This window comes from Saccoglossus kowalevskii, chromosome 9 (genome assembly GCF_978046115.1).
Source record: "Saccoglossus kowalevskii chromosome 9, keSacKowa6.1, whole genome shotgun sequence".
Lineage (NCBI taxonomy): Eukaryota > Metazoa > Hemichordata > Enteropneusta > Harrimaniidae > Saccoglossus > Saccoglossus kowalevskii.
This window is the reverse complement of record NC_140649.1, coordinates 29550486-29683425: the sequence shown is the minus strand read 5'-3', so window position 1 is coordinate 29683425 and position 132940 is coordinate 29550486. Positions and strand designations below refer to the sequence as shown.

Genomic DNA, 132940 nt, shown 5'->3' with positions numbered 1-132940 from the left:
GTAATTGGAATATAAAAAAAAATGATTGTCACGCTACGATTTATTAAATATGCGATAGACGGATTCATTGAAAACAACAAATCCTGGGAGAAATTCCATTCTTCGTATTATAAAAAGGTCAAAGGTTATAAAAGGCGCACAATCAACATAAATTTATGAGCAAGAACAGATAAGTAGGAGTCATCCTTTCCTGTAATGTATTTCAGAATTTCAGTATTCTTAGACAAAGCGTATATACCCATCCCAAACTGCTCTTGAAAGATTTAAAAATTTATCTGCCTGCCAGCTATGAGTGAGGAATCCGCACCAACAGTTGGTGAACTGAGAATGAAAATAACGAAAACTACAGAAAGAACATATATAAGCCCGTACACACAGAACATTGCAAAAATGCATAGGAACAGTATTATAATTACGGCATAGGTTATGTATCTGTGACTGTAAATACGAGCAACTCGATGTGTATGTGAAGTGTGAATTCAATTTGTAATTGGCAGTTTATAATTACTCACATCACACACTGGTCAGGAAAATTGGAGTAGAAAGTCAAGTAAACCAGGTATAATTACACATTGACCAGAAAAAGTTGAGTGAGAACAAACCAGTAAACCAGATATAATCACACATTGGCCAGGAAAAATTCTGTCATAACTCACCAGTAAACAAGGTATAATCACAAACTGGCCAGGTAAAGTTCAGTGAAAACTCACAAGTAAATCAGGTTTAATCACAAATTGGAAGGTCGAATAAAAACTCGTCAGTAAACCATGTATATTCACAAATTGGTCAGAAAAAGGTAAGTGAGAAAACACGAGTAGGCTAGGTACAACATTAGTTAATGAGAAGAGAGTGGCGAATCACGAGTAGACAAGGTAACATCACACATTAGTCAATGAGAAGAAAGTGGCGAATCACGAGTAGACAAGGTAACATCACACATTAGTCAGTGAGAAGAAAGTGGCGAATCACGAGTAGACAAGGTAAAATCACACATTAGTCAGTGAGAAGAAAGTGGCGAATCACGAGTAGACAAGGTAAAATCACACATTAGTCAGTGAGAAGAAAGTGGCGAATCACGAGTAGACAAGGTAAAATCACACATTAGTCAGTGAGAAGAAAGTGGCGAATCACGAGTAGACAAGGTAAAATCACACATTAGTCAGTGAGAAGAAAGTGGCGAATCACGAGTAGACAAAGTAATATCACACATTAGTCAGTGAGAAGAGAGTGGCGAATCACGAGTAGACAAAGTAATATCACACATTAGTCAGTGAGAAGAAAGTGGCGAATCACGAGTAGACAAGGTAAAATCACACATTAGTCAGTGAGAAGAAAGTGGCGAATCACGAGTAGACAAAGTAATATCACACATTAGTCAGTGAGAAGAAAGTGGCAAATCACGAGTAGACAAGGTAAAATCACACATTAGTCAGTGAGAAGAAAGTGGCGAATCACGAGTAGACAAAGTAATATCACACATTAGTCAGTGAGAAGAAAGTGGCGAATCACGAGTAGACAAAGTAATATCACACATTAGTCAGTGAGAAGAAAGTGGCGAATCACGAGTAAACAAGGTAAAATCACACATTAGTCAGTGAGAAGAAAGTGGCGAATCACGAGTAGACAAAGTAATATCACACATTAGTCAGTGAGAAGAAAGTGGCAAATCACGAGTAGACAAGGTAAAATCACACATTAGTCAGTGAGAAGAAAGTGGCACATCACGAGTAGACAAGGTAAAATCACACATTAGTCAGTGAGAAGAAAGTGGAGAATCACGAGTAGACAAGGTAAAATCACACATTAGTCAGTGAGAAGAAAGTGGAGAATCACGAGTAGACAAGGTAAAATCACACATTAGTCAGTGAGAAGAAAGTGGAGAATCACGAGTAGACAAGGTAAAATCACACATTAGTCAGTGAGAAGAAAGTGGAGAATCACGAGTAGACAAGGTAAAATCACACATTAGTCAGTGAGAAGAAAGTGGCCAATCACGAGTAGACAAGGTAAAATCACACATTAGTCAGTGAGAAGAAAGTGGCGAATCACGAGTAGACAAAGTAATATCACACATTAGTCAGTGAGAAGAGAGTGGCGAATCACGAGTAGACAAAGTAATATCACACATTAGTCAGTGAGAAGAAAGTGGCGAATCACGAGTAGACAAGGTAAAATCACACATTAGTCAGTGAGAAGAAAGTGGCGAATCACGAGTAGACAAAGTAATATCACACATTAGTCAGTGAGAAGAAAGTGGCAAATCACGAGTAGACAAGGTAAAATCACACATTAGTCAGTGAGAAGAAAGTGGCCAATCACGAGTAGACAAGGTAAAATCACACATTAGTCAGTGAGAAGAAAGTGGCGAATCACGAGTAGACAAAGTAATATCACACATTAGTCAGTGAGAAGAAAGTGGCGAATCACGAGTAGACAAAGTAATATCACACATTAGTCAGTGAGAAGAAAGTGGCGAATCACGAGTAAACAAGGTAAAATCACACATTAGTCAGTGAGAAGAAAGTGGCGAATCACGAGTAGACAAAGTAATATCACACATTAGTCAGTGAGAAGAAAGTGGCAAATCACGAGTAGACAAGGTAAAATCACACATTAGTCAGTGAGAAGAAAGTGGCGAATCACGAGTAGACAAAGTAATATCACACATTAGTCAGTGAGAAGAAAGTGGCGAATCACGAGTAGACAAGGTAAAATCACACATTAGTCAGTGAGAAGAAAGTGGAGAATCACGAGTAGACAAGGTAAAATCACACATTAGTCAGTGAGAAGAAAGTGGCGAATCACGAGTAGACAAGGTAAAATCACACATTAGTCAGTGAGAAGAAAGTGGCGAATCACGAGTAGACAAGGTAAAATCACACATTAGTCAGTGAGAAGAAAGTGGAGAATCACGAGTAGACAAGGTAAAATCACACATTAGTCAGTGAGAAGAAAGTGGAGAATCACGAGTAGACAAGGTAAAATCACACATTAGTCAGTGAGAAGAAAGTGGCGAATCACGAGTAGACAAGGTAAAATCACACATTAGTCAGTGAGAAGAAAGTGGCGAATCACGAGTAGACAAGGTAAAATCACACATTAGTCAGTGAGAAGAAAGTGGCGAATCACGAGTAGACCAGGTAAAATCACACATTAGTCAGTGAGAAGAAAGTGGCACATCACGAGTAGACAAGGTAAAATCACACATTAGTCAGTGAGAAGAAAGTGGCACATCACGAGTAGACAAGGTAAAATCACACATTAGTCAGTGAGAAGAAAGTGGCGAATCACGAGTAGACAAGGTAAAATCATACATTAGTCAGTGAGAAGAAAGTGGCGAATCACGAGTAGACAAGGTAAAATCACACATTAGTCAGTGAGAAGAAAGTGGCGAATCACGAGTAGACAAGGTAAAATCACACATTAGTCAGTGAGAAGAAAGTGGCAAATCGCGAGTAGACAAGGTAAAATCACACATTAGTCAGTGAGAAGAAAGTGGCACATCACGAGTAGACAAGGTGTTATCACACATTAGCCAGTGAGAAAAGAGTGGCAAATCACGAGTAAACACGGTGTTATCACACATTAGCCAATAAGAAGAGAGTGGCAAATCACGAGTAGACAAAGTAATATCACACATTAGCCATTAAGAAGAGAGTGGCAAATAACGAGTAGAGAAGGTGTTAACACACATTAGCCAGTGAGAAGAGAGCGGCAAACCACGAGTAGACAATGTAATGTCATGCATTAGCCAATGGCACAGTTATTAGTCTTTCTGTACATAGGAACCACCCAGAGTTATGCATTTCACCCATCGTTTGATGCAGCTCTGGACATCGTTTTTGTAGAACGCCCCAGGTTGGTCCTTCAACCACGTCGTAACTTCAGAAATCAAGGCTGCATCATCTGGAAAACGCTTTTTTTTCAAAAACAACTTCATGGCTGGGAAGAGATGAAAGTCAGCGGGTGCAAGGTGAGGAGAGTAAGGGAGTGGGGAGAATTTCATAGCCACACGCCCGTGCTTCTGATCTGGCGACATGCGAGTTGTGGACTGGAACGTTGTCCCGCAGGAGGAGGATACTCTTGCTGATCTTACCCCGCATAGTTATGCATTTCACCCATCGTTTGATGCAGCTCTGGACATCGTTTTTGTAGAACACCCCAGGTTGGTCCTCCAACCACGTCGTAACTTCAGAAATCAAGGCTGCATCATCTGGAAAACGCTTTTTTTTTCAAAAACAACTTCATGGCTGGGAAGAGATGAAAGTCAGCGGGTGCAAGGTGAGAAGAGTAAGGGAGTGGGGGAGGATTTCATAGCCACACGCCCGTGCTTCTGATCTGGCGACATGCGAGTTGTCGACTGGAACATTGTCCCGCAGGAGGAGGATACTCTTGCTGATCTTACCCCGCATCTTGATTTTGATAGCTTCTCTTAATTTCATCAAAAGTGAAGCATAATAGGCTCTTGTAATTGTGGTACCCTTTGCCAGGAAATCTGTCATTACTACTCCGTCCTGATCTAAGAAGACTGTGAGCATGACCTTGCCAGCAGAGGGCTGCACCCTTGCCTGCCTTCTTTGGATGTGGCGAGTCCAAGTGCTTCCACTGCATTGACTGGGCTTTGGTCTCTGAATCATAGTGATGGACTCAAGCTTCATCCTGTGTAATCAGTCCTTTGAAAAACTTTAACTCATCTTCTTGGCACATCCCCAAACTTATCAAGCACTCGACGCGTTCTTGCTTCTGGAAAGGTGTGATCAACCTGGGAATCCATCTGGCAGACACCTTATGCATATGCAAATGGTCATGAATGATAGTTTCCACAGACCCTGTACTAATCCTGACCTTTTGGGCTATTTGGCGAACAGTAATGCGTCGATCTTCCAAAATGGCTGCCTCAACTTGGCGGACAGATGCCTCATCAATGGCAGAAGATGGATGACAAGGTCTGGGAGCTGTTTCAACAGACTTCCGGCCATGTTTGAATTCACGATGCCAGCGTTTTACGAGGTCATATGATGGGGCATCATCACCATAAGTTTCTTTCATTTCAAATACAAAAACCGGATCACTGCGCGACACTCCATTTGACACCTGACTTAATTGTAAACACATGTAAATCAGAAACCAGAGCTATTTTTTGCAACATAATCCATACAGATGTAAATCATTACACATGCAAAATTTCATCTAGATCAGACAACTGGAAGTGGGTCAGGGGCATTACTTATTAAACGCCCCTTGTAGAATCAAACTGGGAAACGATTGTTTATTAAGAGTGTAGATACACTAATGCAAATATTATGTGGAATTACTGCCCCTGTTACTGTGCAACAGAGACGGCAAAATTTTGCCGGGGGACGAGATCTGCTGACTAAACTTTGGTAGGGTTTTAGGGGCATGCTTCCTTAGAAATTTTGCAATCTAGACCCTCTGAAAAAAAAACTATTTTCTTCATCCTGGGGGACAAAATGTGAGGACACAAAGGGGTTCAGCTTGATTTTGGAGGGACGACGCTCCCCACCATATTTTTCAAGGGGACGCCACAATTTTTTTCTGGTTGAATTTCAGTAAAACAAGTCTACAGACGTGTGACGCATGACCTATAACAGGATCCACATCAAGGTTGTCATGATATGTAATCAACAAAATATGTTAATTATTAACTTGTGGCAATTGTAAGGGGGTACCACAGGGGTCTGTTTTAGGGCCAGTACTTTTCAATACTTTTGTAAATGACCTTTTTGCAATATCTACAAATATATCACTTTATAGTTATGCTGATGACAATACTATATCAGCTACTGGTGCAAATAAAAATAAGCTGATAAACAACTTAACTCAAAGGTCAGAAATAGCTGTCAAATGGTTCAAAGGTAACATGATGGAAGCTAATATAAATAAATCTGACAATACCACTTTTAGTATTGGGGTGTTGTATTGAAACTGAAAACTAGTAAACTTAAATTGTTCGGGATTAATATTGATCAGAGTTTAAATGTTCATCATCATGTTAGTGTTCTGTGTAAAAGGGCAGGCGCCCAATTAAAAGTTTTGCAAAGACTGTCAGTTTTTTTAGAGGATTGTGCATTCGGAACAATGCGTGATGAACTGATTCGTGACAGAATAATATGTGGTATTTACTGTGAGCAAGTTAAAGACAAACTACTACAGGTCCAAACCTAGAGAAAACACTTACCATATGCAGAGCTCATGATGAGTCAAAGAAAAACAGGAAAGATCTCACCAGTGTACATAGTGTTAGATCAAAGAAAACACACAACAAAAACAAATCAAGAAACCTAACTTCAGTGGCACAAGCCAGAAATAAAGCTAAGATTATTCAGAAAGAAAGATGGGTATAGCAAATTTGCAAGAAAACTATGTCCAGCATGACAGGAGATGTTTGAAATGGTCACAAAATGAATCACTATCAAAAGTACTGTAGATCCATAATCAGTGTTCACGGATTAAATTAAGAAGGATCAGATACTGAATCCTGTACACACTATGTTGGAGTCATTACAAAGAAATGCAACACTGAGGTCAAAGAAGATGAGTGCTATGTAACTGACATATATTCTTGGTGCAGATGTGAGATTCAAAATAGATACAGAATCTCAAGCAAACATCATACAAGTGAAGATATTCAAGAAAATCAAGGACTCAAGCATTCAAATTCAGAAGACTCGCATTACACTGACAAGTTACAAAAATTAAAAGTACATGGGAAATGCAAGTTAAACTGCACGGAAAAAGATCTGGATTGTTACGCCAAAGAAACTGACCAACCACCTTTACTGAGATTTAAGGCTTCACAAGACTTAGGTTAAATCAAGGTAGTTATGAATATTCGATAGAAAAAGAAGAAAACATTGACAATGAAGAAATATCCACAAGTGTTCAATGATGGATTAGGCTGTCTAACTGAACTGAACCATATCATATCTGGGTAGACACATCAGCTATACCAGTAGTACATCCACCAAAGATGATTTCAGCATCACTTTGTGACAAACTGAGAAAAACACTGGAAGTTATGGAAAAACAGAAAGTACTTCATATAGTAGATGAGCCACCAGACTGGGTGAACTCCATGGTTGTTGTAGAGAAACCAAAGACTGGTAAACCACACATATGTCTAGACCCAAGAGACTTAAAAAAGGCAATCAAATAAGAGCATTATCAATTGCCTACACTTGAATACATAATGACACGCATGTCTGGAGCTAAGGTTTTCTCAAAGCTAGACGCTAACCATGGATACTAGCAAATACCACTTGATGAGTCCAGTCAACTACTCACTACGTTTAATACACCCTTTGGTAGATATTGCTATCTGCGAATGCCTTTTGGAATCAATTCACCACAAGAGGTATTTCAGAAGAGAATTTCCCAACACTTTGAGAACCTACCTGGTGTTGAAACAGACATAAATGTCATTTTGGTATGGGGTACAACTGCCAATCATGATGAAAAGTTGAAGGATATACTCAAAAGATGTGAGGAAATAAATCTCACACTCAGCTAGGAAAATTGTGAGTTTGGTGTCACAAAAATCGTGTACCTGGGAAATATCCTCACCCCAGAAGTGTACAACCAGATCCAGAAAAGATTCGAGCTATAATTGAGATTCCACCACCAACAGACGAGCAAGGCCAGATATGTTCAAATTGAAAAGGAACTATTAGCCGTAATGTTTGGTTTGGAGAGATTTAACTTAAATAAGTCTAGTACACTTATGGTAAGACAATCCATGTTGAGTCTGATCACAAACAGCAAGACTGTAGAGAATGCTTTTCAGACTGCAGAAATATGACATATCACTCAGATACAAACCAGGAAAAAAACTAGTCACAGCTGATACATTGTCAAGGGCTCCTTTATTATCTCAGTCGCTGGGAAGAAATGAACATCATGGATGAAACAGGTCATATGAGGATAGAGAAGTCAAAGCAATGAGCAAGAGATCAAGGCTGGGATCAACATTACCAACAACACAAATGCACCTAAAACCAAAAGTAATAGAATCATCCACCCTCAAGGAAAAACTGAAATTCAGACAAGATCATCAAAAATGTGTTATGATCGCCATGCTAAGCCCTTACCATTCGCGCTGAACATGGAGGAAGATGGGTGATGGCAAAGGTAACTGGTCATGCCAGAACACCTAGATCATACAACACTGAAACTGCAAAAGGAAAGCGCTATCGTCGTAACAGAAGACATCTAATGAAAACAAATGAACAACATTATTTTGTTGATGATAGTGACACAGAGGATGAAACAGAAGTCATACCAACAAGACCAATAGACCATTTTCCGTTCACTGCGAGAATCACGCGTTATGCGTGAAATCGAACGTAAAAACAGGACAAACAAAAGTCATAGCGTCGTAGTGGCGTCAAACATCGCGTGGGATTCAACAAACGCGAAGTATTTTGGGGGACATTTCCATGCTTAATAATGTGCTGTCCACATTTCATGATAGGAAATTTTGACTAAGTAAGGGTATTCGGAAGCAATATTCCTCTGTCGAAGATCGGCCGGTCGATGTGAGTTACGAAATAAAGAAATTCTAGTTCAAAATCAAATCGTTCGATTTTTGCGGCAGACGTTCGACGCGCGTTTTTCATACATCTCGCGAGATATCGCAATTGTACGGAAAATCCCATATTAATGAAAGACAGCAGTGACAGCAGCAACAGTGCCTAATAATGCCCCTGTACACACATGAAGTCTTCAATATGCAAATTATGTAACCTTGTTGTTTGAAGTTGAATAAATCAGTTGTGTAGCTAGAGACAGTGTCCTTTCAATTATTAAACACAACAAAGGTGTATATGTTATTTCTCACGATGATATGACAGTCTAGTCTATCTATAACTACGGCAATTCGTGATATCACATGCATATATCTCGCTAACCAATGACACCTCAAATCTATTTAGTCTATCGTTAACTCGTGTCGCTATTCGCAATATCATATGCATATATCTTGCCAATCAATGACACCACAATTCTGGTTAGTTTATCATGTAGTTAATTTAACTACGATTTAAGGAAAAAGATTATACAATTGGCACGGCTGGGCCAGTCTAAGTCTCTGCATGCCTTTCGACCAACCGTTTGGTGTACTGCATAGGAGGCAGGAATGTGAGCTATATTACAAAACATTTCAGTTGTTTTATAGTTACTAAAATCCAGCATACAGTGCTATTGGCTGGATAGGTAGGACATATGTTTTTTTTCAAATAGAAATTTACCCACATTTTTTGCTAAAGTGCGAACTTTTCGGAAAAATAAAGATACGCTTATTTTATTGAAACGCTGCTCGAACGTCTATGTCCATTCGTTTTAAGGTACAGGTGCAGGTTCGTGGGCACTTTGGAGTGAATTTTTTTTTTTTTGCTTTTTATTATCCAAAAAGTCTTGGCTATAGACTGTTGAAATTTTGTAGAATTGTGAATAGTGGAACATACTCAAAAAACGATTTTAAAATAAAAATAACAGGTGCAAAATTATCTCTTTTAAATGCTTAGCAAGATTTAGCAAGGCTGTACATAAATAAAAAAAAAACATGGTAAGAAAAAAAAATGACGGGATTTCCATATTATGCACTGTATTTAACTTTTTACAAAACGATAATACATTTAAATTTGAAACTGTAACAGCCATTTTAATTATGAGCATTAGCAAACTTCTTACTGAGTGAATTGTTACGCAAATTAGCAATTATCTCAGCTTCTTTTTAGTGCACATTCCAGAACTCCAGAAAAAATAGATTCTAGACGCTTTGACCTTTTGTTTTGAAATTTTCACAAATGATTGACAATGTGTTTGTCTTCGAAACGCCGTCGGGGCATTGTTTTTAGTTGAATAGTGTTACAGCAATCGTTCAGACAACTAGCCTGGGTGTTAATTTATGCATAAACTTGAAGTAGTGAAATTTGAGCTGCTGCCCTGCAAAATTGACAACTGGTAGACAGTTTTCAAGACGGCGCTTTCTTCATAGTAAACAGATGTACTCATAAATCAATTTTGACAGGAAACAGAAGCATGGTTTAGAAGCTAATTTTTTTTAAATCACTTTTGACCAAAAAAGCACATTTGTGTGCATCTTTCAAACTACAGTGTCCATAAAAATAAAATACTAACAAAACTTTAAAATCCATACAATAAGCTTTCCGAAAATATATAGTTTTGTGGACAAGGGAGGTCATCTTGGTTTCCTAATTAACTAATTAAAATACCTGTCAGGTAAACTGCATCTCTACCTTAATAGAACTTGTTTTTAAGAAGACATGCGAATTTCGACAAGTATACCCCGCGAAATTCAGAACTTTCATGACTCTCTCAGTCAACCAAGTGCCCCGTCCACTTACGATATAAACTAATTTAAAATATAATTTTTTTTTTTTATATCAATACTAGTTACACAACTGTGTGGTATTCGAATGTGCATTATTCTAATGTAATGTTTGTCCCGGATGTATTAGCACTTACATTGAATAGTTACTACAATAACATGTACAAATTGTTAGTCATTAATCATAATTATTTTTTTATCAAGCTTTTTCTATTTTGACCAACGCAAGTCTACTACATTCTTAAATGCGTTCTTGATAACAATGATGCATGTATTGCGCTCAATAATAGAGAAGTCATATTTGCTTCCATCTACAAAACCCTGATGTAGTGTATACTCAAAACTTAGAATTCTACCGTCACGTCAGCGTGCACTGATTACATTTCAATGTCGGTGATTACGTGGTAATCCTTTGCCGAAAGGTAAGTACAAATACCTCCAAATCGCAAATGAATCTGTCAACTCGATAAGAAAATGTTGTATGGATCAGTTGTATAAGCTTCCTGGGATTGCAAGCGTCAAAAGCGAATCACTCGAGGCAATCGGGCACGTCTTAGAAGTCGGGGTGGTGCAAGACGTGTTCACGGCAGCCAAAGTAAAGCGCATTTTGAAGCACTGTGACTGCAGCGTGTTCCAATTTCGTGTGAACAAAGTGTTCTACACGCATTGTGTATGATGCATAGGCCCCGTATCGAACAGGACACGCCGCGACGACAGATGCGTTTTAACGACAGGAAGAATAGATAATAACATGGGCGACAGATAACGCTGTATAAAAAGTCACCACATGAAAGAGACAGTTATCTGTACGTAACGTGTATTAGGGATAAGGTACTACGTTTCACATGAGATGCTGAAATGTTCGAGTCACGGACATCGAGTTACAAACATCGAGTTACAAAATGACCACGCCCACTTTTGCTAAAGCACTCACAAGTTATAACTCAATGTCCAATTAACAATTAACAGAACTTCCCGCGTATATTTTTATTTTGGTGAACGTTCAAATTTAGTAACTCGAATTTTAATCGTTAGAACAAAACAAAAACTCAATGTTTCATCATATTTATATGAAAATCATTATGCTGAAGCGACTTGGTCAAAAATGCGAATCATTGCCGTATATCGGTGGAATTTTAAAACGCCGGTGGATAAATGTTCGTATTATAATAATTGGTGGGTTTTATTTCTTTTCCCGGAAATTAATTTGAATAGATGTAGACAACGCAAACTGTAATTATGCATAAAAGGTAAAATAACGAGCGGGCAAACGCACATAAATGGTAGAATTTTGCGGTATTGCACTGGAGATTTTCATCCTATTAGGAAATGCGAATTCTAAATTTGGAGCGACTACGCGCGTGGACGTCCTCTAATAATAAAAAACAAACATGGCTGCCCCCAGGGTTTGACCAGACTCTACACAATGAAGTTCGCCAAATCTGTTCTAAAGTATTTGGTTTTTGGCATTCTCATGACGTATCCTTGAGAGGAAAAGATGTATAATAATGTTATTACGAGGAAACCGTAAAGTATGCACTCAGGTAGCACGCCGTCGCAACGACCTCCGCTGCACGTCGGTCGATACTCCCGTTGTATTATATATATATATATATATTGTACTGTCTTCGTGCATACTTGTCGGTATCCTCGTAATAACCTCATAGTATATACTGAATGTACGCGTCACATATTTTAAAGCACGTGGCATCCACTATAATAATTATTACGGATATATATATACCGTGAATATTTATGATTATTAGTGTGATTAGTATTATTATCAGCAGCAGTAGTAGTAGTAGTTACCCGTAGTGACAAACTCATTCGAAGTGAACTTAGATCACAATTAATGCATCGTTTACACTCTTGTATTCACGTTCATAACTCAAAAATACTGCTAAGGCGCTAGACCATTAGTATAATATGAAATATATTTATAACATGTCAGTGCGGTTCCGTTATATGCTGACATACTTAATTTTCTGTGAGTCACTGCGTCCTTGAAGTTGGTCTAAATATACGAGATTAACATCGACTGAATAACGATATTAGAGTTGTCGTTTGCACTGACGCGTGAACATTATTCAAACGTGTTAATGTACGTTTAGTTTGTCAGTGTATTTTTTTACTGTGACCATTGAAGTCGTGTAGTGTCGCTATGACAACCACAACACGCTGGTGTATTTTAATTGTAATTTACTTCAAATATTCAAAAAAATAAAGATAAATACACGACACATTATACATGAGCCCTGTTCACTAACTCAGAGTCAAATCGAATTAATCAAACAGGACTAAGTCATGGTATTGTACACGTTATTCAATAAATAATATGTATCGATAATGTTATCACAATGCAGAACAATCGATTCAATTCATCAAGACTTGTGAAGTCTCAACATTCGTACATGAAACAAACTTGAAGATAAGCCTAATTATGCGTTAACGTGGGCATCTGTTAATTGGATAGAGGGCACACTAACACATGAATGGCACAGGGTTTGTTTAAACTCAGATAAAAAAAATCTTTTTATTGTTATCTGGGGTTAAATACCACAGTTACTTGAGGGTTAAAAATTCAAATTAATATATAGAACAGTACTAATTATTAAATCACAAAACAAAACATCATGCGTATAGCTGTTATACCAAGTATAAATGAAATCCACTAGGCTTGCATGAGAAGTTATTGGTCACATGACAATAATTCTGATAGAATCTGTTGACAAAAGTGGCCGCCAGTCAATTACATTTCATTACAATCCAAAGTGCACAGGCAATCCATTATGTTGTAATTGTTTCTGCCCAATTTAAACAGAATCTGAGAAATCAATTTGTATTTTTGAATCAAATAGCAAAACAGAATGACATAGTTTTAATGAAATAGGCCCAGGCAAGCCTGCGAAATTGTTGATATTTTCAAAAAAATGGTTGCCAGTCAGTCAAAGATCATCAAAATAAGACAATAATAGAATATAGTGTAGATTCACCACTGGGGAATCCCCTGGTCTCATTGATAATGTTGTAGAATGTAGAGTAGATTCATCACTAGAGAATCCCCTGGCCTTATTGAGAATGTTGTAGAATGTAGAGTAGATTCATCACTAGAGAATCCCCTGGTCTCATTGATAATGTTGTAGAATGTAGTGTAGATTCATCACTAGAGAATCCCCTTGTCTCATCGATAATGTTGTAGAATGTAGTGTAGATTCATCAATGGAGAATCCCCTTGTCTTATTGATAATGTTGTAGAATAGAATGTAGATTCATCACTAGAGAATCCCCTGGTCTTATTGAGAATGTTGTAGAATTTAGTGTAGATTCATCACTAGAGAATCCCCTGGTCTCATTGATGTTTTAGAATGTAGAGTAGATTCATCACTAGAGAATTCCCTGGTCTTATTGATAATGTTGTAGAATGTAGTGTATATTCATCATTGGAGAATCCCCTTGTCTTATTGATAATGTTGTAGAATGTCTTATTGATAATGTTTTAGAATGTAGAGTATATTCATCACTAGAGAATCCCCTGGTCTCATTGATAATGTTGTAGAATGTAGTGTAGATTCATCACTAGAGAATCTTCTGGTCTCATTGATAATGTTGTAGAATGTAGAGTAGATTCATCACTAGAGAATCCCCTCGTCTTATTGATAATGTTGTAGAATGTAGTGTACATTCATCACTGGAGAATCCCCTTGTCTTATTGATAATGTTGTAGAATGAAGTGTAGATTCATCAATGGAGAATCCCCTGGTCTTATTGATAATGCTGTAGAATGTAGTGTAGAATCATCACTAGAGAATCCCCTGGTCTCATTGATGATGTTGTAGAATGTAGTGTAGATTCATCACTAGAGAATTCCCTGGTCTCATTGATAATGTTGTAGAATGTAGTGTAGATTCATCACTAGAGAATCCCCTTGTCCTATTGATAATGTTGTAGAATATAGTGTAGATTCATCACTGGCGAATCCCCTGGTCTTATTGATAATGTTGTTGAGTGAAGTGTAGATTCATCACTGGAGAATCCCCTGGTTTCATTGATAATGTTGTTGAGTGAAGTGTAGATTCATCACTGGAGAATCCTTATCTTATTGAGAATGTCGTAGGATAGAGTGTAGATTAATCACTGGAGAATCACCTGGCCTTCTTGAGAATGTTGTAGAATGTAGAGTAGATACATCACTAGAGCATCCCCTAATCTTATTGATAATGTTGCGTAATTAGGCAGAGGGTTCTCAGAACCCGCCTATTCACATACCCACCATAGACTCCTGTCAGTAGGAATTAATCTGCGATTCACCCAATGAAGGAGAGAAAAATCTAGGTCAGAGGAAGCCTCATGACCTCAAGATTTTCCCCTTAAGTCACGAACCATGTGACCGAGGTAATGGGGCGGCGCCATATTACCTTCCCAGCCAGTCTGGTTCTTTTTCTCCGCACAGAGGACTAAGCCAACGCTACGGAAAAAGTGGGGTGGTCGGGGGACTCGGAGTCTATGTTGGGTATTGCCTAAATTCACTACATTCAATTACCCACTATAGACTCTGGTCAGTCAAAATGACTATTTTGAACTGTAGGCAGAGTCAGATGCCGATAGGTGGCGGGTTTCCGAGCTAACTGAAAATGATAAAAAGGGTGTCCCAGACAAGGATAATTCCCTCTACCTATGACCACCTAGTTGAGACCAGTGAAGAAACTGTGTCCTACCATGCCAGTGCCGTCCCTGGAACAAGGCCAAAATGCTGAATGGTGACGGGGTTCGGTATGCCCGAGAAAGCTAGACCCGAATTCTGGGGTAATTAGCCTTCAAAAGAAAAGGCAAAAAGAAAACAGGGGATAGTTTGAAAGCGAGACCAGGAAGGTTCCAAGGAACGCTTGCGGGTAAAACTTCTCTGCACAAATCTGTAGCACAGAGTCCTCTATCTTCTATGCGCAGAGATCCCTGAGGTCGTCCAGGATGGGTTAGTAAACAAAGCCTGTCCCGATACGACACGACTCCCCCTAAAAAGACCCTCCTCAATGGATTTGGTATCTCTTAGGTAGAAGTGTAGATTCATCACTGTGCTTGCTGCCATGCCTCAACTCCTTAGTACGGCTCTTGTAGCAACTCAGCGCTCGAATCGGACACATAAGCAACTCCTCCTGATCCTCAAGGTTGGCAATGTTGCCAGCTGGGGGATGACGATCGATTGTGGGATTTGATTTCTTATTATCTTATTGTCCATAAAGGTGGCACACCCATCCAAGAAGGACAGGACCCCTAGTTCAGTCCAACACCTACCTGAGGCGAGGGCGAGTAGGAAGACTGTTTTCCACAAAAAATTTGAGTGGTGCTGATCGGAGAGGCACAAAAGGCACTCCGCTTCGAGTGGACGATTAGTTTCAATTGGTTGGTTCCCTTGTTTGGGGTTTAGGCCTCTGATTAAACAGTAAACAGTCTCCTAATGTTAGGACAACCGGCTAGTTGAGAAACCTCAATGGTGGGTGACAAGCTGAACTATAGCCAACAATCACTGAAAGGACAAGTCCGTTTTCCGTTTTGTCAAAAGGATAGACTAAAAGTCAGCTGCCTGGCCAACAGAAGGATGGCATGGATCTTCCTTCCACGACACCAATCAGTGTACGCACATCATTTCGAGGCGTAGGCTGTGTTGGTAGAATCCCTAATCACCCTGGCCAGGACGTTGGCAGCCCACTCAAAAAAACCCGAGTTGGTCAACTGAGAGCCTTGTGTAAGTGTAAGTGGTACACCGCTGGGCTCAAAGAGTGTGTGCCGTCTGGTTGGGACAGCAGATCCGGAAGTCCGGAAGCACTCCTGGTGTTTCGTCTAACATTTCCAACACTAGTAAAAACCAGACCTTGCTTGGCTAATTGGGCGCCACCCACGTCAAAGTGCAGATGTGCTCCTGTTGAGGTATCTCCAGTACCCGGTGAATAGTGGGAAAGGGGGAAAGGCCCACAGGAGTCGACAAAGTGTCCCTGGCTTAGGCTCCTGGAGTTGGCAGGAGTGTCGTGTACGTCAAGAGCTTGGCGTTCCGGGGTGTGGTGAATAGGTCCAACCTTGGACCATCCCACCGGCGAAACAGTCTGGAGGCTACCCATTGGGGTATCTGTTCTGGAGACGGAGCCGCCACGAGAGGGCATCCGCTTGACTGTTTCACGCCTCTAGAAAGTGGTGTGCAGCTAGCTAGACATTGTATTCCAGGCACCATAGGAGAATTTGCTCTGATAGGACTGACAAGGATGGGGAACTGGTCCCCCCCCCTCCTTGTAGATATATGAGACCACCGCTGTGTTGTCCGTGTGAAGCAAGACTCTGTGGTCTCGAATTATGGGTAGAAAGTGAATCAGTGCTAAGTTCACTTCTTTCAGTTCGAACCAGTTGATATGGCAGTCCTGAATCTAATGCAGGGGCCATATTTTCCATTGGGCTTGTTCGTCCAATAGGTGCGCTCCCCAACATGTGAGGGAGGCATCCATTTTCATAGTCATAGCCATGGCGAGTGGGTCCAATGAGTTCCAGTGGGCTGGCCACAACTCGAAGGTTGAGGGTCGCCACTGTGCTCACAGTGCGTGGATTGTTTCTGACTAAACTGTCAAAATATTCAATGAACGTGGCCACCTCTTTTGCTCGTCCCACTTAACCAACAAATTTGTGGTACTGGGGTCGGGAGGAACTGAGGGATCCGATCGGACGTGAGAGTTGACTCCAGATTCTGGTCTCAAACACACCTAGATTGGGTAGCGCTTGGTCCAGCGGAAAGGGTTGATCATAAAATTGTTGAACATCTGGTCACTGGAATCAATGTTCCCCCCTCACCCCACGGCGTGGCTCACGGAGTCATTACAAAGAACAGACTCCAACGGGCCGCCCGTGGTTGCATCCGCCGTTTCTTTGTTTTTTTTAATGGCCTGGCAGGTTCCCTCTTGGAGCGTCTGCGGGTCGTCGAAGAAGGAGTGACCTGTAGTGGGGCAGGACTCAGGAAAAACAAAATTAATCCCTGGGTCCAACAGACAATCCCTGGCTGGCAGAATGCGGGGGGGGGGGTAAATGTTAATGTACAAATCCCTCCACTGCTTTGTCCCCTCCAAACTCTGAGGCCTGAACCTCCCTGGCTACCTGTGGACTAGGTCTCAGCTGAGACCTGGTACCACCAGCCTGTGCCCCTCCTGCTCCAAAAAATAAATGGGAAGGATGGGCTGGGATCCGGAGGATCCCCGGAGGAAGCATCATGCATGAAAATATAGCCTGCTGTTGTGCTTCTTCCAGCTTGCCAAAACAAGAGGCAACTGCAGTGGAGGCAACCTGCTCCCTTGATCTACCTGACCTGCAAGCCAGAGTCTAGTTGGCAAGCCCCAGCGCCGTGCAAGGATGGGTCCACAGATCTGCAACAGGCCCCATTGGAGTAAAAACCTCCAGGGGCACAGCCTCGCCATTACAGGTATGATTGGGCAAACCGCGGTCTGCAGGAGCAGACAGCGATGATCTTGGGACCTCCACTGTCGGGCCTCTCACTCACCGTGATACACAAGGCACCAGTAGACTGCTATAAACTAGAGCGACGCGGTCAGTCTTGGTAATTTGCACGAGGCCTTGAAAAGCATCCCAGGACTCGGAACCCCAGTTGTTACAAAAAAATCACTAGACAAAACCCTGAGCCACACACACAGTCGAAACACAAACAGCATTGCTACATGTATGTGGGTTGCAAGCTGGTAATTCCCGGGGCAACTACCGTTTGATCGCCTCAATCTTTGAGCACACAAAAAGGTGGCACAGGGGTGAAAAATAAGAAAGGTGACAGCTAGTCAGACCAAAAACTCGGACAGGAAAAAATCTGATGACTGATCGCACCCTTTTTACGAGACTGACTGGGAAGGTAATATGGCATCGCCTCATTACCTCGGTCACATGGTTCATGACGTAATCTCTATCCGTCATTGGCTGCCTACAGTTCAAAATAGTCATTTTGACTGACCAGAGTCTATGATGGGTAATTGAGCGTAGTGAATTAGAGTGTAGATTCATCACTGGAGAAACCCATTGTCTTATTGAGAATGATGTAGAATGTCGTGTAGATTCAACATTGGTGAATCTCCTGGCCTCTGAGTATGTTTTACTATGAACTGTGGATTCATCATGGAAGAAACTTGATATGATGTACGATTTTGACTGACTGAAATAAAACACCAATAATTGTGTGTTAAAGACTTTACTTCTCTTCCATAAATCATGAATATTTACAACCACAAGTGTACATTTAGTTGTATTACCAGCATTACACTTACACCATGACTGATTATTTGTAGTGATCAAATCAGTGTTCAAATCTGTGTCCATCCATCCTATTTATTTCTTCTAAAATTTATTGCATAATTAATTGCAACATTATGATTTAAATATCACTTTTGTCACTCTCTTGTCTTAATTGTAAAAAATTGTTTGTCTCTACGCAATAAAGAACACTACTGTTTAATTAATATAATAAATCAGATGCCACATTTTCTATGAATGTTAATGAACACTTTTGAGGCACGGTGGAACATCATCTGCATTTCATCAAATACTGGAGATAACCATATAATGTTTTACAACTTTGATGGTGTTTTGGGTTGAAGTTCTCGTAGTTTCATCGCCAATGCCATGTTACCAGTGATCTTCAACTTCCCTTGGAAGAATGCCTACAAATAATAATTGCATAGTCAGGGGTTTTTCTAGAAAAAAAATGCAAGCAGGAGCACTGCAATTCAGCAGCGCCACAATGTGGGGGAGATAGGGTTCACCCTACCAGGGTGTGGAGTTTTTGATAATTCTAAGTTAAAATGGAGCATTCTAAGGCTTCTTTGGGGGAAAAATTACTATCAGACAGGTCACAGTTGAAGACACATTTGATCCCTGGTCAATCAGAATTTTATGGTTGCCGGAGGATCTGCTCTCCAGGTAAGGGGGCGCATGGCATGAGGGTGATGTGCCTCTGTTCCCTTGTTTAAAAAAATCCCTGCATATTTATTGAAACATTTCACTGAGATATTATTTATACTAATGGGTTGAACGACAATAAGTATACTTGTGGATTTAAGATAGGACACAGTAAACAAGATGACCAAGATGATGTTTAAAATTTGAAGAGTGAACTAATGCCAACAGAAAAATGGCTTTATGGCAAGTTTAAAAATAATGCATGACATACAGTAGTTATATTCTGACTCATGAGATAAAGTAACCCAAAAAAGTCACAGTTTGTAATATGACTGTTTACTGGGGGCTTGTAACTTGCTGCCATTCACAGTACAAATGTTATGCAGATCATGGAGGGAATAACAATGAAATTTTAAAATTATTTTTATGCCAGGCGACAGTTCCGGACATTGAATGTCACCGTCGTGTCTTCTGACTTTTTTTTTGCATGTGCTAATGCTGACACAGAAGTCATATTCATGTTTGGGACTACATGACAGGGCTGTGTGGCCATCTCCCTATCAAATGACGATTTTAATGCGCTATCCTGGCAACAACCAAGCTTGGTCGAAAACAAACACTTGCAGACTTTAACCAAGGTTCCCCCAAAGTCGCATTCGTTAGTGAATCCATCTCGGCCAGTGGAATTGGCCTTCACATCAAGTCTGTGGCACACTCACCCAAGGCAGGGGTCAGCCTAAGGTAGTATTTGAACTTGGGTCTATCAATCATGAGTCTGATGCGACAACCACTATGCTACTAGTGGCCGGTGAAATGGCAATCAAGCAGGAGTCAGCATTGCTAAGAGCGTTACAGTGAAAACCATTTTGTCATTGAGATCAGAACAACTCATTACCAACTACAAATATTGTAGAGTACCTGATGGATATTGCCTAAGAGTATAATGTATTCACATTTATTTCTATGTGTATATAAGTCAGGACAAAATTGTTTTCACAGTAAAAAGTAACAGAAGCGCTAGAGTAGTAATGTGTGTGTGCAGCAAACAATACAAGCAGTTGAGTAGTTGTTAATCGAAGAATTCAGAAGAACAGAATTTGCGGCAAATTTATTTCATATAAACACATATTCAGCAAATGTTGCCATAGTGATGACTAACCTGCTGTGGATTTAGTTTTCCTGTCATCAAGTTGGCAAGATCTTCATCTTTCAATGTCATTGTTACATCAGCTTTTTCTGAACAAAAACAACAAAATATATATTATTAATCAGCCTTTTTAATGATTCGGAAACATTAAATTCCATATCCAATAGATCCATAGTTGGGCATAATATCATGGATTCCAAATTTGGGCATACTGATAAATATATCAACGTCATGGATTCCATATTTGGGCATTCTAATAAATACCTCAATGTCATGGATTCCATATTTGGGCATTCTGATAAATACCTCAATGCTATGAATTTTATATGTGGCTATATATCAAAATATACAATTATGTCACGGACTGGGCATACTAATAAATACCTCAATGCTATGGATTCCATATTTGGGCATACTAATAAATATCTCAATGCCTCAGATCCATATTTAGGCAAACTAATAAATATCTCAATGCCTCAGACCCATATTTGGGCATAATTAGAAATAACTCAATGCCACAGATCCATATTTGGGCATACTGATAAATACCTCAATGCCCCAGACCCATATTTGGGCATACTGATAAATACCAAAATTCCATATACCAAACAAATGGAAAGTTAACAGGTGCCTTGAAGGAATGGTTGAAGGATAAATAATTTTATATAAATCTAAAAAAACTATTAGTTTAGTTTGTTTGAAGTAGGTATATTCTTTCAAATTAGCCTTAAAAGAATACCTATCTTTAATAGTGTTGATACAATTTAGAAGAGCATTCCAGTGTTTAGTTGCAACATACTTGAAGCTATCTTTGGATAACAAGAGGTTACATTATGGGATGTTAAAATTAGCATTGACTGAGTATCAGGTTGGATAGGTGCGGGAAATTTGCTCACGATAGTTACTAATATTGTGTGCAAAATTGCCATTGATTTAATCAAACATAAAAATACAAGTGTGAAAAATGCATAATTTATGAATATTCAGAATTCCAAGTTGTTTGAAAAGTTGGGCAGAATGGGTGTGATAGTCAGATTGGATTGTAGTAAGTTGTTTTTGTGTGTACATCACAGTAGTAGATGTGTATTTGATTTGTACAATATTTTGATTCAGTATCGCTAACACAATGTACAATAGTTGTTGTTTTCACTATTTAAAGCCTAAATTAAACCATTGGTCTGAAAAGAACAAATCTGAGATAGACAAGATTTGCTAAAATAGTTTAGTGGCCAAATTTTGCAATCTGAACATCTCAAAAAATACCGTCAATTTGACAAGCAATTAACAAAATGAAAGTACATGTTACCACTTCATACTTACTGTTAGAATCCACTGAAACTGACCCACTGCCATTCTTTGCATCCACAAGGTAAGTCCTAGTTTGCCCACCTGGACCATTGGTTACCTTGAAAGCAATGACAGCTTTCATTTTTTTAACAATGGTTGCTCCTTCCTAGAAAACAATCAGTGCAGTGATAAAGTCACATTTCAAAACAAAAATAGTAAAACAGCTGAATGAATTAATACATTTTATGGACAGAAATTTCATAACTGTACATGCATTTGGCGAGTCCCACCCAACAAGAATGTGCACCATATTTGGTGAGTCCCATCCAACAAGAATGTGCACCATATTTGGCGAGTCCCATCCAACAAGAATGTGCACCATATTTGGCGAGTCCCATCCAACAAGAATGTGCACCATATTTGGTGAGTCCCACCCAACAAGAATGTGCACCATATTTGGTGAGTCCCACCCAACAAGAATGTGCACCATATTTGGAGAGTCCCATCCAACAAGAATGTGCACCATATTTGGTGAGTCCCATCCAACAAGAATGTGCACCATATTTGGCGAGTCCCACCCAACAAGAATATGCACCATATTCGGTGAGTCCCATCCAACAAGAATGTGCACCATATTTGGCGAGTCCCATCCAACAAGAATGTGCACCATATTTGGTGAGTCCCACCCAACAAGAATGTGCACCATATTTGGTGAGTCCCACCCAACAAGAATGTGCACCATATTTGGAGAGTCCCATCCAACAAGAATGTGCACCATATTTGGTGAGTCCCATCCAACAAGAATGTGCACCATTTTTGGCGAGTCCCACCCAACAAGAATATGCACCATATTTGGTGAGTCCCATCCAACAAGAATGTGCATCATATTTGGTGAGTCCCATCCAACAAGAATGTGCACCATATTTGGCGAGTCCCACCCAACAAGAATATGCACCATATTTGGTGAGTCCCACCCAACAAGAATGTGCACCTGGCTGTCAAGTCTCACCCAACAAGAATGTTCTCCATATCAACATGTTTTAAAACCTCATTTCAATTACAGGGAAGCCACACTCACAAATTAGAAAGAGATATCAGAATTGTGCAACATTTCAGAAAAATTGTTTTAAGAAAATTACAGGACATCTAACTCAACATATTCATGAGTTTGATTTGTAAATTCCTGTTCTAATGCTTGTAAATATTGGAGTGAGGTGGTCGTCATGCAGTCGATCAGAGTTTCATGTAAATATATCAAACAATGACAGCAGCCCTTTTATTATCTATTGCACTTCTCAGGGTTCTCCCCACAGATTTATAGACATATTACTAAATAATAATGAATATTTAATTACTAGTATCATATATTTATTCAAGGTAATTAATATAGCAAATTAGCCAATAAGTGAACACTACTTTTTTTCAGACCACATTTATACAGTGACATCATTGGCAATTATGAAATAACATCTAGATAAAAAAAATTTAAAGCAGAGGAGTCGTCACCTGTGCATACATCAGATGGCCAAAGCATGTCAATGTTCACAAACAAGCGTCTACCCATGAGCTTTTGCATTTTTAGTGTGTGTTGTTATTGTCGCTTGGGACTGAATTCCCGTGCGTGCGCAGGTGACGACCCGCTCGCTTTAAACATTTTTAAACAGGCCTATTATTCAATTATTTTGTCCAGAAATGGAAAGTTAAATTAATTTTTAAATTCAAAACATTAAGTTATATACTTACATCACTGAGTCGTTTCTCAATCTCCTTGAAGATTGGAGCAGACTTAAATTCTCCACCTCCTGTCATGACTGGGCGTACACTGAAAAAAATATCAAATAATATATTATATTATACACATGACTAGTCTAGCCATTAGAAAACAGAAGCCTATGTAAAGTCACATAATTTAATGCCGTAATCTTGTAATATTGAACTGGGTATTTTCACCCAATCATACTAGAAAATGCGAATACCAAATATGAAATGATTACGCATGTAAGCGTTCTCTAATAATAAAAACAAACATGGCAGCCTCAGAGTTTGATCGGTCCCCATACAAGGAAGTTCGCTCAATCTATTCTAAACTTTTTGAATTTCGGCATTCCCATGATGTATCATTGGTAGGAAAAGCTGTATAATAATAAGATTACGAGGATACTGAAATGTATGCACTCAGACAGTACGTGGTCGCATCAACCTCCATTGCACATCAGTCAATACTCCTGCTGCACTGTCTTTGTGCATACTTTTTGGTATCCTCGTAATAACCTCATAGTATGAAAGGTGTTTATATTTTGACATTCACACTCAATGTAGAAAATCAAAATGTTTTTGTCTACAAGAATACAGTAAAGTATGTTCAAAGGCATTATGATGATCCTATCAACTGACAGTGGAGGTTGATGTGTTCTTGTACTGCCTATATACAAGTTATTGTACATCATTTCCATGCTTGTAGTTATAAGCCAATGAGAGATAACAGCCAGAAATGGCAATGACGTTTAACACTGAGCAAATATCTGAAATCTGTGAAAATGCTTCTATTTCATCACATACTCGTATCACTACTGCATCTGATATGAATGAAGGAAAGTGTTTTTATGTGACATAAACGTGATGTGACCACGTCCACAACACTTTCGAACACCTTGATACAATGTTTTACAAACAGGGAAATTAAATTACAATAACAATAACAAGACAGTTTTCTAGATTTGTGCAGATTCTGTTTGAAAATTTGTTTGATCGTTCAATCTTCTAAGTCCATCCCTGCATTTCAAGTTATTCTCGTTTACAATGTAATTTTGTAAGTTTTCATGACCCTTGCGCTAATTCATGATTTAATATCAAAGTACATCTTTTTACTTCTTGGTTTGGTGGATATTGAATCACTAGCAAACAATTCAAACACCAGACAGAATTCACAGCCATATAAAACACATGTACACAAATAGCAAGGGAGAGAGATAGATGTCTCCAAATGCTGGCAGTTTACTAGTTGTGATCAATTTGTCAACAAATCTGAATACTGACTATTAAACCCCACACATTTATCTCAGTATATCTGAAGCAAACATCTTGTTTTCATATATAACTCATCTATTTACGTTAATCAATAATCTAACATGAGGCCTAATTTTAACCAAGATTTTCTGATTTCAAATTACAGGATAAGGGAAAAACTAAGTTTACTGTCTAGATATATGGAGTAGATAGACTTGTTAATAATTGTCTCATTGTGACCAGGTGAAGTGGGCCTGTAGATTGCACACGTACACACCTTGTACTCGTGTACAATTATAGCTCACTTCACGAATGTAATGAAATGGAATAGAATAGAATAGAATAGAATAGAATAGAATAGAATAGAATAGAATAGAATAGAATAGAATAGAATAGAATAGAATAGAATAGAATCGAATAGAATAGAATAGAATTCTTTGTTGTAAAGATACATAGTGTGACATTTCTTTTTTGGTTATCGTTAATATGTTAATAAAGGTTTTACATATTGTATTTACTGTACAATACATAAAACTGAATCAACATATTTACATGTATTATATAATGAGTTCCATGTTTTGTAACTTTTAAAACCCATATATTTATATTTATACTACCGGTAGTAAGGTATACAATTATTTCAAATCTTGTCCTCACTACAGCAAGGCACTCACATAATGGTATCTCAGACAATGTATACAATTAAAGCCGTTTTATTGATTAGAGGTCAATATCACTATAGTTTCGTAATTTCAGGGAAAATGTGATGTGTTAGTACTATTTGTTTTCCTAAAATGCAAAATATTTTTGAAAAGAAGCTTCAATGTTGGTGATACATGAACCACTACTGGAAAGCTTTTGATTAGAGCCATTTTATAAATACAATTAATTATCACAATTACACATTAATAGTGAAATCATACATGAACATAGCTTCAATATCTGAATTAATTATTGTATATTCTTACCTGAATTCACTTTAAATAATGAATGTACAGGTGATTAGGGAAGGTAATTATGTGAATGGCATATATGGTTTATATATCAGCTGAATCAAGGCTCTAAAAGGTCACCAGCAGTAACAGTGGGTCTGCACTGATTCAGGAGCATGTTATACACTAGGAATATACACACTATTTCAATTAATGTCTAGATACATGTACAAGCTGGATGCAATTAACCATAGCGTGAAAAGAATTAGATAAGACAGATTGGGAAAATTAACCTAATTTACCAGCATTACACAAAGTTAACCTTGAGCATGTTAAAGCATGGCTTGCACATACTCTTAAAATAATTGTTTCAGTTTACCTACCTTTGATGCTCTGGGAAACCTAGTTTGTAAGCGGTGACAACCACTGCACCTCCAAGTCCAATATTATGCTGTAATGCTGCCTTTACACCGGATACCTGACGTTTGTCTGCTTGGTTTCTCAGCTGCCAACACAGTTCGGAACACTGTGCTAAGCCTGTGATTATGTTGGGGTAAAGGTCAAAGTGTAAAGGTTGCTCATTTAAATATTCATAAGGGACAAAGATTGTGTGCGAGTGTTTGTGTTCAATACAAAGTTTGTTCACTTGTCAGCTGATTTACTGAAAATGACAAGCTCAGGAAAATAGAGGAAACTTGTGTTATTTGTTTTTTAATAAAATGTTTCACAAAAACAAGCAGGAGCTTTTTCAGATACATAATGAGAAAGGAATATCAAATCAATCCAGCCATTTTAAAGATAACAAGGATGTTGAGTAAATTTTAGATATTAAATAAATTAATCTGATAATGAAAGAATTCAAATCAATCTGATAGTGATCCATCTAAGACAAATATAAAATAAATATAATATAAAAACTATTGGACTGCTAGTTTTCAAAAAGACAGAATAAATATTTTTTTTTACCAAAAATGAAAAAAATATTCAATTATATGAGAGAACTAACATCATCATCATGAAAATGACTAAATCCGAGAGGACAATCAAAGTAGTTTTCAATAATAACATTTTTTACCAAAATTGACAGAAATATTGACTTAAATTAAAGAATTGAAGGTATTATCACAAAATGAACAAATCTGACAAAGGTTGATGACCTGAGGTACTCATATATATTAGGTATCAAAGCTATTGGTAGAAATCAACAATCAAGAAGATCAACTTATAAATCAAAGAAAGCTTAGAAAGAACTCCTGTGTGCTAAGAGTATTGAAGACAGATTAAAAATTAATTAAAAATTACTTGTACCTGAGATATTGATAGAAAAGCTGAAAACTAATTATGTAAATCAAGTAACTAATATGAACAGAACAGAGCAAAATAATTATGAATTATTATGCTAATTAGAGAATTAATATGAACAAATTTTAACAAACAAATCTATTGTCCTAGAGCATTTATGTACCAAATTTTATTCAAATGTGATGATCAGTAATTGAGATATCAGTGTTAATTAATTATGTTAATTAGGTGATTAATAAGCATAAATATTTACCAAAAACTAATTGGGTCTCTGCATAGTTCTAGATTCATTAAAATGTGATGATGAGTACTCTTTAAAAGTTTCATTAAAATCCAATTTGTGGTGTTTATATATCAGTGGAACATTCATGGAAAAAAATTAACTAATTATGCAAATCAGGTAATTAATATCCACAATTATTTACCCTAAAACTAATCAGGTCTCTGCATAGTCCTAGAAGATCTATGTAGCAAGTCTCATTGAAATATGATGATTAGTATTTGAGATATCAGGCAAAAAGCTGAAAATTAAATTATTAAGCTAATAACGTAATTAATATGCACAAATATATAGCCAAAAACTAATCAGGGGTCTGCACAGTCCTTAAGTAACTATGTACCAAATTTCATTGAAATGTGATGATTACTACTTGAAATATCAAAAGCTGAAAATTTGTTAATTATGCAAATTAGGTAATTAATATGTACTAATACCGTACTCGACCGCGTTAGCGCCCAGGGGCCTCAACTCAGAAAATCACGATTTTTTAGGGGTGGGCGCTTACCCGAGCACCCCCCTCGAAAAATTTGATATTTGATGGATGTGAATAATTCAAAATATAGAAAATATATTTGTAAATTAAGAATTAGTGACCATCAGCTTATGATTGAGAAAGGGAGGTATACTAGACCAAAAACAAAACTGGAACACAGAATCTGCACAAGATGTGACAATGAGGATGAGTACCATTGCATTATGGACTGCCCACAGCACAATAAAATGAGGCAGATACTTTTTACAGACTTACATAAGGATAATCCTAATTTTACTTCAATGGATCATCCCGATAAATTTATTTACATTATGACAAACTGCCACATTAAGCTTGGTGTGTTTATAATGCAAACAGGTGTGTATTAATAAAACACCTGATTCTGTACTACCTTTTAATTGCCTTTTAATTAATCTGTTATTTTAATTTTTTGATTATCCTTTTATACTTTTTTTTTTTTATTTCACTTGACTATGTTCATCTTCTATAGAAAGAATAATGTCAATAAAGTTATCAACATGTTCACAGCGGTCAATATCCACGCTGTATCATATAAAAACGATTACCAAGATTCGTTACGCAAGACCAAGTTTTAAATTAGTTGCATTTTGAAGGGGTGGGCGCTTTGCCCAAATATAAAAATTGCGCAAAAGTGGGGGGTGGGCGCTTTCCCGGGCATGGGCGCTAACGCGGTCGAGTACGGTATTACCCTAAAAACTATCAGGTCTGTGCAGTGTGCTATGACATCTATGTACCAAGTTTAATTGAAATGTGATGATTACTACTTGAAATATCAAAAGCTGAAAAATAATTAATTATGCAAATTAGGTAATTAATATCTACTGATATTACTCTAAAACTATTAGGTCTGTGCAGTGTCCTGTGACATCTATGTACCAAGTTTCATTGAAATGTGATGATTACTATTTGAAATATCAAAAGCTGAAAATTAATTAATTATGCAAATTAGGTAATTAATATGTACTGATATTACCTTAAAAACTATCAGGTTTGTGCAGTGTCCTATGACATCTATGTACCAAGTTTTATTGAAATGTGATGATTAGTACTTGAGTGGTTCTTTAGAATTCAGTCATGGAAAAGCTAAAAATCAGCTAATTATCATGCAAATTAGGTAATTAATATGCATGAATTTTTCCCAAAACCTAATCAAATCTGCGCATTGGCCCAGAGCATCTATGCACCAATTTTAATCAAAAATCAATGTATGGTTCTTGAGATATCAGTGGAACAGACGGACACGCATACACACACACACATACACAAACAAACATACACATACAGACACACTAACTGCAAAGACTCCCATTGTGTGCGTCGCACATGGGAGTCAAAAATGTAAAGGCGCTGACAACGAAGCTAAAAAAACATAGTGAGAACACAATGCTTTCATGCAAAGTGGTTTATTTTGAGACTTAAATATACCCACATTTAACACTGAAGCAGACAAAAATAATTTAAATTGCTCTGCAGTACATAGCTTCATGCAAAATGGTTTTATTTTGAGACTTAAATATACGCACATTTAACACTGCAGCTTCACTACATAGCTTCTGATTTGTTTTTACATTTGTATTTTATGACAAGCTTTTTTGACTTTATATCTTTTAAGATATATACCTAAATTTTTTTGAATGAAGGAAAATGTTTTCCGGAGTTGTTTTTTAACCTTTTCGCCACCAGTTCCCTTTTTTCATCACAAATTCACAAAATAGTCCTGTTTATATAGTCCTGCACTTTCCTTCAAAAGATTGGGACAAAAATAGCCAAATTTTTTGAGTAAAAACTGAAAATACCTGGAGGTATGTAATGGCAATCTTGAGCTTCAACCTGAGCTTGCTCAGAGTCAATCTGAGCTCCACCCTGAGCTTCAACTTGAGCTTGGGAAATTGTTCACAGCAGAAGCTCAAACAAAGTTGGGGCACCTACACTGAGCTCCAACCTGAGCATCTATAAGATTACATCAGCACGGTTGAAGTTGAATATTATGTTTCCAATTCAGCAGTTGCCCAAGAGTTTTGTTACGGTCAACTGCCGAACCCATAAAAATGCCACACACGTACACAAGACCGAATATATTTCTTGAAATATTATGTTGAAAATAAATCTCGCTAAGTGAAAGGGAACTACTTTAAAGATTCACAGTACTGGTAAACGCTGTAGCCATTGTTTACTAATCACTCAAACCCGTAAAATATCTTACTTTTACAAGTTACGTTGATATCAATATCTGTATTATGTGGGGATTATATTCATGAGTGCCCAGTAGTAAAACAAAATGCATAGAAATGACTGTTTCACCACAAAAAAATGGTAAGATGTATAATCTGCAAGGTATGCTGAAAAATGCTGTGGTCTCTGCTGTCAATTATTTTCGGTACATGTTTTTCCAAAAACATTATTGTCTCCCACCCACCTCCTAAATGCCAAACATCACAACAAAATGAATGTATCATCTTTTTTTATTCTGAATGTTTCTAACATGGAATGACAACCATGCTTTATCGTACTTAGATCTATGTCCATTCTTAGGATACGACTTCAATAAAGACTACCGTTTTATTATTATTATTATTATTATTATTATTATGAAGGACAATATTCCCTTCACCTTTCTGTCAATGTATTACTATGATATTTATAGTTTTGTTGTGCTTTTGAGATGTTTTTGTCTCTAATGTTTTACCTTTTTTGTTTATGTTTAAACAATCTAAGGTGACTAATCACTATATTCACAGTCCCTAGCTCTATCCTGTATAGAGGGTCTGTGGTATTAGACCTTGAGTTTATGTTTGGCCTTAATGTAGCTTGTAATTAAACAAAGCAGGGCATAGTCAAGCCTGGTTTTTACCCATCAAGCTTTGCAAAATTTTAGTTTTTGTTTTGTATAATTTGGGGTAGATAATCAAATTCACTTAAATTACCTGCCTTCAAATATCTATAAATATATATCCCTTTGCTTATAGGTATGCTAATTTTTGTGTTGGTTCAAAAAGTAAGCTGTTAAAAGGGTTAAAATGGTTGGACAACCGGAAGTGCTCTGCCTGCTGCCAAGCTTTAAATTATGACATCACATATTTAAACAATGTTTTATCGGTGCTGTCCAGTGGCGGATCCAGGGGGCGGGAGGGGAGGGGGCACGCCCCCCAAATGGATGAAAATTCATTTGGATTACGCATAGCTTCTCTGCGATTTTTGCTCCGTAAATTTTAAGCAAAGCTTGGAACCCCACCCCCAATACATTTTGCTGGATCTGCCACTGGTGCTGTCTATCTTTAACAGCTAGTGGTTATACCACATCACCACCATTTATCGATAATGAAAATTTGGCAATTTTAGACATATCCAGATTGACGTTGTTGATGGGATGGGCAGAAAAAAAATAGACAGGCTAAAGGGACCTCCCATGCACATTCATCAAATACAATACATTTATTTGAAATAGATAATAAATACACATCCATTAACAAAAAAGATTAGAGATGTATTCAAAATAAATTCTTCTCGTATAAATGTCCGTGTACTTTATAGATTTAAATGTCCATTTCTGCTCTGCAGTTTTACTCAAGGAATTGTACCTAGTGCTTATTGGTATTGTCCATGTGTTATAACGATGAAAGTGTTTTGTTCAGGACTTTGAAAGACAACTGTGAGGTCTATAGTTGCGTTCACGCACAGCTCCTTAGCACGGGCTAAGAGGTCAAATTCCTTAGCCCGTGCTAAGAAAACGTGCGCGAACGCTTAGCACGGGCTAAGGAATGCTAAGTACGGGTTAAATCTGATCCGAATTTAAGACGCGGTCTAGACCTTAGCACGGGCTAATGAAGTATGCGCGAACGCTTAGCCCAGGGCTAAGCGCCCTCTGCGGCGACCTTTGGGTGTGAAAATTGCCCCATGTTTCGTATAACGATACTATTCCACCAGTCATTACTCCGCGCTCACTTCCACACTAATCGGGTCACTGTAGTAGAGAGTACAGCAGCTCCAATCGTAGACAAAATAAATTTGGTTCGCTGTCTACGACATGCATTAATAAAACGCTGTATTCTATTACGCCCGTTGTATACTGTTTATGTGCATCCAAATAAGTGGTCCGTCTTCTCTCGCGTTCCTGTGCACATCGCTTCAAAATTAGAACGAAACATGCCAGCAGCAGAAATAGAACCTCGCGCATGTCATCCATTTTTCGTTCGTAAATAGCGGCTTACCAAAGGTCACCGACTAATGGCACCCCTTAGCCCGTGCTAACGACTGGTCCTCCCTGTGCGTGGACGCAATTGGGTCTAGCCGAAATGCAAATATGCTAGATAAGCCTAAATCAGCTTAAATCTTAGCCCGTACTTCGTGTAACGTGAACACAACTTATGTTACACCTCAGATTACTATAGAAAAGACTAGCAACACCTATTGTTCATTGTCGTATGTGTGAATTGGGGGTATGACGCCGGTAAAAGCTAGAGGAGATGTGTGACACAGCAACCTTGCTAGTAGTTTATTGACACATGTTTACCCAAAGATCGTGTGTTTTCGTAATGTATGTCATTCTTTTGCCAAACGCACAGGCATACATTAATTTCTAACCAGAAATGAAATCTGAGTTTTGACCTTTTGATCGTCGTTGTTTCTGTTAAATAATAAAACTGAAGATCAATTACATAATAATATATTACATTTCTTCATGAATTGTCATCTCCACAGCAATTATCGAGATGAAATGAAGAAAAATATTGTACTCACTAAAGAAATGGATAATAAACAAAAAAACATTTATATTTCTGATGAGCAATAATAACCAAGATATAATTAAACAAGTAGGGAAGTATATTTACAGATCTTTTGAAATCATAAATGAAATTTCTTTATAAACTCTTACTATACATACTTATATATAACTTTCATTTACTACCGGTAAATTACTTTTATCTTATTATTAACTGACTCAACTTTATTTTATTACTTTATTGCTGTTGACTGATAGAAAAATTGTATTTCTAAGGATGCAATAAAGTTTATTATGATTATTTTTAAAAAATCGGTCATTTTTTGGATAAGCCATTTTTAATTTTTCCTTTTCAGAATAAAATAAATTACCGGTATAACAGCAGAAATAAAGATTAGAATAAAACAGGAAACATGTTCCATACGTGTGGAACAACTGCTTTAATGGGTGACTTAAATCGAGCTGATTTGATCTTAGATGCTCAGGTTGGAGCTCAGTGTTGGCGCTCCAACTTCGTTTTGAGTTTCTGCTGTGAACATTTTCCCAAGCTCAAGTTGAAGCTCAGGGTGGAGCTCAAGTTGGAGCTCAGGTTGACTCTGAGCAAGCTCAGGTTGAAGCTCAAGATTGCCATTACATACCTGCTGTAGGCTCCAAAATTAGGATTTATTTCCAGAAATATTGAAGAATTTAAGAAAAAGTGCAGACAAATTTGGGCGAGAAAGTCTAGAGGTGAAAGATTTAAATAAATATGCTTCCTACATTTCCATATAAACATACATTATTGTAAATTATTATTTTGTTACTCAATTCAACGAAATTTGTCATATCACATTCTGGTAAAGGCACCTGTACCTGTGCATAATTAACCTATTAAATCCTGTATTCACCCATAAATTGCATATTTACCTGTAGCACCCAATGGATGCCCTTTGGATATTAATCCACCGCTAGGGTTGACAACAAACTTGCCACCATATGTGTTATCACCTCGGTCAATGAACTCACCAGCTTTACCTATATCATACAATAATACAGATGTATGGAAATTACGCACAGCATACTGTATCAGTACGAAAGGTAGCAATCTTATTGAAATTTTAACTTTTAAGTGTTGGCTCTGAAAACACATAACCCATTTTTACTTGTCATGAGTTTTTTAGTTCACTGATGCTACACCTTGGATTAATTAATAACATTGCTTGTTCAACCTGTTAATTTAGCCAAGACCCAACCAAGTTTTCATTCTGCCACATTTTAATGGTATTAGTTTTTCTTAAATATACAGGTCATTGTACTTCAGTTTTGCTTTGTCCTAAACAATAACATTAGCACATGTTTTTTCCACGTTCTATAATTATATATATTTAATGTGCTATTTGTGATATTAGTTGCATGAAGTATTATTTCTGTTTTTTGTTTTACAACCATACAATTACTCTCTGTAGTAGATTTTCGTGTCGAATAAAAAAAATTATTGAATGTCTTTTTCAAATGAAAAAAACATTTACACACATGTATTTGATTGATATATACATTGAAGGAGAATGTGATGTACTCATAAATCATGAATACTGGCATGAGGTGCACTGTACAACATAGCCAGACACTGAAGTAGAAAAATGTTCAGCTGAATTTAGTTGCATAGTCGTCACATGATTAGATCAGAAATCATACCTTCTCCACAAAGACCCAGTGCTTCATACGTGACTAACTCGTTTGCAGAGAAACAGTCATGCAATTCAACAACTTGGAAGTCATCAGGTCGCAATCCTGTTTTTTTATAAAGATTATCAGCCGCTCTTTTGGTCATATCATAACCAATCTGAAAGTGAAAACAAATAAAACTCAGAAAGAACTCTCAAGTGCTGAGGGCATCAGGCACATGAAGTACAAATAGGAAATATTGTATAAAGCAAAAATTTTTACATTATTAATTAGCTATTCGAGCAGATTTACTTCTAATAAAGCAAATATAACTGTGAGCAGCGATCAGGATGTTTTTTATGGTTTAACAATTATAAATATTTAATGAAATCATGACTACATATGATGACATGATATTTCAGTCATATATCTATCCTGACAACACAATTACAGTACTGGTACTACCGTAGTTGCATGTCCTTATCTGCAACAGTACTTAAAATATTACCCATTTATACTCATTTATACAAAGTAAGTAATTATAAAGATGCTTGGATTTCAACCCTGGAGTAATCTGTGGATTATCCAAAAGCACCTAATTTATGTCGTTTCAATGAAATTTGATGGTAGATACTAGAGGTATCTGTGCAACACCTACATATTGGTTATTTATGCAAATTAGGTAATTAGTAAGCACAAAAAATAGCCCTAAACATGCATATGGCTTATCTCAAAGCACCCATGGACATTGAAATCTGATGAGCAGATAAGAAAAAATATGCAAATTAGGTTATTTTTATGCACAGATTACAACCAGAAAATAAACAGGTCTGTGAATTGTTCCAAACCATCTATGTATCCAGTTTTATTGGAATCTGTTATTAGGTAGTTTTTAAAAAAAATGAGTAGGCTCGAACTCAAATTTGCACAGATTTCAACAAAAACCTTAGCAGGTCTGCACATTATCTCAGAGCATTCATGTAACAAGGTAAATACATGTATGATACACACACACCTACATACTGTATACCAATGAACATAAATGGTCTTACCAATTTCATGGAATTTTTATCTTCAAATGTACTAGGTAAATCAGTTGCCATTTCCATTCCCACAATTTCCACTGCTTGTTTTTCCAGACCATGTTTTCTGACATAATCTTCACTGGCAAGAATGGCTGCAGCACTGCCATCAGAGGTGGGACTGTGATGAAGAAAAATGCAGGTTTTGAGATGGTGCTATCTGAGGTGGATATACAAGAATGGCTGCAGCACTGCCATCAGAGGTGGGACTGTAATGAAGAGAACTACAGGTTTTGAGATGGTGCTATCTGAGGTGAACATATAAGAATGGCTGCAGCACTGTCGTCACAGGTGGGACTGTGATGAAGAGAAATGCAGATTTTGAGATGGTGCTATCTGAGGTGGATATATAAGAATGGCTGCAGCACTGCCATCAGAGGTGGGACTGTGGTGAAGAGAAATACAGATTTTGCTATCTGAGGTGAATAAATAAGAATGGCTGCAGCACTGTCGTCACAGATGGGACTGTGATGAAGAGAAATGCAGATTTTGAGATGGTGCTATCTGAGGTGGATATATAAGAATCACTGCAGCACTGATATCAGAAGTGGGACTGTGATGAAGAGAAATACAGGTTTTGAGATGGTGCTATCTGAGGTGAATATATAAGAATGGCTACAGCACTGCCATCAGAAGTTGGACTGTGATGAAGAGAAATGCAGGTTTTGAGATGGTGCTATCTGAGGTGAATATATAAGAATGGCTGCAGCACTGCCATCAGAAGTGGGACTGTGATGAAGAGAAATACAGGTTTTGAGATGGTGCTATCTGAGGTGAATATATAAGAATGGCTGCAGCACTGCCATCAGAAGTGGGACTGTGATGAAGAGAAATACAGGTTTTGAGATGGTGCTATCTGAGGTGAATATATAAGAATGGCTACAGCACTGCTATCAAAGGTGGGACTGTGATGGAGAGAAATGCAGGTTTTGAAATGGTGCTATCTGAGGTGAATATATAAGAATGGCTGCAGCACTGCCATCAGAAGTGGGACTGTGATGAAGAGAAATACAGGTTTTGAGATGGTGCTATCTGAGGTGAATATATAAGAATGGCTACAGCACTGCCATCAAAGGTGGACTGTGATGGAGAGAAATGCAGGTTTTGAAATGGTGCTATCTGAGGTGAATATATAGGAATGGCTGCAGCACTGCCATCAGAGGTGGGACTGTGATGAAGAGAAATACAGGTTTTGAGATGGTGCTATCTAAGGTGAATATACAAGAATGGCTGCAGCACTGCCATCAGAAGTGGGGCTGTGATGAAGAGAAATGCAGGTTTTGAGATGGTGCTATACAAGGTGAATATATAAGAATGGCTGCAGCACTGCCATCAGAGGTGGGACTGTGATGAAGGGAACTGCAGGTTTTGAGATGGTGCTATCTAGGTGAATATATAAGAATGGCTGCAGCACTGCCATCAGAAGTGGGACTGTGATGAAGAGAAATGCAGGTTTTGAGATGGTGCTATATGAGGTGAATATATAAGAATGGCTGCAGCACTGTCATCAGAGGTGGGACTGTGATGAAGAGAAATACAGGTTTAGAGACGGTGCTATATGAGGTGGATATATAAGAATCACTGCAGCACTGATATCAGAAGTGGGACTGTGATGAAGAGAAATACAGGTTTTGAGATGGTGCTATCTGAGGTGAATATATAAGAATGGCTACAGCACTGCCATCAGAAGTTGGATTGTGATGAAGAGAAATGCAGGTTTTGAGATGGTGCTATCTGAGGTGAATATATAAGAATGGCTGCAGCACTGCCATCAGAAGTGGGACTGTGATGAAGAGAAATACAGGTTTTGAGATGGTGCTATCTGAGGTGAATATATAAGAATGGCTGCAGCACTGCCATCAGAAGTGGGACTGTGATGAAGAGAAATACAGGTTTTGAGATGGTGCTATCTGAGGTGAATATATAAGAATGGCTGCAGCACTGCCATCAGAGGTGGGACTGTGATGAAGAGAAATACAGGTTTTGAGATGGTGCTATCCAAGGTGAATATACAAGAATGGCTGCAGCACTGCCATCAGAAGTGGGGCTGTGATGAAGAGAAATGCAGGTTTTGAGATGGTGCTATCTGAGGTGAATATATAAGAATGGCTTCAGCACTGCCATCAGAAGTGGGACTGTGATGAAGAGAAATGCAGGTTTTGAGATGGTGCTATCTGAGGTGAATATACAAGAATGGCAGCATCACTGCCATCAGAAGTGGGACTGTAATGAAGAGAGATGCAGGTTTTGAGATGGTGCTATCTGAGGTGAATATACAAGAATGGCTGCAGCACTGCCATCAGAGGTGGGACTGTGATGAAGAGAAATGCAGGTTTTGAGATGGTGCTATCTGAGGTGAATATACAAGAACGGCTGCAGCACTGCCATCAGAAGTGGGACTGTGATGAAGAAAATGCAGGTTTTGAGATGGTGCTATCTAGGTGAATATATAAGAATGGCCGCAGCACTGTCATCAGAAGTGGGACTGTGATGAAGAGAGATGCAGGTTTTGAGATGCTGCTATCTGAGGTGAATATATAAGAATGGCTGCAGCACTGATATCAGAAGTGGGACTGTGATGAAGAGAAATACAGGTTTTGAGATGGTGCTATCTGAGGTGAATATATAAGAATGGCTACAGCACTGCCATCAGAAGTTGGATTGTGATGAAGAGAAATGCAGGTTTTGAGATGGTGCTATCTGAGGTGAATATATAAGAATGGCTGCAACACTGCCATCAGAAGTGGGACTGTGATGAAGAGAAATACAGGTTTTGAGATGGTGCTATCTGAGGTGAATATATAAGAATGGCTGCAGCACTGCCATCATAAGTGGGACTGTGATGAAGAGAAATACAGGTTTTGAGATGGTGCTATCTGAGGTGAATATATAAGAATGGCTGCAGCACTGCCATCAGAGGTGGGACTGTGATGAAGAGAAATACAGGTTTTGAGATGGTGCTATCCAAGGTGAATATACAAGAATGGCTGCAGCACTGCCATCAGAAGTGGGGCTGTGATGAAGAGAAAGGCAGGTTTTGAGATGCTGCTATCTGAGGTGAATATATAAGAATGGCTGCAGCACTGCCATCAGAGGTGGGACTGTGATGAAGAGAAATACAGGTTTTGAGATGGTGCTATCTGAGCTGAATATATAAGAATGGCTGCAGCACTGCCATCAGAGGTGGGACTGTGATGAAGAGAAATACAGGTTTTGAGATGATGCTATATGAGGTGAATATATAAGAATGGTTGCAGCACTGCCATCAGAGGTGGGACTGTGGTGAAAAGAAATGCAGGTTTTGAGATGGTGCTATCTGAGGTGAACATATAGAAATGGCTGCAGCACTGATATCAGAAGTGGGACTGTGATGAAGAGAAATGCAGGTTTTGAGATGGTGCTATCTGAGGTGAATATATAAGAATGGCTGCAGCACTGCCATCAGAAGTGGGACTGTGATGAAGAGAAATACAGGTGTTGAGATGGTGCTATCTGAGGTGAATATACAAGAATGGCTGCAGCACTGCCATCAGAGGTGGGACTGTGATGAAGAGAAATACAGGTTTTGAGATGGTGCTATCTGAGGTGAATATATAAGAATGGCTGCAGCACTGCCATCAGAAGTGGGACTGTGATGAAGAGAAATGCAGGTGTTGAGATGGTGCTATCTGAGGTGAATATATAAGAATGGCTGCAGCACTGCCATCAGAGGTGGGACTGTGATGAAGAGAAATACAGGTTTTGAGATGGTGCTATCTGAGGTGAATATATAAGAATGGCTGCAGCACTGCCATCAGAGGTGGGACTGTGATGAAGAGAAATACAGGTTTTGAGATGATGCTATATGAGGTGAATATATAAGAATGGTTGCAGCACTGCCATCAGAGGTGGGACTGTGGTGAAGAGAAATACAGGTTTTGAGATGGTGCTATCTGAGGTGAACATATAAGAATGGCTGCAGCACTGCCATCAGAAGTGGGACTGTGGTGAAAAGAAATGCAGGTTTTGAGATGGTGCTATCTGAGGTGAACATATAAAAATGGCTGCAGCACAGCCATCAGAAGTGGGACTGTGGTGAAGAGAAATACAGGTTTAGAGATGGTGCTATCTGAGGTGGATATATAAGAATGGCTGCAGCACTGCCATCAGAGGTGGGACTGTGATGAAGAGAAATACAGGTTTTGAGATGGTGCTATCTGAGGTGAATATATAAGAATGGCTGCAGCGCTGCCATCAGAAGTGGGACTGTGGTGAAAAGAAATGCAGGTTTTGAGATGGTGCTATCTGAGGTGAATATATAAGAATGGCTGCAGCGCTACCATCAGAAGTGGGACTGTGGTGAAGAGAAATACAGGTTTAGAGATGGTGCTATCTGAGGTGGATATATAAGAATGGCTGCAGCACTGCCATCAGAGGTGGGACTGTGATGAAGAGAAATACAGGTTTTGAGATGGTGCTATCTGAGGTGAACATATAAGAATGGCTGCAGCACTGCCATCAGAAGTGGGACTGTGGTGAAAAGAAATGCAGGTTTTGAGATGGTGCTATCTGAGGTGAATATATAAGAATGGCTGCAGCGCTGCCAACAGAAGTGGGACTGTGGTGAAGAGAAATACAGGTTTAGAGATGGTGCTATCTGGGGTGGATATATAAGAATGGCTGCAGCACTGCCATCAGAGGTGGGACTGTGGTGAAGAGAGATGCAGGTTTTGAGATGGTGCTATCTGAGGTGAATATATAAGAATAGCTGCAGCACTGTCATCAGAAATGGGACTGTGATGAAGAGAAATGCAGGTGTTGAGATGGGGCTATCTGAGGTGAATATACAAGAATGGCTGCAGCACTGCCATCAGAAGTGGGACTGTGATGAAGAGAGATGCAGGTTTCGAGACGGTGCTATCTGAGGTGAATATATAAGAATGGCTGCAGCACTGCCATCAGAGGTGGGACTGTGATGAAGAGAAATACAGGTTTTGAGATGGTGCTATCTGAGGTGAATATATAAGAATGGCTGCAGCACTGCCATTAGAAGTGGGACTGTGATGAAGAGAAATGCAGGTGTTGAGATGGTGCTATCTGAGGTGAATATATAAGAATGGCTGCAGCACTGCCATCAGAGGTGGGACTGTGATGAAGAGAAATACAGGTTTTGAGATGGTGCTATCTGAGGTGAATATATAAGAATGGCTGCAGCACTGCCATCAGAGGTGGGACTGTGATGAAGAGAAATACAGGTTTTGAGATGATGCTATATGAGGTGAATATATAAGAATGGTTGCAGCACTGCCATCAGAGGTGGGACTGTGGTGAAGAGAAATACAGGTTTTGAGATGGTGCTATCTGAGGTGAACATATAAGAATGGCTGCAGCACTGCCATCAGAAGTGGGACTGTGGTGAAAAGAAATGCAGGTTTTGAGATGGTGCTATCTGAGGTGAACATATAAGAATGGCTGCAGCACAGCCATCAGAAGTGGGACTGTGGTGAAGAGAAATACAGGTTTAGAGATGGTGCTATCTGAGGTGGATATATAAGAATGGCTGCAGCACTGCCATCAGAGGTGGGACTGTGATGAAGAGAAATACAGGTTTTGAGATGGTGCTATCTGAGGTGAATATATAAGAATGGCTGCAGCGCTGCCATCAGAAGTGGGACTGTGGTGAAAAGAAATGCAGGTTTTGAGATGGTGCTATCTGAGGTGAATATATAAGAATGGCTGCAGCGCTGCCATCAGAAGTGGGACTGTGGTGAAGAGAAATACAGGTTTAGAGATGGTGCTATCTGAGGTGGATATATAAGAATGGCTGCAGCACTGCCATCAGAGGTGGGACTGTGATGAAGAGAAATACAGGTTTTGAGATGGTGCTATCTGAGGTGAACATATAAGAATGGCTGCAGCACTGCCATCAGAAGTGGGACTGTGGTGAAAAGAAATGCAGGTTTTGAGATGGTGCTATCTGAGGTGAATATATAAGAATGGCTGCAGCGCTGCCATCAGAAGTGAGACTGTGGTGAAGAGAAATACAGGTTTAGAGATGGTGCTATCTGAGGTGGATATATAAGAATGGCTGCAGCACTGCCATCAGAGGTGGGACTGTGGTGAAGAGAGATGTAGATTTTGAGATGGTGCTATCTGAGGTGAATATATAAGAATAGCTGCAGCACTGTCATCAGAAATGGGACTGTGATGAAGAGAAATGCAGGTGTTGAGATGGTGATATCTGAGGTGAATATATAAGAATGGCTGCAGCACTGCCATCAGAGGTGGGACTGTGATGAAGAGAAATACAGGTTTTGAGATGGTGCTATCTGAGGTGAATATATAAGAATGGCTGCAGCACTGCCATCAGAGGTGGGACTGTGATGAAGAGAAATACAGGTTTTGAGATGATGCTATATGAGGTGAATATATAAGAATGGTTGCAGCACTGCCATCAGAGGTGGGACTGTGGTGAAGAGAAATACAGGTTTTGAGATGGTGCTATCTGAGGTGAACATATAAGAATGGCTGCAGCACTGCCATCAGAAGTGGGACTGTGGTGAAAAGAAATGCAGGTTTTGAGATGGTGCTATCTGAGGTGAACATATAAGAATGGCTGCAGCACAGCCATCAGAAGTGGGACTGTGGTGAAGAGAAATACAGGTTTAGAGATGGTGCTATCTGAGGTGAATATATAAGAATGGCTGCAGCGCTGCCATCAGAAGTGGGACTGTGGTGAAAAGAAATGCAGGTTTTGAGATGGTGCTATCTGAGGTGAATATATAAGAATGGCTGCAGCGCTGCCATCAGAAGTGGGACTGTGGTGAAAAGAAATGCAGGTTTAGAGATGGTGCTATCTGAGGTGGATATATAAGAATGGCTGTAGCACTGCCATCAGAGGTGGGACTGTGATGAAGAGAAATACAGGTTTTGAGATGGTGCTATCCGAGGTGAACATATAAGAATGGCTGCAGCACTGCCATCAGAAGTGGGACTGTGGTGAAAAGAAATGCAGGTTTTGAGATGGTGCTATCTGAGGTGAATATATAAGAATGGCTGCAGCGCTGCCATCAGAAGTGGGACTGTGGTGAAGAGAAATACAGGTTTTGAGATGGTGCTATCTGAGGTGGATATATAAGAATGGCTACAGCACTGCCATCAGAGGTGGGACTGTGGTGAAGAGAGATGCAGGTTTTGAGATGGTGCTATCTGAGGTGAATATATAAGAATAGCTGCAGCACTGTCATCAGAAATGGGACTGTGATGAAGAGAAATGCAGGTGTTGAGATGGGGCTATCTGAGGTGAATATACAAGAATGGCTGCAGCACTGCCATCAGAAGTGGGACTGTGATGAAGAGAAATGCAGGTTTTGAGATGGTGCTATCTGAGGTGAATATACAAGAATGGCTGCAGCACTGCCATCAGAAGTGGGACTGTGATGAAGAAAATGCAGGTTTTGAGATGGTGCTATCTAGGTGAATATATAAGAATGGCCGCAGCACTGTCATCAGAATTGGGACTGTGATGAAGAGAGATGCAGGTTTTGAGATGGTGCTATCTTAGGTAAATATATAAGAATGGCTGCAGCACTGTCATCAGAAGTGGGGCTGTGATGAAGAGAAATGCAGGTTTTGAGATGGTGCTATCTGAGGTGAATATATAAGAATGGCTGCAGCACTGCCATCAGAAGTGGGACTGTGATGAAGAGAAATGCAGGTTTTGAGATGGTGCTATCTGAGGTGAATATATAAGAATGGCTACAGCACTGCCATCAGAGGTGGGACTGTGATGAAGAGAAATGCAGGTGTTGAGATGGGGCTATCTGAGGTGAATATACAAGAATGGCTGCAGCACTGCCATCAGAAGTGGGACTGTGATGAAGAGAAATGCAGGTTTTGAGATGGTGCTATCTGAGGTGAATATACAAGAATGGCTGCAGCACTGCCATCAGAAGTGGGACTGTGATGAAGAAAATGCAGGTTTTGAGATGGTGCTATCTAGGTGAATATATAAGAATGGCCGCAGCACTGTCATCAGAATTGGGACTGTGATGAAGAGAGATGCAGGTTTTGAGATGGTGCTATCTGAGGTAAATATATAAGAATGACTGCAGCACTGCCATCAGAGGTGGGACTGTGATGAAGAGAAATACAGGTTTTGAGATGGTGCTATCTGAGGTGAATATATAAGAATGGCTGCAGCACTGCCATCAGAAGTGGGACTGTGATGAAGAGAAATACAGGTTTTGAATAGGTTGAAAACACCTATACTCAGGTTTTATGGCATGGGCACAGAGAAAAACGTATTTAAATGAAATATTGCCAAAACAACTTGTGCTGACCAAAAACGAAGGCCGAATACTCAACAGGTGCATGACACTAATGAATACTTTCCCTCCAAAAACATTTATTTCATATAAAAATGAAATTTAAATCAATGATTTCACACAGGTGACGTGGAACAAAAAGAAATTAAAATTGTAATCACCATTTAATTTTGGGAAAAAATATCAAAATTAGGCAATGATGATTACCAACAAAACAGTAATAACCGTCTAGACATGTACCCAGTGGTGATCAAATGATGACACAATGATATTGTAAACAGTTTAATTTTCACTCTGTCTTGTAGGACCTCAGAGAAATTTTCACTGCTAAAGAAATTTTTGTTATTCTCTAAGAATCTTGACTATTAGTTGCTCACAAAATTAAATCAGTTCACAGTAATCATAACTACATGTCAATTACTGTGATAAACGAAAAAAAATTAAATTCATGGAATAAAATCATACAAATGATAACTACTGTAAAATACTTTATTTTCGCTTGGAATTAATTTTTGTTATTTTCGCTGAAGGAATGATTCAGTGAAAATAAAATCCAGCAAATATACCTTTATATTTTACATTCAACTGGTCAGAAATCGGTGAAAATAAATTCCATACAAAACACCCAAAATGTCTTTTCAGTGAAAATTAATTCCAACTAAAATAAAATATTTCACAGTAGTTCATACTTACCAACATTGTAACTTTGTCAATGGTTCATGCATCATACGTGACTTCAGTACATCTTCTAAGCTGTATTCATCTTGAAATTGAGAATATCTACACAAACCATAGTATCAGTAGTTACAGTGGGTTACACAGACACATTGCTAGAACTGCTCACTCTGTATAAACCATTAGATGTGGGCTGGCAATCATTTATGGGCTTGGACCTTGTGACACAACGACTACACTCCATGAAATTTTTACTCAAACAAAACTTTGTGATTTCTTGAACTTGAATTTTGAAAAGGATTTTATTTGGATTTTAAAATCTATAAGTTAATTAAATTCTATGTAGTTATGTAGATTTGAAAAACATGATAAATTAAACTGTCACGGTAACGCAGGAAGGGGTGTAACTTCTGCACATACCATTCTCACACTAACAGAACATGCATGTACTTACGGATTGTTGACAGAGTGTTTGTGATTTTTCCAAGCAATCTTAGCAAAGTGCTCTGGTTTTGTTCCTATAACATAAATACAACATGTGTCATTATATACCCTATATATAAATGTTTTTGAAATACAATTCCTTACCCTCTTGGCTATTATCACAGATTTTTCATCCCCAAAGTGATTCTCTTATCATCTCTAACAAATAACCTATAATAATGGACTGAATTCATGTTGAGATCAAGTATTCATAGAAGTTTGAATGAAAATTGGTTGTTTTGGGCTTCAACATTTTTTTCTGCTTAGACACTCAATGACAATAAAACTTAATTTTCAGGTAAAAAGTTTCTTTTCTTTTGAGTTTGTTGTTTGGCTAGAAACACTGGTGTTTGGTGACGACAGGAAATGTTATGTTCAACTGAGGCATGTCAATCTCTTAATTTAATTTTTTTTTATAAACGCAACTTCCATGCAAGGATTGAGTAATCAACCCTTTATAAGTTTGCTTTACACAATAAAATATAAGTTTTATGGGCATCAGTCAGTGAATTTTAAATCTGATCGAGCAAAAAAATTACGAGAATAACGTAAACTGTTATCATCATGTGTAAAGCTTAGAAATGTGATGGACAGACGGAACCAATTCATAAGGTATTATATAATAGCATTACTAGTACTGGTATATAAGATGGATGTGGTAATGTGAATTTATGTAAAACGACAGTACACAAATTAAGATATTAAGAAAGTAAATTTGTAAAGTCAGCAAAAATATCTCGTAGTGGTGGTAGGGGAAGTCAATCTCTTACTGGAAAAGAAAAAGATGATAAAACGACAATAAATACCTGTAAAAGTTTTTTGTGAAATATGCTCATCAGGAAGTAAATAATATTAAAAACCAAAATACTGATCTCACAAATTATGTTGAAATAACACTAATGATCATCCGTTTTCGATCATTCATTATAAATAGTTCTAAGGACAACTTTGAAAGACACCATTGTTGAGGTTTTACTGAGTGTAGACAATAAAATAAACATGCCTGCACAGGCCGCACAGAAAAATATGAGCCAATGAATATGGGATCATATTTTACTGTACGATTAAAGAAACCGCAGGCTATATATATATATGATGGTACAAGTATTCACTGCAGTTTTTGATGAATTATTTTAATTTTAAAAAACATTTTATGCTTGACCTGTTGATGTTACCTAGAGAATACAGAATTTGTAATAGAGCAAACAAATGTTACCGGTAAAAGTTGTAAAGCTATACTATGATGTAACTGTAATTGTGAAGAAATGATCTCACCATATCTTTCCATATGTTCTCTGCCAGCATTTCCAAACATTTGTGGCATTAAAGGTGATCCAGTGATACCTCTAGTATCTGCCATCAGTTGTAAATGTTTATCCATCGGACTTGTGCGATCCATGTTCTGAAAAAAAAAATTTACTCCAAATTAGAAAAACAATCCATCCAAGACCTTAATATCAAGTGCAAGAACAATCAGCCCCACCAGGCCTTGTCTTCAGAAGATGAGGCAGTTCTCATGATTTGTGTGAGTGGGAATGTCTATACTACCAGTAACAACCTTTCTTAACAACCTTTTTTACTTTGACAGAATTATTATTAAAGTGACAGACTAAGTCACTGTTATTATTATGCCCCCCCCCTAAACAACAGTCAGCTACTATTTCCCATGTAGTGTTCTGGGAATAAATATTTGACACCAGGGATTTATAAGATTAGGATGCGTAAGTGTGTGATATTAAGATTACATGTAAATTGAAAAAGTCACACAAAATGTGATATAGTCATAAAATCCCCTTACGAAAATGTCCTATAGGATTCCTATAGGATTTAGGATTCCTATAGAACAGCCAGTTTCTATATGACTGTTCAATTTTGTGGGGAAATTGCACTTCCAGTTGATGAAATAGTTAGTAATACAATATGTGGAAATGCACAATTAATATACATCATACATACAAACTGTGAATTAGTTCAATGGGTTTATGTCAAATATTAATGTACATGTAATATGTGGCTCACCATTAAACATTCTGTATGTGTAATATATGTACTTGAGTAAAGTTATTATTAAATGAGAACAAAAATACAATTGTCCATAAATGATCATGGATGTTGAGGCTTTGAAAATTTCTAAAAAATAAATCTCCTCAAAAACATTACGGTAGTTGTTTAACCTGTGGTACATGTATACCTATTATAGATGTCTTTTTATTTACGCCTATAATAAAGTGATAAAAAGAGCTACAGACCTGTTCCATCACATTGTTTTCAATTAATAATTCACAGGCCCATATTTCTGAACTGTACATTAAAATTGGCGATATTTATTTTTGAAGTTTTTATCTTTCAATAAACGATTACCTTTATTGAAGATCATTTTCCTTGTATTTACAGTGAGGTTACGCTCAGTGCAGTAATTCATTAATTTATTAAGGCAATTTTGTAGGCCTTCTGCAGTGTTGGATACTAGAACCAGGTCGTCCGCATATTGAATACAGCTTAAAGGATTACCATTAATCAATACAGGGTTAAATATATCATCCTCAAATATACCAGGGAGGTCATTTAGGAAGATATTGAATAATGTTGGGGACAGGTTACATCTTTGTTTTACCCGAAAAGTGGATTCAAAGGCATCAGTAACACCTGATGGCAGATTAATTTTATATTTAGTGTTTGTGTATATAGATTTTAATAATTAAATTGTAAAAATTGTCGTTAACACCCAAATTTTGTAATTTCAATTATAAGCCATCCCTCCAGACATCAGTGGAACAGATGAGCACACAAACACAGACAAACTAACCGCAAAGATTCCTACTGTGTGCTTCACATAAGGGAGTCAAAAAACAATTAACACAAACACTACACAACACAGTCAAATCAGTAGGGGAAAAATAAATGAAAACGTAAATACAATGTCAGTGAATACAATAATTGAAACAACAAAAAAAGTCCTGCAGCCCTCATGGAGAACACCTAATATTGCAAAATCACTAGTTGTGAACTTTAAATCTTTTTTATTAGGATCCGTGCATAAAGTAACAGAAGAATAGGAAATTATGCTTTCCCTTGTCCAGATTACATTATAAATTAATATTTTATAGGTATATATATGGGTTTATGTGAATGTACATGTATGTACTAAAATTATAGTACAGCCATTAAAATTATCAAAACTTGAAAAGCAAACACTGTACATATGCAAAATAAATATTATCCAGAGTGATTTCGGATTTGTTAAAAACAAGATGAAATGCGGTGACACTATATCTAACTGGTTGGAATTAAGAAGCCAGTAATAAAAAGCTATAAAATTGTGAATACTTTTTGTGAATATCACTGTGACCGAGAAAGATGTCCATTCCAAAGTGTCTTGTAATCAATATACGGTACCATATAATAAATCCACAACACATGACGAAATCAAAATTGGCCTAGATCCCAGAATAATAATACATACAAGTTTTAACAGAATTGGATACTAGTATATTTATGAAAAATTGTAATCCCAAGTGAAAAGTGTACAACAGAGACAACAATGAAGATGGACATTCCTCTCTCATATACATTTCCCTTCTTGAAATGATGCAAGCAAGAGAAAAACATTCAAAACTAATTTAAAGTTAATTCACTAATTTAAAAATCATGACATTCATATTGTACCAGGGGCCGAAAAAGGAGTTGGTGTTCTCCCCTTGTGTCACAGCTCTGTGATGCAACTGTCAAGACCCTTTTTGCCTGTGATGACTGAAATTTATCAACCACTATTCAGAGGTTGAAATACCCTGGTGCACACTGCACTAAGCACATAGATTATTAGATAGTGCAAGTAAACTCAAAATATAATGTGCATGCTGTGCATGTAGAAATTAACACAACATTTTCTCATTATATTCATTAAGCTTAAATTAAGTTCAACCAACATTGTGAGACAAATAAAAAAATCAAATTTGTTCGTGATCGCATCAATCAAGAACCCATACATGTTATTTAAACTTTAAAAGTAGTGCATTTCACAACAAGTTAGTGCTGGTAAATTTCTAATTCAACATGCACATTATGCATGCAGGGAAAAAAAATCTATTTCAATCCCTGACAATTGTTTTAATAGTGTCTGTCACAGTTTAGCAAAAATTTATTATTGAAAGTCTACAAGAAGTCGCCAAATTACCAGTAATCTGAAAAATTGCCTTTCAGCAGTGTTCATTCCAAGTGTACATTAATGTGCAAGACTTAATTTGTTCTGTTTCTCTTACCTAACACAGACTATTTGCAATTTTGTAATTTCATGTATAAGCCATCCTTCCAAAGTATGGTCAAATGCTTTCCTTAGGTCAATGAAACAACTATAAAGATGTTTTTGATGGTTGTCTTTTTTACCATACAATGTGTTGTCTACTGCTGTTTTTAAAAGAAAGATGGAATCGGTTGTTCACCTTTCTTTTCTAAATCCAAATTGAAAGGGTGTTAATAAATTATTATTATCTAGATACATGTATATAGTCAGTCTTGAGTTCATAATTGATGTGAATAGTTTTGACATGCAGCTTGACAGGGCTATTGCTCTATAATTGTTGGGATTACTTCTTTCTCCAGATTTATGCAATGGCTTTAGTAGGACTGGTTTCCAGCTATCAGGAAACTTTCCGCTAATCAGTATATCATTGAAAAGTTTGGCTAGGCATTCAATTAGTAACTTACTTTTATTTTTGAGCATTTCATTTGCAATTCTGTCTTCACCAGTTGATTTTCTGTACTTTTTTTTTAGTGCATTTCTAACTTCTTTTATTGTTATTTTTGCATTTATAGAAATGTATTGTAATTCGTCATGCGCTCTTTTTGTTCTAGAAGTTGCAAAAGATAATTATTACTATTATTGTATTTGTTCTCAAACATTTTTTTTAAAATAGTTTCTCCACTCAATGCTTGTTAAATTTGGATCAGGAGTTATGTTATTTTTTTCACAACGTAGTTGTTTAAGTGTGTTCTTGACGGCTATAGTATATTTTCTCAAGATGGTTTATCATTGTAATTTTAAATTTCTTTCAATTTTTTTTGTCTTTTATAATTTTTAGTATCAAAGTTTTGTTTTCTTGCAAATGGGTTATTGGGTTGATTTGATAAGATTTTTGAAGCGTTAATCAAGTCTCTTCTAATTTCATGACATGATTTATCAAACCAGGATTGCCTTAATTTTTGTGTTATTTTCTTAAGACACTTATTTCCCACATTAATTAACATTGATGTGAGACTTTCTGTTAAATCATTAATAGCCATGACATTACAATTGGTATTGAAGTAGTCCTGAAACTTATTTAAAGTGTCACTTTGCAAACATTCCTCATATTTGTTTTTGGACTCTTCATCCCATATGTATTTTGGAGGGAGTGGGTTTAGTTGTTCATTAGCATCCGATTTGGGTTTCTGAAGTTTGCTTGGATTGAATAACTAATTGCACAGAGATCTGATAGGGGACTTATGTACTGCAGGATGGTGATAAGTGTAATTGCCTAGCAAGTCACCCATCGTTGTTAATTTTGATACACAAGTCTATCAATTCTTTCTCAAAATTATTGACAATAATGTTTTGTGAAAATCTCCTGTGAAAATTATATGTATTAGGGACAGGTATAACAATGTATAACAAATTCTATTTCTTACCGATGATGAGAGGGGTCCTGACTGCATTTTTTCAAATCCCAGAGCCATGACACAGTTTGCAAGGCCTCCTTCAATCAGCTGTTTTCCCATCAGCAGTGCTGTAGAACCAGTGGAGCATGCGTTATTCACCTGAAAATAAACAGTACATGTCGCATGATTAATACTAAAAAGTATCAGTTATCACATGACTTGACTTTCAAATTTTATACATTGGAATATTCATGTAGTACTTTTCATTTCAGTGAAACCTGCTTGGAATACGTTGCCATACAGTGAATTGATATTCTGGTTGGCAATTATTGTCACCAAATTTTGACTGCAAAATTTGTGTCAATTGCTGATGTACAGGATCGTTCATAGAGCAACTGAGGGCCAGAATAATGCCTGAATATGAGCATTTGAGCTATCCTTCCTAAATTATCTAAAAAAATGCCTGAAGGCTGTATGAGTGCTTGAATACAAAATATTTGAAAGTACACTGATCCTGGGACAGATCAAATTTGTAATTCAGTAGCTGGTCCATAATATTGTGAATATGAACTAAATTGTATGTCTTGTTTATTCCATCAAAAATAAACTTTTTTCATGGCAGCAGGAAAGGTCATTTTTTTTTTCAGTGGTTTGTGGCATTGGACTATCACATACATGAGTTTCAGGCATTCAAGTACTGAATATTCCAGTTGGGAGTGTTGGTTGAGGTGCCTGTTATGTGCACGAGGGGAGAAGAACAACATAATATAAACAGTACATACATTGTAAATAGGAATTCCAGTCATTCCAAGTTGATACACTGCTCTTTGTCCACATGTTGTGTCGCCATAGCAATAACCAACTGATACATGTTCAACGTCTTTAAATGATATCCCAGCATCCTTCAGAGCTTTGGTTCCGGACTCTTTAGCCATATCTGGGTAATCAAAGTCCTCACGGCGACCTGGTTTCTCAAACTATAAAATAAAAAATAAATGTGTATGAGATGCATGTAAGGCGAAAGTTACAATGAAATAATGATGTATGGTATTGTTGTTACAGGTGACCACATCAATATGGAAGGGTTCTGTACATGTGTACCTCAAAATCACTGGATTTCAAGCATGGCTGGATGACCTAGTTTGGTTCTATGGCACTGCGTCAAGTACATGAACTTGTCATGACATACTTATTTGACAGGATGGAGTAGTCAGCCATCTTTCTGCCTGTCATTTTAGGCAGGTATACTCCAACATTTCAGACAAGCACAAAATTTCTAAAAAAACTGTAAAATTTATTTTAATGGAAATTTCGATCTTTTTATCACAAAATATATATTATAAATACTCACCAAAAAATAGAATATAAAAATATAATATAGATTTTAGTAAATGTAAAATAAAAGTTATTCAGGATGGTGAGGGTTGGCAAGGAGTATTTTCGTAAGCTGTAATCAATTGTTTTTATTTTCGTAATAATGTAATTTAAATAAATAAAAAACGTAAATTCGTATAAATGAGCAAGGTGTAAAATGTAATCAGCTTTTTTATTTAAAATCTTATTTTTTGTAAGCATATAGAGCATTTGCCACATTAAATGTCGTAATTCGTACGCAATTTCCAATTTTGATTCTTAAACTCAAATTATCAAATATATTATAAAAATGTAATTAGGAATTTGCTTTATCTGTAAAGTGTAAAAACCTATTTTATTTCCTGGAAAAACGTAAAATGCCGTTTTTATTTTCTGTAACCTGTACCCAGTTACTCCCACCCTTGCCCCCCCCCCCGATGTTAATTTTAAAATTATTTCAAGTTATTAATGGTCAATAATTTGTACTTTAATATTAAATAGTTCACAGATTGACCTGGGCATCAAACTTTGGATGTCTTTGCTTGTAGATAGTGACTACAAACTTTGGCCTGACTGTCCAAAGGTCAAACGCCAATAGATGTGAGATTGATGTAGAATTGTAATAGTCTGGTCAAACTTGAAAATGGGGCAGGGTGCTAGACTATTGTAATTGAATGCACCATAAGTAACATACAGTCATACCAACAACACAGGCGCTCGGAAGATATCTTGGATAATAAAAAAAATGACATAAAGTAGGGTCGGCATAGTTAGTCACTCATATAATAGTAGGCGAATGTACCGGCGACTGACCAACTATGCCGACCATACATTAGGTAATTTTTTTATTATCCAAGAAATGTTCCGAGCGCCTGTGACCAACAATGCATTATTTACCTTCGTCATCCCGACTCCAATGACAAAAACTCGATTTTTCGTCATGGTTATGTTGTACCGCGTACTGTTATAGACGGCTAATGTTACTGAGACGTTGGTGACCGATTGCTGAACAGTGCAAAGTGGAAAAGGATAGCAGACATTCAACACTTTATTTTTAAAAAATCACGATGAACTTTAACCTTATAGCGCCCTCGTCGACGGTACTTCGTAATTTCAATGTTTCAAGGGCGGTCATTATGAAAAAGTGTCGTTCTTCCGTTTTTAAGTTTATTTCAAAACACACTTCAAACAAATCATCACCATTTTGGTGTCAGTTGAATCTCATCATTAACAAGCTGTGAGTATACTTATTTGACTCGTGTTACGTGACGGTCATTTACATTACGTCTCCAATTTCCAATTTTCCAAATCTGAGGTTGGCCTACTACAGTGATCAGCGGTACAGTCATGAGAAGTCGTATCCGATAAGCCGGGAATTTGAAACCCGGCTACAAATTTATGGCGGTGAGACGTCGTGTAGTTTTTGAGAAAAAACTTGACTCAAATTTCTTTTTTCGCTACAAAATAAAAGTTCAAATAATTTTCCAAATAATTTTTCACCAACCTAGAGGGGCATAATGAAGAGGGGCACTTGTGTATGCAACTATGTGCTTCTCAGGATAATGCATAATATATTGAACTAAATTTTATTATCAGATCGAGAACTCCAAAACAGTGTCAGCATCCTTTATTCCATGTTTTTTTCATTATTACCTCAAACCCTGCAAATAGTGTGAAGAAACAGTGTGCATTGCCCTGTGATAACTGTCAGGAAGGTGATTGACAATTTGAATCTACCAGGTGTGCTTGTGATTTACATAACAAAGGAAGTTTATAACTTTGGAAGGACAATTGGAATGTACCAGGTGTGCTGTTATTTGAATAACAAAAGATGTTTATGATCTACTTGCCTATGTGAAACAGCTGCTTGCAAAAACACATTCTGATTGGCTCATGTGGAAACCCAGGTGGCGTCCCCGAGTCTGGCCCATTTAGACCAATAAATAGGCTGCACTGAAGACAGTTGGGGGTCCATCATTTCTACTGTGTATCCTGTGATACAGGCTTCAACCATCATTCTGTGAGACTTTTATGAACTGCTCTGCAATCTCCTGCTTTCAGCTGTGCCCTCCAGATTACCAGCGTTCCTCTGCAAGCAAGACTCCTGCATTTCTTAGTTGTTGTGTTGCAGAAGCCATTGACTGTCATCCATTTCTACATCCTGGAACTGCGAGTTATCACCAATGCACACTTTCCTATGCAATCCCCTATTTTATTTATTAATTGTATTTTTTCTGTGCTTGGTTTCTTGTAATTATTTTGAGAGCTATTAAAGCCAGGAGCTTTAACTCGATATTTTGGTGTATGCGTATTTCATTTCCAGTACTATTTTCTTGTCTACCCCATACTAGCAGTGAAAGAACCCCCTGTCCAGTACGAGTTCCTAAATAGAGTTGAACAAAATACTATTATTAATATGCATAACAAACTTTCAACAACTTGAACTTGAACCACATCTGATCAAGCTCTTTAAACTGTACTTTAAAATTTAATCTTGCCTCCATAAGCATATCCCGCTCAATAACAGGATTTGTGTTCGTGTGTAACAAAGGCTGTATTGAAGATGGAATAATTTCATTCTCTTTAGAAGTGTAGCAGCTTTACTGATATACTTCTACGTTGCAAAAAACAGGGCTAATGTATTTGACAGATGCACAGAAGAACAATTCAGTGTCCTTTTTATGGGTAAAAGACTGCAAAACCTCTTGTAGTTTTGTTTGTTTTATTTTCTCTTGAAGTGTTGAAAGATTGAATAAACCTTCAACAGCATACAGCAAGGCACTTTTCATTGAAATGAAGATTATCTCCAAATTGGGAATATTCATACTGGAGACAAATATACATTTTGGCAACCCAAGTATGTGCAATTTATTTCAGTTTGTGCGCATTTAGACCAGACCAGACCAGAAGCAAATACTAATTTGTTCAAATTACAGATTTATTGGGAAATTTGTCAAAACAAAGCACTGCAACAAATACTAATTGGGATTATGTCATTAAACTGCATGTTACTGGGAGTTATAACTTAATGTTGTGTGTCACAATTCATGTACATATACAGATTAAGATTACAAGACTAGTGCTTTAGATCACATATTTTGGACATGTATAAAGCTGCTTTATTAAATAGTAAAATACTCTATTTATAAAATGTATTTTTGAAATTCAGTTTCTCCTTGGCCATTATTGCTGATTTTTGTCACAGGAGTGATTTACATTGCAAATTTGAGATCCAAGGGCATCTTTAATAAATAACCTATTTAACCACTGGACTGAATTAATGATTTTTTCAAAAAATCATAGAAGAATGGGCAAAAATTGGTCATTTTCGGCCTTGGCGTTTTACGCTCAGTAACAAAAGGGCGATAAGACTCGGTTTTCAAGGAAGGTTTCTTCTGTTTCGTGTTCGTTGTGTGTCTAGAAACATAGCAATATTGTTTTTTGGTGAATATAGAACATGTTCTGTTCTGATAAAGGATTTTGATATATGCCAATCGAACAATTTAACAATTCCTTACTTGAATGTCTTCCGTGTAAATAATACTAGCCCAAAATAGACTTCCCATTCAGGGTGTCTTTGATTGTAGCAATGTTTACGCCACTGTACAAAAAGACGCACACTTACAAATTCAACAACTTTCACTTCACGTTTTAAGGTTACATCACTCACAAGGATTGATGGTTCAATTGCTGGCAATTTCTATGTGTAAAATCATATCGCTGCTGTGGACGGTGGCGGCTGATGATGAACTGTTGTGATTGTGCAGCTCTCTTGGGCAATTGACTTTTAGCTTTCTTTTTTTACTATTCTGACGTTTTCTTGACCGCATTTTGTATATACCAGTCAGACACTGACAGTGAGTAAGTAAACAGGCAAAACCATAGTCAACATGATGCAGCATTATTGAACGAAATTCACTACAATCTTAAGCTTCCGAACAATCTAAAATTTGTATTGTAGAACACGGTATACAAATATGAAAAGATAAGATATATTGCAAAGTGGAAAACAAAAAAATAATCTGCAGCCCCCATGGATAAGTTGACAACCTCCAACTTCATATTGCTGAACTTTAAATATCATTTATTAGGATTTATGCATGTCAAATTATCTTTAAATACTCTCAAACAAATATTATCGTGCACAGATTTCAATAGGGACATTGCTTTCATGATTCAAATATACTTGGACATACACATACTAAATTAATCTTAAAATATTTGACAACTCGTGCCATCCCAAATTATTATTCAAAGGATCAACTTTTTCAAAGCGAAGTCCTTCAAAAAATAACCAAACCAATTTGTTACTAAAATAAAGTTATTTATTGAATGACTACATGAATGAGATTACCGGTATATACAACCAATGATATTGAGATACTCAATAGCAGATCTACAATGTACATATTGGGGGTTTGGGGGCAACATTAATACTGTGACAGGACTGATTTTGTTAGGATTGCATGTCGCAATGGTATTCCAATATTTCAAAAAAATTAATTCAAGAAAAATAAATACACTTATTTTGTTTAAAGTTTGGTACATGTATTACCGGTACATTTATAAATTCCATAAACACAGTTTATAGAACCCCATATCGAGGCATGAGAATGTGTAACAAAATTGATTGATTCAGATCAATGTTTTGACTGATTAAAGGCACCTGTACAAACCTGAAAAAGCTCCATCGCATTTCTAGATACTGATTAATTTGAGCATTGTACAAAACCTTTCCTCATACTTGCATGTAAAATTTTACAATACAAAATAATACCTCTGTTACATAATTATTTATATTTGTAAGTTCATTCTGCAGTTTCTTGTATGGTGTGATGTTCATAAATCCACAATTCCTGATGTGTACATTTACATGTAGTTGTGTTACCAGTATACACTGGTTTGTTTAGCATTCAAACCTTCAAAACATGTTAAAATTTTGTTTAAATATTGTTCAAACATAACTATATATTTGTCTATTCTGAGCCTTGATTAGTCATGAAGCAGGTGAATGATAATTTGGCTGTCTATCCATACCATCTAAAATTCATTGCATAATTGATCGCACCATTTATGATTTACTATTCAAATACCACCCTCATTGTAAAAAATCTTTTGTTTGTTTCCCTATAAAGAACACTACGGTATAATTAATATAATAATTCAGATTTTTTTATGAATGTTAACAACACTTCTGAGGCACTGCAGAAGATCATCTGTGCTTTATCAAATACACCATGATCTAGTAATTGTTTATAACTTTGATGACATTTTGGGTTGAAGTTCTTGTTTCATCTCTGGGAAACCTAGTTTGTAAGCGGTGACAACCACTGCACCTCCAAGTCCAATATTATGTTGTAATGCTGCCTTTACACCGGATACCTGACGTTTGTCTGCTTGGTTTCTCAGCTGCCAACACAGTTCAGAACACTGTGCTAAGCCTGTAAATGTGTAAGGTACTCATTTACATACTCATAGTGGACAAACATGGTGTAATAATTGAAATGAAACCAACAAATTATGCCAGCAAATATTCGTTATAGCAAAATTCCAATGTTTTTGACTCTCACTGTGAGAAGGCTTTAAATCCTGCATGCACCTGTGACATATCAACCTGTGGTACAAAGGGTTTTGAAAACTTGCATTCACCTGTTCCTAATAGTAACCTATCAATCTGGAGATACTGAATTTAGGCAGAGGCTTCTCTGAACCCTCCTATTCACATAGTTCATACCCACCATAGACTTCGGTCAGTCAAAATGACTATTTTGAACTGTAGGCATTAATCAGCGATTCTGCCAATGACTGAGAGATAGAATCTAGGTCAGGGGATGCCCCATGACCCCAAGATTCTCTTCCCTTACATCACAAAACCACATGACCGAGGCCATATGGTGGCGCCATTAGGGCTTGAGACTTATTCTGGTTCTTTCTCTCTCCGCATCAAGGACTTAGACCAACGCTACGGAAAGAGTGGGGTGATTGGGGGAGACCTGGAGTCTATGGTAGGTATGAACTATGTGAATAGGCTGGTTCGGAGAACCCTCTGCCTAAATTCACTACGTTCAATTACCCACTATAGACTCTGGTCAGTCAAAATGACTATTTTCAACTGTAGGCAGAGTCAGACGCCGATAGGTGGCGGGCTTTCCGAGCAAACGGAGAAATGATGAAGTTCTTTCCCAGTCCGGGATGATACACTCTACAATAATCCACTCAATCTAGTTAAGACCTAAAAGAGGGAGGTGTCTTACCTTGCCTGTGTTGTCCCTGGAGAAAGAAGCCAAATGGTTGTTGCGGTGACATGGTTCGGTGTGCCCGGGAAAGCTAGCCCCAAACCCAATTCCGGGAGTAGTATGCTTTCGAAGTGAAGACCGAAACAGTTCTGCATGAGGGCATAGGTCGAAAGGCGGAACCTGGAAGCTTCCAGGAAGTGACCCTGCTCAATAGATTGGGTGTCTCTTAGGTAGTAGTTGATAAAGAAGTTCTGCGTTCTCCAGAAGCTTGCCCTCAGAATGTGTTTGAGGGAGGCGCCTGCCGCTAGTGCTAGCAATTGCAATGGCACAAACCTCGTGCGCTCATAATTGATGACTCTGCAGACTCTGTGTTGAGGAGAATAACGTATTATAGATCTCCAATACAGTCGCAGTGATTCACCTGGCGATGGAAGCGGGGAGGCCCGCTTATCCTTACTGCCAGGGCCGTCACACAAAAACATGCGTTTGGTTCCCCATCTTGAAAACCTAACACGGTTCTCGTAGCAACTTAACGCTCGAACCGGGCAGAGAAGCAATTTCTCCTGATCCTCCGGGCTGACAATATTTGACAGCCGGGGGATGACGATCGGCTGGGGATCGTGTCCTGGGATTTGGTTCTTGGCGAGGAATCCGATTCGTGTCTTTAGCACAACCTGATCATCCATAAAGACGGTGCACTTGTCTGCGAAGGACAGTGCGCCTAGTTCTGACTGGCGCCTATACCTGAGGTGAGGGCCAGTAGGAAGACTATTTTCCACGTCAAAAACTTGAGTGGTGCTGATCAAAGGGACTCGAGGGGTGGTCTGCATAGAGCTGATAACACAACGAACAGATCCCAATTGGGCGGTTCCCTTGAACGGGTTCTCGGCCTCTGATTATGGAAAGCAGTAAACAGTCTCCTAATAATAGTACAATCGGCTAGACTTGACCCCAAAGAGTTCTCAATGGCGGGGGACAAGGCTGACCTGTAGCCAACCATCGCTGCGTAGGACAAACCTACTTCGTCAAACAAGTGGACAAAGAAGTCTGCTACCTGGCCGATAGAGGGATGGCATGGATCAATCTCCCTTCCACTACACCAATTAGTGTATGCTCGCCACTTTGAGTTGTAGGCAGCGTTAGTGGAATCCCTGTTCACCCTGGCCAGGACGTTGGTCTAAAGAGGCTAACCAGTCAAACTGGCGGATAGAGAGAAGAATGCTTAATGGCGTCTCCATGTGAAACCGATTGAGAAGCACATACTGATTTAGTCTGCTGAGGTCCAGAACCGAGCCGAAAACATTTGAGTAGAAGCGCCGACTGAACTACCCTGTGTATGGCGCCCTTTTCCAGCAAACTGTCTACTTTCTGTCTGATTGCTTCTGTCTTGCAGGGATTAGGGGCACTGCCAGGGGAGGTGGAGATGTCAATGGTATCCTGTGGCCGCGAGTCACCAGCACCAGCATCCAGGGATCGGCTACCCGCTGCCTCCAAGCCGGCAAACATCGGCGCAATCTGTGTGCGACAGGGATGTGTGGCCATGGGGCGGCAGTTGTGAGGGGAGGGTCCTCTTCTCCCATGAGGTGAGCTTCCCCGGGGTCTCCTGGAGTTACTAAGTTGTAACCTGGCCCCTTGCCGAACATATGCCCCCCCTCATCGCAGATGTAAGCGTCAAACCTGCTTCCCCTGCTGCCGGGGTGGATGACCGCCCGAGGAGGAGGAGCCACCACCTGGTCCCTTCTTTCCCAGGGGCGCGCCGCTACTCTTCCCTCCTGTGGAAGGGTATGAGCGCTTGCCTCCTGGCTGACTCTGGCTAGCGGGCTTAGTTATAGGGCGTTGCGTTTTCTGTGCTTGGGGTGCCCTCCGTTTGCCTTTGGCCAACTGGCTAGCGGATTCGACTTGAACCACCTGGGTCGTTACACCCCAAAGCTCTGATACTGCACCCGCCATTTCCCCATGAAAGAGAGTGGATGATGTCCAGTCTGCATAACTGAGGCGGTGTCATACCCTTTGACTCAGTGCGTCGGCGAAAACACACACGTCCAAAACCGCGTCTCGCTGCACCATAGTTGCCCCGGCTAAGAAAGCCATATGACACTGGAGAATATTGCACATAGCTATGCGGTGGCCTGCCATTAACTGTGTCGCCTGGTCTAGGAGGCGGGTGCATTCTGCCTCCGAGGTCTCAGATTGATGGGTCGCAACTCTGCCCTCGGGGCGTGTTGGATCGTCTCAGACTGAGCTGGTGAGAACGCCCAGAGAACGCGGCCGTCCCCCTTCACCCGGTGAGCCAAACAGAAGTTTGTGGTACCAGAGTCTGGGGAAGGAGTCTTGACTTGGACGCGCGACTTTTACAAGAACGAGCGGCGCGACTTTTACAAGAACGAGCGGCGCGATCAGTCTCAGCGATTTTAATGCAGTGCTGGAAAGAATCCCAGGCCCCATAACTCCAAAGATTGCAAATGCCTTCCGAGCAAATAAACCCCAAACCCCTCACGCAGCCGAGGCACAAATAACATTTAGTGTGTGGGTTCCAATCTTGAATATTCTGTGCGCAACCACTACATCTCCGCCTCACAATCTGAGGGGATAAAACTTGTGGCGAGCCTCTGGCGCTGTCATTACATCTATCCATTTCTAAATACATTGGTAAATAAAAGGAAGATGACATGCATGAGGGAAGCGAAATACAGTTGTAAAAGGTGCTGCCACGAAACCAAGTGGCTACACTTAGGGCGCCAGGTTTTATTTCTTTGTTGTGAAGGAAAATACAACACACAAAGGGGAAAATGACACGAGGGTAAAAAAGACAAGAAAAACTTATCCTACCAGCTAGAATGTCGGTGCCGCGGCAACGGCAGGATCCAAGCTTGAAACCCGGACAGAAAAAAGCTAACAAGCCAGGCAGAGCCGCTAGAACTTCATTCTCATCGATGCGGAGAAGAAATCAGAGTATCCAGCCCTAATGGCTCTGCCATATGGGCTCGGTCACGTGGTTCGTGACGTAAGGGAAGAGAATCTTGGGGTCATGGGGCTTCCCCTGACCTAGATTCCATCTCTCCGTCATTGGCAGAATCGCTGATTAATGCCTACAGTTCAAAATAGTCATGTGACTGACCTGAGTCGATGGTGGGTAATTGAACGTAGTGAAAAATCTATGTTGCTCGTAACTCAATGATAATTAAACTGGTAATTTAAGGTTCAAGTTACTAAATTGTGAAGTTAAACAATTCAAAATTCTGTTAACTGTTAATTGAACACTGGGTTACAATTTGGGCATGGTTTCTAAAATTACGACATGATCATTTTTGTAACTCTGTTCATAACTAGAACAATTCAGTATTCATCTGTATCAGTGACATAATAACCTACAGAGGGACATATGTATTCACCCATAAATTGCATATTTACCTGTAGCACCCAATGGATGCCCTTTGGATATTAATCCACCGCTAGGGTTGACAACAAACTTGCCACCATATGTGTTATCACCTCGGTCAATGAACTCACCAGCTTTACCTATATTATACAATAATAAACACAGAATTACAAGAAATAGATTGCAGAGCGGCAAATTATATATAACTACAGGAACTAAAATCAAGGGTACTTTTGTTATAGAGCTATAAAACAGTGAGATAATTATTGTAAAACATGTTGAAAAAGCGACATGCAATTTTAGCGAATTGTGGTAAAATGACGTAAAAGCGAAATGTTGATTTAGCGAATCTCTCTTGTCATTGTTGGTTTCCTGTTTTCACAATACTTGTTTGTCGTGCGCCAAAACAAATGCACAGTTATCACCTCGATAAAAAGAAAGAAACTATCAAGTGTAATTTGATTCTATAAAAAACTGATTCAACAGGGATTTGGAAAAGCGGGTATTGTTGCTGCGTTACATGCAGAACATTGACCTTGTATACCCTTTACAAAAGCACTCCTTAAAATGTTTAACACTGTATTAGATAGTGGGGAATACCTGTTGGAATACTAGCACAATTCACCAATACACAACAAAGAAGATATTCACAATCCAAATAATTACGGGGGTATTTCAACTAGTAGCTCAATCGGTTAATTAACAAAAGACTAACACAATATTTAAAAGATAACAACTTGATTCATAAAAATCAAGCTGACTTTAGGGAAATTTTAAGGCACAGAACAACAGACCATGTAATAACACTGCACACATTGATAAAAAAAAATCAGTCGAAAAACTATACTCTTGCTTCATTGACTTAAGCAGATGTTTTGACACAGTTTGGAGTCATGGACTGTTCCTTAAGTTACAACAAAACAATGTACGTGGTAAAATTTATAATGTCATAAGACATATGTACAGGAATATGGATTTTCAAGTGAAACTTGGTAACAAAGTAACACCAAATTTCACAATACAAGATGGTGTGAAACAGGGATGCCCACTAAGTCCAACACTATTTAATTTATTTATCAATGACTAATAGTGGGGGAGATAAATAAATGCACAAACAGTGCTCCTCACTATTACCTCACTGGTATTTGCTGACGACATTGTATTGACAGCATTAACAGAAAACAATTTACAAAAAGCACTTGACACAATGCATCAATATACAAATAAATGGGGTCTGAAATTAAATACCAAAAAGACAAAAATAATGATTTTCACCAAAACACACAATTTACATTTGGCAATAATTCGATAGAGATAAGTGATACATTTACTTATTTAGATGTTACATTTAATAAACATGGGTCATTGAACTGTAAAATTGACAGACTGGCTGATAAAGCTAGGAAATCAGAAGCAATGACAAAAACATTATCGGGATCAACAAACATTAATCTACAACTACAATTGTTTGAGGGTATTCAAATGCCTATCCTAACATATGCATCAGAAATTTGGGGTATCATTATAAATCAGGAACACTGGGACAAAACAAATACAGAAAAACACCACCTCAGGTTATGTAGACACCTACTAAATGTCTATAACAAGACCAGCAACATTAGCACTAGAATGGAGATTGGGCGGCTCCCTTTAATTGCAAAAAAACAATACCAAGCCATAAAATATTATCAAAATATTTTGAGGAATGGCCCAATAAGCTTGGCATACGATGCATAGACCAGCAACAGAATCAATACAAAGATTCTTGGTTTACAAATCTTCAGAAATTACAACAAATTTATTATATACATGACATAAAAAACAACAAAGATGAATTTAAACAGAAAACTGAAGACTACTATGAAACAAAATGGAACTTGAGCAATGATGATCTAAAGTCAAAACTACGGACATATAAATTACTAAATACTTAAAAACAGTACAAAACAGAGAGGATACTGGCCTTATTTCTAGACTAAGACAAAGTGCACATAAACTTATCAATGAATCTGGAAGACACCAAAAACCAAAAATAAAAATTGAAGATAGAAAATGTGCAAAATGTAAAATTACTGAAGATGAGCTACACTTTTTCACATCATGTAGTCTTTATACTGAGGCCAGAGTAAGATTATACACAAAATTTTCAGAATCAATTGAACATTTGTTCAAGCAAATAATACAGAAAAACTTGTTTACATTTTAAATGCTGAGAACAGACCATTGATAAAAGAATTAATTAAATACATAAAAACATCATATACGACAAGAAATCATTATTATCAATGTTAAACAAAAACTCATGGAAATGTAATATTTTAATTTTTATCAACAAGTACCTGTACCGGTAATATTTCTTTACTGTATCTTTATGATAAGTATAGTTTTTGTTTTCAGAATAGTTTGTTATACCTTTATTACATTTGTATTCACCTAAATTGAATTTCTTTCAATATGGTTGTAATAAAGAATTATCTTAAATTATATTGTGACTCAGAAATTACTACCAGTAAGTACTACTACCCGGTAATTAAAAAAAGACGTTGTTTGGTGGCCATTTTGAATTTATAATAAAGTCATTAGCAACATCTTGAATTAGCGAATCAGTTACCGGTATCTTGCTAAATTCGCTAAAAGTAAAAATACATGCTCGCGAAAAAGACATGTTTTACAGTATTTGGCACATATACCGGTAATCAGATTCATGGGACCTAGATGCATATCAAAATATATTAATAAGCATTGAATCACAATGGTTGCAGTGAGATCATTAAATTATTGTATTGGTGATAATTAGGGTTAAAATGGATTAATATACGACATATCCATATATGGTGACAAACACCAAAGACCCAAGTGATATACAATTATATACCAGTATGTTTACAAATTGTTGATTAAACATGTAAATTTAAACCAAATTATTCAAGCAGAAAAATTAACAATTATAGTCCTTCTTTGTGATGCTTCGTTATTAGTTCGAGCGACACTTGTTGATGAGGTCTGAGCATATTCTAAGATTAATGTAAAAATACAGCCACCCATCAATTCAATGCCAATTATCGGGCTATCATATTACTTGATTCCATAAATTATGACAAGTCATTGTCAATGACACGTCCCTGTTCCGTTCATATTTGAGTGACATATGCATTCAAAGCAGATCGTGACCGAAATCTCAGACCACTTTCAGTGGTCTGATCCGAAATGCACATGCATATGTAAAACACATTGTACTAAATCTGAACAAAATCCATCCATGCATGACTGAGATCCGGTTCCGGAATTGTGAAAATGCGTGATTTTGATGCATATTCGGCCTTAATTAATTGTTAAGCTGATCATGAAACAAATGCACATATCTATTTGTGACATGATGTACCATGTGTGTGTGAAGTTTGAACTTGATCAATCCAGACATGTCTCAATGTTTTTGATTTGAGAACTAACATTTGGAAATTACCATGGTGTTTCATCCCAAATTTAGTAGGTTGGTACAAGCATGGAGCTAGCTCCATGGTACTAGTAAACAGCCCGGGACATGGTCAATATAGGAGTCTGAGTAAGTTAGGCCCTGAAAATAGCGTCATCACACAGTATTCCATTAATGAACGAAGTTCACATAACAATCTTATGCTTACAAATCATACTAAAACAAGCCGGTGGGCTGGTTGGCGATTGGCTCCGCTCAAAAAACATGCAACATGTTTTCGGTTGTTGCCACGGTAGGCACCGGGCACTGTATACGAAGTTTGCCAAAAAAACAATCAGTCTTCAGAACCTGCCTGAACCTATGAACTAAATTGGCTCAGCCAAAAAAAATCATTTTGTTGAACAGTTACCCCAACTTTGGGGTCAAATTTCTCGATAATGAAAAAAGATATCAAAAATTCAAATAGTAACTTTGTGCCCACACTCAAGCTGAGTAGAATGAGCTATGTTAGTGGTGTTTTATCCCAAATTTGTAGGAGGAGAAACATTTGGCGCAAAGCTATGGCAACGGTGGGCCAAATTTTTTTCAGATTTTTTCCAATAACTAGGGTGAAGGTGTGACCTACCTGCCAATTTTGAGCGAATCGGCCAAGCCAAAAAAAATCAAAGAAATAATACGTGAAAACACTGGAAATCACACACACAGACTCGCAAATACAAACCTACAAAAGTGATTTTAAGGGCAATCCTAGCGGAGCAGATCGCCAATATGTTATTTAGAGTATTAAAAATTCCCACTTCCGGTTAGATTAGAATTAAAAAACACCACGAATATTCACTTTTGAAATTTTTGATATGTGTTGGTTCTTGGATATTTCAGCTTCGTTGTCCTGTACTTCATTCAGTAATTCGAACTTCCCTGATTATGTAAAATCGTAGAGATTCTCGATTTCGATATCGAAATCGCCTTGGCTTAATTATTTGTTGACAATCCCTAATAGTGCTAAATCGCCAGTTGTGAACTTAATTAGGATTCCCGTATGAAGTTACACATCATTCTAGCAAGGAAAAATATTGATTTCTGTTATATAATAAAATAATTAATATTTCATTTTTATATCTTTATTTATTAAAATATGTACACATTATATCTAATTGGGGTGGGTATTGCCAAGCAAGTATATAAAATTATAAAAACTGACCGCGAAATACGCCTTTGAGAAGTATTACTGATGGAATATTTTATATTGTAATTTCTTTCAATTAGAATTAGTTATATTGCAATGCATTATGTAAATATATATATATACATTCCTTTATTTCATTGTTTAGACTGAGTTATACAGTTTGTTACATACTACAATTTATCTATATTGGAAAACGGTTATGGGGATTATTAATTTCAATAAACAATATTCAACTATTCTTTGCAACACCAATAAGATCATAATGGTAATGTTTATTGGTCTTTGAAACTCGAGGCATCATCGGAGCATTGGTCTTATTTTGGAACTCCTGCTAGGATGGTATTCCCAGAATAGTGCCAGTTGTTAAAGAAACATAAAAGTTTAATTCTCAACAAGGATGAAAGGATCAGTTACTGAGACAAAGTCCTACTCTTGCGAAACTCTACAGATACGAAACCCAATTACCGCGAAAGCCACTCACCGCGAAGCTACTAATGCAAAGATAATCAAAATTTCAAGACAATGCCAACCTATTGCAAAGACCATGTATAAATGTCAAGACAATGCCAACCTAATTGCAAAGACAATAAAGACTTATGGTCTCATACCACTAATCAACCAATGGCTGCTCGTAGCCTAGCAAATGCCTCGCAAGAGCCAATGAAATTTTTTAAATTTGTTTTTTCTCAGGTGCCATGTTTTCCAACTTTCTTCATCATTTTCATATAGCAATCTCGTCATATGTTAACATTGTCGTCTATGGAAATTCAATTCGTGGTATGAGCCCTTATACGTTGTGGCAGTAGTAGTGAAAGCCAAAATGAGGACGCCGCCAGTGCTGGAGGTCATAGTGGGTGACCCCCACAGGCGCTCGGTATGTTTCTGTGACAACAAGTAACCTGTAGAAGGCTGTGTGGGTAATATTTTTATATTGAATTTGCAGCAAACAGTTACCAAACAATGAGAAATATATAGGATTGGATATACCTCTCAGCTGGCTTCACATGCACAGTTCAAGACTGCCTAACCAGTGCTTATACCAGGATTTAGTTACAGCACCTAGACGGTCTGTGACAGCTTCATGTCCCGAGTAATCTCAAGAAATTGACATTACAATAGAAAATAAAAGACTGACACTCCCATGCAATTAATAGCAAGTGAAATTCCTGTGATTGAAACATAGATTTTGAAGTCACTGTTGTAGGCAATGAATAAGTTCAAGTTGGCATAAACACGAGGTAGTTTATTTAACCAGTGCTGAACTAGAAGTTGAAATTATAATTAAGTCCGTTGTCATATAATTTGTTTATTTAAATTTCTCCTGAAGTCAAATAGAATACATTGGTGAATGGATGTTTTGGGGGTGTAGTTTACACTGTGTATGGAGTGGTAGGGTTGGGTGTCATATAATTTGTTCATTTCCAACTCTCATGAAGTCACATAGAATTTCACATAATGTATTTTCGTTTTCAAGCATTAACGTGTGAATCCAATTTTCACTGTGCTGTGTTAAGTCTCAATATGAGGGAAATGACATTTTCACTGGAATTTATTTTAGCGGAAAAAAGTTTACAGTGAAAATGAAGTTTATTTTAACTTGTCCCTGAAATCAAAATTGGTATTTCCACACCACATATGCAAATGAGGTATGAGAGCAAACAAAGTTGTCCTTTCAAGAGTAGCGTTTTTCCAAACATAGCAGAAATAAAATATATTTTGAAGTACCGTATTTTACCCTTGGGTACATGAATATACTTGCCGAGTGAAATAAAATTTGAACAGTAATGGTACTTCTAGGCAGTCACTTATTTTTACTAAAACTAATTTGCATATCACCCATACAATTAATGTTTTTGGTATTTTCACTGTCAATATGCAAATGAACATGGTATTGGCAATCCACTCCACTGGGATTGCCCTAAAAATCACTTTTGTGTGTCTTGGCTGATTTCTCTCAAACCTCTCAAACAACTCCATTAGCAAAAATCTGGGGGGGGGGGGGGGTTTGTCCACCGTTGCCATAGCAACAGCCAAAAAACTGATTTTTTGATAGCTTCACGTTAAATGTATCTCCTCCAACAAATTTAGGATACAACACCTCTGACATAGCTCATTTTACTCAGCTTGAGTGTGGGCACAAAGTTTTGTATAAATTATATGAAAACAAATTCTGACCACCGTTTTCATGGGAACAACCAAAACCTGATTCTTTTATAATACCTTCACGCCAAATGTACCACATCCTACAATTCTATGATTAAAAAGCACGGACGTAGCTCATCTAGTCAGCTTGAGTGTGGGCAACAATTTACTGTTTTTTATGTCTATTTTCATTACCGAGAAAATGGACCCCAACGTTTGGGTAACTTTTCACCAGCCACAGCTTTTAACTCATCTCTGAGATTTTTTTTTTGGCTTGGCTAATTTTGTTCATACATCCTGGCCCACAGCTACCATGGCAACCAGTGGCGGATCCAGAGGGGGGGGGGGCAGGGCAAAACGCATGACGATTCATATGATCTGGATTACGCATAGCTTCTCTGCGATTTACGCTCTGTATATCTTAACCGAAGCTTGGACCCCCCCCCCCCCCCAATACATTTTGCTGGATCTGCCACTGATGGCAACAGCCAAAAACTGTTTTTTGAATACTTTCGCCCCAAATTTATTACCTCCTACCAGTCTTGTAATAGCAGTGTTTAAATGATCATGCCTTTTACGTTAGCTACGTTGCACACTGGCGTTAACATTGTTACATTGTATCAACGTAATCTCAACGCAACTTTGAATGAAATGTAAATGCTGCCTTCAATCTAGAAAATACTATCGCAAAACGTTTGGAAATAATACATTTAACGGCAGAATACGTCCTAGCAATAAAATAAAGTGACTTCTAAAGACTGAATGATTTTTGCGAACTTCGTATACGGTGCCCGGTTTTAGGTATAAACCGACGTTAGCTTCACGTCCATGTCCTGCCAACAGACGAAAACATATTGCTTGTTTATTTAGCAGCTTGTTTTCATTGGCGAGTGCCATGGAGGCGCAACCATCAACATCGAAGTACCAGGAGGTTTCTGTTGGAGAAGGTGCGGCGTTACCCAGTTCCAAATAAAAATTACCAACGTCAAATGAGCAAAATTTTAACCGGTAATCAAGATTCATTCAATCCACGGCTAACAAGCTACATCACAAGCGAAGTTGTAGCGTGCAGCTCAGCGACGACCGCTGTCGACGAAATTCGTCCTGTCAGTGGAGTACCGCAGTAGCATGGTATGTTTGCCAATGCAAATTCTGTGGAGGAACTTTTACATTGTAACAACCAACAACAATTTATTAACTCATAACAACCTACTGAAGGAGGTTAAAGGTTACAACAACAACAAAAATTACAGATACAAATTAATCAAATTACACTGGCTAATAGTTTAAAGACAACCAAAAACAGACTAAATTGAAGTTAGTAACGGAAATATATAATAAAGTAAAATGAAACACCAACAAAAAACCCTTCACCATTGTATTCAAACGAATCACGTGGTGTGTCGTCGTTCTACTTCAAACCCGGCATTCGATCAATTTCAGTAAAAAAACATCGCAAATCGTGCAAATTCAACATCTTCAAACCAGTATACTAAAACAGAAATGCTCAACAATGCAAAAGAAGGCCTAGGATAGATATTACTTTTCAGTATACACATCTCTGTTGATACTATCCCTCACATATTCTACTCCCAATTATTCCTGCGTAAAATGGACTAGCCTCTTTTCATGTTGACATTCAGAGTAAAATCACGTGACAGGCTGTTAAAATTGGCTGTTGCATACACTTTCGCCGGTCTGGGAAATGTGTTTAATTAGCTCTCATTCAAGCAACAATGCAGATTTCCCAATGGGAGTGAAACTATTCGACTTTGCCATTAACAAATAAGGGTGTTTTGAGCAAAAAACGAATAACCCTGGAGTGCACACAACACACTAAATTTCGGAACAAATCTTGTATTATTTACAGCAGCAGAATACCACAGAAATATCAGATGCAACATGGAAACACTATATATTGTATTTCGGCCTGAACTCCTCTATTGCAATTCCAGGAATTACCCCCATATGTGTATCCATTTTCCACTTTGGTATCACCCTACCCTGAAAACAAACTGAAGCGTTTGGTAATAAAAGAAATATACAATAGGAAAGAAACATACTGAGCTATAAACCGAGCTATACCGAGGTTATAAATAGAGCAGTCAAATTTCTATCCGCCATTTTGTAAAAAAACACAGACATGGAAGCATCTACTCGTAACCCAAATGTAGAATTTCAGTCGAAAGACGGCATAATAAATGGGATAAGACAAGTTATCGACAATTCGGGAGTTATAGCTCAGTCACACATGCGTAGTTATCGGTATTTCGATACCCGCGATTATTATTCGACCATCGTAAGTACGGGGATGTACTCATGTCGGCAAAGTTTAACGCATTGTAATGACAGCCATTTGTTCTGGCTTGGAAGTGGCACGGCAAACATTCTCTTGTCGGGTTTGAAATTCACCTGTGACTTTTTTTCTCATGCTATCGATTATTTCAACAAAACTGGGCATTCTCCTAGCTCTAAGAGAGATAAGCATAGACAGGCAAGCATTGCATTTGGTCACTTTGAAAGACTTCGACGGCCTATTTACGATTTTATCAACAACGAAATGTCGACTGATGAGTTGTCTAGCTTGTATCAAAATTTACTGGACGAGTTCAAAGAGCTGGAAATAAATAACGTTGCATATGATCTATCGCATTTATGGTTTGAAGACAGAGAAGCCATCAGGAGACGTTATCCACGTAGCAATTTATTAAATCTGGCATAAACCAGTCATTCCATATGAAAGTTGCTGGTTGTAACTTTAGCGACTTCAGTGCTGATCTCCCTGGAGACAGTGTTGCATCTAATAAATAAATTCACAAATTCCACGTATTACAATCCAAACGAACGTGATCAGTGACCAAACGATTGGCACACTTGTTATGTTGGAAATAGGTAATGTTTATATCCATAGTTGCGCAAGTACTGGCTGTTAGGGTTGGATCATTTGATTTTTGAGGGGGGGGGGTCAGCTCAGTGAAAGGCACATTTTTGACTCCCATGTGCGAAGCACAAAATGGGAGTCTTTGCAGTTAGTGTGTCTGTATGTGTGTATGTGTGTATGTGTGTATGTGTGTATGTGTGTATGTGTGTCCGACTGTTCCACTGCTATCTCAAGAACCATACATCGGTTTTTGATGAAACTTGGTGCATAGATGCTCTGGGCCAATGCGCAGATTTGATTAGGTTTTGGTAAAAATCCATGCTCGTTAATTACCTAATTTGCATGATAATTAGCTAATTTTTAGCTGTTCTATGACTGTTCCACTGATATCTAAAGAACCACTCATTGGATTTTGATGAAACTTGGTACATAGATGCTCTGAACATATGCGCAGATTTGATTAATTTTTGGTAAAAATCCGTGCATATTAATTACCTAATTTACATGATAATTAGCTATTTTTTAGTGGTTCCATGACTGTTCCACTGATATCTAAACAACCACTCATTGGATTTTGATGAAACTTGGTACATAGATGCTCTGAACTAATGCTAGGTTTTGATTAGTTTTTGGTAATAATCCGTGGATACTAATTACCTAATTTGCATAATGATTAGTCAATTTTCGGTTTTTCCACTGATATCTCAAGTACTAATCATCACATTTCAAATGAAACTTGGTACATAGATGTCATACGACACTGCACAGACCTGATAGTTTTTATGGTAATATCAGTACATATTAATTACCTAATTTGCATAATTAATTAATTTTCAGCATTTGATATAAGTAGTTAGCATTACATTTCAATGAAACTTGGTACTTACATACTCAAGGACTATGCAGAGATTGATTGTTTTCGATAAATATTTGTGCATATTAATCACCTAATTTGCATAATTAGTTAATTTTCAGCTTTTCCATGGGTATCTCAAGTACTAATCATCGCATTTCAATGAAACTTGGTACATAGATCCTTTAGGACTATGCAGAGACCTGATTAGTTTTAGGGTAAATAATTGTGCATATTAATTACCTAATTTGCATAATTAATTTTCAGCTTTTCTACTGATATCTAAAGTACTAATCATTTACATTTCAATGAATCTAGAATTATGCAGACCCAATTAGTTTCCGGTAAATATTTGTGCATATTAATCACCTAATTTGCATAATTAACCAACTTTCACACTGATATCTCAGGTACTATACATCACATATCAATGAATGTACATGGATGCTGTAGGACAATAGACAGACCTGAATAATTGTGGGTTACAATCTGTACATATTAATTACCTAATTTGCATAATTAACCAATTTTAAGCTTTCACACTGATATCTAAAGTACCGTGAAAACTCCAAAATTTCGACCGATTTTAAATAATTGGCGTTAGAAATGTGACATGTTTTTAGAGTCGTGGCCGAGTTGTAACTCAAAATCTAAACAAAGTCATCAATCAGTGAGTATTATGACAAGCAAAACAAAACATCAAGACGCGCAGAAGAGGTCAGCACAAAACTAATAGGTCAAAAGACAAAGCTGTCTCGCACTACCTAGGAAAACTTGCGAATGTTCGAAGTACAGGTACCCATTGGACAAAAGATACATGGAAGTTTAGCAAACTATCTCCCCGACCCAGTGCAATGTATCCGGTTAGAATCAAAGCTCACGTGTCCCTTATTTGAGGGACCAAATTCTGCCGTAATGTCGCCCTTGGATTAAAAAATAAAATGGGATTTAAGAAAATAAAATGGGACTTTTAAGGTGTATTTTGGCGTCATTTTTCGGACATTTCAATCAATCCTGCCGGCTAAAATAGAGTCTAAGTTTTACCGTAGTCATTGACGTCTGTCTATTCAAGAGTACACGTGTATGATTTTTATCGTGACTAGCATGAGCGGGTAAGCTTCCTTTCGAGAATGAGCTGTTATCACTGTGAACAATGTTAAATTATTCTTCAGATGACCAGTTTATTTTTTAAAAACAACTAATTTTTTTATTTAAAAAAAAATCATGCCGTTTTCGCATCAAAATCCAAGCCAAAATATCGTACTACAACATCAATCTCTTCGCATTGCGTTCAATAACATTAACATATTTAAATAAGCTATGGTAATTTGAACACGTTGGCATCATCCAGCTTTTTGATTGGTTAATTAGCGATTTGACCTATTTGACCTAAGAGAACATGGCGGATATCCTACAGCATCAAACGTTTATACGAGACCGGAATCATTCGCTTACGATGAAACTTAGTTGACTTTTATTTGTATTTCATAACCATTCAACAAATTTATTTTGTGTACATTATTATAATCACTACTGAGTACAGTAATAATCAACAATTCAGAAACGCAGCATGCCGAGATTTTTGTGTTCGTTTTTATTTGAAACTTTGTTTATTTAGAATATATTTTCGTTACCAATAAAATAAAAATCTCTCAGTCAATCAGAAACGATGTGAGCGTTCAAACGGGACCTTCCTCGAAGGCATGAATCCGGGTTGGATTCATGCCTTCGAGGAAGGTCCCGTTTGAACGCTCACATCGTTTTTTTTTTTCGTTTGGGGGAAAACTAAAACTGGTCGCAATTTTCGAATAAGAATGAGTCGGCAATTTTTAGTGGAGTCGAAAATTTGGAGGTAAATAAAACACCGAAACCCGGCAAATAAATAGCCAATCGAATTATTAGAGGGGTCGAAATTTTGGAGTTTTCACGGTACTAATTATTCCATTTCAATGAAACTTAGTACAAAGATGCTCTAGGACAATGTACAAACCTAATTAGTTTGGGGTAAAAATCCGTTCATGTTAATTCCCTAATAAGCATAATAATTCATAATTTTTTGGTTCTAATCACATTTCAATTAAACTTGGAGACATAGATTTTCTGTTACATTGCGCAGACCTCATTAGTTTTACACTCAAATCTGGTCATATTAATTTTCTGATTTGCATAATTAGTTTTCAGCTAAGTAATTTCGAATTATATTTAATGTGTCTCCAATACTCTCGGCACATGGGAGTTCTTTCTAAGCTTTCTTTGATTTTTTTAGGAGTTCATCATATCCAACATTTTTTTTCATTATCTTCAACGGAGTAGCAAAGACTTGATATTTTACTGCTAGGTGGGATGGATTGGTACTTTGATGAGGGTTGGTCCCTCAGACCATCATAAAACATCCATCCTCTCCTTCCATATCTGAATGCTGAGGTGTAATGACCCATTTTGAACAAGCATTGATAATGCCGACCGGCAGCCCCTATGCAAATGAGGTTTTAATTAGTTTTTATCGATCGTTACTCAAGAGCCAACTCAACGAAAAAGTGAAATTCAGATCACGATAACTCGATGAATAAAGGTTCAATCGCTACAAAAAATTCAGAACCGCGCTACTTTTTATGGGTCTCCACGGGACTGAATTTTTGAAAAAATCTGTGGGGTAGAAGTATAGATTTCGTGTTTTGGGTATGTGTTCGGAAATCATATCTCCTGACTTATGAATTTACGTTTGACTGTTTTCCTTTAAATATATTGTTTATGAAATGTCATACTACAAGTTCTGTGCAGTTACCATGTATTAAGATTACATATAAACTGAATTTCAAAAATAACTAGGCAAGAATTCACGTACATACTATTGGTGTGGGGTGTGTTAATTTTCCTGGCATCATACGAGGCACGAGTTTTCAGAGTTCAAAATGGCGTCGCTGTGTTTACGCGTACATACTGTAAAAAGGTTAATTATTCACTGGGTTTTAATTTTGCTTATTTCGCTGAGTGGAAAATGCGCTAAATTAAAACCCAGTGAATATGTAAAATTTAGTATAGAACACATTATCAAAATGATAAAACCGTGAATTTAAAACCCACTGAATATGCCTGAAATGGTAAATCAGCAAAATTTAAACCCAGTGAAAATTAGTCATTTTACAGTAACCTGTTGCGGAAAACTTCGGATATTTCCAAGGTAAGTTGAGAAAAATCGAGATACTATAGTATTTGAACATTTTTATTCAATGTGATGCCGTTTTATAATCAGTTATCTTTCTTGGGCGCTTTCCAGTGTTATGAGATCGTGGAATAGAACTCTGCCTGGGAGATTGGGTATTGAAATCATTGTGTTCAGTTGTTGATCTCGCGACAGGCATCCGGCATGAACACAATGAAACCTGTATTTGCCACCAGTGTTCAGGTTTCTTCAATTGTATTGACAGCATACATAGAACTAGTTTATTACCTATATATATTACTTTGCGATGTATACTCGTTATCACAAATAATCATGCTTTAGAAGATGTCTCTAGTACAATAATGAAAAATGATTAACAAACACTATCTATATTATAGTACTCTGTACATTTTATTTTGAATATATTTTCACTTGTGCATTGAACAGTCAAGAAGGACTGTTAGGGAGTGGGGTAATGGGCATGTTGAAAATGGTGCCATACTGCCACTGATAAATATTTTTATCATTATTTTTCTCTTAAATTACTGATTTATAGTATTAGTAGTGTGTCTCTTTAGATTAGTAGTATTACTATTTTTATTTTTACCTTTGTGCTGCTTTTTTATTTTTTATATTATTATGAGTTTAATTCTTGCTCTGTTTTTGTAGCTTGTTACACTGTAGTTAAATTGCTTACTTGTATGCATGTAGGATTTCTATTAACCATATTTTGTTTTTGTTTATTACAGAAAAACATGAAGTGTAGACAAGTGAATAAAATGGTGAGTACACAATTACTATGGGGTATCTTTCCTAACAGAACACTTCTCTTCCGTACAGCGCATACATTTGTAACTACCTTATAATTGGGGGGGGGGGGGGGTCACTAGCTAAAATTCATTATACTAGTACTAGTTTATAATAAACTTTATTAGTTCATTTTAAATTACATTTAGAAAAAATAGAAACAACATTGTTCACTGTAGGATTTCTATTTAACCCTATTTTGTTTTTGTTTATTACAGAAAAGCATGAAGTGATGATGATGATCTATATCAACTTCAAGACAGAACAAACAGCTTTGAGGAAGATGATTTACATGTAGAATAATTTGTTAATTTTAGTAACGGATATTTAAATAAACACTTTGAACCTGATATATACTGTGCATGAGTGTTATTGTTCATCTTGGGAACTTTTTAGGAAAAGATATGGTAATCAAAACATGGTAATAAAAAACTGTTACACTAATTAATGCATGAACCTTGAAGAAATACAAAAAAATTGACAAATTCATTTGGAATAAATAATTTAATGCTAAATCCAAAGTCAGTGGCTGATGACCATGAAGGTCATGGGCCAGTTCTGAGAGACCCCAGTACACTGTTTTACACCTCCCGACTCAAGAAGTGTTGGTATAGACACAATTTTTGGCACTCATTTCAACAAGTAGATTCTCTACATTTTGTGCCTTGTTAAATTTGCAGCTGAAACTAGTTGTTGAGTCTTATTTTGTTGTGAACTTTGACCTACCTAATTTGAACCCTATCCTCATAAATTTTATATGTACTTGTAGCCCATAATCTCTATTTTCAAACAATGTCATTTTTATACAAAAAGGTAAACAAAAACACCACTGCCAGCTGGTTTATTTGCTTTCATTGTTTACATTCTTATGATCACTATTTGTATTATGTGCAGGGTTGCCTACATAGTATTAGCTGTAGTCGATTTAAATGTTTAGTACAAGTGACATGTAGAAATGAAAGATCAATGTTTTTTTAACACTAACACAGATTATAGATTGTGTTAATGTCAGTATAGTAACTACGTGGAAACTTTGAAATAATAATAATAATTTTATTAGCCTTTAAAACGGTGTAAAAAGTAACATACAAGTCAACAACAACAAGAAAAGAAAAGAAAAAAACAATCTGTAAGAAGCATTAATTCATACGGTACATGTAAATCATTCAGTTTCTCGTTTCTGAGAAAGTTTTGGATTTCGTTTGATGTATTATTTCCCAAATCCTTATTGATTGCCCATAAAGCATCACTGAAGAGAAAATTAAATTTGAAATTATCTCCTCCTGAGAAAAATCTATGTACAATAGTTGGTTCTCCACCACTTTCCACTATTGTATTGGTCAGTGCTGAATAGAATTTACTTCTCAAGTGGTTAGTTGATTTGCAAAGAAATAAAAAGTGATAAACATCCTCTTTTCCATCATTACAAAGCTTACATACCCCGTCACCTTTATAATTTTCCCATCCTGTTTTATTCCCTTCCAAGTCTATTTTGTTTGACCTCATCTTAAAGAGGAGTGAGATGCCATGATGATCAAGGGGATCCTTTATATAATTTTCCTTTTTATTGTTGTGTTTAATCCAACCATAGTGCTTTAGGAATTTCATGTCTTGAATAGTTTCAACAAAACACTTTATTTCATTTTCTTCATTAATTTTATAGAAACTTTTAATCCAACTATATTCTGTGGTTTTTTAGGCCATAAACATGATCCATACCATTTTGAATTAGGATATTGTTGATATATTTTGGCCAGTTCCAAGCAAGTTTAGCCTTGTTCTGATATGATTCATGTAGTTTAGAGAAAAGTATTTTGGTCCACCTGGTATTATTCATCTTTTGTAATCTGTCCAAATACTTTATTCGGGATTTATCGTAAATAAAGTTGATGTCTTGCCATCCTAAATCTCCCAATATTGCTGGGCATGCTACATTCCTATTACTAACTTTAAAGAGAAACTTGCCAAATTGATACTGGATGCTTTTAAGTTCGTTTTTATTCACTGTACTTTCTGACAGCCATACACTACCGGTAGATCCATACATGGCATCATTATATTTTGCCACAGGACATCACCATACTCAAATCTATTGTAACTGTTATGTTGGTTTATGATTGATTTACTGTATGCTAATATTTTCGTTGCTTTTTTATAAGTTTCCATAAAATGTGAATGATACTTCAATGATTTTGAAATAATGATGCCTAAGTACTTGTGTCAAATTTCCTAATTTCCAAATTGTTTCTTTTTTATGTAACTTCTTTCCAAAATACCTGGGATTTAGATTTATTAAAGCTTAATTTCCATTGCTCTGCAAATTTTAATGCAATATCTAACATACCGGTACTTTGCAGTTCAACTACGTTATTTGCTATGAGGACTATGTCATCTGCCCAGAATAGACCAGGTATTAATTGTGTTCCAATCATTACCCCCAGTTTAGATTTGTATAACATTTCGGCGAATTCATTAATGTAAATTGAGAATAGTAAAGGACTTAGTACACACCCTTGTTTAACCCCTTTATTAGTTTTGAAATAATCTGTTTCAATATCATTAAAATTGATTTTGTTTAGAACATTGTCATGCATGCCATCAATTATATCCCATAGCTTCCCTCTGATTCCTGCATTCCATAAACAAACTCCTAACCCATCTCTCCAGACTCTATCGAAAGCCTTAGAAAAATCAAGGAAGGCAACATAAGTTGATTTATTATTTGTTTTCCACATGGAAGCAATGCCTTTAAGTATGAACACATTATCCTCACATCGTCTATCTTTCCTAAAACCACCTTAAATTTCGCCTAGTAAATCAGCTCCTTCAACAAATTTCTTTAGTTTTGTTTCTAATATTTTAGCATATACTTTTGACGCAGATGAGTTTAGGGTTATACATCTATAGTTATTTAAGTCTTTCATGTCTCCTTTTTTATGAATTGGTTTTACAACTCCTTTTTTCCCATTCATCTGGGATTTTACTATTCCTCAGACATGATTGAAATAGAACTGTTAAGGATTGTACTATTGATTCCCCACCATTTTTAATGAACTCATTAATTATGTTGTCAGGGCCACATGCTTTACCCGTTTTACAAGATTTTATTGCATTGCGAACATCATCCTCGGTTATATAATTAGAATTAATTACTGGAAAATTAATGTTGTCTTTATGTTTGATTTTACCATTTCTAATTAGGCTCAGTTCCTCCATAATTTGATTATGGAAATTTGTTTCTTTTTTTTCCTAGATCTTTATTTATTTTCCCCGCTGTATTCCAATAGTGTTTGATATTATTTTTGACTATATCTTGGTTTGTTGTTATACGATTACCATTGCATAAGACATCATAAATACATGTTTGTTTGATATTATTTTTTGGTCTATCATATCATTCCAGAACATTTTTGAAGATTTTCCTCTTCGTTTAGCAATATCAACACTACATTTAACTTTATACTTTAATATTTTAAAATTAATTTTATCATGTGCTTCTATTTTATGTTCAATTATGTAATGGCAATCTTGAGCTTCAACCTGAGCTTGCTCAGAGTCAACCTGAGCTCCACACTGAGCTTCAACCTGAGCTTGCTCAGAGTCAACCTGAGCTCCACACTGAGCTTCAACCTGAGCTTCCTCAGAGTCAACCTGAGCTCCACCCAACTTGAACCCTGGAAATTGTTTACAACAAAAGCTCTAAATTCAAATCAGTTGTGTTGGAGTCACACATTAAAGCAGTTGTTTCACACACATGAAACATTTTTCCTTTTTTTATTCTAATCTTTATTTCTGCAGTTACAGTTTTATTTTATTCTGAAAAGGAAAAATTGACTAATTATTTAAATAATAATAATGTTAATTTAATATTATTTTTCTATCAGTCTACAACAATAAAGTAATAAATGGAAGTTGAGTTGGTTAATAATAAGATAAAGGTAATAGTAAACAAAAGTACCTGAAAGTAATTGTTTTTATTTTCAGTTTTATTATGTAATTCATCTTCAGTTTTATTAGCTCCGCTGTCCACTTTGTCGAGCGGATGAGTGATTGTCTGTCGTCGTCCGTGTCAATGTTTTACAATTAATGCTTTGATACTTGGTGTACATTGTATATGTACATTGGGTAGACCTCTCTCAGATTTGTTCATTTCAAAACTCAGATTCGAATTTCAGTTAGATCTGAAAATATGTGCGATGCACTAGAATGACATTACGAAAACATGCGATCTTCGGGTAAAGACGTGTCAATTAACTACCAGCATATTAGCCATGGCTCACACCTCCTCTCTTACATGCCCCCCAATTCACACATACAATAGGTGTTGCTAGTCTGTTCTATAGTAGTCTGAGGTATAACAATAATAATAATAACATAATAACTTTATTACACTACTAAAAAACCTTCAGAGGGTTTTTGTATGGTAAGGAACATAAATACATACAATATATAAGAGATAAAAATAAAATGTTAGTAAAATAAAATAAAAAAATAAATTAATTACTTTCTGTGGTTTTAAAAATTGTGCTCTTTAAGTATTTTGCTAAAGCTATATTATTCTCCATAATCTTTTTAAATATGGAATTCACATCCATTGTGTAAATATTTATTGAACACTCATCAAACAGTTTTTTTCTTTGTTCTATATAGCCAGTACAAAATAGCAGGAAATGTTTTTCATCTCCTAATGCTTTAGTGTTACATTTATTACAGTGTCTATTTTCTAATTCTATTTTGGGCTTTGTTCTTCTACCTAATTCTATTTCTAAGTTGTGGTCACTCAGACGGAATTTTGAAAGCATTTTCCTGAGGCTGAAATTTGAAATGTTTTGCAAATAATTTTCCATATTATAGCTTACTTTGAATAGTTTGTATGTTCTCAGTTTTGTTCCCCTATTTTCATTGGTTTCACTGAAATTTAGTTTTTCTCTCCATCTTTGAATATAAAACTCAGATAGTCTGAGTTTTACTTTTTTTAGTATTTGATTCCAATTTTCCATATTGTGATCATTTTTTATTTTAATTAGATCATGTCCCAGTGTAGCATTAATAGTCCTTACCCAGTTTGAATTAATTTTTATCATTTCATCCAGGGCTAATTTTAAAATGTGATTATCTGGCAGACTATATAGTCTATGGCAGTATTTAATTTGAGCCAAATTAATTTTTAATTTTACTGGTAACCTACCAAGTTCTGCTTTCAAACCACTAATTGGCGTCATTTTACTCACTCCTAGGATAAACCTGTAAAAATGACTGCAAACTTGCTCTAAACTGTTACTGTCAGTTGTGATTTCATTGGCCCAGATTTCTGCACCATACATGAGTATAGGTGAAATTAATTGGTCGAAAATTTTCAAACTAAGTGCTGGTGAGATTATTTTGTGGTTTAAGACTGTTTGTCTGATGCTGAAAAGAGCCTTCATTGATTTATTTTTTAACATAGATAAGTTTGTTTTAAATTTCCCATTTGGAGTAAATATTGCCCCTAAATAGCAAAACTCGCTAACAGCTGTTATGTCTTGGTTGTTGATTTTAAAATTCATGTTTTTAATCAGTCTGTTGCTGCAATTAAATACCATGACTTTAGTTTTCTTTACGTTTACTTCTAAATTCCAATTTATACAATAGTCATTTAATTTGTTCAGACAGCTTTGTAGGCCGTCTTCCGTTTCTGAAATAAGTGCAAGGTCATCTGCATATTGGATGCAATTTATAGGTTTCTCGCCCATTAGAACTGGTTTATCAATTTGATCCCCAAATAACATAGGCAGAACAAAACACTTTCATCGTTAACACATAAACAATACACATAAACACTAGGTACAATTCCTTGAGTAAAACTGCAGAACAGAAAAGATTGTTCCGTCACCCGCTTGTTTTTTTTTCTGCTCATCAAAAACGTCAACTGGAAACAAATTAAAAGTACCGATAAAAACATTGTTTAAATATGTGATATCATAATTTGAAGCTTGGCAGCAGGTAGAGCACTTCCTGTTGTCCAGCCATTTTAACCCTCGTAACAAAAATTAGCATACTTATAAGCACAGGGATATATGTACATATATTGGTATTTGAAAGGGATTTGAGTAAATTTGATTATCTAACCCGAATTAAAAAACAAAATTTTGCAAAGTTTGATGAGTAAAAACCAGGCTTGACTATGCCCTGGTTTGTTTGATCATGGATGTACTATGGTTTGATTACAAGCTACATTAAGACCAAACCAAGGATGTCCATCTTTCATTTTGTCGGTTCATTCTTGGTCTCTCCAAATTCACACCAAAAATGGCTGTTTATGGTGAGCTAGGAAGGTACCCAATTGACTGTTTTATCAAGAAACAACGACTTAAGTATATATATATTCAACCGAGTAACAAACTCTGATAACATATTATTAAGAGAAGCCTACTTAGTAAATAAGACATAATAATGTGCCACGTACTGGATAAAAGAACATGTGATTTGTGCAGCCAAAATATAATTGAGGATGAGTAGCATTTTGTAATGAAATGTACAGCCCACCATACTCTAGCACCAGCCTTAGCTGTCTTCCTAAAAAACAGCTATGGAACAAAACAGCAACAACTATCAGTGTATTAGGTTACATTTTGTGTTCATTCTATATTCTGTATTCACCATTGGTTGCAAATTGTCTTTATTGTTTATTCATATTTGTTTTTGATTTTTTTTATATTTTTAGAATAGGTTTTTCTTTTTCTTTTTAGGTTATAGTTTTTAAATTTCTTTCTGTAAGACCCTTTTATCCTTTCCTAAGGATTTTATGCGTCTAATGAATATTGTTATTATTATTATTATTATAAACAAAGCTAGGTCTAACACCTCTCCACCCCAAAACAGACTTTTGATGTGTTCTTTATAAATGTATTGTATTTGACGTGTACTTTTGACGTGTACTTATTTTACGCTTGTCTCAATGGAATTTTCTGTTTTTACTTTTTTATTATTATGATTTTTTTCTTTATTGTAATTTTATCTATATTTCAACAGAGATTCGATAACAACAAAGTTATTATTATTATTTGTTTTATTCTATATACAACAGCCTTTCTATATAGGATGGAGCTCAATACTGTGAATAGACACAAGCTGCTAATTATTCTGTGTTGTTGCACTTTAATTTGTTATACTGGTACCCTAAGATTCGATGAGTAAATGACAGATAAAGCCGATTATTAGTGATTTGTTACCTTAGATTGTTCAAACATAAACAACCCTGGTCGAAAAGACCATGGAGCTAAAAAAAAAGCTCCATGAATAGACAAAAGATAAAATATATTAGAGACAAAAACATCTTAAAAGCACAACAAAACTACAAATACACTGTATCATAGTAATATTTTGACAGAAAGGTGAGATTTATTTTCAACATAATGTTTCAAGAATTTATTTCGCTCTTATTGTGCCATCAGAAAGTCTTGGGCGATGACAGAATTGGAAACATAATATTTAACTTCTCTTTTCTACCTCCATGCTTCAACACAGCTGATGTGACCTTGGACTCTCAGGTTGGAGCTCTGTGTAGGCGCCCCAACTTTGTTTCAGCTTCCGTTGTAAACAATATGCCAAGCTCAAGTTAAAACTCAGCGTGGCGCAGCGCTCAGGTTTCATGGAAGGTAGTAAGGGGTTCTTCCATGGTTATTGTAATGATCTTCCACTATTAATACTGGGGTAAAATTATTTCCCGTTTTGGCTTCTACGCCCAGGTCGTATAACGCTCAGTTTTGTTGCCATATTTGCTGATTTCAATAAAAAAAAACTACCATCAATGGGAGACTTCATTTTACAAACCGTGCAATCATTTTCGATGACAAGTTTAAACTATATTTAGAGATATGTGCATTTTCGCTAGTGAGTGCGTTTCTTTCGCTTGCTTTAACGGGTGACTTAAACCGAGCTGATTCGATCTCAGATGCTCAAGTTGGAGCACAGTGTCGGTGCGCCAAATTCGTTTTGAGTTTCTGCTGTAAATCCAAGCAACAATATCCAACTATAATCCAAACAATCAATGACAAAAGGCAATATTTACAAATCATCTCTTTTGTCATAAAGTCTGGTAGAAAGATGACCATTGTTGTCTAATTCGAGATAAATGTCAAGGTATGAGGCCGAGGAAGCTGATTCTGTAGTTTCTTTAATGTCTAGTTCTGTGGGATATATCAATGGGAGCGAATCACAAAAGTTAGGATTGTTGATGGAAAGGACATCATCAATATATCTAAATGTAAAATTAAAAGATTTAGCTTCTTTTAATTGTTTGTTTCTGAAGAAACTCGGTCTCATAAAAGAATAAAACCAAGTCGGTCAGCAAGGGAGCACAGTTAAATATATGTCCTCCAAACTTAACAAATATATTATTTATCAAAAATTCAAGCATGAGGACAATGTCTTCTTCACTGTAAAAAGTGGTGGCATTAGTTTCATTCTTGACGAAATAAGTGGAATTGTAGTTTAGAACAATATATTTATATCGCCGAGAACCATTCTTATGAAAAAATGATTGATGAACAATATCTAAAATTGAATGTTTTAATAGACTTTATTTCAGATAAAGATCTAGATCAGAGTTTTTCCAAAAGTTCTTTAGAATTGTGCAATATCCACATGTGATTTAAACCAAATTAAATCTACCAAATTATTATGCAGTATTAATTTGCATAGATTTTCACCCAAACTAGATATACTATCCTAAACGTATTGGACAAAAAAGATATTTTATTCAAATGATAAATTAAGATAAATTTGCATGAAATCAGTATACCAAATAATTTCCTAAGCTCAAGTTGGGTGGAGCTCAGGTTGACTCTGAGGAAGCTCAGGGTGGAGCTCAAGTTGAAGCTCAGGGTGGAGCTCAGGTTGAAGCTCAGGGTGGAGCTCAGGGTGGAGCTCAGGTTGACTCTGAGCAAGCTCAGGTTGAAGCTCAAGATTGCCATTACATACCTGGTTCAATATAAGTAGACCAGAGTTGATCTCCATCTGTTTCTTTTTTCTCATCTGCCGGTAGTTTTGCCCTTTGTCTATATTGTCTACAAGCATCCCTTCTATCATTAATGGCATCTCTGATCTCTTTATCCCACCACCCTTTACCTCTATTATTGATTACTTTCTTTCCAACACACTTGTTGGCTACTTCAAATAGATTTGTTTTCCATTGCAACCACAGTCTATTTGGATCATATTCTTTTGTTTCTATTGTCCAATTACCAAAAAGTCGTAAGTTAATTTCCAACTTTTTTTTTAGGCTTATTTTTTTGGTTAATTGTAGCGTGGTTCAAATGTAAAATCATGACATTGTGGTCATTTCCCAAATGGTATTTTGAGTCATCATCTATTATGAATTTCAGAGTTTTTTCCTCTAAATTTTTAGAAATCAAGAAGTAATCAATAATAGAATAATTGTTTATTCCTGAACCAAGTAAATTTTCCTTCCACACAAGGCAGAGCATTTGCAAGAATAAGACCAGAATCGTTCCAAAAATCAATTAGCTTACGACCATTGTAATTGTTTGAGGAATCACCATTTTGAATAATGTTGCCTACTTTACCATTGAAATCTCCCATTATTAAAACATTGTCATTGCCTTGGCTTTCAAGTGTCAGTACGTCAACTAATAATTGGTGATAAAGTTCATCAACTAACTCTCTATCTTTACCCTCCACAGGAAAGTATACAATACAAATACAAAAGGTTTCGTTTGATCCCTTAAATCTTATTTTAATCCATAACCTTTTCTTACGTGAGTCAAGACACTCATCATCTAAAATAATGACTGAGCTGTGGATTAAAAATCCAATACCCCCTCCTTTAGCTGAACGTTGTTTTTGTACAAAATTATAGTTCAGTACTTGTTGTTGAACTATCTCACCATTTTTAATAAAGGTCTCACATAAACCAAACACCAAAATACTTTCTGTATTTAAAAGTTGCAATAATTCTGTTTTTTTAGATTTGAAACCTCTGATGTTATTATATCCAATTTTGGTGATACACTTTTTGTGTTTTCCAGAGTGAGAAACATTTGTCAGTAATTTAGTGACGGGTTTAAAGGATTGAGTAGTTGTAAATGTACCAGCATAGATATCGTATTCATTTAAAATGGAAGGTATTCATGACTTAGCTCCATCTTTTCCCTCACTGTTAGTATCATTTTCGTTCAAATCGAACTGAATTGGACTAAATCTTACAGAGGAAATAGCATGAAAGAAAAACGCAGCCAGTCGGGTATTGTTGTTCAAATATCTTCAAAAGAAATATGGCACCATAGTCTAATATGTAAGGTCATCATACAAAGTTTGATTGAAAATTACTCTATTCAACTTTGAACTGAATCAGGTTATATCGCCCTGTTCAGAAACAGTTCCGGACATGTTACAGAATGTGATTTTACGTTTTTTTGACAAAATGGCCTCCATTTCGACAAATTTGATCAAATCTCAAGACAAAACAGTCGTCCATTTTGGTCAAAATTTTGAAAAAAATTATGACGTGCACGTGTAACCCAATATACATGATCATCATATAAAGTTTGATTGAAATCGCCCTATTCAGCTTTGAGAAACAGTTCCAGATACGTTACGGACTGTGATTAAACAAAATGGCCACCATTTCGACAAATTTGATCAAATCTCAAAACAAAACATGGTGTTGTATTGTTTTGAAGTATAGTACCTATGTACAAACTTTCAAGTGAATCAGGCCATGTCTTTCAGAGGAATATGGAAGAAAACGAACAAAAAGAAAAATCTTGGATCGAATCTCAAAAAAAAAGTGACGTGCATCAATAACCCAATATGCATGATCACCATACAAAGTTTGATTGAAATCGCCCTGTTCACGTTTAAATATCAGAATTTAGCAAATTTGAGGGACAAAATGAGGCGAGGGTTCTCCGAACCCGCCTATTCACATAGTTCATACCCACCATAGACTCCCGAGTCCGGTCAGTAGGCATTAATCAGTGATTCTGCCGGTGACGGAGAGATAGAATCTAGGTCAGGGGAAGCCCCATGACCCCAAGATTCTCTTTCTCTTACATCACGAACCACGTGACTGAGGCCATATGGCAGCGCCGTAGACGGCTGTAGAATCACTCTGGTTCCTTTCTCTCTGCATCGAGGACTTAGACCAACGCTACTGAAAAAAGAGGGGTGGTTGGGGGGGGCCCAGAGTCTATGGTGGGTATGAACTATGTGAATAGGCGGGTTCAGAGAACCCTCGCCTAAATTCACTACGTTCAATTACCCACCATAGACTCCGGTCAGTCAAAATGACTGTAGGCAGAGTCAGACGCCAATAGGTGCGGGGGCCATATCCTTGGGCTTGTTGGTCCAATAGATGCGCTCCCCAACCCTGGGGGGAGGCATCTGTTACAAGAGTCATATCTGCGGCAAGCGGGTCCAAGGGGCCCCCCCTGTCCAAGGTTGGCCAGTGCCGACCAACAGGGCAGGGCTTCCTTCACTTGGTCCGAGATTGAAACCCACCTATCTAGTTCCTATAGGAGAGCTCGGCGTTATAACAAGCGTTATACCGGGCGGCTGCGTAGTGCGGCCTGGAATACTTGGCCCAGCTGAGCAATTCGAAGGAGATGGCAACTCGCTGGGTGCATCGGTATGTGCAGGTAGGCCCCGCTTAAGTCTAGTGGGGCTAGCCAGTCGAAACGGTGGATGGAGAGGAGAACCCTGAATGGTGTCTCCATGTGGAACCGATCGGGAAGCACGTACTGATTCACTCTGCCTAAGTCCAGAACTGAACACCCACCACTTGTAGATTTGGTACTACGAAAACATTTGGGTAGAAGCCTGGACTTAGTTCCGGCTGATGTACCCTGTGTATGGTGCCTTTTCCCAGAAAACTGCTACTTCCTGTCTGATTGAGTCCCCCGGCAGTGCCCAACAGGGGAGACACTCATGGGGGGAAATGGAGATTTCAGCGGTATCTCGTAACAGGATGTCACCACCTGGAAAGGTCCAGGGATCGGTCACCCGCTGTCTCCAAACCGGGTACGACAGGGATATGTGGCCATGGGTATGGCAGTTGTGGGGGTGGGGGGTGGTGTGGGGTGGGGGGCTTCCCCCATGAGATGAGTTCCCCAAGGCCTGAAGTAGTCACTAAATTGTGACCTATCCACTCGCCAAACACATGCTCCCCCCCATGAGCGTCTGGTGAGCGTCAAACACGCTTACCCCACTGTCGTTACTATTGTACCGTTGCCACGTGACGAACCCTAGCTGGCTGAAAGTAGGGGGGGTCAACATGTGCCCTGCCCTGAAAGCCCTGCCCCGAGATCGGAGGCTTGGCTGCCAGCACCCTGTTGGCATTCAGTGCCCGAGGCTCCAGAGGAGGCCCGGTGCAATTAGCCTGAGCCTCGGCCTCCCCCAAAAATAGTGGGAGAGCTGCGGCTGGGAACTGGGGTTCCCCGGAGAGACGTGTTTGAATGCAAACATGCTTTCGTGTTTCTTCCTGCTTGCCCACCGAGGGGCCGCAGTGGAGACAGCTCGCTCCGACTGCGTATGATCTACCCGGCCTGCCAGGCACGCAATTGCCCCGACAGTCCCTCGACCAAAGCCCTCAACTCGGAGGCAAACCCGGCGCCATGCAAGGAAGGGTCCACAAAGGGGTTCACAAAGGGACCTGCAACGGGCCCCACAGGAGGAAAGCCTCCAGGGGCACAGCCTCGCTGCAGTCAGTAAAATCGGGTAAACCACCGCCTGAAAAAACAAGACACTGAGGATGCTCTCCGATCAGCAGGGGGAGACCGAGAAAAATATCGGTACCTCCACCAACAGGCCTCATACTCGACGTCCCAGTACACGAAGCACTGGTAGCCGAGTGTGAGGACTTTTCACTCATGCCAAACATGCAACTCACTTCAACCTATTTGTTTACTGGATGCGCGACCTTGCTGTGACGTGGTCAGTCTCAGCGATTTTGATGGCTCTGAAAGAAAATCTTAGGCCTCAGAACTCCAGTGAAAAACACACACCTTCACGCAAAAACCCCGAACCCCGCACGCAGCTACGACAAAGTATCTCGGATGCGGGTTCTATGCTGGTAAATTCTGAATATAACCACTGCACAGTCGACTCGAAACGCGAGGAGACCAACAGGAAAACGGCAGCGAGTCCTGGTGGTGGGTGGTGAGAGTGGAATGGTAGGTGAAAGTGAGGTAGGTGGTGCGAGTGGAATGGTTAGTGAATGTGGGTTGGGTGGTGAGAATGAGATAGTAAGTGTGAGTAAGGGTTTAAGATTTGCTTTTCAAACAAGAAGCTTGGCAACTAATTTTTGTCTGCTATTTGAGATGCACAACATGAAAACAATGTGATTCACATTATCAAAATTTGTAATACATACAGAAAATAAATTTGATTTTTATCCATGGTTTTTAGTCTAATTTATTCCAGAGCACCTCTGCCATGATTTCAATTTAAATCTGATTTTTTTAGATGGGCTAATAATAGATAATCAATATGCATGTTTATCAACATTAAACTAATCATGTCTGTGGATTACGTCAATGAACCAAATGAATCATTATACAAATTAAGCAATTATTATGCATAGATTTAGGTATGTATATTGTTTCAGGGTGCACATGTACAAAGTTTTATTATAATGTGATGATTAATAATATGATCTGATTTTAATTAACTGAGTGGGTCTGTGGATTGTTCTTGAGCATCAATGTACTAAGTTTCATTGAAATGGAATAATTAGTACATGTAATATCAGTGTAAAAGCTGAAAATTGGCTAATTATGCAAATTAGGTAATTAATATGCAATCATTTTAACCCAAAACTAATTAGGTCTTTGCATTGTCCTAGAAAATCTATGTACCAAGATTTATTAAAATGGGATAATTAGTACCTGTGATATCAGTGTAAAAGCCAAAAATTAACTAATCATTATGCAAATTAAGTTAATTATATGCATGGATTTTTACCAAAAACTAATCACATCTGTACATTAGTCCAGAGCATCTATGTACCAAGTTAAAAACCAACATACGGTTCTTGAGATATCAGTGGAACGGACAGACACACACACACATACACACACACACACACATACAGACAGACAGTGTAACTGCAAATACTCCCATTGTGTGCTTCGCACACAGGAGTCAACAATTATAAAACGGACCTATCCTTTCCTTAAAAGGAAATTAGTAATCTCATCTGGTGAAGATACACTTTGTAATGAAATGTTCAAAATTGGTGGAGATTACCTCACAAATGCACTACATAGCTCTTCAATGTTGTCTTCAATTCTAATAAATATCCTGAATCAACCTGCCTTCATCTTAAAAACAATCATTAGTAAGTACGTTTAGCACAGTGAAGAAACAAACAACGAACAAACAAGAAATTCAAATAAAATTTATGAATGTTTTGTAGACCCAAGAAAGGCGCTTGGCTTAATGGCCTTTATTCAAAACTTCTAAAATGTCACAGGGAAAATGTTCAATATAATTAAGAACATGTATATATACATGAAGGCAAAAATATTAGTACTGTAAGTGACTGTCCCGGCCTTAATATAACTCTAAATGGAAAATTCAAGGAAGGTCTAAAATCACTGAAGAAAAAAAGTTGTGGTTAAAATAAAAAATAGGCTCAAATGAAAAAAATGAGTATTCAGCTACAATTGTCACTCTTTGACAAACTCATTCAACCAATCATTGTCTACGGCTGTGACGTATGGAGTGATGAAAGTTCAATTCATTCCTCCATTGAAGATGTACACCTCACATTCTATCACTTTCTTCTGAATATCTTAAAGAATACACCCAAAATGGCTATTTACAGTGAACTGGGAAGATATCCAATTCATTCCTTCATACAAAAACAAGCAATTAAATATATGAAAAAAATATCCAAACCTAGTAACACTCTCTTATATGAGGTATACTTGGTTAACAGAAACATGAATAGCAAACGGTCAATAAAAATGAAATCCATTTGTCAGGAATCCAAAGTTTAATTGATTTCCAAGTATTACGCCCTCCCTGTTAGGCTTATAAGGTTTTAAATGCATACGTGATTTACATAGAAAGGGGAATACTTTGTGACTTGTTATAGGTGGAGAAATAAAGAAATACTTAATACATGAATTGCATGCACGAATTGTTACATTCGTCACAAGGAGAGCAGCCTGATTGGACGACAAAGAATTTACCTGGGGTGAGATTTGTCTCCAAATACTATGGTACCGAAGACTTGATTCCCGAGAATCAGAATGAATTTGAGGTTAATAAACTTTGGTGAATTTGGTTAGACGGGTCAACAAACTCGGTTTTGCATTTCTGTCAGTTTGCATAACATTCCTGTCGCACCTGCTGTGGTAGTTTCGACCACTTAGAAATGAGCAGTGTAAACAAAGGGGTGTCATCTTGATTTACATAATTATGTTCCCCAATAAATTGAACAAGAAATCGTGCCTTGGTTGGCATGTTGGACGATCCACCAGAAGTACGGTATAACACAGATAACGTCACCATTGAACTCCGGATTGAGAATTCACTCTCTGGTCGTCCTGGTGTCAGTTATGGTACTGTGCAGCGTCCTCGTGATGTGAGCCACCCCTGGAAACCAAGCCGTTTGAAGTTTGTCGCCACGTTTGTTGCTTCAGTTCGACATCGTTACGTCCGGTATAGTACATCTGCCTTACACGCACAAACAGCCAGGTTTCAGTTTCCCCCTGCCTTACCTGCATATTTCGACCGCGGTTACGTTTATCGAAACTGTCTAAAATATTTAGGCAATGCAGTAATATTTAATTAGCCGATTTTGTGAAGCTATTTGTGTATTTATTGTCAAACTTTTGTTCTTTGTATTAAAGTGTGCGTACGCACATTGCAGTTAATTCAAATTTGGTGTCATTTAGTGCTGTGCATGTATGATGAATGTGTTCGTTCCCTTATTTATAAATTCTCTATGGTTCTTAGATGTCCAATTGTTATTGGCCTGAGATCATTGTCGTCTTATAACGATAACCATCTTAATGATTTCCAATGCCTTTATGGCCCGTGAAAAGAACCCAAGTGTGATCTATATAGTTTAAGTTATACGAATCACTGTTTGGCATTCCCATTCGCTTTGTATGAATTATTTCAGATTTAACACAAATATATATATATATAGACCTCTTGACATTGGTGGCAGCGGTGGGACATTGTTAAAAAGAAACAATATCCACAAATCATACTACCCTTGTATAACGAACACTTTATCATACGTATGTACAACACGTGTTATACACTGTTTCTGAAAACGTTATTACGTCAGGTTATTGAATTACACTTTGGTTCTGTTTTAAAACAATTTGTATTGTCTAGTTTTAAGTACTATTTAAGTTTCCATCGCTGGTCTAATTCAATCTTTTTGCTTTGTCCATTTCCCCCTTGGGGCCTTCAATCCCGTGTTCTGGTCATTTCCACTTTGGGTTGATATCGTAGTTGCCATTATGACTTCAGAGATAAAACCTAAGTCCCCTGGGAGATCTGTCGCCTGTACTTGGGATGAACCCAAAACTGCTTTGGAAGCTATTGACACGTTTACTGACGAAGCGAAGGCTATGGGTTATGAGGGGGAGGACATAAATCGGTATGTTAGAGAGGAGGTAAAAGAGTGGAAGAAATTAGACCGTGAAAATAGAGCCTTACGCAGAGGCGTGGAAGCGAAGGCGAGAGAACAGGAAACCAGAGTGAGAGAACAGATTGAGTTAGCGAAAGTTACGGCAGAAGAGAATATTCGGTATGAGCGCAAAAAACATAATTTCGACTTGGTATGAATTATTTCAGATTTAATACAAATATATATATATAGACCTCTTGACACCATTCTTAATGATGCAAACTACCATGTACTGATCGGAGTGATTAATAAACCTTGATATAAAACTAAAACATATATTTTCAGTACACTAGAAAAATTTTGTGATGTCTTGTCTTGACTATGCCCAACGCAGAAATATTCTATTTAGGCCACACTGATTTAATTTTATGGATGACATCCTCTGGAGACCCCAAAACTAATGCGAGAGGGCGGGAAAAAAAAAAAATCCTGCCAAAAAAAAAAAAATCCTGCTAAAACCACAGGACTACGGAGCAGTTATTACGAATTTAACCACAGTGTATCAAAAATACAACAAGTCTTTATTTGTAGGAGGCACATGTTGATGTACACATCTCGTACTGTATTACTGTCACAGGTATCATCACCTTTGATTTTGAAAAGGCAAGAGGATAAGGCAGATGTTAGCTTTGCCAAAGGCATACACATCAACTCAATTATTAAGAAAAACTTACTGTGTTGTATTGTTTGACATTCAAACTACAGTTTTTATAGTGACACTTCAGATAGACTAAGTGTAGACTTTTATAACATTGCGCCATTCAACATACTTTTAAACAATATAAATTTTTTGATCGGCATTTTTTTGTCTATTTTATTTTTCAGAGAGATTTTTAGAAGTTGTTTTCACAACAAGCATTTATGATGGTTAAACGTAGTGTTGTGGGCGGTTGCAGTAATGCGTATAGTCATAGTGTAAGTATTTACACGTTTCCAATCGATCCGAAGGTGCGAAATCGGTGGATGAAAGCCGTGAAAATAACGAGCAAAAACTGTCCTTGTCCATGACAAAACAACTAGGCTTTAACGAGAAACGCCGACAACTTAAACCTGGCGCAATACGAAACGTTTTTAAAAAAAATAGATTCCGGACCAGCCCATGATCACTGAGGTGAATTTCAGAGGGGAGGAGACGTCGAGTAAGTGTTTTAAATGACTTGACTTTTTTTGCGATCCTGATTATCGCTTTATATAGACCATATGTGTTAATTTTGATAGTGACACATGGTCGGACAAACAGGAAATTATGCAGCCCTCAGGCTGTTTTCATTTTCGCAGGCTAAAAGTGTGAATTGTTTGGTGATTAAATGTAGAATTCACACCTCTGTTACCTTTACTTGCAGCTTGATCTGCGTAATAATTTATGGAATAAGAATCCGGGCTTGGGCTGTCAATGTGTTTCCAGCAAGTATGTTTTTAATATGATGTCATAATTATGACAATCATGCTAAATCCACTCTGAATTTGTCTGTATGTGAGTCGCTCTAAATTATTTTTGTTATCCAATTAAACGCCGCCATTCATGCACTTGTCCCCGTCATGACCCAACGCGTTCACCCATTTCAACAAATTTATTTCCATGCGGCTGTCATTTATTTAGTAAATGTGATTTGTCGTTTTTTTTTTATTATTCCTCTATTTTATTGATCATTATAGTTTAAATTAATGTTTAGAATGTCAAAATATGTTCTCTTTTTATTTTAATTTTGAATGTTTGTTTTTTTACTCAGACAATCGATGAAATAAAACAGTGTAGTGACGTGTTAGTAACCTGCTAAATAACAAGACAATTCAGGCGTCAAATTCGATTTTGTCAAGTGCCAGAGTCCAGCGACAGTTTACAAACATGCGCTGGTGACGGTGACGACCACGGTGACCAGCTACACCAGACCAGACATATTTCGCATCTGACTCAACCCCATGCAACAAACTTGATACTATGTGTTCATTATGGTCCATTCTTTCTCGACAAACAAGTACATAAGTGGCAATTTAGTGTAAGATGAGAAAACAGCACATTAAATTCGCCTTATTTACATGTATCGCCAATGCAAGCTACCCAGCAACTTGCCTTCTGACGTCACAAGGGGAATTTCTGTATGCAAATGAGAAGCTAATGGGGAGCCTCGTTTTAAAATACACAAAAATAAAGTTGCCGACTGAGTTTAAAACACATTTTTTTCACTTAAAAAAATAATTTATGCCTAAGCATAACAATTAATAATATATACATTCATTCAGGGGGGTTGAATTATAGGTTAAATTTCCTTTTTGGTGATACACTATGGAACATAAATGAAAATGTGGGAAATACCTCATCAGCTTTAATTAGGAAATATGTAACTGATTTATGGCAATATAGAAAAGAAATGATGAATGAAATTTAAAAATATGTATTACTGTTTTCATGCTGTCGATACAAAGGTTGAATAAACATTATTATTTGACTGTATCCTCATACAAGTCAAAATATTGGACACATCTCTTTTTTTAATTGTGTGCTTAAAGTTACTGAATTGACATGCATACAGTGGTAGCCTAAATCGATATTTACACTTTACTCCATTGGTTAAAACAGCGGTGTTAATAAACCTATATAGAAGTCTTTTGTCTGTGTGTCTGTCAAACTTGAAGAAAATAATTCTGTTCTACCATTGCCATGGCAACACTTGAAAAGTGGATCACCTACTGGCTTGTAAATAAATATGTCCTACCTTCTCCACAAAGCCCCAGTGCTTCATACGTGACTAACTCGTTTGCAGAGAAACAGTCATGCAATTCAACAACTTGGAAGTCATCAGGTCGCAATCCTGTTTTTTTATAAAGATTATCAGCCGCTCTCTTGGTCATATCATAACCAATCTGAAAACAAAATGAATAAAAAATACTGCCCAGATTCCTATCTCTTACAAAATGGTGGAGCTATTCTCATTTAATTGTTTCACCAAAAATTCATTTCATTTCAGTGTATTGAAAAGACATGCATATGAGATTACAATGTATACTTCAGGAATGGTAAGACATACAGCAGAGTGAAATAAGCCACAAATTAGTACCCATTAATATAAAGTACACACACACACAAAAATAGTGTTGACACATGAAAATATGGTCTTACCAATTTCATGGAATTTTTATCTTCAAATGTACTAGGTAAATCAGTTGCCATTTCCATTCCCACAATTTCCACTGCTTGTTTTTCCAGACCATGTTTTCTAACATAATCTTCACTGGCAAGAATGGCTGCAGCACTGCCATCAGAAGTGGGACTGTGATGAAAGAAATACAGGTTTAGAGATGGTGCTAGTTGAGGTAAATATACAAGAATGGCTGCAGCACTGCCATCAGAAGTGGGACTGTGATGAAGAGAAATAAAGGTTTTGAGATGGTCCTATCTAGGTGAATATATAAGAATGGCTGCCGCACTGCCATCAGAGGTGGGACTGTGATGAAGAGAAATACAGGTTTAGAGATGGTGCTATCTGAGGTGAATATATAAGAATGGCTGCAGCACTGCCACAGAGGTGGGACTGTGATGAAGAGAAATACAGGTTTAGAGATGGTGCTATCTGAGGTGAATATATAAGAATGGCTGCAGCACTGCCACAGAGGTGGGACTGTGATGAAGAGAAATACAGGTTTTGAGATGGTGCTATCTGAGGTGAATATATAAGAATGGCTGCCGCACTGCCATCAGAGGTGGGACTGTGATAAAAAGAAATACAGGTTTTGAGATGGTGCTATCTGAGGTGAATATATAAGAATGGCTGCAGCACAGCCATCAGATGTGGGACTGTGATGAAGAGAAATACAGGTTTTGAGATGGTGCTATCTGAGGTGAATATATAAGAATGGCTACAGCACTGCCATCAGAGGTGGGACTGTGGTGAAAAGAAATGCAGGTTTTGAGATGGTGCTATCTGAAGTGAATATATAAGAATGGCTGCAGCACAGCCATCAGATGTGGGACTGTGATGAAGAGAAATACAGGTTTTGAGATGGTGCTATCTGAGGTGAATATATAAGAATGGCTGCAGCACTGCCATCAGAAGTGGGACTGTGAGGAAGAGAAATACAGGTTTTGAGATGGTGCTATCTGAGGTGAATATATAAGAATGGCTGCAGCACTGCCATCAGAAGTGGGACTGTGAGGAAGAGAAATACAGGTTTTGAGATGGTGCTATCTGAGGTGAATATATAAGAATGGCTGCAGCACTGCCATCAGAAGTGGGACTGTGGTGAAGAGAAATACAGGTTTTGAGATGGTGCTATCTGAGGTGAATATATAAGAATGGCTGCAGCACTGCCATCAGAGGTGGGACTGTGGTGAAAAGAAATACAGGTTTTGAGATGGTGCTATCTGAGGTGAATATATAAGAATGGCTGCAGTACTGCCATCAGAGGTAGGACTGTGATGAATAGAAATACAGGTATTGAAATGGTGCTATCTGAGGTGAAGATATAAGAATGGCTGCAGCACTGCCATCAGAAGTGGAACTGTGATGAAGAGAGATGCAGGTTTTGAGATGGTGCTATCTGAGGTGAATATATAAGAATGGCTGCAGCACTGCCATCAGAAGTGGGACTGTGCTGAAGAGAAATACAGGTTTTGAGATGGTGCTATCTGAGGTGAATATATAAGAATGGCTGCAGCACTGCCATCAGAAGTGGGACTGTGATGAAGAGAAATACAGGTTTAGAGATGGTGCTATCTGAGGCGAATATATAAGAATGGCTGCAGCACTGCCATCAGAAGTGGAACTGTGATGAAGAGAGATGCAGGTTTTGAGATGGTGCTATCTGAGGTGAATATATAAGAATGGCTGCAGCACTGCCATCAGAAGTGGGACTGTGCTGAAGAGAAATACAGGTTTTGAGATGGTGCTATCTGAGGTGAATATATAAGAATGGCTGCAGCACTGCCATCAGAAGTGGGACTGTGATGAAGAGAAATACAGGTTTAGAGATGGTGCTATCTGAGGCGAATATATAAGAATGGCTGCAGCACTGCCACAGAGGTGGGACTGTGATGAAGAGAAATACAGGTTTAGAGATGGTGCTATCTGAGGTGAATATATAAGAATGGCTGCAGCACTGCCACAGAGGTGGGACTGTGATGAAGAGAAATACAGGTTTTGAGATGGTGCTATCTGAGGTGAATATATAAGAATGGCTGCCGCACTGCCATCAGAGGTGGGACTGTGATAAAAAGAAATACAGGTTTTGAGATGGTGCTATCTGAGGTGAATATATAAGAATGGCTGCAGCACAGCCATCAGATGTGGGACTGTGATGAAGAGAAATACAGGTTTTGAGATGGTGCTATCTGAGGTGAATATATAAGAATGGCTACAGCACTGCCATCAGAGGTGGGACTGTGGTGAAAAGAAATGCAGGTTTTGAGATGGTGCTATCTGAAGTGAATATATAAGAATGGCTGCAGCACAGCCATCAGATGTGGGACTGTGATGAAGAGAAATACAGGTTTTGAGATGGTGCTATCTGAGGTGAATATATAAGAATGGCTGCAGCACTGCCATCAGAAGTGGGACTGTGAGGAAGAGAAATACAGGTTTTGAGATGGTGCTATCTGAGGTGAATATATAAGAATGGCTGCAGCACTGCCATCAGAAGTGGGACTGTGAGGAAGAGAAATACAGGTTTTGAGATGGTGCTATCTGAGGTGAATATATAAGAATGGCTGCAGCACTGCCATCAGAAGTGGGACTGTGGTGAAGAGAAATACAGGTTTTGAGATGGTGCTATATGAGGTGAATATATAAGAATGGCTGCAGCACTGTCATCAGAAGTGGAACTGTGATGAAGAGAGATGCAGGTTTTGAGATGGTGCTATCTGAGGTGAATATATAAGAATGGCTGCAGCACTGCCATCAGAAGTGGGACTGTGCTGAAGAGAAATACAGGTTTTGAGATGGTGCTATCTGAGGTGAATATATAAGAATGGCTGCAGCACTGCCATCAGAAGTGGGACTGTGATGAAGAGAGATGCAGGTTTTGAGATGGTGCTATCTGAGGTGAATATATAAGAATGGTTGCAGCACTGCCATCAGAGGTGGGACTGTGATGAAGAGAAATACAGGTTTTGAGATGGTGCTATCTGAGGTGAACATATAAGAATGGCTGCAGCACTGCCATCAGAAGTGGGACTGTGGTGAAAAGAAATGCAGGTTTTGAGATGGTGCTATCTGAGGTGAATATATAAGAATGGCTGCAGCACTGCCATCAGAGGTGGGACTGTGATGAAGAGAAATACAGGTTTTGAGATGGTGCTATCTGAGGTGAATATATAAGAATGGCTGCAGCACTGCCATCAGAAGTGGGACTGTGGTGAAGAGAAATACAGGTTTTGAGATGGTGCTATCTGAGGTGAATATATAAGAATGGCTGCAGCACTGCCATCAGAAGTGGGACTGTGATGAAGAGAAATACAGGTTTAGAGATGGTGCTATCTGAGGTGAATATATAAGAATGGCTGCAGCACTGCCACAGAGGTGGGACTGTGATGAAGAGAAATACAGGTTTAGAGATGGTGCTATCTGAGGTGAATATATAAGAATGGCTGCAGCACTGCCACAGAGGTGGGACTGTGATGAAGAGAAATACAGGTTTTGAGATGGTGCTATCTGAGGTGAATATATAAGAATGGCTGCCGCACTGCCATCAGAGGTGGGACTGTGATAAAAAGAAATACAGGTTTTGAGATGGTGCTATCTGAGGTGAATATATAAGAATGGCTGCAGCACAGCCATCAGATGTGGGACTGTGATGAAGAGAAATACAGGTTTTGAGATGGTGCTATCTGAGGTGAATATATAAGAATGGCTACAGCACTACCATCAGAGGTGGGACTGTGGTGAAAAGAAATGCAGGTTTTGAGATGGTGCTATCTGAAGTGAATATATAAGAATGGCTGCAGCACAGCCATCAGATGTGGGACTGTGATGAAGAGAAATACAGGTTTTGAGATGGTGCTATCTGAGGTGAATATATAAGAATGGCTGCAGCACTGCCATCAGAAGTGGGACTGTGAGGAAGAGAAATACAGGTTTTGAGATGGTGCTATCTGAGGTGAATATATAAGAATGGCTGCAGCACTGCCATCAGAAGTGGGACTGTGAGGAAGAGAAATACAGGTTTTGAGATGGTGCTATCTGAGGTGAATATATAAGAATGGCTGCAGCACTGCCATCAGAAGTGGGACTGTGGTGAAGAGAAATACAGGTTTTGAGATGGTGCTATATGAGGTGAATATATAAGAATGGCTGCAGCACTGCCATCAGAAGTGGAACTGTGATGAAGAGAGATGCAGGTTTTAAGATGGTGCTATCTGAGGTGAATATATAAGAATGGCTGCAGCACTGCCATCAGAAGTGGGACTGTGCTGAAGAGAAATACAGGTTTTGAGATGGTGCTATCTGAGGTGAATATATAAGAATGGTTGCAGCACTGCCATCAGAGGTGGGACTGTGATGAAGAGAAATACAGGTTTTGAGATGGTGCTATCTGAGGTGAACATATAAGAATGGCTGCAGCACTGCCATCAGAAGTGGGACTGTGGTGAAAAGAAATGCAGGTTTTGAGATGGTGCTATCTGAGGTGAATATATAAGAATGGCTGCAGCACTGCCATCAGAGGTGGGACTGTGATGAAGAGAAATACAGGTTTTGAGATGGTGCTATCTGAGGTGAATATATAAGAATGGCTGCAGCACTGCCATCAGAAGTGGGACTGTGGTGAAGAGAAATACAGGTTTTGAGATGGTGCTATCTGAGGTGAATATATAAGAATGGCTGCCGCACTGCCATCAGAGGTGGGACTGTGATAAAAAGAAATACAGGTTTTGAGATGGTGCTATCTGAGGTGAATATATAAGAATGGCTGCAGCACAGCCATCAGATGTGGGACTGTGATGAAGAGAAATACAGGTTTTGAGATGGTGCTATCTGAGGGGAATATATAAGAATGGCTACAGCACTGCCATCAGAGGTGGGACTGTGGTGAAAAGAAATGCAGGTTTTGAGATGGTGCTATCTGAAGTGAATATATAAGAATGGCTGCAGCACAGCCATCAGATGTGGGACTGTGATGAAGAGAAATACAGGTTTTGAGATGGTGCTATCTGAGGTGAATATATAAGAATGGCTGCAGCACTGCCATCAGAAGTGGGACTGTGAGGAAGAGAAATACAGGTTTTGAGATGGTGCTATCTGAGGTGAATATATAAGAATGGCTGCAGCACTGCCATCAGAAGTGGGACTGTGGTGAAGAGAAATACAGGTTTTGAGATGGTGCTATATGAGGTGAATATATAAGAATGGCTGCAGCACTGATGTCAGAGGTGGGACTGTGGTGAAGAGAAATACAGGTTTTGAGATGGTGCTATCTGAGGTGAATATATAAGAATGGCTGCAGCACTGCCATCAGAAGTGGAACTGTGATGAAGAGAGATGCAGGTTTTGAGATGGTGCTATCTGAGGTGAATATATAAGAATGGCTGCAGCACTGCCATCAGAAGTGGGACTGTGCTGAAGAGAAATACAGGTTTTGAGATGGTGCTATCTGAGGTGAATATATAAGAATGGCTGCAGCACTGTCATCAGAAGTGGGACTGTGATGAAGAGAGATGCAGGTTTTTGAGATGGTGCTATCTGAGGTGAATATATAAGAATGGCTGCAGCACCACCATCAGAAGTGGGACTGTGATGAAGAGAAATGCAGGTTTTGAGATGGTGCTATCTGAGGTGATTATATAAGAATGGCTGCAGCACTGCCATTAGAGGTGGGACTGTGGTGAAGAGAAATACAGATTTTGGTATCTGAGGTGCATATATAAGAATGGCTGCACCGCTGCCATCAGAAGTAGGACTGTAAAGACGAGAAATACAGGTTTTGAGATGGTGCTATCTGAGGTGAATATATAAGAATGGCTGCAGCACTGCCATCAGAAGTGGGACTGTGATGAAGAGAAATGCAGGTTTAGAGATGGTGCTATCTGAGGTGAATATATAAGAATGGCTGCAGCACTGATATCAGAAGTGAGACTGTAATGAAGAGAAATACAGGTTTTGAGATGGTGCTATCTGAGGTGAATATATAAGAATGGCTGCAGCACTGCCATCAGAAGTGGGACTGTGATGAAGAGAAATGCAGGTTTAGAGATGGTGCTATCTGAGGTGAATATATAAGAATGGCTGCAGCACTGATATCAGAAGTGAGACTGTAATGAAGAGAAATACAGGTTTAGAGATGGTGCTATCTGAGGTGAATATATAAGAATGGCTGCAGCACTGATATCAGAAGTGAGACTGTAATGAAGAGAAATACAGGTTTAGAGATGGTGCTATCTGAGGTGAATATATAAGAATGGCTGCAGCACTGCCATCAGAAGTGAGACTGTAATGAAGAGAAATACAGGTTTTGAGATGGTGCTATCTGAGGTGAATATATAAGAATGGCTGCAGCACTGTCATCAGAGGTGGGACTGTGATGAAGAGAAATACAGGTATTGAGATGGTGCTATCTGAGGTGAATATATAAGAATGGCTGCAGCACTGCCATCAGAAGTGGGACTGTGATGAAGAGAAATGCAGGTTTAGAGATGGTGCTATCTGAGGTGAATATATAAGAATGGCTGCAGCACTGCCATCAGAAGTGGGACTGTGATGACGAGAAATACAGGTTTAGAGATGGTGCTATCTGAGGTGAATATACATGAATGGCTGCAGCACTGCCATCAGAGGTGGGACTGTGGTGAAGAGAAATGCTGGTTTTGAGATGGTGCTATCTGAGGTGAATATATAAGAATGGCTGCAGCACTGCCATCAGAGGTGGGACTGTGGTGAAGAGAAATACAGGTTTTGAGATGGTGCTATCTGAGGTGAATATACATGAATGGCTGCAGCACTGCCATCAGAGGTGGGACTGTGGTGAAAAGAAATACAGGTTTTGAGATGGTGCTATCTGAGGTGAATATATAAGAATGGCTGCAGCACTGCCATCAGAGGTGGGACTGTGGTGAAGAGAAATGCAGGTTTTGAGATGGTGCTATCTGAGGTGAATATATAAGAATGGCTGCAGCACTGCCATCAGAGGTGGGACTGTGGTGAAAAGAAATACAGGTTTTGAGATGGTGCTATCTGAGGTGAATATATAAGAATGGCTGCAGTACTGCCATCAGAGGTGGGACTGTGGTGAAGAGAAATACAGATTTTGCTATCTGAGGTAAATATATAAGAATGGCTGCAGCACTGCCATCAGAGGTGTGACTGTGGTGAAAAGAAATACAGGTTTTGAGATGGTGCTATCTGAGGTGAATATATAAGAATGGCTGCAGCACTGCCATCAGAGGTGGGACTGTGGTGAAAAGAAATACAGGTTTTGAGATGGTGCTATCTGAGGTGAATATATAAGAATGGCTGCAGCACTGCCATCAGAGGTGGGACTGTGGTGAAAAGAAATACAGGTTTTGAGATGGTGCTATCTGAGGTGAATATATAAGAATGGCTGCAGTACTGCCATCAGAGGTAGGACTGTGATGAAGAGAAATACAGGTATTGAAATGGTGCTATCTGAGGTGAATATATAAGAATGGCTACAGCACTGATGTCAGAGATGGGACTGTGGTGAAAAGAAATACAGGTTTTGAGATGGTGCTATCTGAGGTGAATATATAAGAATGGCTGCAGCACTGCCATCAGAGGTGGGACTGTGGTGAAGATAAATGCAGGTTTTAAGATGGTGCTATCTGAGGTGAATATATAAGAATGGCTGCAGCACTGCCATCAGAGGTGGGACTGTGGTGAAGAGAAATACAGGTTTTGAGATGGTGCTATCTGAGGTGAATATACATGAATGGCTGCAGCACTGCCATCAGAGGTGGGACTGTGGTGAAAAGAAATACAGGTTTTGAGATGGTGCTATCTGAGGTGAATATATAAGAATGGCTGCAGCACTGCCATCAGAGGTGGGACTGTGGTGAAGAGAAATGCAGGTTTTGAGATGGTGCTATCTGAGGTGAATATATAAGAATGGCTGCAGCACTGCCATCAGAGGTGGGACTGTGGTGAAAAGAAATACAGGTTTTGAGATGGTGCTATCTGAGGTGAATATATAAGAATGGCTGCAGTACTGCCATCAGAGGTAGGACTGTGATGAAGAGAAATACAGGTATTGAAATGGTGCTATCTGAGGTGAATATATAAGAATGGCTACAGCACTGATGTCAGAGATGGGACTGTGGTGAAAAGAAATACAGGTTTTGAGATGGTGCTATCTGAGGTGAATATATAAGAATGGCTGCAGCACTGCCATCAGAGGTGGGACTGTGGTGAAGATAAATGCAGGTTTTAAGATGGTGCTATCTGAGGTGAATATATAAGAATGGCTGCAGCACTGCCATCAGAGGTGGGACTGTGGTGAAGAGAAATACAGGTTTTGAGATGGTGCTATCTGAGGTGAATATACATGAATGGCTGCAGCACTGCCATCAGAGGTGGGACTGTAGTGAAAAGAAATACAGGTTTTGAGATGGTGCTATCTGAGGTGAATATATAAGAATGGCTGCAGCACTGCCATCAGAGGTGGGACTGTGGTGAAGAGAAATGCAGGTTTTGAGATGGTGCTATCTGAGGTGAATATATAAGAATGGCTGCAGCACTGCCATCAGAGGTGGGACTGTGGTGAAAAGAAATACAGGTTTTGAGATGGTGCTATCTGAGGTGAATATATAAGAATGGCTGCAGTACTGCCATCAGAGGTGGGACTGTGGTGAAGAGAAATACAGATTTTGCTATCTGAGGTAAATATATAAGAATGGCTGCAGCACTGCCATCAGAGGTGTGACTGTGGTGAAAAGAAATACAGGTTTTGAGATGGTGCTATCTGAGGTGAATATATAAGAATGGCTGCAGCACTGCCGTCAGAGGTGGGACTGTGGTGAAAAGAAATACAGGTTTTGAGATGGTGCTATCTGAGGTGAATATATAAAAATGGCTGCAGCACTGCCATCAGAGGTGGGACTGTGGTGAAAAGAAATACAGGTTTTGAGATGGTGCTATCTGAGGTGAATATATAAGAATGGCTGCAGCACTGCCATCAGAGGTGGGACTGTGGTGAAGAGAAATGCAGGTTTTGAGATGGTGCTATCTGAGGTGAATATATAAGAATGGCTGCAGCACTGCCATCAGAGGTGGGACTGTGGTGAAAAGAAATACAGGTTTTGAGATGGTGCTATCTGAGGTGAATATATAAGAATGGCTGCAGTACTGCCATCAGAGGTAGGACTGTGATGAATAGAAATACAGGTATTGAAATGGTGCTATCTGAGGTGAATATATAAGAATGGCTACAGCACTGATGTCAGAGATGGGACTGTGGTGAAAAGAAATACAGGTTTTGAGATGGTGCTATCTGAGGTGAATATATAAGAATGGTTGCAGTACTGCCATCAGAGGTGGGACTGTGGTGAAGAGAAATACAGATTTTGCTATCTGAGGTAAATATATAAGAATGGCTGCAGCACTGCCATCAGAGGTGTGACTGTGGTGAAAAGAAATACAGGTTTTGAGATGGTGCTATCTGAGGTGAATATATAAGAATGGCTGCAGCACTGCCATCAGAGGTGGGACTGTGGTGAAAAGAAATACAGGTTTTGAGATGGTGCTATCTGAGGTGAATATATAAAAATGGCTGCAGCACTGCCATCAGAGGTGGGACTGTGGTGAAAAGAAATACAGGTTTTGAGATGGTGCTATCTGAGGTGAATATATAAGAATGGCTGCAGCACTGCCATCAGAGGTGGGACTGTGGTGAAGATAAATGCAGGTTTTGAGATGGTGCTATCTGAGGTGAATATATAAGAATGGCTGCAGCACTGCCATCAGAGGTGGGACTGTGGTGAAAAGAAATACAGGTTTTGAGATGGTGCTATCTGAGGTGAATATATAAGAATGGTTGCAGTACTGCCATCAGAGGTGGGACTGTGATGAAGAGAAATACAGATTTTGCTCTCTGAGGTAAATATATAAGAATGGCTGCAGCACTGCCATCAGAGGTGTGACTGTGGTGAAAAGAAATACAGGTTTTGAGATGGTGCTATCTGAGGTGAATATATAAGAATGGCTGCAGCACTGCCATCAGAGGTGGGACTGTGGTGAAAAGAAATACAGGTTTTGAGATGGTGCTATCTGAGGTGAATATATAAAAATGGCTGCAGCACTGCCATCAGAGGTGGGACTGTGGTGAAAAGAAATACAGGTTTTGAGATGGTGCTATCTGAGGTGAATATATAAGAATGGCTGCAGCACTGCCATCAGAGGTGGGACTGTGGTGAAGAGAAATGCAGGTTTTGAGATGGTGCTATCTGAGGTGAATATATAAGAATGGCTGCAGCACTGCCATCAGAGGTGGGACTGTGGTGAAGAGAAATGCAGGTTTTGAGATGGTGCTATCTGAGGTGAATATATAAGAATGGCTGCAGCACTGCCATCAGAGGTGGGACTGTGGTGAAAAGAAATACAGGTTTTGAGATGGTGCTATCTGAGGTGAATATATAAGAATGGCTGCAGTACTGCCATCAGAGGTGGGACTGTGATGAAGAGAAATACAGGTATTGAGATGGTGCTATCTGAGGTGAATATATAACAAGTGACCTGATGGTAGAAATAGCTCCGCTGTCCTACAAGAACATTATGGTGGCCAAGTTGAGAACAAATTGTTCACAAAAATAATGTATACCTCAAATATTAAAGCTGGTAGTGTTCAAGAAAGATTGTTTTTTACTAAAATAGCATTTTTTACAAAAATGACAAAAATATTTGCCAAAAATCGAAATTAAAGTTATTTTCTAAAATGAACATATCTGACAGGCCCCACCCAAGGTACCTGCATACCAAGAATCTTGTACCGGGTAATTTACAAGAAAAAGTTGAAAATATCATTTTTTACCAAAAATGACAAAACTATAGAATTGAACTATGTCTGTCGGCTGATATAGCTACGCTGTTTGTGATGCATGCTCTGAAAGCAATGACTAAGAAGCAATTTAAACTTAATGCTAGCTGCTTTAATATCGCAAGACACCAACTTCCATGCTTTTGTTGCAGAGAATATTTCACTAAAAGTAGAGAATTGAAGATATCCTTACGAAATGGACAAATCTAATAGAGGTCTACCCAAGCTGCATGTGTACAAGAATTTGGACCACTGGTTTTGAAGGACAAGTCAAAAATATGTTTTTTGATGAAAAATGAAGAGAATATTTGCTAAAAATAGAGAATTGAAGATGTTGACAGGAAGTGAACCCAAGGTACTTAGAAATAAAGTTATGAAGCAATCAGGTTAGAGGTTTTCGAAAACAAGTTGAAAATAAGGTTTTTGACCAAAAATTACAAAAATATTCATCAAAATTAAAGAATTGAAGATATTGTCACAAAATCAACAAAGCTGACAGAGGTCCACCTGATGTACCTACATATACAATATCAAAGCAATCAGACTAGCAGTTTTTAAGGAGAAGTCGAAAATATAATTTTTTACCAAAAATTACAAAAATATTCATCAAAATTAGAGAATTGAAGACATTGTCACAAAATCAACAAAGCTGACAGAGGTCCACCTGATGTACCTACATATACACTATCAAAGCAATCAGACTAGCAGTTGTCAAGAAGAAGTCGAAAATATAATTTTTTACCAAAAATGACAAAAATATTTATCAAAATTAGAGAAATGAAGATATCATCACAAAATTAACAAATCTGAGAGGGATTCACCCAAGGTACCAACATACCAAGTATCAAAGCATTTGGGCTAGCGGTTTTCAAGAAGAAGTCAAAAATAGCATTTTTGACCAAAAATGACAAAAATATTGATAAATTATCTGCGTTTCGTAGATTAGCAGATAATTGCTATCTATTCGTATGTAAATTATTCAGGTGCCATTGCACCTGCTCCGATTGGTTAGTGGCTAAGTAGCCAGGTGCTCATGAGTATATAGTAAGAAGAGTATTCTATTGTATTAAGTCTCGGTTGCAAACAACGCACGATGTCCACACCAACGGAAGGCCTCAGCGAACAGATAACACCACCACCACAAACACCAGACTTGCCCGACGATGTTACTAGCATACTACCATCGTGGTACAAGACTGTTTGGCGAAATTTAAGTGTGTGGGTCGCAGTCCGATCTGTCATGACTAAATAATTTTGTAAATATGTATTTAACGTAAATAATTTATGTCGCATCATTTTGTATGCTTGTTTACCTTCTTACAGGGGATGTAGCCTCTCGGCATATTCATCTTTCGGCATGTCTGTATAGATATTCGCCTTTCGGCATGTCTGTATATATATTCACCTGTCGACATGTCTGTATATATATTCGCCTTTCGACATGTCTGTATATATTCGCCTTTTGGCATGTCTGTATATATATTCGCCTTTCAGCATGTCTGTATATATTCGCCTTTCGGCATGTCTGTATATATATTCGCCTTTCGACATGTCTGTATATATTCGCCTTTCGGCATGTCTGTATATATTCGCCTTTCGGCATGTCTGTATATATTCGCCTTTCGGCATGTCTGTATATATTCGCCTTTTGGCATGTCTGTATATATTAGCCTTTCGGCATGTCTGCATATATTAGCCTTTCGGCATGTCTGTACATATTCGCCTTTCGGCATGTCTGTATATATTCGCCTTTTGGCATGTCTACATATTCGCCTTTCGACATGTCTGTATATATATTTGCCTTTTGGCATGTCTGTATATATATTCGCCTTTTGGCATGTCTGTATATATTAGCCTTTCGGCATGTCTGCATATATTCGCCTTTCGGCATGTCTGTACATATTCGCCTTTCGACATGTCTGTATATATTCGCCTTTCGGCATGTCTGTATATATTCTCCTTTCGGCATGTCTGTATATATTCGCCTTTCAGCATGTCTGTACATATTTGCCGTTTGGCATGTCTGTATATATTCGCCTTTCGGCATGTCTGTATATATTCGCCTTTCGGCATGTCTGTACATATTTGCCTTTCGGCATGTCTGTACATATTCGCCTTTCGGTATGTCTGTATATATTCGCCTTTCGGCATGTCTGTACATATTCGCCTTTCGGCATGTCTGTATATATTCACCTTTTGGCATGTCTGTATATATTCGCCTTTCGGCATGTCTGTATATATTCGCCTTTCGGCATGTCTGTATATATTCGCCTTTTGGCATGTCTGTATATATTCGCATTTCGGCATGTCTGTATATATTCGCCTTTTGGCATGTCTGTATATATTCACCTTTCGGCATGTCTGTATATATTCGCCTTTTGGCATGTCTGTATATATTCACCTTTCGGCATGTCTGTATATATTCGCCTTTCGGCATGTCTGTATATATTCGCCTTTCGGCATGTCTGTATATATTCGCCTTTTGGCATGTCTGTACATATTCGCCTTTCAGCATGTCTGTATATATTCGCCTTTTGGTATGTCTGTATATATTCGCCTTTCGGCATGTCTGTACATATTCGCTTTTCGGCATGTCTGTATATATTCGCCTTTTGGCATGTCTGTATATATTCGCCTTTCGGCATATCTGCATATATATTAGCCTTTCGGCATGTCTGTATATATTCACCTTTCGGCATGTCTGTATATATTCGCCTTTTGGCATGTCTGTACATATTCGCCTTTTGGCGTGTCTGTATACATTCGCCTTTCGGCATGTCTGTACATATTCGTCTTTCGGCGTGTCTGTATACATTCGCCTTTCGGCATGTCTGTATATATTCGCCTTTTGGCATGTCTGTATATATATATTAACCGTTCGGCATGTCTGTACATATTCGCCTTTCGGCATGTCTGTATATATTCGCCTTTCGGCATGTCTGTATATATATTCGCCTTTCGGTGTGTTGCTTGCATTATGGAAGTGCGGCCCTTTGCTGATGCCGTTCTTGTGCGACAGCAGCGTGCGATGTGAGTAGACAATTCGTTATTTTCAATTCGCGGTTAAATGTCGGTATATTATTGTGTCGTCGCATCAATTTTGTTGTATAAATTGTGTAGTTTTAGATGTCTTTCAGATACAGCATTGGAAGGCCGAACTTAGCACCCCAGTACTGGATGACTTCTGCGACACTCTGCCCGATGTGATGTTGGCGTCTATTGCTGGTAATACTTTAAGCAAGTACACCGACAGTTGGCTCAGATGGAAACAATGGTGCATGTCAAATTTTACAGAGGGCGTCGCCTGTCCATCTAAGCCATTGCACATTGCTATATATCTTCGAATTTCGTTAGAAGACGCGAATACAGCTTCGCCCCTGGATTCCACTTTGTGAAACCATAACTAAATTTTTGCTTTCCTGGGTGCTGCAACCACCGCACATCGCATTTCATGCTTGTTGTGTAATTTGTATGAATAATTTAAGTATAGATTCGCTATAAATAAGACAATTGAACATATCCACACGAAATGAACAAATCTGAGAGAGAACCACCCAAGATACCTTTCTAGAAAGTTTCACAGCTATACAGTTTGTGGTTTTTAAGAAGAAGTCGAAAATGTAAAGTTGACGACGACGACGGACGCCGACCGACAATCAGTAATACTATAAGCTCCGCTCGACTTCGTCGACAGCGGAGCTAAAAATGGCTGGAGCACTACCATCAGAGGTGGAACTAAGATGAATATCTGAGTTGAATAAGGATGATTAATTAATTATAACAGGACAGTTGGAACCATTAAGACCAATATACTGATGTAAGTAGTGACAATGCTGAAAAAGAAAACAATTGGATTTCATTATCGGATTTGAAAATTGTTCGTTTACACAAGACAATTGATCACTTCATAGCGCATTACATAAACTTCTCTTTTTCTGAAATCTACAAAAAAGGTACTTCTTCCAAATTACAAAACATTTGTTATTTCCTAGGAGAGTACAAACCTAAGTACAGTGAGGGGAATGTAATTGTAATAGCTGAAATTCAGGACCTCTTTGGTTAATATCTAAATTTTACTTCAGAGCAGATAGAATTTATTATAATTCTATAGCATGTGGAATCACTTACCAACATTGTAACTTTGTCAATGGTTCATGTATCGTACGTGACTTCAGTACGTCTTCTAAAGTATATTCATCTTGAAATTGAGAATATCTACACAAACCATAGATAAGTAGTTACAGTGGGTTACACAGACACATTGCTAGAACTCGATCCTCATGCTATTAAAAAATTTAAGCCAGTAAAAATTATTATAAAATTTAACAATTCATGTCATTATCTGCATCTCAAAAAAACTTTCAAATTTCATGTGATAAATTAGGACAAAAAAAACAACAACTTTTGATCAACATCAGTTTGAATTACTTATTAAGTGTATAATGTTCAGTAGAATGGAAAAATGTTTATTTTAGTTTTTGTTTCAGTGTCTGTTTTATGAATGTATTTGAAAAGCATGTTGTGGTACTGAAAAATCTTGAAAATAATTAAAAACAATTTCTCGCTTTGGACAATTTTTAATTGTTCCACAGATATCTCAAGAACCACTCAGATTTCAAGAAATTTAGTTATGTACACAAGCATGTGTACAACTCTCTTAGCACTGAGATAATATGTGTAGACCTGGTTATTTTTTTTTAAATATGTGCATAAAATGGTCACAGTGTGACAACCTATACTTACGGATTATTGACAGAATGTTTGTGATTTTTCACTGCAATCTTAGCAAAATGCTCTGGCTTTGTTCCTGAAATACACAATACAGCCTGTATTAAAGCCTTGAGTGTAAAAATGTAAAAAAAAATATACAATAATCTGAAATTTCATAAATTATTGATATTATACCTGTTATTTCCACATAGGAATGACAATGTGGCATGAAATAAATGCATAACTATTGAGTCTTGCAGAGAATGTGTATTTCACTAAATATATAGAAATATAGGTTATCACAAGAATACCGCAAAGACAGTATGATGATCGTATAGACCAACGTGTAGCAGAAGTGTATGTGACTCCATATTGCCAAAGTTCATAGTATTCTCTATCATACATCTTTTTCCTGCTTGAAGTAATAATTTAATAGCCTGAAAAGTCAATGAAAAAGGTTTTGCATTGTGTAAATGTTTTCATTTCATTTTCATTTCTGTTACACACTATAGAGCTTATGTGTCCAGTGTAAACAAAGGTAATTATTTAACTGTGATACATTTATTGTATAGAAATGGCAAATTCTATTTTCAGTGCTAGATGTACAATAAAAAAAATTATTTACTGTAAGGGACCATTTGTTTCATGATCCAATTAAAGATGGCCGAATAGCAGCCATTTTAGTGCTGAAAATTCATCAAAATCAAGCATTTCTGCCATTCAAGAACTGGCTCTCAGTCATGCATGAACGTATGTCCATTGAACATAATGAGTCCTTGATGCATGCCATTTATTTTTTCAGATCGGTTTAAAAATGGCCAACTGGCGGCCATTTTGTTTTAACGAATGCAGTTGCACGGTCATATCTCTGACATGCTCAGCACATACATTTGTTTCACGATCCAACTCAAGATGGCTGAATGGTGGCCATTTTAGTCCTAAAATTTCACCAAAATCAAGCATTTCTGCTTTTTCTGAGCTAGATCCTGGTTGTGCATGGACATATTTCATCAAAACATGTTATATCCATTAAATATAATGGGTCCTTGATGCACATCACCCCCCCCCCCCCCAGCTTTGATTCAAAATGGCTGACTGATGGCCATTTTGTTTTCAACAAATGCTGTTTTTGAAGCCATATTGCTAACAAGAAGCAATATTGCTGATTATGTTGAAACTTTACATATGCATCTGTTTTAGAGTCTGATTCAAGATGGCTGATCGCCATTTTCGTGCTAGAAATGATTATGAATGTCATAGGCAGAATAAACAAAATAATCACACAAATAAAACTGGCTTCATTTTGTATCATGTCTGTCAAATGTGTGTAAATAATTATTTGGCGATAACAATGACAGCAACGAAAAACTGGAAAGGGACTTGTCATTTACAATGATTGGTTTTTCTTCAATTTTGGCAATACAGAATATTTATAAATTTATTGCAAATTTCCATAAGCAAATGAACAGCTATTTCCCATTTTCTAAAAACGCTGTGTGCTTTACCCAATTTGACTGCAATAACAGTTTCCAAAAGTGATATACTATTGGTAAAAACAAAGTTTGCTGGAAACTCTTATCCAGTAAATACAAGTCATTGTCAATGACATAGCTTCCATTCAGTTTCAGTTTTTTGGTGACTGTGTCAATCATCCCAGACATGTCTGAGAAACATGTAAGGACAAAAGTGTGGAAGCAAAATGGCAACCAGTCAATCAAATGCCATCAAAAGAAATTGGGGTGTCCAGGCATACCATTATGTCTTGTCTTTGTACCAACTTTCATTAAAATAAAATGGCCAACAAAATATTGTCTAGTAATACCTGGTAGTATTATATTAGTGCCAATTAGTGTGAATTGATATAGCGTGCACAGAAGAAACATGTCAGAATTACGACTATTGTACAGCATTCTAAATAAGCAGCCCCTCGGCTGAGATAGCTGCGCTGTTAGCAATGCACATTTCAAATACAAAACTGAAGATATCATCATTAAATGAACAAATCTGAGAGAGGTTTATCTGTAGTACCTACATGTATAACATCAAGCAATCACACTTGCAGGTTTTTATCAAGAACTCAAAAATATCACTTTTTACCAAAAATATTCATCAAAATTAGAGAATTAAAGATATCATTACAAAATGAACAAATCTGAGAGAGGTTTGCCCAAGGTACATATACACCAAGTATCAAAGTAAAAAGAATTGTAGTTTTCAAGAAAAAGTCAACAAAGTCAACAGAGGAGCTAAAAACAATATGGCAGCCAGTGAGGGGATTATAAATCTATGATGTTCATTGTATAGACCAAGTTTGAATTCAATCAGTAAATGAAATCCATTTCTAAAATATATACATGTGTATATTAAATTTGATTGGTCCAGGCATGTATGAGATATGATTTTGTGGAACTCCATTCGTTTAAGCAAGATGACTGATGAATGAATATGATATGATGAATGAAGGTCCCATTTTCTTCAAAGTATATGTACAAAGTTTGAACAAAATCTGACTATGCAAGACTGAGATCAAGTTTCTGTATGGCGAATATGTGTGATTTTGATACATTTTGGCCTTAAAACAGCTGCCATTCTGATTGTGAAACAAATGCATGACTTGTGCATATACTGTATACAGGCGGATGGACACACATACTTATGGATTTCAATTCATAAGGCCACGCTTCCATCCAAAGGGAATTAAATTATTATTTATGAGTATCGTACTTGTGTAAAAACTTTAAACTGAATCGGGCAGAATATTAGTGAGGAATGAAAACAAAATAGCGCCAATTGACGAAAATAATGTGCACCTATAACCTGATATGAATGACCCTCGTACAGAGTTTAAACAAAATCATCTCTGAGAATCAGACGGGCTGCGACTTTAGGGTTTTAGACAAAATGGCTGTCAATTTGAACATTTTTTTCAAATCACAAATTTAAGACAACCAAATAACAACCAACCTTCAAATAAATAAGGTGATATATTAGTGAGGAATTGGCATAGAAATAAATAAAAACAAAACGGCCATCACTTTTTTGTCTGAATCTCTAAAACAAATATGATGTGAATCAATATGCATGATCCTCGTACAATATTTGAATGAAATCTCTGAAAAGCGGTTCTGGAAGGCTGCCAGTCAGATAAAATTAACTGAATGACAAGGATAATTTGTGTGCATATGCAAGTCACCATACATTGTTTTTATTTGATGTTTGAATGAGATCTGACAAAGCATGTCAGAGAAATGGCTCCAGGCGGATACACAAGCAGAACCCAAATTAAAACGGAACTAATGAACCAACCATATCTTTCCATATGCTCTCTGCCAGCATTTCCAAACATCTGTGCTGCCACTGGCGACTCTGTCAAACCTCTGGTATCTGCCATATGTTGTAGATGTTTATCCATAGGTATTGTCCGGTTCATGTTCTAGAAAAAGGAAATAAAGTCATTAAAATTTCATTACAACAAAAAACAAGATGACAAGTATATGCAAAACATTATGTCCTCGCCAAATTTAAACTAATTAAATTGGTCAAATCCTGTCTGAGAATTTAGTACAAGAATTTGTAGTATAGGTTGCATACTCAATGATGAAGAACACCTCCCATTGATAGTAATCACTTTGATGGAATGAAAAGCTATAACATAGAGAAACTATTATAGCCTTGCTTTTTTGAAATGTTGCAAATCTTTTGTTCTGAGCCTTTTATCAGACTATGGAGTAAAAATGATTGGAGTCATTGTAAATGCAAGAAAATTGTTAATGCTTAACAAGGCAAATTCGCACATTCAAGACCCCAAATAGCTCTAGAAATAACTCTAGAAGTACAATGTTAACATGACTGAGAGAAAAGTTGCTCAGTTGACACAATTTTACTTCACAAATAGGCAAGGTCATAAATGAGTATGGAGGCTTTAACGAACTCCTGCAACAATCATAGCATGACCCCAACATGGGCAAAGAAATATGACAGAGCTACTGTAACAATATAACAGTCTACACAGTGTGGTGAACTTCTCAAAAATTTCCACCAGTAAAGGGTGAGTTTAATTAACTTCAGTGTTACCACTATACACAGTTATTACCTTTCACAGAAGTATTCCTTCATGTTTTACTTACTAATTGTTTATGAAATTGTTTGAATCTTGTAATCAAAACATGTATTAGTGTGTTTGACCAAAAAGTGGAAACATAATTTATATCATTTGGTTCGCACCAATATTTGAACCTAGTCAAAGAAGTCAAACTTAAAGTTACATTTTTACTGCTATCAATACCTGCATTATTTATGTGTCAGGTAACCACTGCTATAATGAATTGGCAAATGCAAATTAACATGCCAATAAATACAAAAATTGAATTTATCTTGAATATTTTGACCCTTGAAAAGACAAACTCTACTTTTGTCATCTACAAATCCAATAGAAAATTAAGTATTAGTAACCGAAAACAATAAACAGCAATGTTTCCCTATATACATCATAATGCAATAATTCATATTGGGTTATTTAGTAAAATAATAACTCAATTTACTAATGACAGTAAGCATATATAGATACAGAATACCTCCCACAGAATGTTCAGATCATCATGAAAAATGACAACAAATCCTGAAATTTTGGAGCGCTAAAGCGAGTATGCACTGAAGATTGTGGTATTTAATAACAAAATCAAACATACTGTAAAATACTTTGTTTTCGCTGGATTTAATTTTCGCTGAAAAGGTTTTTTGGGCGTTTTGTATGCAATTTATTTTTACTGATCTTTGGCGAGTTGAATGTAAAATATAGGAATACAAGTATATTCGCTGGATTTTATTTTCACTGAACCATTCCTTCAGCGAAAATAGTTAAAATTAATTCTAAGCGAAAATAAAGTATTTTACAGTACTTTCCATTATTGTAAACACTGATGACCAATTTTTATTTATTATAAAATACAAAAAATGGAGCTTCAAAATTATGGAATTCAAATGGGTTATGTGAATGTTTGCTGTGAGTGAACTTTCTAACCTCTAAAACGAGAGATCCTGACTGCATTTTTTCAAATCCCAGAGCCATGACACAGTTTGCGAGGCCTCCTTCAATCAGCTGTTTTGCTATCAGCAGCGCTGTGGAACCCGTAGAGCAATTGTTATTGACCTGAAAACACACAATAAATATGTGATTATAATATAATACATTATTCAATACATATCTTTCTTTCACACAGATCATTCTGGGTATTTATCAGTGAAGTATAATATACGGTACAACACATTCATAACATTTCAGCTGGGTTTTGTTAGCAGCTGACGTATGTACAATTTTTTGAAGAGAAAATGAGAGACATACTACATGCCTGAACATGGGCATCCATGCTTTCACTTCTAATTAACGTCTCAAAGATTACCTACTGTATTGGGTTACAACTCAGATACATTCAGGTCAGTAAATAATAGCAACTATGACACTAGAGTTTGAATCCATGTTAAATTTTGAATACTAAAACTTTAATAGTCTGGTGAAATGATATAAAATTTTGTCTTTTATTTACAGTATCTGAATATATTAACATAATGGCGATGTTTGCTGCTATTAACACAACTTATGGGCAACATTGCCACAGCAGAGAGAAACATTTATTTTCAAACATTTGCATGATGGTTGGCAAAAATGTAAACAAATGATATCAAAGTGTGATGGCCTATGACCTCACCTTGATATTTGTGGAGTATGGAAGTTATTTTCATGAGTGAGTGGGTGGATATCGTACAATTAAAAAATATAGCCTGAATACACTGCGTCATGTGTTGTATCTGGTATAAAGTAACAAAGCCAAGAGATGACTGTTATAGTAATGCATCTGTAGTGATAAAAAATACAGTGACACACTTCCAGGAGAAAGTGTTATACTGGTTCAGTAAAAGATATGGCAAGGCTTATACTAGGATCTCTACAAATTCGAACAGTACTAATACATACATTATAAATAGGAATACCAGTCATTCCAAGTTGATACACTGCTCTTTGTCCACATGTTGAGTCGCCATAGCAATAACCAACTGATGCATGTTCAACGTCTTTAAATGATATCCCAGCATCCTTTAGAGCTTTGGTTCCAGACTCTTTGGCCATATCTGGGTAATCAAAGTCTTTGCGGCGACCTGGTTTTTCAAACTATAAAAGAAATGGCAAAAATAGTATATAACAGTTTATATGTAGTAGTGATGACCAAATAAGGTGTCCAGCTGGGGTGATTTTTTGCTTATTTATAATTGAACAGCTTTTTTCAACAAATACTTCATTTTTGCTATTTTCACTGAAGTAATGATTCAGTGAAAATAAAATGCAGCGAATATAACTTTTTTTATATATTTTACATTCAAATTATCAAAAATCAGTGAAGTGAAAATAAATTCCATACAAAACACCAGCTACATTCCAGCTAAAATAAAGTACTTTACAGTAATGACTTTACATTTTATATTGTAATAATTTTCAAATCAAAGAACATAAACCTTGATTCCATGAATGAATTATTTCTTAATACTGATTCAAGTAATGATTCTTTCAGCATTTTTTTAAAATTTATTTGTTTTAGTTCTGTAAGTTTTGTTGACCTGAATGTTGTTTTGTTTTGTTTTGTTGTTATTATTGGACATTACTCATGGTTTTTTAGGTACATTCCAAATAAAATTATCATATCATATATATCAGGGCCTCAGTGTACATAGTTTTGATCTATGATTGATGCACACATTTGTATTACCAGAGGTACATTACATTTGTACAAATAATTTATTGACATCAAAAGCCCAAAGTCATGAAAGTCACAATTTTGTTGTCAGTCTGAGTTGTAAACAAACATGACCATTAGAAACTTTGCACAGACGGTTTAATACAAGGAAGGGGTATCTCCACTGAGAAAATTTGGGAAAACAATTTTTTACAGGAAAAAATGTATAAGAAATATTTAATGAAAAACACACATTTTGATAGAATAAAGTAAAGAAAACATTACAGCAAGATCATTCTGAAAAAAAAAACTAATTCAAAACTAAGTGTAGGAAAAAATGTGCTCAGTTTGTAAGAACATCCTCGAGGCATCTCCCCTCCGAGAGTTTATAATGGTCTAGTCTAAACCTTGATGAGACGTCAACTCTTGAACTTGCTTGTTGGGGGATTTTGTGTTGAAAAAATTATTACCTTCGTCATTCCGACCCCAATGACAAAAACTCTGTTTTTCCACATGGTTGAATTGTACCTCGCACTGTTATGAACAGCTGATGTCACAAAATTTCCATTGCCTGCTCGCCGGACAGCGCAAATTGTGATACGACAGAACGAAATCATAACAACGTAAACTGAATTCAGTTTTTGTAATGAACTTTGACCCCAAAGCCTCCACTTCATAATTTGAACGAGTGGTGGCGGTCTGTATGATTACATGTTGCGTCCAACACACATTTTACACAATTTAAAAAAAAAACATTTTGTATCTTTGGAATTTCATCCTGATCAACTTGGTGAGTATATTTATTTGCCTTGTTATTAGCGTCATACTTTGTTTGGTGTGTGAAGGCCAATCCAAGAACTATGGCGCTGCACCGCTGAATAAATAAAAATGTCGTTTCTGTCAATGGGCCCGGATTCCCCTTTTTTATACTCAAACTTTATTGTTATTATTATATTATATTATATTATATTATATTATATTATATTATATTATATTATATTATATTATATTATATTATATTATATTATATTATATTATATTATATTATATTATATTATATTATATTATATTATATTATATTATATTATATTATATTATATTATATTATGCTTTTTGGTTCACGGGTAAAATAAAATAAAAGACGATCACGTAACAGTATAAAAACACCTTGGAACCCCGTAGGCAGGCCGGTGACACCGGTTCGCACTTAAGGGGGTACCAACCCCCCTGCCAAATTCCAAGGGAAAATCAAAACATTTAAAACACAGAACAAGTAACATAAAACATATATGCGCTGCTGTAAGTGTGTGCAATGATAGCCCACCAAGAGGACAAAACTCTTGGCTCCTGTGCGTGTGCTAAGTTTGTAAATACAATGATGTTCGTTTGTATCGATGTTTAACAACAAGACAAAGCAACTTCCTGCTCGTACCTGCCATGTTTACAGTAGAATGCGAAGTGTGTTATCCTCGATTTTACATAGTGCATCCTCTACCGTCCACATAATCTCAAATTCAGGCAGTTGGTTCATGATCCGGAAACATTCATATTCTGTTTCAAGCCTCGACTTAATACTTTGAATAAAAATGTCCAGAGGCTCACTCGATCCTTTGTTTTGCCTTTTATTACGACGGCTGACATGAATTGCAACCTTAGCCATGCATGCTAAGAAACAAAATAAACCTTGTGCCTTGCTCGACATAAAGTGTTTTGAGCGATGGGGTGGTAAAATAGTGAACCACCAAATCGGAAAGCGAAAGTTTGGTTGAAGCAGTCGCGACGCGATGTTATTAAAATAATGGAGTAAGGCGCTATTTGATGGACAATCATAAAAAATGTGTTGAAGTGTGTCAACTTCATCACAAAAAGGACATTTATCTGAATTGTTCAAACGAGCTTTGAACAGAAATCTCCCCGTTGGAAAGGCACCATGGACAATACGTCACTGCAGATCCCCATATTTGTTAATGACTGGTGTTTCATAGCAATCCTTGAAGTTGGGTTTAGCACTTTCAGGCAGACTAAGGACTAAGGATGTCCCGCCAAACAGTGTCAAGTTTTTGTATTATATTATATACAAAGAATTGCGTTCCATTGCGCATGTTTCTTAACTTTGCTAGTTAGTATTAAACACTTCGTGATGTTGCATATCTGATCCATGCCTTCCAAATTTAATGGAATATTATTCCATCAGGCGTCACCACATTTAAAAGCTGTTACATTTGAAATACAAAGGAATGAAAGCATTATTCTCTTTGAAAGCCAAATTAGATCATAATGAAAGTCTAGGTACCTCACTATTGTTATCATTGTTTGATAACTAATAAGACCAATGGATGTGAAGTCTGTCCTGAAGAAAGTTCATTCAACTCTACTATAGAAGATGTACATCTCATCGTCTGCTACTTCATCCTAGGCGTTTCAAAGAACACTCCAAAATTTGGAATTTATAGTGAGTTGGGTAGATATCCTATCAATTCATTTATTAAAAAGCAGTTAATAAAATATACCCAACCACCTTTGAAACAAATCTCAAAACCCTATTATTAAGGAAGCCTTTCTAATTAACAAAATTGTAAAAAGTAAGTGGTACAATGAACTTGACTCAGTACTGAAATCTACAAATACAAAGCTATCAGATATTGACAATAATCATCAAAAATGTCACGGATATATGATAAAATAAAAAATGTATTTATAAAGCATTGGATTACCTCAATTAATGATGATAACAGACAAAACACTAATACAAAGAACAAACTTAGGACATACACAAAACTTAAAACCAGTTTTATTTTATTAATTAAAACTGCTCAATCACACTCTAGAAATTGAAAGAGGAAGACACAACAGAATCAAAAGTAGCGACAGAATCTGCACATTGTGCAACAAAAATGATATTGAAGATGAACATCACTTCCTCATAATATGCCCAGTATATAGTTAAAGAGAGGGTTATTTTACACAAAGAAGCTGAAAAGATTATCACTGACTTTATAAATCTGACGCCTGAAAATAAATTCATAAAAATAATGTCAAATATTAACTTAACAATTCCTTTGGCACAATATCTAAAAAACAGCTTTGTTATTAAACAGCAACACCTACATATATATATATATATATATATATATATATATATATATATATATATATATATATATATATACACATATATACCGGTATATCTATTATTATGTGTTCATTGGGTTTTTATTTTTATATTCTGCTTATAGTATTGTGAGAGTGCTGTTTACCCTTCTTGAGTGTGTGAGGGCGCTGTTCATCCTTGAGTGTTATTTATATTTTCTTTAAATATTCATATTTCTACCTTTGAGATGTATTGTAAATTCTTTATTTTTATTATTAATTTCTGTAGAGGATATGTAATGTATTATTTCAATGTATTTTGTAATTTTGAGAAAACACTTCTTTTGCCGAGGTCATGTGACATGACAGACTCCATCTTGTAAACTTCTGTTTGCAAACACTTTTCGTTTGCTGTCTGCAATTTCACCCAGTTTCAATCTTTATCAGTCTCTAGAAGTTTGAAAACCATTTCATGATTTTCTGGTTTCTTTTTTTGTTTTGTTTTGTTTTTGTTTTATGTTATCTTAACCATAGTATGAACTTGGAATAAAAGAACGCAGTGAATGACATACATGCGTGTCTCTGTGTGTGTCTATCTGCACGTTACATTTTGGCGTAGTCGGCAGGATCCAAGTGCGACTTCTACATGGTTTAAACCCTGACTTGAAGAGAGAATTAAGGCCAAGTTGAAAGTGTGTTTCCTGGGTGGTGTGCTACATTTCACCTGAACTGTGCTACTGTGTTCTCATAGAAGACACTGATGTTCAACCTGGGCTGATGACACATCATCAAGGATGAAAAGACAAGTTTGTGTAAACTCTTTCAAATAGACTCTTTTATTGAAGTTTGTTTGACAATAATTGTTTGAATGTTTATTTTGTACTTGTGTATTTCACAGAATTTTCACAGTGTATGTTTTTACACGTGGTGCACTGTAAAATTTTACTTGAAGCTGTTATTGTGTGAATGTAGTAGTATAGGATCCCTTACTGTGTGATAATCTGTTATTAAGGTCACACTGTATGTATTTAGTACTTGAGTGTAGATTATTTTAGTTTAATGCTATTTGTGTACTGCTGGTTCACAATTTCTTTTTGCTGTATATCCTACTATCATGTCTGATACAGAGCAAGCTGCTACTGAGGCTGATGTCCAAGGGATGTTGCAGAGAATTAAAGCATTGGAGTTGGCTGTTACACAAAAAGATGAGGAAGTGGCTGCAGCATGGGCAGATGCTGAAGCATCTAGTATGGAGGTAAAGCGTCTGATTGCTTTGGAACGAGAGACATCTAAGGTCAGTGCAGACTCTAGTACTGGTATGGGAAAGGTGGTGTACATGTCTCCGAGTAGGAAACTTGACAGGTTTCATGACAAGCCTGAAAAAGCCAGTGATCTGTCAGTAGAGGACTGGATTGAAGATGCCCAAGCAGTTATATCCTCCAGAAGACTAGATGTGAGTGAACAGGCTGCATTTCTCATTGAACATCTTGTTGGTAAGGCCAGACGTGAGATACTTGGTCGTGGAGATGCCGTCAAAAGTGATCCAAGTAAGATATTTGCAATACTTATAAGAGTGTTTGGTGACGGTGATAGTTTACCCCAGCTACAGCAACAGTTCTTTGCGTATACACAGTCTGATGGAGAAGACATCATTGCATGTTCCTTGCAGTTAGTTTGTTTGTATGACAGAATCGTACAACTAGATTCGTCATTCAAACCAGGTAGAGAAAGTCAGTTAAAAAGTCGTTTAGCTGAAGCTGTTCGAGATGACAGTTTGCGAATGGAGTTACGAAGACTGAATGCAGATCAGCCAGAACTTAGTTTTTTCGATGCTCGTGACCAGGTTATCAAATTGATGGGTCAAAGGGGCAAATCTTTGAAAGCAAAACGTGAAGTTGCTGTTCGTGAGGTATTAAGCGACCAATCTAAAAGTGATGGAGAAGTTGCAGCACTGGCTCAACAGGTGTCTATGCTTTCAAAACAAGTTGATACCCTCACATCAATGGTACAGAAATTTGTGAAACCTGAGAATCGTTCACCTGTGTCAACTGACAATAAATCTCGATGTTGGACATGTAACTCACCAGATCATCTAAACCGAGACTGCCCTAAGAGAAAGTCCAAACCAAAGCCTAAACCCCAAGATTTAAACTAAACCAGCCTGCTGCAGAGAGCCGTGTGGTAGGTGAGACTAGGATTAATGGAGGCTCATTTATACATAGCGTGGTGGGAGATTGTCCAGAAGCTGTTCTAAAGTTGGGAGGTACAGATGGTGTGTGTGTACTTGACACCGGTGCCCAGGTCTCAACAGTAACGGAGCAGTTTTTTAGAGAATATCTTGTTAAAGCAGAGTTAATAGATGTTGCATCATTTATTAAGTTAACTGGTTCTCAGGGCCTTGATATACCCTACCTTGGTTATGTGGAGCTGTCTATTACTATTTGTAATCATACATTTAATAATTTGGGTTTCTTAGTTGTGCGTGACCCAACCAATACTCCCGTTGAGTCACGAAAGAAAAGAGTACCTGGTGTTATAGGGTCCAATATTTTTAGGGATATAAGAAATGAATTGGTAGGGCAGTATGGTGATAACTTTAGAGAGAAAATACAAACTGGGCTTAGTGTGAATGAGATTAACTTTCTTTATATACTAGAAGCTTACAAGCCAACGTTTGTAAACAATGAAGAAGTGTTTGCAGTTTCAGTGGAGAACAGACCTGTGAGAATTGCTGGGAAGAAACCTGTATTGATTCCTGCTCGTTCTATACGTGTAATTGATGGATCTCTCAGACCTGCCCCCATTGGACAGACATACAATGTGTTGTTGGAGCGAAATGAAGTTCATGTTGCAGAGTTGCAAAGTGGAGTGGCCATTGGTGCAACATATGTGACTGTGACTGATACTGGTAGGGTGCCTATGCAAATTGCAAATTTCAGTGATCGTGATGTTTATTTAACCCCTCGCACCCCAGTGGGAGTGGCTAAGTCTGTTTCTTTAGAGCCAACTATTAGGTTTCATGCTGTGAATGTAAATGAAGTACAAGTGACAGAAGTACCAGGCAGTGATGTCACAGCTCCTGAAGTACAAGACCTTATCTCAAGAATGAATGTTGGTGATGTTAGTCAAGTCCAGAAGAACAAGTTAAATATGCTGATTGATAAATATCAGAACACATTTAGTAAGGATGAGGATGATATTGGATTTTGTGATTTAGTACAGCATCGAATAATTACCACTGATGATAGGCCTGTTAAAGTACCACATCGTAGAGTCCCACCACATCACTGGGATGAGGTGAGGGAGTACTTACAGAAATCTTTAGAGAGAGGTGTTATTAGAGAGTCGTCTAGCCCTTATGCATCACCAATAGTTTTAGTAAAAAAGAAGGATGGTAAGCTGAGGTTATGCGTGGATTATCGCTCCTTGAATATGAAGACTCACAAAGATGCGTATCCTTTACCTAGGATAGAGGAAGCTTTAGAAGTACTTGGAGGCGCCAAATATTTCTGTAGCCTGGATTTGGCACATGGTTTTAATCAACTTCCGGTTGCTGAGGAGGACATTGAGAAGACTGCATTCCGTACAGGTACAGGAGGTCTTTTTGAGTATACCAAAATGCCATTTGGTCTATGTAATGCTCCTGCCACCTTTATGAGGTTGATGGACAAAGTATTTGGTGATATCAATTTTCAGACTCTTCTTGTGTATCTTGATGACATTTTAGTTTTTGGTTCTACTTTTGAAGAAACTCTATCGAGACTCGATATAGTACTTTCTCGTTTGACTAAGCTCAATCTCAAGGTAAAGCCTGAAAAGTGTCATTTATTTCACACTAAAGTACGCTATCTGGGTCATGTGGTGTCTGGTAATGGTGTTTCCCCAGATCCGGAGAAAGTGCGTGCAGTTCAAGAGTGGCCTCGGCCAAAATCAGAACGTGAACTACGTGGGTTTCTTGGATTGTCTGGGTATTACAGGAGGTTTATTCCAGAATATGCTAAAGTGGCTGCCCCACTCCACAGCTTACTAAAGAAGCCTGATGATGTCATAGGGAAGTCAAAGAAAGGGAGGAAGAAAAGAGTTACTACCAATAAGGGGTGGTCATGTGATGTCAATGAATGTTGGAACCAGTCTTGTGAAGAATCATTTATGGCACTGAAAAATGCACTGACATCCCCTCCAGTCTTGGGCTATCCTAATTTCAAACAGCCCTTTATCTTAGAAACTGATGCTAGTTTTTTAGGGTTGGGCGCTGTTTTGTCACAGAAACAAGGTGATAAAACTGTTGTACTTGGGTACTCTAGTAGAAGTTTAAAACCTAATGAACGCAATATGCAGAACTACTCCAGTATGAAATTAGAGTTGCTTGCATTAAAGTGGGCAATCACTGAAAAATACAGAGATCTTCTTATTGGAGCTGAATTTGTAGTCTATACTGATAACAATCCATTAAGCTATTTCCTGACAACAGCGAAACTAGGTGCCACCGAAACTAGATGGGCAGCTGACCTTGCACAGTTCAATTTCACAGTAAAATATAGGTCCGGCAAGAGCAATGGAAATGCAGATGCTCTTAGTAGAAAAACTAGTCATGGGGATGATTGTTTATCTGTTACATTGGAGGAAATCAGAAGTGAACATTTTGCTGAAAACGCTCTTGATACTCCTGTTTCCACTGTTCTTGAAGACTCCATTCGTGCATGTTCTGAAAGGATGTCTACTGAAGTGTTGCTTAGAGAAGTTCGCGTTAGAACTCAAAACACAGAGCCAAAGACAATTTCTACTTTGCCGTCTATCTCTAAGACCGACTTATCACGTATGCAGATGCTAGATGAAAATATCAGCAGACTTTGGTTCTACTGGAAAACTAGGCACCCTCCTACTAAGCGTCAGCTAATGAGGGAAACCAAACAAGCACGTAAGTTGCTCCGGTGTTGGAAACGGATCATGGAAGATGAAGGTGTGCTGTATCGAATTGTCCATGACACTGGTAGAGAAGTGAAACAACTAGTGCTCCCAGAACAGATCAAGAACCAAGTGTTGATCATGAATGCAGTGCATGATCAGGTTGGGCATCAGGCAGCTGAGAAGACAACAGCATTGGTGAGAGAAAGATGTTACTGGCCAGGAATGGTTGGAGAGATTGCTGAGTACTGTAATAGATGTCAACGTTGTACTTTGGCCAAAGCAGGGAAGAGGCTCCATCCCACCATGGGATCCCTGACTGCTTCAAAGCCATTGGAGATACTTGCTATGGACTACACTGTACTAGAACCCAGCTCGAATGGTGTTGAGAATGTTCTTGTGCTCACAGATGTGTTCACCAAGTTCACTCAAGCAATACCAACCAGAGATCAGAAAGCGACAACAGTAGCTCGTGTCTTAGTTCGTGACTGGTTTGTTCGATTTGGAGTACCTCGTAGAATTCATAGCGATCAAGGCCGTAATTTTGAAAGCAAAATTATTCGAGAACTTTGTAACATCTACAATATCACAAAGAGTCGCACAACTCCATACCATCCAGAGGGCAACGGACAGTGTGAGCGATTTAATCGCACTCTCCATGATCGTTTGCGCACACTCCCTCCGAAGAAGAAGTCAAAGTGGTCTGAGCACTTACCCGAGCTAGTGTATGCATACAACTGTACTCCACACTCATCTACTGGCTACTCTCCTCACTATTTGTTTTTTGGCAGAGAACCTGTACTTCCTGTCGATCATCTACTTGGCATTGATGTGTGCAAGGATGATTGCTCGGTAGATGGATGGATAGCCGATCATCACAGAAGATTAACAAATGCATTTGAAATGGCCTCTCGGAAGACTGAGAAAGAAGTTCTAAGAAGAGGAGTCAGGAATGATAGTAAAGCTGACAAAACTGATTTGGAGCTTGGTGCTCGTGTGTTCTTAAAGAATAGAGTGATAGGGCGCAATAAGATCCAAGATAAATGGAATCCTGAACCATATATGGTCATTGAAAGACTTGACACTGGTGGAAATACTTATGTAGTGGAACCTGTCACTGGTGGGCTACCGCGCAAGACTGTACATCGAACTGAGCTGCTAGATTCCAGAAGTCTTGTCAAAGACATGGAAGTTGGCAGTGCCACAGAAGAAGATGTTAAGTCTGAAAAAATATCTGACAGTGACTCTGAAGATGAAGAGTGTGACTTTCGTATTGATAGTGAGACCAGGTGTGAATTGCGTACTATTCCTCCTTCTGCTGAAGTTAATGTGGATAACAATGAAAGGTCTAATCCAAGCATACCTACAAAGCCTCTGATACCTTCTGATAAAGTGGTTGAGCAACCAAGTATTTGCCTTAAAACAGAAACCATTGCTAATAAAACTCCTCATGATAGATCAGCGGAAAAGTTGACTAGTTCAGAAAACGTAATAAGTGAACCTCGAAGATCAACTCGTGTTACAGCTGGACAACATTCCAACCCACATAATTTACCAAAATCAGTCATCGAAGAAACTTCTGTGTGTGTAAAATATGATCCTAAAATGTTAGCAAATATGGTTCAAAGCCATGCTAATTTGGCCCAGTCCAATATGCTGATGATGCAGATGTTATCTGGGATAAACCATGTTTAACTTTCACAGTAATGTAACGCAAATGTAATTTGTATTGGGTTATTTGCTATTTGAACTTTGTACTTTGTAATTTCTTCTTTGTGTTCAATGAACACGTTTAAGTGTTAATATGATAATGACCCTTTCACAACAGCGTAACGCAACCTGCATTTGGAGCCACTGTATTTGTTCTATTTGATGCGCGTCGTATTCTTAGCGCGTCTTTGTGGATCCAGTTCATGTTGGTTTAGTTGTTAACTGGTCATGATGTCATCATGAATCTTTTTGATTATTACAAAACTTCTGTTCTGTAATTTCTATTCATTGTTTGGTTGTTGAGGGCACCAACCTTCAAGCAGGGAAGTGTGTGAGAGTGCTGTTTACCCTTCTTGAGTGTGTGAGGGCGCTGTTCATCCTTGAGTGTTATTTATATTTTCTTTAAATATTCATATTTCTACCTTTGAGATGTATTGTAAATTCTTTATTTTTATTATTAATTTCTGTAGAGGATATGTAATGTATTATTTCAATGTATTTTGTAATTTTGAGAAAACACTTCTTTTGCCGAGGTCATGTGACATGACAGACTCCATCTTGTAAACTTCTGTTTGCAAACACTTTTCGTTTGCTGTCTGCAATTTCACCCAGTTTCAATCTTTATCAGTCTCTAGAAGTTTGAAAACCATTTCATGATTTTCTGGTTTCTTTTTTTGTTTTGTTTTGTTTTTGTTTTATGTTATCTTAACCATAGTATGAACTTGGAATAAAAGAACGCAGTGAATGACATACATGCGTGTCTCTGTGTGTGTCTATCTGCACGTTACAGTATTTTGTGGGTATTTCATTTAAGTTTATTTTATTTTATTATATTTTTTGTCGTTACCAATTTCATTAAGTCTGTTTTTGGTTGTGCTTTAAACTCTTAGCTATTGTAATTTGATTAATTTTTATTCTAAATTTTGTTGTTGTAACATTTAACCTTCTCCAGTAGTTTGTTATGAATTAATAAAAATACAACAGACTGATTGAATATTTAGCTAATGAAATAGTGTTCTAGAGAGAACAAATACACAAAGTAGATGAACATGCAGAAAATGAGAGTACACAGCACATGTACTTGATCTGCATGCAGCTTGCAATGATTGACTGTTCCATCTACGAATGTAGTTTTCAGAGGGTAATTTTAAATTGCTGGTATTTAATAATCTACCAATTTCAAAGTTGAATTTGGTTAACAGCGGTCAAAAACGTTGCAGACTTGAAAGCATTAATAAATGTTAGATTGTTTTCTGTACTACATCGAATGTAATCTCAAAGTTTGGCAAAGGGGAAAAATGTTAAATGAGCCAAACTACAAATAAAATTCAAGCAGGAAATTATATGATGTGCCAGGAACAACTTGAAAGTATGCTAATGATAAACTGTTACCATCGGTAATACTGTTTATCTGTAATACAGATTTAACCTCAACAATACGAAAATGTTTACATGCAGTCAAATGTGTATTTATGTAAATCCAGCACTGCATTTACAGTTAATTTACAATATGGCATCACGGTTACTAAAAAAGATGGTTAGGAAACAATCCCTCGTCTTTTGTTAGTGTACTTGTCTTGGTAAACAGTTAAAACAAAGAAACGCTAATGAGCCACTCGTCAGTTTAGCATAATACGATTATTCGCTGCAAATTAACATAATTAACATATTCTGGGCAAGAACTGTGATGGCATGGAACTAGGCTGGAGTATGAAGTGATTTTTAATCCGACTTGAGTGTTTTGTTTAGAGTAGATTATTATTGTACATGTATGCTTGTCTTTCCCATCCCCAGAGCAGTATTTTACTTTTTTGTAATCAGTTCTTTTTATTCCTTTTCTACCCCCAAGCCCTGCCTCTTTTTTTATCATTGACCCTTCAAATAAAACTTCAATATTTGTAACCCGCCCCAAACAAACATTTTGGTTAGGGTATATAAAAAGATGTGTTGCTCTGAAAAACATTCTTTGAAGGTTTTCGAGATGCTTACAAAATAAATTTTAAAAAAAACAAACAAAGAAAAACAAGTAAAATATGTGTGTTGCTGTCTAGGTTGCATATTTCATATGTCTAGGTATATGTTATTGTTTCTAATAATCAGAAACAGTTTGCAATAGTGTCTGGCATCATGTCACATGGAAAGAGCATTACAGAAAACAGTAGCACGTAGTCCGAAAACAGGGACATACTGTATAATTTCACCTCTGTGCATCAGTCTGTGTATGTGCTAATTTCATTCATACTTCACATACATATCACACATCATGTCATACATATGCATGTGTGTTTGGTTCAATATCCAATTCAGGACGGCCAACTAGTTGCCATTTTAGTGCTAAAAATTTATCAAAATCAAGCATTTCTGGGATTCCAGAACTGGATCTCAGTAGTTCATAAAACCTCATGTCATCATGTGATGACCAATCATGATACAGAGTCTAGATAAGGCATGTTACAAAATATTTTATAGAGTTTTGTCAGTTGATGTAAGTTTTTTGTCAAATGAATCATCAGAATGTTGTAAATATTAATGTTTATGATTATTTCAGCATTCAATGCGATGTCAATGTGGAAGCCCGTAGATGAATTTCCTGCCATAGAACAACAGTATAACCTCTCTCAAGATGGATTGACCGTACTCATGGCACTGAGAGAAAAGTATGAAAAGAAAAAGTCAATGTTTAACAGTCACTATGGTAATGCTATGAATTTTACTGACTGAACAGATAAGTTTCTGGTCATCGTATGACAGTATTTTTTCACTTGGCTACCACAATTTTCTTGTATTTTATTTATTTATTCACTTAACATCCATTGGAATGGATGATAATAGATACAATACACGAAAAAACACGAAAAATGTCTCGACAAATCAAATACACATACAAAGAGGAAAAGAAGCAATTAAAAATGAAAATGGCAGAAAATCTATTGCTGCATTTACAGCATTTTATCAGAGCCCTATGGCACGCGCCAAGTTTGATTCTAATAAACCCACAGGTCGAGCTCTGATAGGATTAGGCCGTGACATGGCTTCGATCAAGTAAACGCAATCGGGGATGAAATCACGTCCTCAATTGTTGCCTTCAAGTAACCTCTAATTTCAATTATGGCAGAGACAACATCATTTGTAATTTCTGGCTTGACGAAGAGGTACGTATGCGTCCTAATATCTATTTGGCAGAGTAAAGAAATACTGCGATAGATTGATAGCTCAATGAGAAATAGAAAAATGGTGTACGAAATTGTGCAACAAAAACTTGAACGGATGACTGAACAGATCCAATGGAAATTTAAAAAAAAAACTTTTTAAAGACTTTGAATCGTAGACGGCCACAGTACAGCAGTTGAACAATAAAATGGTAAATTTGCAAGACAATAACTTTCGTGAACAGAATGTTTGTTATGCATCCCATGCAATTTATACATTTATACAAAGTACTGCAAATTATGAATTCAATATTATGTTGAATAATGAATTTGTTATTTCTTCTCTCAGTGCAGCAAAATGAACCCAGCCAAACTCAAAATACTGTTGGATCACACACAGTCAGTATTAAACAAGAGAAGATTGTTGGTGAGAGTGACATAAATGATGGTGTTGAACTTGAAGCTGTTGAAGTGGATGAGATCAATGATGGAGACTATATACCCTATACAAGTATGCAAATGAATTCTAATAACAATAACAATTGCAGTGAAGTCAGGGAATATACATTAACATCAAATCAGTCAGTTAGCAAGCCAAGTGAAGCTCACTGTGTAAATAGTCAAGAAAGTGTCTGTTTTGAAATGAGGTTGGAAGACAGCCAGGCGTCATTGACTGTACCAGTATGTAGGGATCATCCTTCGGATGTGCTTAGTATAGATAAGGATTTAATCAGTATAGATGCAAGACCTCCTGTGTAAGTATCCCAAAGTTAGTTGTTTTGTTGGTGAAGATCTCAAAGCCACTATTTCTGTATTGTGATTGTGTTTATTATAATGCCAGATACCACTGAGAATTATACATCTGTCACCGTAACGCCATAAGTTACAGTGTGTCGTAATTTTGTGGTATTTTACGGGGTATTTTTATCCTACCATATTAAGAAATGCGAATTCCAAATATGAAATGATTACGCACGTAATCATCCTCTGATAATAAAAACAAACATGGCTGCCATCAGGGTTTGACCAGACTCCACACAAAGAAGTTCGCTGATTCTGTTCTAAACTTGTTGGATTTTGACATTCCCATGATGTGTCCTTGTGCATCGGTCTATACTCGAGCTGTACTGTCTTCGTGCATTTAAGGTATTCTTGTAATAACCTTATAGTATCGAGATCTTTTGAAAAAAAAAATTCATTTGGTATGACAATAAATCCTAAAATATTGTGGGGGAAGGGAAGGTTCGGGTCTTCTCAGTCACGGAAAACTGAAACGGACACGTCATGTAAACTGGAACTCAATCTCGTTTATTCTTCAACAACGTAATACAGAAGTTAACTCGTAAACAACTGGAAAGCAACAGCTCAAAACGAGTGCAAAAACATACAATGTTGCCAATTGCCAATATCGCGTCAAGTAACAATTTGTAGGGCGGGAGGCATTCTCATTGCCCGATTACGAATACGGTGTTTACTTCGACATTCGGAACAAATATTGGCCAAATTAAAAACTGGGTGTGCTCGTTTCTCATAGCATTACATGCAAAAAATGAAATACGAAGAAAATATGGTTATGAATAAATGATCAATAATTCAAATGAATCTCCCCACAAATATTGAAGTGCTGAAAGGTGTACATGATTAATTTTTGTGACAAAATAATTACTCTGTACCTTGATGAAACCATTGTAGTATTTTATACAATCTTGAGTTTCTTGAGTATGCATATAGTAACACCAAGAAATAAACATTGTATGAGAATGGCAAATACACAAAAAAAATTAAATTTACTTTAAGTTCTTTTGATAATCTTTGCGTATACTACCACAATGTAAACAATTTATCTAATACAAAGCAAGATTTTTTCACTTTCTTCTTAACAATTAAAGTGAATTGTATTTGTGTTGTTGATACTAGAAATGACAAACCTGAAGAACTTGTGTTCAGAGCAAACGATCTCAATATCATGAAACCCACCCTTGAAATTGGTGACATTCATCAGAAACAAGTCAAATCAGATCAAGATCTTCTAGACATTGGTAAGACTTCCCCAACAGGTTTGATATTGTTACACACACATGTTGATAAAATAGAGGTGAAAGAGCTTCAAGCATTTCTTAAATGTAATGGATTTACTTTATCCAAAAAAAAAAACATGATGACATGAAAATGTCCGACATATGTTTTCAATCAGTTAGTCGGTCAGTTGGTCGGTACTGGAAATTCGGCTTTTCCGGCTTTCTATATATGGCATATTATCATTACTTCTGTGATTTTTGAGAAA

The 132940-nt window shown here is 37.5% G+C and overlaps 3 protein-coding genes across 3 annotated transcripts; 1 reads left to right on the top strand and 2 right to left on the bottom strand.

The window, feature by feature from the left end:
* Positions 1–18574: 18574 nt before the first annotated feature.
* Positions 18575–52731, bottom strand: LOC100368127 (sterol carrier protein 2). The gene is made up of 14 exons (XM_085503814.1): positions 52560–52731; positions 51092–51286; positions 50340–50468; positions 45951–46077; positions 44647–44710; positions 44211–44297; positions 35182–35332; positions 34160–34307; positions 33392–33499; positions 26053–26206; positions 23475–23553; positions 21765–21897; positions 20457–20533; positions 18575–19059 (listed from the first exon to the last, which is right to left on the bottom strand). The coding sequence occupies exons 1-14, from the start codon at positions 52602–52604 to the stop codon at positions 18967–18969; spliced, it is 1590 nt and encodes a 529-aa protein (XP_085359940.1). The 5' UTR covers positions 52605–52731; the 3' UTR covers positions 18575–18966.
* Positions 52732–55725: 2994 nt separating this feature from the next.
* On the bottom strand, positions 55726–118419 carry LOC100368276 (sterol carrier protein 2-like). Its single transcript, XM_085503813.1, has 10 exons — positions 118273–118419; positions 117049–117243; positions 116098–116226; positions 114384–114510; positions 111111–111174; positions 110496–110582; positions 95515–95665; positions 95111–95258; positions 61310–61417; positions 55726–57103 (listed from the first exon to the last, which is right to left on the bottom strand). Exons 1-10 carry the CDS (start codon positions 118417–118419, stop codon positions 56916–56918), a joined length of 1344 nt encoding a protein of 447 aa, XP_085359939.1. The 3' UTR covers positions 55726–56915.
* A 3587-nt stretch (positions 118420–122006) lies between these two features.
* LOC144350090 (uncharacterized) lies at positions 122007–123047 on the top strand. The gene has a single exon (XM_085504058.1). It carries the CDS (start codon positions 122007–122009, stop codon positions 123045–123047), a length of 1041 nt encoding a protein of 346 aa, XP_085360184.1.
* The last annotated feature ends 9893 nt before the right edge of the window (positions 123048–132940 follow it).

What these genes read in the sequence shown, in the direction of transcription:
- LOC100368127 (XM_085503814.1), bottom strand. Translation starts at nt 52,604, where the DNA reads ATGACGAAAAATCGAGTTTTTGTCATTGGAGTCGGGATGACGAAG. An exon ending in ACTGGGTCTTTGTGGAGAAG is followed by an intron (nt 33,500 to 34,159) that starts GTATGATTTCTG and finishes TGTATGATATAG; the next exon opens with GTAAAGCTGGTGAGTTCATT. An exon ending in GGTTTCCCAGAGCATCAAAG is followed by an intron (nt 23,554 to 26,052) that starts GTAGGTAAACTG and finishes TATTTTTTTCAG; the next exon opens with TGTACGCCCAGTCATGACAG.
- LOC100368276 (XM_085503813.1), bottom strand. Translation starts at nt 118,419, where the DNA reads ATGATTTCGTTCTGTCGTATCACAATTTGCGCTGTCCGGCGAGCAGGC. An exon ending in AGAGCATATGGAAAGATATG is followed by an intron (nt 111,175 to 114,383) that starts GTTGGTTCATTA and finishes TGTGTATTTCAG; the next exon opens with GAACAAAGCCAGAGCATTTT. An exon ending in TTGACAAAGTTACAATGTTG is followed by an intron (nt 95,666 to 110,495) that starts GTAAGTGATTCC and finishes CTTTCATCACAG; the next exon opens with TCCCACTTCTGATGGCAGTG.
- LOC144350090 (XM_085504058.1), top strand. Translation starts at nt 122,007, where the DNA reads ATGTCTGATACAGAGCAAGCTGCTACTGAGGCTGATGTCCAAGGGATG.